Source organism: Amblyomma americanum, chromosome 4 (assembly GCF_052857255.1).
Source record: "Amblyomma americanum isolate KBUSLIRL-KWMA chromosome 4, ASM5285725v1, whole genome shotgun sequence".
Lineage (NCBI taxonomy): Eukaryota > Metazoa > Arthropoda > Arachnida > Ixodida > Ixodidae > Amblyomma > Amblyomma americanum.
Genome location: NC_135500.1, coordinates 126,835,372 through 126,978,961, shown reverse-complemented (window position 1 = coordinate 126,978,961; position 143,590 = coordinate 126,835,372). Strand labels below are relative to the sequence as shown.

Genomic DNA, 143,590 nt, shown 5'->3' with positions numbered 1-143,590 from the left:
CTTAATTATAATGTAAGTTCCTTTATTGCCACGGCCCTTTACAAATCTCGGCTTTTAGACTTTCCTACATTTTAAATTCTGCATGTTTAATTCAATGACTGGGCTCTACTGAAATCAAGCCGCCGCGGTGGCTCAGTGATTACGGCGCTCGGCTGCTGATCCGAAAAAAAAACTGGTTCGATCCAGATCGCGGCGTTTGCATTTCGATGGAGGCGAAATGCTAGTGGTTTGTGAACTGATGACGTCGCACGTAAAAGAACCCCAGGTGGTCGAAATATCCGGAGCCCTTCACTACGGCGTGTCTCATAGCCTGAGTTGCTTTGGCATGTTAAACCACCATAAAATATCTACTGAATTAATGAAGCGACAACGCAACATTCTCTGTACGTACCAGCCCCCCCCCCCTTTTTTTGCAATATAATTACGTGTCCTCCGAAGTAAACTTGGCAGTCAGCACTCGAGGGCGACTCTTTTTGATGCGACAGCTTCAAAAAGTGTCGCAGTGTGTAATACACACAAGTGTAATATATGTGTGTACTTAAGTAAATTCTGTACTTTGCCTTTCATATGCATTTCCTTTAGTTACCACTGCTGTCGAAACTGTTGGTCCTTGGTACCTTTAGTCCCATCTCCACTACTATGGCGAGAAAAAAATTCAATTCATGTTCATTCATGTAAGCTCCACTAGCCATGCTAAGCCGATTTTGCCGTGCCTGGCACAGCCTTCTACTGAGCATGCGGTGCGCAACAGGTGCCAGAAATATTCGGGGCTGCCTCAAAAAATCGGAGGATACGCGCACTCAATTATTTGAAAAAACCGGTGTCCAGTTAAGCGAGTGCCATGCATTTCCAGTAAAATTCCTCCGTGCTTGGCGAGCAGTTGTAGCGCCATCCTGTATCACCCACTGAACCCCCCTTAGCCATGCACGGCGCTGGCCCGGCAGATGGCGCGCGTATCTTCTGAGTCGGTGCCTTCCCTGAACGCTGATGTGCCATCTAAATCAGCGGGTGCTAGACCACAAGGGTATGCTATCGCGTTTCACTCTTAATTCATGTATGCCTATAGTGTCCTATATGTAGGACGCTGATAATTTTCCAAATAACTGGAAATTTTTTTTTGTAAAAAGCTAGCGCCCCCTAGCGGGTGTTTCTGAGGCCCTGCCTTTCTCGTGTGCAAATCTTGGGCTGCGTTCCAATACTGTAGACGTCTAATAAGACGTCTAGGACGTCTTGGACGTCTAGGACGTGTGACGTCTAGGAAGCAGTCTACATGTCCATGTATTGGAACTTGTCTACTGCTCACGCCGCCTCGCGGCATAATAATGTAACTAAAGCTTATGATCAGTTTTACTACTATTTTTCACAAACTGAGCAATAACGATAATTAAAAACGTGTTTTCAACAAGTTTACACATTTCTTCTGCAATGACTTTGCGCGTAAACAGGACTGGTGGATGTGCCTATCGGTCAGTCTGCTTGTAGCAGACGGGGCCGCTCTCCGAAGACGACGCTAAAGAGATATGCGATTATTCTTTTATTAGGTCCGTTCGATTCGCCTGCACTCCCTGCACCAGTTCTGTAAAGTTCCGCAGCGGTGCCGCGAGCGTGCAGCGCCAGTTCCAGCAGTTCAAGTGCTGCTTACTTCCAAAACGAATGGTCGAGTGCAGGCCTGGTCGTCTGCTAGCCTTGGCGTCGCCACCAAATTGCAGCCAGCAGCGTGGAGCCCAAATCAACGGCCACCAACATCCCGAACCGCGTGAAGAATTTTCAAACAGCACATCGCAGCGAAGTGTTGCCATAAATCAGTCTCGATGCAACCTTGCGGCAGCTAAGCGAAACGCACGTATGTTCTTTTACTGAACACGATCTCAGGTGTGCGCGCGCCGACTTGCATGCTAAGCGGTTGTTGCATCATGCGCTGCATGCACGTGTTTACTTTTTACATAACCGGCTTCGAGTACTAATATAACTTTCTTAGTAGAAAGGATCGATAAACGCCGGTTACGGGTCCGTCGAGAGCACGATGGTCGAGAGATGCAAGGTGCCGACGAGGGCCGCCGTCCCCTTCTCGGGTGGCCACTCGCGTTCCATGAGAGTCGGCGGGCCCGTGTGAGGCACTGCTATCACCGACGAGTGGAATAATTTGAGTATGTCCGCCGTTTATCTCAAAGCGCACGCCATCGTCGCGAAAGCCGTCGTCTGCTTCCATGGCGGCTACAGCTGCACCATCTACAGCTGCAGACGGCGCCATCTTGCACCGCTGAAACGAATGGCGAAGTGCAGCACCGCGAGAACCAGTTCACGAAGTGCAGGCGAAACGAACGGACCTATTATTGATGCTCAACTGTACATGCTCCTCGAACGTGCTCATTTAGACGGTCCTGTAAACATAAGAAAGAATACGAAAGACTGTAATCAATATGCGCGAAATGCGATACGGCTAATATACACTGCAACAGGAAAACACATACGTGACATTAAACCTGCTGTCTGCCGTACGTGGCACTCGGAGACAGCGAGAGACCTAAATACAGCAGCGAGCTTTAATCCTGCAAAGACTAAAATCAATTCGCAACATGCCGGTGTATTTGTTCTGAGAGTGTAGAGATAAAAAAGAATGCACGCGAAAGAGTTGATGCAACTAATACAGCAACAGAAGAACACATTTGTTAACCGTCACGCCAGCCGTCTTAACGCCCGTCGAGGAAACCAACGACAGCGACGAGTATTTTCTAAAATCAAGGTGCTAATTTAACCGTCACGCCAGCCGTCTTAACGCCCGTCGAGGAAACCAACGACAGCGACGAGTATTTTCTAAAATCCAGGTGCTAATTAAGATCCGGCATCTGACGATGTCGGATCTGACGATGCCGGATCACGTAAACAGACCTACAGCGTCCGCTGCTGTAGCAAAGCTCTCAACTGCACGATTTTCTCCTGCGTGATTCACTGCTAGGAATCACACGTCCACGAAGATTAATTAGCCACTAGTTTGCGTACCAAATAACATAATGGAATGACTCACATTTTTCCTTTCCTATACTCCGTGTACAGTCCGACGCCCGCAAGAGCACGACTCGCTCATCCGCGTACATCAGCTCCGCCATCTTTAGACAACAAGTTAGCCTGCATCGATGTGGACTTCGGCGAAGCAGTCTCATAAGACTGCTTCGCCGAGAAATGGAACGCGTCCCAAGATGGCGGCTGTCCGGCTAGACGTCTAAGTAGCCGTCTACTTGGGAGTATTGGAACGCAGCCTTGGTTAGCGTGGGAGCACACCTCGCCACGTGCTTGTAGTCTAATAATATTGTCGTTCCGCATGAGCTTCGATGAACGCCATGCCTCGGAAGAAAACGGAAGTAATATAAATTCAAATGACTTTTGATGTTGTCGAGATTTTTGTCAGTTATTCCCGAGTAATTGAATATGCCCTGAAAAGAATATTATTGTGATATATGCAAAAGTTTTTTTGTTTTCGGTCTGTCAAACAGCGGTGTCCTATATATGTAGGACGCTAGGCAGATCGGGGGTCGTTGTGTCACTTGGGAAAGCGCGAGGCGTAGCGCGCGTAGCGTTGAAGTAACGTAATAAAAGACAAATGGACGTACAGTACAATTTTTTTCCCGCTTGGAGTCAGGAGATTCCCTGATGTTCATTTTACCGCAAAGAGATACGCAAACGCTCAAAGACATTCTAAACCACATTAACGCTGAGGATTATGTACCGTCTACTGTGGCCATTGTTGCGCCCGAAAATCACGCGGCGGCAATGACAGATGAAGAAAGCGGTGATGAAGAAAGCACCAACATGGACCATCTGCCAGGAAGCACTATTCGTGCTGAAGTTGTGAACACTAGTTCAGAGTCAAGTACGAGAACGACCAGGAGCCACCAGCTAAGCAACAGAAGCGACGTATCAAGTGGGATAAGCGCGCGACTTGAACGCAAGTTTCCAAACTCGCCACTCGTATGATTCAGACTCCGCTGAAGGAGCACCGCTAACTCCAGTCGAGACATTTGAAAATTTTTTCGACGATGAAGTCATCTACTTGCTTGTTGAAAACACCAACACCTATGCACAACAGGAGAACTGGTTGTCGAACAAGAACGCAAGTGAGATGAGATGTTTTCTCGGCATTGTGCTTCTCAGTGGCTATGTGCCGGTTCCAAGGCGTCGCATGTCGTGGGAAAACTCACGTGATTTTCATAATGAACTCATCGGGAACTCAATGAGACGTGACTGGTTTTAAGCCATTTTCACAAACCTACATGCGGCTGACAACAACAACCTAGTACAAGAAGACAAATAAAAAAAACTGCGACCACTGTTTAGGCTCTTGAATGAACGGTTTGTTTGGTATGCTCCACTACTAGACTGCTGCAGCATTGATGAAAGCATGTGTGAGTACTTTGGAAAGCATGGATGCAAGCAGTTTATGAAACGGAAACCAATCCGGTTTGGCTATAAATAGTGGTGCGTTTGCACCCCATTGGGATATTTGCTTTCTGTTGAGCCCTACCAAGGGAGGAATGGCGTAAATGTGTACGATAAAAACAAGCTTGTTCTAGGAGGATCTCTTGTTACAGAAATGGTGTCCAGGATCAAAGAAAAGCTTGATTACTGTTTTCATGTGTTCTTTGACAACTTGTTTTCAAGTCTCAAACTTGTTAGAACGCTTACGTCAATGGATGTCAAGTCCACAAGCACTGTGCGGGATAACCGAATATAAAACTGTCCCATCCTCACACAGAAAGAAATGAAAAGTGAGGCTCGAGGCTTGTACGATTACAGAGTCGACGCGGAATCTGAAATTATCGTATGTCGCTGGAAGGACAACAGCGCAGTGACCGTCGTCTCAAATGCTCACGGGGTCGAACCAATGCAAATGGTAAAAAGATATTCAAGAGAGAACAGGTCCAAATTCACAGTCGAGCAGCCGTTCTTGATTTCGAGGTACAATGGCAACATGGGAGGAATTGATAAAATAGACCAAAATATTTCCAAGTACCGCACAGGCATTAGAGGAAAGAAGTGGTATATTCCTCCGGCGCCGTATATTCCGCCGTATATTTCCGCCGTGCATTCGATCACCGGCCAGCGTGCCATCATCATTCACCGCTCGCGAGGAGCAACAGACTAGCCCAATCCGGCCATCCCATTAGTTGGAGGACAAGAAGTTTAACTGGTGCCGTGACCAGATTCGTCTGAGCGGCTTCCTGCAGAGCGGTTGGAGGCAGTACCGTCCAGAAGATTGAAGGGGCAGCATCTTGGTGAGAAGCCCCGGGGAGCAAGGTCCAAGTGAGGCTATATTCTTGCGAGAGGCCTTAAGAGTCAAGAGGCCTTGGAGAGAGGCCTTGGAATGCCAAGGAGCGAGAGAAGTGGATCGACGGAGCGAAGCGCTGCGACTTCAGCGGCGCCCGCGGCTGGCGACTTTGAAGGCAGGGAGGACGTGATAGGCCTGCTGCGAGCTCTGGATTCCGGCCACACTTCTGCGCCTCAGGACGTGACCTGCTGCTGCCACGAAACAAGTGCCATGACCGACAGCCCGACAACAGAGTGAGTTTCCCCGTTCTCACTTTACTTGCCTCGGGAGCCATAAGATTAGAATTATGCAAGGCACAAAGGCTACATTTAGTTGGCGAAGTGGCTGTGGCTATGGGTACGAGTATGAGTATGGCGCTCAGCGCGCAGAAATGTCAGAGGCTGAGCGAGCCAGAGAAAAGGAGCGGGGCGACGCTATTATTCGAGAACTCAAGCGCCAGTTGGCGGTAGCCGGAGAGAAGCTTCGGCAGGAGAGGAAGAGTTCAGGAGGAACGCTCACGGAGAGCGGCGCGTGTACTGCCGAAGACGGCACAGACACAGTCACGCACTATCATCGCAAACGACGCTGATTAAACGCTGATCGATGCGGCGATTAAAGATGATAGCGGCAGCGGCATTCATTCGGTGCCTAATGAGGACAGTCAGGAGGAGAACCAGGTTCCTCCAGACGGTGCAGTGATCAGTAGAGTCGAGGAGACGCACGTTGTGCAGTCAACCACTGGTGTTGACACACACAAACACCCCTTGATTCCCAGAGCGGAGGTGGGCTCTGCGCATGTGCTTGGGAAAAATTCGACCAGCGATCAGACCATGCAGGCCGAATTATTACGAAACAGCCGAGCATGTGGTTAGTGAGGCTAATGCAGCTGATGAGCGCAACGGCATGAACTGCTCAGCCGATCGGGTTGCCCACTCCGACCTTTTGTTACCAACGGAAGCAACAACATGCCGGACAGGGCTTGGCGAAAGTGGAATGTGCGTTCAGACAGCATGCGCCGCACTCACAGCTGCGTTGGAGAAGCCAGCACCGCAGCTGGGTAGCCAGGGCTGTTCGGAGCCAGAAAACCCAGATTGGTGCACCGCCGTGAAAGGCTGGCCTGTAGATGAGTGGAATTTGAGCCACGACAACTGCGAGATCCTTCCGTGCCCTGAGAAAAGCGAAGTAACAATGCCGCTTATAAGGGCGAACCATGACGCATGCTGCGATCTCCTGGCGGGTCTAGTCGACAGGCGGATCGCAAGCCTAGAGGTTGCTGGTGATGAATTGGTTCAGCGGACGATTCCACATTCAACGAGGCCTTCTGGCTACGAGCACTTACAGCCTTTCGCGGAAGCTTGCGCCCCATATGCGCAGACTGTCGGCGGCTCCACCGAGGTAGAAGATGGGCAATGCGACCGGAGAGCCGGACAAACGCCAGAATGGTGCACGCTGCATCAAGTAATCTTCACTTCTATACGACCGGGCGGCGTATTCGATCCTGGTGGTTAGCGACGAACGCCTAATGAATGTACCTAGCCTTAACCCACTCTGCCACTGCCAGATTGCAATAAGTGTGAAAACGACCTGTGGCTCGAGCACACGATGGGGCAGTGAGTGAGTGTGGGGGAACGTGAAGAGTGACTCTGAAAGTGATCGGACAGTCTCATGCCAGTGTGCTAATTATGTTCCGTGTGAACTGTTTTCCGTTGCGGCGTATATGCCACTTCATGAGAACTGGAGTTGTATGTTTTCTTCATTCGGTATTTAAAATAGTTTCAGTGTTGTTGCATGTATACTTTTCCTGATTTTACCAAAGGGTTTCATTTGTGCTTGTCGTCCTGCAACTGAAATGTGCAAACTGTGCTTGCGTCTGCATGCCTGAAGGTATCTTCCCTAGTATGTTTTTTTCTTCCCAATTGTTAGTAGGACGCAGAAGCATTTTTTTTTTGTTGGTACAGCGACCAGTGGAAGCCGGGTCCCTTGTGCTTTCACGCGTTTTGTATTTTTCTGAGGGCCGCATCCTTTGTGCTATTGTGAGCTTCGGTATGTTGTGTGTACAGCAAGTGCCCCCCGCCCCCCAACATTCTTGGTGGGGAGGTGTTAAGTTGGAAGCCCAAGGCGCCGATGGTCCCCCCCCCCCCCCCCCCCCCCCGCACCTGTTCCCAGGAGCGGTCATGTCCGGGGGAAATAGAGGAATGTAAGTCGAGGCGTGACGCCCCCGCTTAGGGTGCCTCGTTGACAGCTGCGGAACTAATCCTTTTCTGTTCTGGCGCCGAGTCAACCATGTCCCGCGGAAGACATTCCTTGGCTGTCAACGGAGACGGCAAATATGATGCGTGGCATTCGATGGAATGCACGTGCAGCGAGCTGCGTACGTGGAGTCACGCGTCCTGCACGTTTCAGGTAAAGCCCCTCAATGGACTAATTGAGGGGCTTTAGTTTCAGGAGGACCGGGGTCCACTGGGCTCGGACCTGTAAGCCCTGGGCTCTGCCCACTTGTACATACGATGCCATTGCTTTGCTATTGGTTCAAATTGGGTGAGAGCTGGTTTACTAAAGCTCCGCCCAATTATCGAAGGGGTTAAAACCCGCGGGAAACAACGATTTTGTACGAGCGCGCCGTCTCAAGCTCGGCCGTTTTTAACAGCCTTTTTTATCAGTCTTTTTTTTTTAAACTGCCCTTTTTAAACTGCCTTTTGCTCTTATGCTTTTTTTATCAATCCCGTCTTTAATAAATAAGTGTTGTCTTAAGAAGTTGGAACTGCTGCCCCAACCGGCAACGTGTCGCCGGACGAGCGGACGAAGACCCTGACGTGCTCTTCGTACCGCTAACCGCCGTATATTCGATCACCGGCCAGCGTGCCATAATCATTCACCGCTCGCGAGGAGCAACCGACTAGCCAAACCAGCCCAATCCCCGAAGGAGGGCAAGAAGTTTAACTATGTCCAAAAGAAGTCCTGCTCATGTCACGAAATGTTACCTTCGTGTGCCTTCTGTAGTTTCTCATGTTGTAGGCGCAGCATGGAAGCTGACATTATTTTGATTTTATACGTGGCTTTGCCATTGTTGCGGTCCTGCAGTGTGAGGTCTCTTTTAGAATCCGCTGATTAGCATACCAAGAAAGCACGGCGAAAGGGTTTTTTCTTTCTCACCGAAAACAAATCGCACCTTGCGTACACTATCAGTGCTTATCACTCGGATCGGCATGTCGGTCCACTACCGCAAGTCATTCTATATATCCCATATGCGGAATGTATGGCCCTGCTCCAAGCCTTCGCGCTGATTGTCGATGGCACATTTTTCATTGTGCGTCAGCGTAATTAGTTCTTAGCCGCCGCGGTGGCTCAGTGGTTATGGCGCTCGGCTGCTGACCCGAAAGACGCGGGTTCGATCCCGGTCGCGGCGGTCGAATTTCGATCGAGGCGAAATTCTAGAGGCCCGTGTACTGTGCTATGTCAGTGCACGTTAAAGAACCCCTGGTGGTCGAAATTTCCGGAGCCCTTCACTACTGCGTCCCTCATAGCCTGAGCCGCTTTGGGACGTTAAACCCAATAAACCAACCAATTAGTTCTTCATTGTGGTTCGACAGTCCTGGCAACCCTGTTCGCTGTCTAAGCTTATAGCTGCTGTGAGCAGAGGAGGCAAACTATGAGGTGTGCAGAGGCACGTGCCGACATTTTGGCGTGCGTAAAGAGGCACATATGATCGGTGCGAGCGGATTAATACGGCCCGCAAGATGGGTCCCCGTGGAGCCATGTGTATTGCTTTTGAGCGAATTTACAGACTCTCTTCTCGCAGGAGTGAGCTGGACAATTTTCATCTTGCCACGTTTTTCAGGGAGACATTAAGAAATGATGATATCAACATTTTCGTTGCGATAGACGAAACGCAGTACGAAGAGCTCCGTAAAAAAATAATCGAGTTGGTTCTGGCCACCGACAAGACCAATCATGCTAGCCACTTGCATAAGCTCACCTTGATCATCCAGCACCCCAGGAGGGAGGGCGGATTCGACTCGAAGGTAGGCAATTATACATATGGCACGCGCTGCGTTACTGTGACCTTTCAAAGCAGTCTAGACCATAGGACTCAACCTACTTCTCTTTTCGTCCTGGCATCCTGCAAATGATCATTTTAGATTCTTTGTCTAGTCTGCAGCACACCTTCATCCCGTCATTAGCGCTGTTCTCAATTCAAGTTTGTTTCCATCTATACATGTACAGATGACAGGAGGACAGCCAAAAAGCCAAACGAATTCGGCTTTACTGCAGGCCTGTACCCCTTACAAAAATGGCACTATATTCAATAAAGAGCATAGAGAGGTACAATGACGGAAAAACAGAATAAAAGGCGTTTTAAACATTGTAATAGAAAAAGCATACTGGTAAAAAAAACACTAGAATACTGCAAAAAATGAGGTGGCAGATAATTTGTGGACAAAAAAACTCATATTTCAATATTGCCTAGCATAAGGCATAAGGTATTTATATGTATAGCAACGAATTCTGGTTGAACATCGCATGGCGTCAGTTAATACGACAGCAGAACAAAATAATAGATGTAAAAAGGATGCACAATGAGCCCATTAGAAAAAGAAAATACATGTTTCTGTCGAGTTTCTATTGAGTTTAATAAATGTGGCAGTGTGTGGCGCAACATTTGATGACCGTAGTTAGTGCGTGATTTAGGAACGTACCATGCTTGTGTGACGCGTTTTTAAAAATTTAGAATTCACTTTTAATAGCGATAATTTCTCCAAAATTATGGTGTTCTGTTTTCTCGCGGTAACGAAATGATTGAATAAAATACTGTGATAGATGGCGGAGACCGGTTGTAAGTTTAGGGTGCTGAAAAAAGGCTGCGTCATATGAAGAATTAGTAATAGCACGCACTGCTTTCTTCTGCAGTAAAAAAGTTTCGTGGTGTTAAACATTGTGGTGTTGCCCCATACCAAATGGCAGTAATTCAGATGAGAAAGGAAGAGGGAGTTATACAATAGTTTCTTTACACTAAACGGAAGAAAGAACTGAAGTTTCGTTGGTATGCCCACAACACAAGCGAGTTTGTTTGCGATTGAGTCTATACAAAATCCCAACGTAAGTACTTCTGAAATACAACACCGAGGAATTTAATGGACGGCACCAATTTATAATCGGACCCATTTGCATATGGTCATCAATTTTCACCTAAAGCAGCGTTCCCAAGAGTCAACAGGCTTTTGCACAACCAGATGTCAAAAACAAAGCGGTATCGTCAGCGGATATAATTTATTTATTTATTTATTTATTAATACTGTCAGCCGTAAGGCCGTTACAGGGTGGATGCATACAATTGAATAATGAACAGGGCAGTAGTGTTAATATTGTATTATATTAAATAACACGGGTCCAAGGCTGCTTCCATGAAGTACACCAGAATGCGTGATTAAATTATTTGAAAGACAGTTATTTATTAAAATCCGATGACACCTAAACTGCAGGTAGCTTTTGATTAAGCTAAGAAATGGTGCACTAAAATCGCATATTTCGAGTTTTGTGAATACAGTGGTATGGTTAATTGTATGAAATGCCTTTGAAGACGCTGAAAACGCCTAGTGTTATTGGATTTTGTTGAAATGATTGTAGTATTAGTTCCTTCTGTGTTAGCAGAGCCAACTGTCGAGCGGCCCTTTCGGAAACCGACCTCACAGTGACTAATAATATTGTATTTTTCACAGAAAGTAGTCATTCTGTATTATTAACATTTGTAAACATTTTGAAAAAACATGTAAAATGGATATTGGTGTGTAGTTATGGTGTTTTGATCACCAGATTTGAAAAGAATTGTATCCCTTGCGAGCTGCGTGTGCTTAGGAAATATGCCTTTTACAAAACACTAGCTATGTACAGTACTCACGGATTGAAATAGGACATTCGGAGCGCGTGGCCGTCGCTTCATGGAGCGCCGCCCGTAGACGCTCATGGAACCAAGGTGGTGCATTGTGGTATGGCGCGAGAGGGAGAACATCTACAAAGCAGAATTGTTCCTTCCAGTAGCCAATGAGCCGGCCTGTGGTTTACCACATGCCTGCGTGGCACTGCAAGGCTAGCGCTCCGAATGTCCTATTTCAATCCGTGAGTACTGTACATGCTCAATATATTGGATCAAAAACCCGTTTTACGGGGCGCATTTGTAGGTCGTCACTATTGCTGATTTAACTGTTTTGCGGTTGAGAACGTGAGATAAATCATGTCCAACTTTCTCCGGCAAAGATTTTTAAAATTACAAAATTGTAAGATACTTTTTTTTAGAAATATTGAAGGTAATGGCCCATTCTTTTGATACGTAGCAAAATCTTCCTTTTCAAGTGTTTCCATCGATCGCACCTAACAGTTAAGACTACCATTGAAAATCAATGGAGAACGACTTTGACGATAGCAAAAATGTTAATAGAAAAAAAAAGCGAGACTTCCGTATGGTGGTCTCCGGATAAATTGATTTTTATAGTGAAATCTTATATATATAAAAAGTCGTTCATAAACGATTTCCCGCTCAAACTGTTTTTGTATAAAATTGCTGGGTATGGCACTATCATGGTTTCTGGAATTCAGGTAATTACGGAGCGTGGCTCTTGCGAACTAATCACCAGGGATACAGAATAATTGTTAAAAGCGTTTGCTAAGTGCGTGCCTGAAAAAATTTCACCATTAGGCATTAATTCTCGTATGCCCCCTGAATGCTGAAGCCCAATATGTTGAGCACTGGCTATGGTTTCTCCACGTTATGTTCGCTCGCTTTATAGCTGCTGGATTAAACAACCTAAGAAGGTAATCTTTCTTGGCTTGTGTGAGAGTTTCAGTTACTTTATTTCGGTATTTCTTAAATTCGGATAGATGGCACGCGTTTCTTGTTTCCAAAAAGCGTTTAAATAGAGCATTTTCTTGTTTGATTAATTTCAGACGTGTATCGGTGACCCAAGGTTTTCAAGCTTTTATAGGCTTAGCGATTTTGTGGGAAAGATTCCGAGTACGCCTTCTTGAAAAGACAGAAACAACTCGTACGCAGTGTTTACTTCAGACTGATTGTACACGTCAAGGCGATTCATTTTCGATATTCTAATACGAAACTCCTCCAGTCTAGCCGGATTAACGTCTTGCAATGTCAACCGTGGGAGAGTGTATCAGCTCTCTGTGGGAATTGCATGAACAGAAATACAACCAAACGATCGCTAATATGAGCGCTAATTACTCCAGAGGTGATTCTCCGCGAGTCAGTGTTTGTAATGAAAACATCAAGCAAACTTTCGCAGTCATTATCTGTACGAGTTGGACTAGCAATTGCGTTAAAACATTCATTCGCTTCTAATAATCGAGTTAAATCGGTACGAAGCTGTGTTTCATTCAACATGTTAGTATTTATACCGCCATTCAAGACGAGTTCATACCTGTTTCCATATTACAGAACAAGGTTTCCACGTACGTAAAAATTTGCCACGTTTCAGCTTGGAGGACAGTATAAAACAAAAAAAATATGCTTTTGTTATCAATGAGAGTGAAATTTTCAGACTCCGCAGTTATGGTTGTAAAGGCGTCGACTATATCAGACTTCAGCGTATTCCTACGGGCGCCGGAGAGGGACAAAAATTGGCGGTGGTTTAGCTCTGGTTAAACCTGGAGTGACGCGATAGCTACAGCTGGCCGAGTGGAACTTGCTCAGTTGAAATGCAAAGTCAGTCTTTCGCCCCTCCGTTTCTCTGGGCGTTCCTTCTTCATCTTCGTCCCACTTGACACGCCGCATGCGCGCAGCTGTGGCACCTCGGTTTCGCCGGCGCGCCGCGCCGCCGGCAGCTGCTCCACATGACGTGACCAACCACGTGGCGGCGCCGCCACGCTGAAGGCTCGAAATGCTATACCGTACTGTAGCTATCGCTGCAAAACGTTCTGTCCTACGCTCGTAGATGATCTATTGGTTTTCCCGGCACAGTACCATAAACACATGGCCATGCTCAGATGGCTCCGAAGGGTAGGGTGTACCCAAGATGACCTGCACTGGGCCCATCAGGGTCGTTTGCGCATGCGCGTTGCTAGTGGCCTCGCTAAGCTGCTGCAACAAAAAAGCGTTGCATCTTGCACTCCCCTTGGCTACCGGCCAGCGGGGAACCGCCTCGTGGCACGGGCCAAGGCACGGGGGGTGGCTCTGACCCTGCGCTGGAGGGCATTTTACGCCAGCAGACCGACAGCAGGCCACTCTGGGGCAAGTGACAAGGTTTATTCCTTCCCGCCATCGAGAGCTGAGGGCGTAACCGCCACATACGAAGAGGCAGATGAGGTGATTGACGGTGGTCTCAGCGTCTCTGCCTATCGTGCGTGGTGGACCTGGACTGGGAACGCCGTGAGAGGTCCATCCACTACCAGTACCTCTCCGTGTCCCAGTACTCGGTACAGCGGCTCGGCCTGCCAATACTCGCCGCATAGGTTCCTTTGTACGAGGCACTCTATGGCTGCGGACAGCGGTCGGTGTGAAGGCAGTTGCGCCCCGTAGGGCTGATCCGAGCTGAGGAGCTTCTTCCCCAGCTGTTCCGTACGAGGCTGTCTCGTGCGCGCGCGCGAGAAGCACGCATGCTGAAGGCGTCGTCTTTAGCCCGGATCTTGTTCTGCAGCCACGACCGAAAGGTGCCCAGAGAGTATTGTGGTCCGCCATGCGCCACACGGCAAGCGTGCGGCGTATGGCCGCGCGCGTCCGCTTTACCGCTGATATTCGGACGCGCGTCTTGCTTTCCGCCTCCGTTCGGACGACGGATGAGCAGCGCGTATATCATACCATTTGCGCCGTCCCTCCTAACGCAGGGGTCAACCTGGGCTGCAACGCTTACGGCGGAGAGTCAAACCCCCACCCTCCACCTACCACCCAATGACGCAGCTCGCCATTGTCTGGTGCTGTAGACGGGTGTATTGTGAGCATATATTTTTACAACGACAGCTGTACGGCAGGCGTACTCTAGCGCACACAGAGTACAAATGTTAGGACTGAAATCTGAAGAGATGGGTGGCTCCTCTCATGGGCGGCTACATTTCTCTAAAAACAAATAATAGAGGGCGCACTTAAGCTCCTCCCTAAGGGTATGGTGCGATACCGTAATGGGTTTATTCCCATACATGCAGCTTTGGTCATTCTCGACTTTATGTTCATATATACCTTGGAGACCTCATACCCTTCCTGGCGCAGCGGTTAAGCGTGTGATCGCAAACGACCAATCATTAATTTAACTGCCGCCTGCTATGGTGGGCATTTTGCTCAATAGCCGGTGGTCAAGGTCACGTGACCTAGGTAGCCCACCTGCCTTCTAGGTTGCTCTCTGGCCACCACCTGCCACAGTCATGCTCATCCCAACTCTCTTTTCATCCATCTCTCTCTCTCTCTAAATTGGCTATGACCTCTCGTGCCAAAAGTCTCATCGGCTGTTGATATAAATGGAGATGGTTTGACAAAACATACTTTCTGTCCTAGAGGCTCGATAAGCGCTCGAGGGCGCAGCTTCCGGTTCAGTACCACCACACGGGCGCTACAGCGCATACCTACGGGCTGGACCGGCCCCACACGGAAGCAATGAAAGGCTGATATTACCGCGCAGTATATAGGCGCAGACAGAAAATATTCCCAGGATGGTTACGAGTGTGTAACGCGAATGTTCGAGAGTTAGCTGTGGAGTGACAGCAAAGAAAAACGCCGGGCGCCGGGTGACAGATGCTTGTAATCATCCATGGAGGAAGGAAATTTTAGAGGAGAGTCTCACGTGGGGTTTTGTGAAGCCAAAAAAGAATCAAAGAAACGAAACATTAATTAAGAATATGAGAAGCACCGTCAACCATATCTCCATCCTCATCAGACGCATCGCGAATAGGCGAGGAGGAGTTAATAATAATAATAATAATAATTGGTTTTTGGGGAAAGGAAATGGCGCAGTATCTGTCTCATATATCGCTGGACACCCGAACCGCGCCGTAAGGGAAGGGATAAAGGAGGGAGTGAAAGAACAAAGGAAGAGAGAGGTGCCGTAGTGGAGGGCTCCGGAATAATTTCGACCACCTGGGGATCTTTAACGTGCACTGACATCGCACAGCACACGGGCGCCTTAGCGTTTTTCCTCCATAAAAACGCAGCCGCCGCGGTCGGGTTCGAACCCGGGAACTCCGGATCAGTAGTCGAGCGCCCTAACCACTGAGCCACCGCGGCGGGTAGAGGAGGAGTTAAAGAAGATAAAGAAGACGATACCAGGAAACTGATGCAGGCTTTCGTTCTTTACTATGCACCATACCTCACCCTCACTGTCAGAGAAAGAGACGAACTGGATTCTATTATTGGACTGCAGTCTTAAAAACTGCACTCAACCTCGCCCGGTCATAGGTAAAAAAAAAATTATTACAGGTCGGAATTCAAAACACCTGAGCGGAAATAATAAAAGCACACCTCTACGCACAATACGAAAGACTATTACGCCCCAAAATTGGGCGTTTCAGCCTATTAAAAGCATGAATACAACTTGAAGCGATCCGTACACACACCTTACCAATTCTAAGACATATGCGCAGACACTTAAGAGGCCGTCCTCTGCCGAAGTTTGAGGTTGAGTGAGGTCGTCATTCAATGAGGTCGAAATTATGAGGTCGAGACTTTTAGCAGTTGCCGCGGCTTACTGCGACGAGTGCCGCTTCCGAAGCTGAGTTGCAGCGCATCACCGCAGTGTTCATGCAATGACGCTTGCTGTTTGGGTTCCCCTGTTTGGACAACCGGATGCCACAGTTCCCTCTTAGCTTCCGGTGCTGCGCCGTAATGTCCGTTCAGTCCGAGCCTACATGAAGACGCACCCCTCTGGTCTTCCCGGAAGGAGTGTTACTGTCACAGCACGCCACTCTCCCTCCCCCTTGCCCCGCTGGCGTGGCACTCGGCTGCCTGCCGGTCGGCTCAAACTCCCGGGAGCGCGCAAAGCACGTAACTCACGTTGACCCGCGGTAGCTTTGTCTGATGCCGCAAACAAATAAGTTCAGTCCAACAAGCACGCAATAAATTCGTCGCAGCGCGGATGCCCCAAGCAAGACTGCTTCGTGTTCATGCTCGTCGCCGGCGCTGACGTCTTGGCTCTTGCCTTGCAGTCGAATGAAAGGGATCCTGCTGTACATTACGAGCTAACTTAACAGAATCTGGAGTAGTCGGCACAGGCGAGAGAATGCGATTCTGGTGGTTTGTAACAAAGACACCTGCTGATTTGATTAAAAAAAGCACGAAGCCAGAAAAACCTGTATAACACCGTCGAAGCTTTTGATCGGTCACTTCCCCTTTCGAATCTCACACCAATTCTGTATATTCCTGTTCTGTAAGGCAAGCAGACGCAAATATAATTTCACTTTTTTTTATCCTTCCGAATAACCTCTCTTTTGGTCTCCGGTTCCTCGTTCCTTCTCGGAAATTCACTTATTATGCCGAAACACCGCAGCACGAAGTGAACGTGCCAGCATAGCGGTGTTGCAGCGGCGAGAAATTGCAAAACTGTAATGAATGTATCGTGGTGTGGTAGCTGATTCCTTTTCCTTTTATTTTTAATGAAGATGTGTGAATGGAACACTATTACATGCTCGCGCTGTGCTGCTGAGTCGCTGTTTCAAACCTTCTAATATAACGTTAAACCTTCTAATATGACGTTAATGTGAGAATTAGTGGCGAGCTTTGCCGAGAAACCTGGTATATGTAGACTGCCGCTCCCTACGGGACGTCCCGGACTTATCAAAATGTTACTTGAGGAATCCGTGAACCATTGTAGAAACCACGCTTGGTATAGAGGGTTTCTTTGTTCGAACTACCCTATTAACTTCTTAGCCAGGGAAAACAGGCAATTTCAGGTTGGTATGCTTAAGAAATTCATAACCCATAAATTTAAAAATTCGCTTTTTTGCAGCGCATAACAGTCTATACAGAGCTCTCTGTTTAATAACCAAAAACAAAGTCGGATATTTAATGCTCACAAAGAAAAAACCCCGAGTGGACAAATTTGATACTTGCACAAAATTTCACAATAATATTAAATATATTCACTTAGAAATAGAATAAATAATCTAGAATATTAGTTCTATGCGATAACATAAGTTACATAACTTTCCATTGTAACATTCACAATAAGAAAAACAAAAAAAAAACATTGCTCGCGCTACGTGCTTTGGGCTAATCCAAATTGCAGTGTCCTGGTCGTAGTGGAAAAAATTCGATCAGCTGCACCACTGGGGGCATGCAATCTTCCAGAATGCATGCCCGGCACCATCAGTGAGACCGGGCTGGGCAGCGTAGTCGCCCTTGTCCAAATTAGAACCAGACGAATGGGCGTCGTATTTTCGCGCAAAGCTGTCGCTTGCATCTAGAAAGCCAAGTGTTGATGCTACGGAATCGCGAGAACACCACGTACTCGTCATGATAGCTCCACGTTGACAGGCTTCGAGGGAAGTTTAAAAATGCTCCCTCGTAAGGCTGACGATCAAGCCGACGCCGAAGCTGAAGTTTTGCAACATACTGGACGGTGTTATTTGTCCAGAAATGGTCCGGATCATGTTGAATGGGCCAATTTGCGCCAACTTTGAAATTGAACGATTTAAATAGGCGCGGAAAGGAAATAGTATGCGATTGTAACAACTTGTAACAGTTCGGCTTCGTGGTGAATTCTGTGAGTTGTGCTAGTGTGGGCTGCAAATGTGCCCTGGTAGGCTAGAATTATGGGCCGGTACGCGATTTGTGCGGGTTTGAAATAACGCTGTTGGCTGTGCTCTCGAGCACGGACACCGTGCTAAACAGTGCGTTCTGATTTACATAGAAGAGGGATCGTACAGAATGAGGCATATTTTCTTCCAGCTTATATTTTCCTTGCTTTTACCGCTTTAGTTTGGTTCTCATTATTTTGCCCCACGTAATGAACGAATTCTCAAAAATATTGAGATTTTCTGTAAACAAAACGCGTATATTATGCGAGTAAGTACGGTACTGTATCACAGAAGCCACATAAGAGGACTTCCTCAGCAGCAGCCAACTAATTTAGAAACCCATGTCCTTGCTTCCTTGCCACGTCATGTCATATATATCACTGACCTCTCCTACTCATTGGTGCACTTCAGAATGAAGCTTCTGCTCGAAACAGTCCAATAGTCGAAGAAAAGATCTTTGACACAATTATTTCCAAGTTCCTGTTATCTCGATCATTCACAGAGCTGTTCCAACTGTTTAAGGGCTCTAGCAGGATAGACAATTGTCTGAACATTTTTACTTTTTTCCATCTACGCAGACTTCACGGGACTGACCTACATCGAAGATCAGCTGGAGAAGAACTTCCTATGCTGGAAAAACTTGCTTGTGGAGTCTGGAGATAGGACAGGCGACAAGGGCGCTGACCAGACAGCTGGATAGTGTGCCGAAACACACGGGAGTCGAGGGTCATGTTCTGTTCACATGCGACATACTGTCGGCCAGGATTCTGGCTCATGCGCCCCTATAGTTTACAAATCTGCCGCCAAGCGCAGCATAAAGTTGAGCGTGTTCAAGGCGCGCTGATTGTGCGGCTCCCCTACCTTCTCCCTTCTTTGCTGGGGAGGAAGAGAAGCCGGACCGTGGTTAGCGCGGTGTACACGCGCCATCTTCATCGGAAAAACTGGTGGCGTTTCAGAATTGCTAACCACAAAAATATTGTGCAAAAGCCGGTTTTTGTAGGTAGACACCAACAGTGGTGTAAATCCAGCCAAATTTCAATGGGGGACACGCAGCTTGCCGTGGCATCCATTTTGAATGTGTACATTTTATTTGTTTGTCAATAAATAAGATACGATAAGTTAAAAAGAGAGTTAACGACGTTGACCGATTGCAATGCTTTAAAGCGCTTTGTTTGTGACGATGCCATAACCAGCGTATGGGACAGTTTAGGTCGAAGATAAAATATACCACAGCGTCACCGTAAACTTTATTACGACCTAAAATGCAGCTCGCGAAAATTTATATCCACATTCAGTCATCCGAAATGTAAAGAAAAAGATCCCGAAAATATTTAACAAAACCTACTCGGTCGCGTTAACCTCACGGTTAAACAAACGATGCTGAGAGACACCAGGCCCAGCAGGCATTCAGACAGACACGCACTCGCTGCATAAGGCTTTGCGTAACTTTTCCATGATTTAAAACTTTTCACTGGGTCTAAAAACCAAAGGACGGCTGGGTTCACACAGACTAGGGGGCAGCCCCCCTCACCTTTTCCAAAAAGAAATACAGTGGAGGGCGCCTGACTCTTCTTCTCTCACGCTAACCCCTTCAGTCAGCAGAGCAGGAAGTGAAAACGCGGTCTGTGAACGAGGATATTTAGTTGGAAAGCCTCTCCTGCAAGCCAGCTTTACTGCAATTTTGAAAGTTGTCAGACTGACCCCGCATCGTCACTCCAACTTCTTCCATTCACTCCTAGCTCGAATAACCAACAAATCCAATAACGGCGACAATTAAAGGCCTCTCTTTCTCATTTTCTTGCCTAGCCACTGCTGCAGACAGCGCGCAACCATCCGGGGTTCTCAATCCCACGAAGAATGTGCGTGTTTGGTTACAAAACAAGCCTTGCGGAGAATCTACTTACCGATTTCTGCAAATGGTGGGCTAAGCCTCGAGAAGGTTGGTGCACTGTCCTCTCCACCCTCCGTTTGTGCAGCCTTTTTGGGCCACGTCAGCCCTCAGTTCGAACTTTTAGTTTGCACACTCACACCACTGCTGGCGGAAAAGTGCCCCCACCAACATGAGCTCAAGTGTGAGGCTGGGCTGCTTGTATGAAAGCTCCTGTCCAGATCCTTTTACATTGTGCACTCGCTGTTCGACTTGCTGCTGGACTGGGACGTGTTGGTGCATCCGTGCCTGCATCTTTCACCAGCTTGCAGAGAATCTTCCGCCCTCCTCCCACTTCTGCATTTTTATTCACAATACGTTGAAGTAACACGGTGGTTTGGGCTAGTTGGTTGCAGTTCATAATGGAGACAAGTTTCGCAGCATGAATAAAACGCACGCAGAAGACAAAGAACAAACAAGACAGGACTGTGCTGTCTGTCCTGTCTTGTTTGTTCCTTGTCTTCTGTGTGCGTTTTATTCATGCTGCGAAACTTGTCTCCATTATTCACAATGCATACAGTTTTCACCGAAGTCGTCGCCAGGTCCGAACAAGGAAAATATCCATAAGAAAAATTTATGTAGAGAAGACCCTCGAACCCTCAGGACTACTCTCAATCACAGACTGACTCAATGCCAGAAAAGCAGTGGCTTCTAGTTAAATCATATGATTCCTGGCAGATTGTAGTTATGACAGCACTGTTTTCTGAACATCTGATTCTGCTGAGCCCTTACGTGGAAACGAAGAGACCTCGTCTTCACCGTGCTGCGCATGCTGCTACTGTAATTCAATGCCAACAGGGAAGTCGCGGGAACGATCTGACGCTCGCATGCTGTGCTCCATGGTTAAAGGTGTTATACTGCACCAACCCGGTCAGTCCTAATGGCAACAGTGGGAGCAGAGATGTCATGGGCAACGAGCAGTCCTCCAACATGACGCCTTCATCTTCATTATTTTACTCCCTCCTTTCTACCCCACGGCGCGGAGTTTAGACGGCCATTCAGGAATTGCCGTCCCTCCATTCATCGATATGCCGCGGCCGGGGGGCAGCAGAACTACCATGGGTGATGCCAACGGAGAACCGCAAGAGACTCATTTGTGACGGAAATGACAAAACCATTGGTGGCATTGGCCATGCAGGCTATGCAGCAGGGAGGAAAATTTGGAACTGCTCAAGTTTTGTAGCGCAAGTCCGACGCTGGATTCGGTGCAGACATGCACGATACCAACGCACCTGTACGCTAGTGACAGCTTTATTGTCATCCTGCCGTGTCATGGCGCATGCACCTACTAGCCCAGTAAGCCATGCTGCAATTACGAACCATATACTGGGCGCAGAATCCCATTTAGTGCATGATCAAATTTAGTAATGCCTTGCACACAGAAAAAGCTACAGCTTTGGACAGTGCTGGGCACGGGCGTCGCGGAAGCACGTAAGTGCCCGGCCATCTAGAGTAGCCAGAGGGCCCGCTGTCCTGCTCCCCCCCCCCCCCCCCCCTCATTCTCTCACGAGTAAATAAAGTACACCTACCTACGCAAAAAAAAAAAAAAAAAACTAGTGCCTCCAACCCTTGGATATGTCATGGTTTTCTGTCCACGCCAGGCGAACTTACCAGAAGGAAGAGCCCTGCTCCAGTGGCATCGAAGATGCTAGCCCCTGCTTGTGGCAGATTCACCATGCACATCAAGTTCTTGAATGGAAGGGGAAAAAAAAACCCGCTTCTCCCTAAAGAGAGATGTAACCCCAAAGAAATTTTTTCCCATTTGTCACGCCCAAGCGATTGGCTGCTTTTCTGCAGCCTTGTACCGTCATTATAGGCCACAAAAATTTGGTGCTGCCGATAGTCCCGTGCTTCGGCCATGGCTTTTTTTTTTTTTCAACAGAACACGCCCCTAGCTCTTTCCACTGTTCGGCTTAACAGCAACTATTGCGCTTTTTGTACCTTCGCGGATTGCACCGTAACTTTCAGGGCATTCTGCACTTTTTTGCCATTTGTGCGAAATTTCGCAACCGGGCAACATCTTATTGCAGCGCATATGAATTTAAAAATTTCAGATTTCGGGGCTTTATAATCGGAGAGACTTCTAGGGCAGCCTTGCATGATATGTTTCACATGCTTGTTCATTTTGCACTCACTGAAAGACAAAAAAATGACCACAGCAATCTCTTTCAGCCTCGTTTCACCAATCAACACTCACATGGCACAATTTGGGACAGCACCCGTGGAGTCATAATAGGCCGAAACTGATCACTTAATGGGACTAGATTATAAACTACTGGCATTGCTCTGCAGAACCATATGGACCCACTGTTCGACGCAGGCCTGAAAGCTTACAGAGCCAAACAACCTTGTTTCAGTGAGTGCCTTGTCAGCACACATAGGGAGCTGACTGATCACAGCTAGTTAATAACCATGCCGACTGATGGTACCACAGGTCCCGAGTGCTAGGTGTCCTCACGGACCAGGGGACAAATGAAGTTTAGCCATAGGCCTGGCTACCTGTTCTACCCACTGTAATACCAAGGGCAGCCACGGCATGCCGACAACGGGAGCTAAAAGCATTGTAACCAAAGTCACAACAAAACAGATGCAGCGAAGACTTTTATTTCGAAGGCATTCACAGGACGTTCATACAAGCATACAGGTGTGAAATCACAGAGCTGTCCATGTTTGAAAATAAAGCAGGCTGCAAGCATTACTAAGCTTTTCAATCAGCAGCTAGGGAGCAACCCGTGGTTACTTCCAAGGGGCATCAGCTGCCGAACCGTTAGATGAAACAGGAACCAAGAAAAACCGCTGTCTTGGGAACGCTGGGCCGACGGTCTTTACTTTAATGAGTAAAACTGACCCTGAATGAAACTCTTGGAAAAATGCTGCGAGTTCATCTGTGTGCTTCCAGAGAGAAAAAAAAAATTTGCTTTGCGGGTCTTCTGGACGAAGTATAGCAGTTGTCCGTCTAAAATTCGAGGTAGGGTGCAAAGCATGTTTTTTTGCACTGTGAACTTCAAATGAACTTGAGAAAAAAAGAACAAAGGAAAAAAAGGTGCGGTGTCAGATCACTGAACCAAAGTGCTGAAGTACCGCTATCACAGGAACACCTCATTTCTCCTCGCACCACTCATTCTCTTTACGGACCTGAAACAGATAAACAAGCTGATGTTATAAAGAGCACGAAGCATGCGCTGGAGGCATTCAGCACGGAATTAGTAACATTTCAGAGGAGCACAAACAGTGAAGGGGGTGCAGAACTTCATTCAGCGGTAAAAGAAACGATATATATAGAAACTTTTTAACAAATAAAAAAAAATTTGTTTATCTCAACATGCCCAGATATCCAAAAGCTATCATCTGCCCTGTGGGATTAAAAGGTGCAGGGTTAAGTCCTCGACCAGCCACCATGAATGTGCAGGGAAATTTCGTTAACAGTGGCATTTGTTTCATGCCCTCACATTACACGCCGAAATATAGTTGGAATAAGTTAGGGGGCAAACCTAGAATGTTCTGCTGTGGAGCAGAATACTACAGCGACTCACAATGGAGCATCAAAACACACAACTCAATGCAAAGTAAACAGCAAAGCATAAATACAGCAATGATTACAGGAAGTGAAATATTTATGTTGTTCAGATATAGTACCATAAGGTGGAAGTGCAGGCACAGCCAGAATGTACAGTATATAAACGCATAATTTGCACACTTTTTGTACAGAAATACGTCAGCACCCGGACCCACACCCCACGCTGGCCGCCCCCCAAAAAAACTAACGTGCAGCAAGACATGCCTGTGCCGCGAGTGTTTCCCTAGGCAAATTACCGGTGCAAAGCCAAAGAGAAGGAACCCTAGGGAAGAGCTTAAGCAAGCACCCCTGGTTGCATCTCCGTGTCCTCACTATCTGCTCTGCACCATAGACAACGGAGTCCAAGCTGCAGCGGAAGTTGCCACATTTGCAACGCGATCACACGCCGTGGCTGCATGCTCTTCTCTGAAGGCAGTCTTCATGACAATGAGGAGCATGCCATTTACTAGAGCCACAACAATGAGGAACAAATGGCCAAGCCTATGCAAAGCTAACGGTATGCTAATCCCTTGTTATAACAAAATTACTTTACTCGAAATACCGCTGATGCAATATTTCTCCTGGTTCCGACCCAAACGCATGCATACTCTAAGCGCACAGAGAGCTTGACCCCCTTAAAACGAAGTGGCGAGCACAGGTGTTGGTGCTACTGTGGCGGGGATCCTTTCAAGCATGCAGTGTCAAATACCCAAATACCGTCGACTAATTAGTATCATGTAGGCACAGAACAGGCCACAACAAAAGTACCAAACCTATGACCTGCCTAGTAATGGGTACCAAGCGAGTGCCGAATGCCACCAGCTGTTTACAGCCGAGAGACCGGAAGCTGCAAGATTTCATGGTGCAATGGACCTGAACCGTTAATCTGCCGCAATCGCATTGCCGAAGCTCACTGCCTTTCTTGCACCCGAGTTTTGATTCACTGAATACATTGTATTAAGACATCTTTGCAGTTACGGCGCGATTAAAGCTCGACTGCTTTAGCTTTTCTCTGGTGGTCACTTATATCGAATTACCGTTCATAAAGAATTTCTTCGCCATCCCGCTGACTTCGTCCCAAATAATAATGGAATTGGAGAAATTGGTATGCTACGAATGAAAAACTGGTGTGATATCTGAACTTTTATTCATCAGACCCAATTGCCAACATGCACATCAATACCGGGTTAGTACAGAAAGGAGTAGGATTATTAGCAAGGCAGTGTTTGGTGGAAAACGCAATGAGTGTACAGAGACTAAGACTTTAGATATTCTTGCCAAGTGCATAGCTCTTGCCTCAACACGAGGCATCTTGCTGCACCATCCTATTAGCTTCAGCCAGGGAGCTGGCAAGACAAAGAATGCAGGTTTGCATTTATGCCCCCAGAGCACGCAGCGTACTGGAAAAGTACTGGTTCAAACAGTGAAGGACTGAGCAACTGGCTGCTGCATGCAGCAGGAATGTCAAGAAAGGCAGCGCCAGAATTTTACTAGGGTATGATCAGCTCCCTAACAAGATGTGGCACATGCAGAACCTACTTTGACATTTTGAACAGCTGAGCCAAGCTGCATGAAGAGCAAAAAAAAAGAAAGGTGTTAAATACGTGAACAGTGAAAATGAGTTCTGTCCAAGCATCACCAGCTTTGAATTGAAAGGAGAGGGGGGTCTCAAAAAATTAGTTAATGGGAATGGTTAATTACAAAATGTTCAGGAAACATGTATTTTTACGTGCAGATTCCAAATACGTCCAGTCTATGTAGGAGTCCCTGTGCACTTTGCAATATGCAACTTTGTGAAAAGCTTTTACGAAATTCTGCTGCAGGGAACTAGTGAGAATGCATACAATTGGTTTCTCGGGACATCAAGCTATGTGATAAATATAAAATTATCATCCTGCCCATGGCAGAAGTAGAGTTGTAGGATTTTGAAGTTATCAGAACCAGAAACACAAAGTTGTCTTTTCATTCGTAAAGTGGCAACTTCAAAACCCCGCAAATCAACTTCCACATTAGCAGGATAATAACATTACCCATATTGCATAGTTGGATGCCAAGACAAGCTAATGGCATGCATTCTAGGAAGTCCTATGCAGCAGAATTGTTATTGAAAATTAAGTGACATGTTTAGTCAGCACACAAAATGCATGTTCGCTGTTGATTTCATATTTGAGACTTCATTAATAAAAGTTTTTTGCAAGACCAGCTTCCCCCGTTTGGATACGAAGTGCTAGTATTGAAAGACTAGACTGAAGGAGGTGTCTCAAAACACTTTGTGCAACGAAAAGCTGCATTATACCAGAAACAATGGTCAAATACTTACGTACATCTGAAATAACTGAAGATTTTAGCTGGAAAAACGCGCAGAAAACCCCCGCATTTTTTTACTTTACACCACAAAAGTACTAAGAAATGGGTGCACAACTAGCATGCGATGTTCCAGGAATGCACTATGCAATGTATCACAAAGATTTTACCGTGCATGGGGACATGATCTAAGACGAAATTGAAAGCCATTGTCTTGCATTATCTGTTACAATTTTGGGGCACTCGAAATTTTAATATCCAAGGTGTGCCTAGCAAGCACCGATGAACTTCGCGGAATAAAAATTTGGAAGCAGATGTGTTCGTCCAGGCTTCAAACACTCCCAAGAGATACCGACGTACAAAATACCGACGTGCTAGGCATGTGGCTAAAAGGGACGACACAAGTGAACTTAGAAACAAGGATTTCTCGAAATGACATGGCACACTCAACTAGTGAGTTTCCTTGTGCAGCCAAGAAGGCATATCATCCAAACGGAATGAAGCACCATGGCATAAGGGTGCCCCATAAGCACTGCTCACCTGTTCCTCCTCACTGGGAGTAAAGTCGTTTTTGATGTTGAACTGTTTGCGGATCTCCTCGGGAGTCTTGCCCTTGATCATGTTGGCAACAGTCTTGCATGTGACGTCCAGCAGGCCCTTGATGTCCAGGTAGTTGGCAGCCTGCGAGCAAAGGAACAAAACTATTGCATGAAAATGGGGAATGGAAATGTACGTACAATCTGTAAAACTATGCTACAGGCACGTGACAATTTTAAGCAAGAGTGCATGCATGTAAGCAAAGCACACAGGGACAAACGCAAGCGAATGTTAAAATAATGAAAGTGCAACACTGAAAAGCATGAAGTGAGCACACACCGACACAAGCTGTCTGCATTTGGTCAGTGAAAGTTTTGCCCTGTGGGACTGCATGAGCAAGTCTCATAGACTACTCCTGCAAGGCTGTGGGAACGGTCCCACCCCTTGGTATGAAGCCATGCACCTTGTCCTAAGTAAGGGCTATGTAGGTTGCAAAGAAGAAGTCTCACGAAGTTTGGTATTTCGGAATGAATAACTTGCACAGCGCCTTTGACAATGGCTGCCATGCCACAAGAATGCCGATGCAAAGTGGCTTGTGTGCCCCTGGTCATCCAGGTGCCACCATAAATGACATCTGTTGCCTCTGGCCTCCCTGAGGTGTCCCAAAAATTTCTGGGCAGTTTGCAGTTACTACACCTGTATGCCTGCTGAAGCAGCAGCTGGATGACCATTCATGGCACAACCTCTAGGAAGGCTGCATGGCAAGTAGCCCATTTTAATAATGCTTGTTTGGGAGTGCCATTCGGTTTGCACGCACAAACAGAATGGATGTCCTCGCAGTAGGCATGTTGGCTTCAAATGAGCTCTCGTCTTGAGGGCCAGCACATCGAGGATTACCGTGTTCTTTGTCTCCCCACACCGAGTACAGAAGAGCTGCATCTTGGCTGGAAGCGAGACACTGGAAAGTGTCAATGCGAATCTGAACCTGTCGTACTGCATGAAGCTTGCTGGACAGCAGCTTATTCAGGATTTGCTTGTGCACAATAAAAGGTGGAGATTTCTCCCGTTTAACTGCAGTTTTTTGCCAATCTGAGACAGGTGGAAGTTGTGGCGCCATAATTTATGCCGCCACAAGTGACACCATAGCAACGCGGTAGTGCAAATCTCAAAGCCATGAAATACTTTCTTGGAAATGACCCGGTCAAATTTGGAGGTTGTGATAGTGTCAGGAACAGTCAATCATGGTTGAACAGATGTTGACACAAACCTGTGCAAGGTCACATTTCAGGGGTCCCCCAGGCCAAACTCTTGCAACTTCGCATTAGTTGCTATGGCAATGAGTGATGCACAAGCAAGGTTTTTGCTCTGCTCCGACAGTCCTACGAGCGCTTTTGCACTAAATGTGACATTGCTGTTTCGTAGGGCAACCAAAACCTTGGTTCGGCCTCTTGCCATGCGATTTTTTTGTTGCTCAGAGGAGAGACTGAAATGCATAGAGTGTGATTCCATAGCAACTGCGATTGCACTCTGGTGGCACGAAGTCATCTTCAGCATGCCCCCAAGGGCACTGATAACATCCGCACTTCATTTCACAAGTGCCTTGCAGCCCTACGGGATGTAGAGACATCCCACGCCAATCTAGAAAAGAGTTAAAGTTCTACATAGAACAATATGCGAGCTGCCATATGCAAAATTCTAACATTTTACTGGACTTTACACCACTTGTCACAAGCAGACATTTAGTTCAGCATATGCAAACAGACAAAGATTAGCTCAGCCCAGTGGCCGAGGCTATCTTTGCTCCAAGTTGCGTGCCCTTGCGAAGTTTCCTGGGCTTTCCTGCAATGAAAGGTCAAGGAGACCGTCCCTCTCAATCAGTCTGCCAACGAAGGGTGGTGCTCACCAGAATGAGCTCAAAGAGGGTTCCCTGGTCCACCTTGAGAAAGTCAGCATCCCAGGAGGAGATGTCATCTGTGCGCTTCTCCTTGTTCTCGTCGTCTTCCGGCGGGGGTGGGTCGTCCTTGTGGTATGTGGCCCAGTGAATCACCTTTTTCAGAATGGCAGAGTTCACATTGGGCAGCGGGACCACCTCGTCTTCGTCATCATCCATACCCAGGTCTGCAAATACCATATGCAAGATGAGGCACCAAGACTTCACCTGTTGGCCTCCTACAGTCAACCAACTGGATGCACCAACTACAAGCAAGTACACAGCTGACACCAAGGCTTGCTGCAGAACGCACTGGCTAAATTTCTTGAGTTGAGCAGATAAATTCAGGGGGGCACTTTGATGACCTAAAGTGTGGCGAGGCGAAAGCCTTTAGTGCGGTGTTGCTGCTTGTGATGCAGACGTGTGGTCAAGGTTTTAAATAAAGACCGACTACAAAGAGTTTAGGATGCACCCTTCCAGATCGGCGGCGTCTGAATCGGGACTCGACAGCACGTTGCAGCCTTGCCAAGGAGCCCACGGAACGACATCGCCGTTTGGCGGGACGCCTTGCCCGTTGGACAATTCCAGGAAAGGAAACTATGCCTGCCTCGTATCTCTGGGCACCTGAACCGCAGTGGACACCCGAACCGCACCGTAAGGGAACGAAAAGGTTAGCTGCTGGACATAACGATGCTGGACAGAACCATGGCCGTGAGTATGAGCCATTATAAATGCTTTGGTTTTAAAAGGCTGTGGTGCAAACTGATGACAGTCTGAGGCCATGCCATGACAGGCCACAATAGTACAAGGATTACTGCCATAAGAGAATACCTTTCCTCCAACACTGTAGTCAGGACCGGCCCCATGAATATGTGCCGAGCAACAGAATAGTTCGGGTACTTTTGCATGCTTTTGGGATCAATGCCATAACAAGGAAAAGCCGACACTGGTGCTTCCAAACAGCTAATCTGAGTTCTGCTTATGCTCGCACTTCGATGGCAAGTGTTCACTGCAAGGCTGAGGGAAGGGTCCGATGAATGTAGTATCGGGGATTAGAGTGGTATACTCCACGCAGCGAGAGCCAGAGCAACGCAAAGCTGCATCGCAATGCCATTTACAGGCAGTATCTGGGATGGAGACAGCCAGTGGGATCCCTTTAACTGCAGGCATGTCTCTCGACTAGTTGCAGCATTTCGTGCTTCAGCTCTGCAAAATAGTGAGCGGGCCACAGCAGTAGCAATCTGGTGGTCTTGTAATGTTGAGTCGACCGTTTTCCACGCACACTCGATATATGGCTTGGGAGTTGGCGCGCACGGCACCACTTGGCATTTCAGCAAGATCGTGCATGAAACATTGAAAGGAGTCAAGCACCATGCCTGCTGATAATAAAGGGCACCCATTGGCCGAGATGCCGCCCGTAGATGGCATTACAATGCATGGAGTATACCACTTTTGTCCTAGATAAGATAGTACAGTTTAGATTACTGGGATCCCAATTCCAGACCACTATCTACCCAACAAGAAGGGATGTGCTCTCATGCAATGGATGACCTATGGCCACATTTGTTTGCAAGTGCCACACGCTCGGTGCAACAGTACAAGACGTCGGAAGGATGCGAATATGCTGTGCTCAAAAGGGAATGTCGAGGCAGTAAACAGGCAATACAAATAATGCAGTAAATATGGGCATACAGGGCTGAATTTAGGAATGGACATGTGGCTTAAAAGTGAAAATTAGGCCAAAATTTGAAATGGCATGCATACTTGAGCATAAAACCCAACCAACCAAATGAATGCAGCTGCAAAACCAAGTCTGACAGCATACAGGAGGAATGAATACCTGCAGGAGTACATGTGAAGGGCAGTAGTTACACTTACTGCATAACAATTGCACAACAATCTGAGCAAAAGATGAGACCAGAACAGAATAGTACTTAACAGCACTTTGTGCAATCTGGTATTACTAAGCCTTTTGCAAGTGTGCTGCACTATGTAATGATGTCCCAGGAGAGAGTGCCATCCTTCGAGTAAATATTGCAAGCATATTGGAATGCAGTAAAGATTGTCCGCCATTCTTACAGCGACAGATTTTTTTGCAATTTAAAGCTTAGGGCAGAGCCTTGAAAAAAATATTAAAGTGAAGCTAACTTTCTTGAAGGATGAATGTACCATTTTGGTTGAAAAATGGCTTTCAATCGAAGCAAAAAATACTGCCCAGGAAGCTTTACAGTGTTTCTGTGCAGGGTATTAGATGAGGCAAGTCTAACGCAAGGAACTACCCATAATTTATATCAGTTGCCAAAAATGTTTATCTTTGCAATGCAGGTCTGGTCATTTCCAAAGTAATGCCCCTTAACACTCCACTGTTCGCGAAGGGGTGGGAGGAAGGCAGGGCACAGACAAGCCAAGTGACGTTCCATTTCGCTCAACTCGTGATGACACGAGGATGCAGCAGTTCACCGGCCCCGCGCGCCTCAAAAGTGCGGTCGCACGGCCTCGGCAGCGGACTACCCAAATCGGCCGAGGAAAGCATGTTTGTAAGAAGCGCGTCAAATGGAACAAAGTCCGAGCACGCCGGTCGGTACACGTGCGCATGACCGCACGTGGCTGCCGAATGCGGGGACGGATGCTGTTCGCATGACAACTCTTCGGAGGCACAAAAAGATACAAGCAGACAGGCTTAAAACTGCCTACCTTCCAGCATGGTCTTGATGGTGACAGAGGCCTTGGCAATCTCGACGTCCACCTCGAAGACTTCCCCGTCAGAACTCTGAAGCTTGATATTCGGCATCTAGAAGCGTTAAGAGCGAAACGAGGTTATCAGTGCATGACGGTTTGCGAACAGTACAGCTTACCTAGATCCTATCTCTAGCAATACAGCGTCATAGTAGAGAAGACAGTAGCGTGCCCAGAAAAAAAAAAGTCCTGCTTGGTTTGACAAGTACAGCTGACTCGAAGCATTGAGACAGAACGTTTGAAGAATCAGATACTGCCAGTTTTATCAAGGTCGCCATGACAGCAAGCCGAAGATAAGACTGAAGACACCCTGAAGGCGTTGCTGCAGTTAGTAACCAAAATGGCCAGCCAAAAAAGTGTCGGCCGAGACGGGGCTTTTACCGTACTGCCCGTACACACAAACCTGAAACGTAAAATGCAGCGGAGCAAAGGCAATAAAGAAAGTGTAGCGGTGAGCCTTTAAAAATAAACAAAAACAGCCTATTCCTCACTAAAAACCAACAAGGCCATGACAAGAACTAAGTGAACAGATTAACAAAGCGAAAGAGGCGGACGTTGCGCCTACAATGCTGAGCACACGCTCGAACGCAGTGACATGCGCAACACTTGCATCGGATTACTGGCAAATCTTTCCACAAGCAATGTTTACGGAATACTTTGCTCTCATTTCCTAGACAATCTTCAACCTAAATTCGAGGCAATGAATGACCTCATCTAGCACGCGCGTCCGAAAAGAATGCAAGACGCAACTCGAACATTTAAGCCTAACCAAAGAACAAATGAAGCTGCACCGTTCGAAAAATGGTATACGCAGAATGCTTTACAAATTTTTCGGTCGTGAGAAAATCAACCACTTACATTTACTGAAAGCTCCGGAAATCACGCACCAAAGCAATTTCGACGAAGACAACACGACACTGAACGCTAACCGCAACCCACCGAACGAGTTTATATAGCAAGCATGAGCAAGCTAGGCCCACAGCACTCCTTGCGGTCAGTTTGATGCATGGACTGTTGACGACGAAAATCATCTAAAATAACAGCTGATGTTTTCTCTTTTTTATCCTGGATACTTTCAGCTGCGTACCTTGACAAAATACCTTTAATTATTCTACGGTAAAATACAAATATGAAACATATATGTAGGCAGAATTATTTGATTTTCAAGGAAAGAGCAAGGTGCAAATAATGTAGAGCTTTCTACAGAATGTGACCATGTTCAGATTTCCTGCATAGGTGAAATTTCATGGTAAGTTTTTTATTTTGACAAGTGTATGAAACAAATCCTAACGCGGTGTCGCTTCGGGTGTCGTACCTGGCTGACCACTTCACACACATTCATCATCATCATCATCATCATAAAAAAAAAAACGCGCGATACGCGCACTACTCGAACTGTGCCTGCTCCTTGCAATTCCGCCTCACAGGGTAATTTTGACCTCGTTTAAATCTTCCTGATCACGCTTGGGCATGTTCGTTGCTCCTCTCAGTCAATTATTTGTAGTGCCTTTCATAGCTTTGCGCTTCTATTTACTGCGCGCCCTTGTCTGGTTTTAGCATTGTTTTCCAAAGGCTGCCCTCACATGTTGGCGTTCAAGGCTTTCTTTGAAGCTATTAATAAGACAAGTTTAGCGTAGTCGGACAGCCGTCCGGTAAATACGGCTACGCGTTGCTGTTGCTACCTTGCCAGGTCTGCCTAGTCACATTTGCCGTACAGTAACAGTTGCCGCCACCTAAACCAAGTGGTTGTGAACCACTTTCTTCTGTTCACCTAACCAACCACTCCTGGCGCACCACCACTGCGCTCTCCCCTGTCCTTTCTCGCTGTCGCTCCCTTCTGTACTTCTCCTTGCTATCCTTTTCATGTCCCTTTATTTCCACCAGCTGCGGCCTGCAGCATCTTTTCCTTCCTTTTTTATTTTAATGGGATAGCATTAGAGGTCTCGTTCTCGAGCCAGTGACCGGCCGTTGCATGTCATGAGAAAGCAGGTAGCCTACCTGCCACAGTAGGTAGGTGACAACCTGCCTACCATGGCAGGCGGCAGTGAAATTAATTGAAGTAAATTCAGTGTAATCTCTACCTACCCACCGGGGCACTGCGCTTGAGCTCATTGGTCAAGAGACAGATAGCCTCCTGAAGAACTATATAAGCAAAAATGAGCCTTATGGTAGCTCAGGAAAAGCAACCTTGGTCTCACAAGCCCCACCAGTGGCTGTGCTGGAAACAGCCACGTGCAAGGGCAGTGGCACATTATTTAACCGCTTCACCATTTGGTATGAAGATTTCCTGCGATCTATGAAAGAGAAGGAATACTTGTGTGGGAGGGATCTCTGACCCTATTGCATTCTATTTTAAGGTTAGATTATGCGTTGTCCAAGTTTTTTTTTTGTAAAAAGAAACCACTACTGGACTGATGGGTAACACTCAGCAGCATTAGTTGAGTACGATGGGGTGCAGGCCTGCATTTAGTCTGACCCTCGTCGCCTGTGTATGTCGGTTATGTCTTGCACGCTAAAGCATAAGGTTGTCATGAAAAAGTGATGTGCTTTTGCTTGCCTGTGCTATCCATTCCTTGCTACTTGTGGAGTTCGTACGCAGGAATTGCCAGTACTGCAAGGTTAATGCCACCTGCTGCAAATACAACACTGATTTCAATCATACATAATCATGTAACTAATTAACCTATCTGTACTGTGCACACAGCTGAGAACTACACAAGGCTGCAGTTTATGTAAAGGCTGTTTGTCTGGTTTTGCTTTTTGGATGGGTTTTTATATTTTGTGCTGAAATCTTAAGGCTAAAAATGACGCAGCAACACCTTGTGCTCATGGTGGCAAGGCATTAAACAAAACCTGCTGCTGGTGATGAGAGAAGCTGTTAGTAGTATCTTTATGGAGGTAGCAAGGTGAAACAAATTTTCTAAGCCTAACAAATTAATAAAATACTCCACTTCAGTTTTAAGACACTCACTTCAGCCCCCTTACAGCCAGCAATGGGTGCCAAAGCTCAATGACTGTTTCACCTTTTGGCTGCACCCTGTAGCTGTGTTGCTGCTCATTTTGCTCCTTCGGTGAAAAGAAGTGCCTCTGCTGGAAAGGCTTTTGGGGAGTGCTATGTGTCAAGGGTATAACAAAGGTTCAGTTACCAGCAACTAACAGCGGAGGTGCCTTAAGCATTGTTTTAGGGTTTCTACTGTCTTCACATAAGCCCAGTTAATCAATTTGTAGTGGCTAAATAAGTTTCAGAAATGCAGCTTTCATGTAAAAATCAAATTTAGCTCAGATTGTCTTAAAATTTTTTAAGGTGCACAAACTTTAATGGAATGGGTTTTATGCAAAAATGAAGGGCCTTGTTAACCCCTTCAGTGCCGCTCTATTGTCCTCAATTCCGAACAGAAATGGCCTATTTATTTTTACTGCTACCGAAAGAACCTTTAAATACCTTCTCTACCAGAACGAACTCGCTCCTGCTTGTGCTTCCTGTGTAATATGTGCTGCTTGCTGTCTACCACAAGTGTGGCAGAACACGCAGAATCAATTCATCCGTGGTATTAAAAGAAGAGAGAGAGAGAATGAAAAGGAAACGCAGGGAGGTTAACCAGATGTGAGTCTCCGGTTTGCTACCCTACACTGGGGATGGGGGATAGGGGTTAGAAAGATGACAGAGAGGAAAACGCAAAAAAAAAAGGAACGTGCACACATGGAGACACACACACACACAAGGCGTTCCAGTTAAAGTCTTTCACACAGGCCGGTGGATTGTAAGAAGCGCAAAAGCGCTTTCACGGCCTTCTTCTGCGGCGGTAGGTCCTTTCGATGTTGTAGAATTCTTTTTTCGGATAGCGGTTGGTCGTCCAGTTGGTCAAGTTCGTGGCTAAGGCATGCCCTCTGTGGACTGTACTGCGGGCAGGAGCACAATATACAGTGAGCTGAACTTTCACTTGGAAATGCATAGCCTTAGACTTTCATTCCATTTTGTATGACACCACACTTCATGCACATTCCTTTGCATCCACCTTTATTGCACACTTTGTCTTCTTTGTACTCCTATACAACTGACTCCTTTGCACACTTGTCCATGTTTGATCTCCAGTATCCATCAGCACTTGGTTCTGCAGGTGGCTCCCACACAGCTATGTCAACAGAAGAGTGGCATCCGTTGCGCGTGTGTGTGCTATCTCCGCACCTCTTTTCAGTTCACTTTCCTCCTCACCTTCCACGGTAGCCACCCATCTAATTGGATTGTTCCCATGGCAACCACCTCCGGTTGCACATCACATTCCTTTGTCCGTGTCAGAACCTCCTCTGTCCAGGATAGCCACCCTCTGGGTTTTTTTTGTGGCAACCACATTCCAGTCTCTCCCACTCCTACAATTTGTTGCCTACCAGCCATGGCAGGTGGTTCTGACACTTTTTTTTTTCTACATGGGATGCATTATTGGAGAACACTGGGACAAAAGTTGTACTTCCTGAATAGACTTGCTATTCATTTGCATATGGGGTTTTATCTGGAACAGTTGGATTCAAGGGCTACCCATGAAGCAAGAATAAAACACATTTTGAGGGATAACCTTGCAATTAATCTGCATTTCTCTAAAGTGTTTCATCTTACTTGATTGTGATTTAGTTTTACAAAGCATATTGCAATTGTGTAAAGGCCAATAAGTTACCTCTACTGCTAGTGAAATGACAATGCTTTTAGCAGGTAAAGAAATGAATTAGTGATCAACGTATGGAAATGAGTTTTTCAAAAACTTTCAGAAATGGTCAAATAAGAACTGCTTGACAGCTAATATCAAAAGCTGCTAAATATGTACTTTTTGGAAAGAACAACATTGACAAGTGATGCATGAATAATTGTTTAATTATGGATCTCATAAAACCAGCTTACTCAGCAGATGCATGTAAACACAAATGTGTAGACCACATGCTTCAATGCACTGAAATGTTGAGCATCTTATGGTTCTTGCAGGATGGTCTGCTTTACACAGTGGTGCTGTCGGCATGATTCACGTGACAAGACACCATGGCACAGCAGGGAATGCACTGGTTAACTGGCTATCGAGATTGATGAAGTGGAATGACAAATAAGGCTCACATGGAAGCCAAACCAAGCCCATTGTTGCAGCTGGAGGAGAACAAGTTTTGTGACTCAGCCCGGGTAAGCAGGATCACTCCGAAAACTCCAGCATCGTGCTATGAAACAGTGTGAAACCTTGTTGCTGGTATGAATCTAAGTAATTATGTCCCCGCATGCTGCACTCATAAGGTAATGCGTCTAACTGGGAAGGAATTTATCAAAACAGTTCTTTGCAGATCAGATGTGTACTGTCCTCTCCAAGGTGGTTGTAGCTTTGCCTTGGCAACAGCTGTACTTGTTCATGAGAGTATAGTCTGAAAACAATGTTACAAAATGTTTACGAACTAGACAAAATGTGCAACCTTTATAAAAGCCCCCGTGCTGTGGTGACAGTAGATTTATTTAAGAAAGAAAAATGAAGAGACAGACAGGATAATTGTAAGCCATACTACGCTACAAATGCAAAGCAAAGACTAAATATAAACGTTCACCATTCAGCTTTTAATGTGTCTGTTCGCTGATGTGCCGCCCACATGAATTCTTTAAGACATAAATCTAAGGCATTTCCGAGCTGACAGAGCCATCGTATCAATGGCAGCAACTCCCTTCACCAGTGTCAGGGCTGCACCAGCACTTTATAAAGGTTGTAAAGTGACAATCTGACATTGCATTTTAGTCTCTTACCACAACGACCTCATTTATGGCCAATCACTGCTGCTGTGAATGGTATGAAATTATCTCCTGGTTTTGCAACCGTTCATCATTCATCATCTGCAACGAAGACATGCGGGTCAGCAGTTTAGCATTCCCAATTTGTCAAGTGCATGTACTTTAATGGGAAAGTTGCGGAAAAGGTATAACTGTACATTGCAGCTTCCCCGCAGGGGGGCGTCTGCAGCTTGCAGGCGTGAGTGGCGACACCGCGGGTTCCCGAGCATCCGCAGGGACATCCCCACAAGGGGATGATGGTGAACAGTGCATCACCATGGACCCGAGCACCCACGCGTAGCCGTGCGTGGCATCGCTGTGTCTGGGGAACAGGGGATCCGGGTGGTTGAGCCGATGCCGAGCGTTTGGACCTTTAAGGCCCCTCGGCGGAGGCAACACACCACTTTGGCCCCAGCTTCCTATAGACGGCACCTTCAGCCTGACCCGACCGGGGAAAATCGACAGTCGCCTTTTCCTGTCCTCCTCTCCATCTTTTACTTTCCTATCTTCTTTCTGACTACTGTCCTGTCTCCTCCTCGTTTCGCGGTTTTTTTTCCTTTCTTCATATGCGGCTAGGGTTAACCTTGTGTGGCGAACTACCCTGGGTTTCGTCATATTTGGTTATAGTTGAGGTGTACAGCTGCGTGGGCAGGACTTGCGTGCAAGTTGCTGTCCCGTCCCCTTGTTGGGCTCCGTGGTGGGTGGCTGGCACCGTGACTGAAAAACTGAAATTTTTTTATGGCTCCCCTTCATTCCAAACCTGATCGCTCTCTAAAAAGAGGGCGGAATGATGAAGATTTTTTTTTCAAAAAAGAAAAGTGTCATTCCCAAAATTTTATGTTATTCATAGCAAAGCTGAAGAACAACGAGCAAGACTGATTTCCCCATTCCTGGTAGCAAAGTGCCTGGTAGCAAAGTGACCTTGGGCTTTGGGTACAAGGTATCAAAAATGGCTAGTGGCGACCTACTGCTGGAACTATGTGACACCGTCCAGCACTCGAAAGTTGCAAACATTGTATCGATAGGGGAGATTCCTGTCTCCATCACATCACACCGATCCTTGAACACAGTCCGAGGCGTCATATCAGAAATTGATTTTGTTCACCTCTCTGAAAAAGAAATGCTTGAAGGCCTTGCCGACCAAGATGCCATAAATGTTCAGCGGATAAAGATCCGGAAGAATAACAATGAAATAGATACGAAACACATGATCCTCACTTTCAACACCAGCACACTACCTGAAAGCATTGAAGTCGGATACCTAAAAATAAATGTAAGGCCATATATACCCAACCCACGCAGATGTTTCAATTGCCAGAGGTTCGGCCAAGGCTCACAGAGTTGTCGCTGCCGCAAAACTTGCTCGAAATGCTCGTCGAAAGACCACCAGTTAGGTGAATGTGTTGCTGCCCCGCGGTGCACAAATTGTGAGGGAGATCATGCTGCATACTCCAGGGCTTGTCCGTCCTGGAAGAAAGAAAAAGAAATAATTATTCTGAAAACCACTGAAAACGTTTCTTTCAAGGAAGCAAGAAGGTGATACGCCGAAACAAACAGATTCTCCTTCACTGCAAAAACAAACTTCGTCGATGTGGTGCGTGGGCGCGGCGCATCACACCAGGCTTCGGCACCTGTCCAGGCCGCACGCAGTGTGCCTATGGCAGGGCCATCCGCGCCCCCTGGTGGAGTAGCTGATACTACTCCGCCAACCCCAAAGCAGGCCACGCAGACCCTCGGGTCGGCGGGCCTCTAGACTTCTTCCCACAGGTCGAGGTCTAACTCAAAAGTCAGCGCGCGTCCTGCACGGACGTCCAGTGCCTCTGCTGAGGCGATGGACATGACCCAGGGCAGCCCCGTGCCGTCCACATCGGACGGACGGCGGAGGTCTTTGGATCGATCAACAAAATGTGAGGCGCCGAGTCGCGGGGCCAAATCATAGTTAATCTAATTTTATCTGCACACACGCACTCAACATCAAGATGGCTTTCACAATACACTGGAACTGCAGAGGTGTCGTAAACAACTATAACGGCATAAAAGACATTTTAAACACAATTTCCCCTATTGCTTTATGTGTGCAGGAAACCAACCTAGGCCCTCAGCACACAAAGGTGCTAAAGAAGTATACTGTCTTCCGCTGTGACCGAGAGGGGGCGAGCAGACTCTCGGGAGGTGTAGGCATCATTGTGCAACCTGGAGTAGCAGCTAGCGAGGTCAGACTAAAAACTAGGTTCGAAGCCGTAGCAGCTACCGTGGTTGGTTACAAAACCATTACACTTTGTAGCGTATATCTCCAACCACATCTCGAAGTAAGACAGCATGAATTAGAGAACCTTTTAGAACAGTTACGGAGCCATACTTGATAGTTGGCGATTTTAATGCACACTCTTGCTTCTGGGGCAGTGAGAAAACCGATAGCAGAGGTCAGGTTATTGAGGATTTTATACTATCCAACAATATTTGTTTATTGAACACTGGTAAACCTACTTATTGCTCCCCTAGTTCAGGAAAAATGAGTGTTTTAGGTTTGTCTTTTAGCTCTCCGTCAGTTTTTAGCGCTTTTAAATGGGATGTTTTAGACAACCTATATGGAAGCGATCATCTCCCTGTTGAAATCTGCCTGCCATCCTCACCATCAGTCACCCAGACAAAACCACGGTGTTGGAAGCTCAATTTAGCAGGCTGGCAGCTTTTTAGAACAGCAGCCACGTTAGAAAATATTACGTTAGAAAATCTTGGTGTAAATGAAAAGTTCACAAATTGTATTCTTGCTGCCGCACACTTGGCTATCCCCCAATCTTCAGGAATAGTACAACGCAACCATAAAGTGTGGTGGACAAGAGATTGCAAAGAAGCAAAAAAACTAAATAAAGCTTGGGGTATATTTCGCCGATACCCCACACAGGAGAACCTTATAAACTTTAAAAAAGCAAGAGCAAAAGCGCGGTACATACGTCGAAATGCCGAAAAATCATCCTGGCAGCTTTTCATTTCCTCGATAAACAGCCAAGTCTGTTCGAAAAAAATGTGGGAGGCAGTACACAAAATGAATGGTCGCTACTCTCCATTCACAGTTCCTCTTCTGACAGCCCCTGGTGTACAGACAAATATAAAAGAACAAGCAGACATATTAGGTGAACATTTTTCCACTGTATCTAGTTCCTCTAACTATACAGAATCATTTTTAAAATATAAAAACACAGCCGAAAAAGGAAGACTGCCGATAAAGGGCAGTGCTCACGATATAATAGCCCATTTACACTACAAGAAATTAACAGCGTACTTTCTTCCGGTAAACAGACTGCACCAGGACCAGATGAAGTCCATTACGAAATGCTTGCCCACCTGTCCGAACACGCTGTAGACTCACTTTTGAAATTTTTTAACAAGATATGGTTATCAGGAGAGATTCCAGAGGCTTGGAAAAAAGCCATTATTGTACCGTTGTTGAAGCCGGGAAAAGTACCTACCTCCCCTGGCAATTACAGGCCTATCGCCCTAACAAGCGTACTTGCCAAATCCTCCGAAAGCGTCCTTAACATTAGATTAATGTTTATATTACAATCACGTGATCTTCTTGACATCCATCAGTGTGGGTTTAAAAAGGCGTGCTGTACAACCGACCATCTAGTCCGCCTAGAGAACACAGTCCAAGAAGCATTTATACACAAGCAACACTGCCTTGCGGTCTTTTTCGATTTAGAGAAAGCCTATGACACCACATGGAGGTTTGGCATACTAAGGGACCTTGGAGACCTCGGAATCGGTGGTAGAATGCTGAAATGCTTGAGTGACTTTTTGACCAACCGTTCATTTCAAGTGCGCCTGGGTGCCACTCTTTCTAAGAATTTCATTCAAGAGAACGGCGTGCCTCAGGGGTGCATTTTAAGCACCGCACTTTTTATAGTAAAAATGAATTCCCCAGCAAAAATAATTCCAAAGTCTATCATGTATTCTGTCTACGTCGACGATCTCCAGATTGCTTGCACATCCTCTAGCGTTACATCGTGTGAGAGGCAAATACAGATGACAGTAAATAAACTAACAACATGGGCAGACAAAAATGGTTTCACATTTTCTGCGCAAAAGTCAGTAGCTGTTCTTTTTTCGCTTAAAAGAGGACTGCACACTGATCCCTCCCTGTATTTAAATGAAGTCGCACTACCAATTAAAGATGAGCACAAATTTCTAGGAATAACTTATGACAAAAAGCTCACATTCCTTCCACACATAAACATACTCAAAAAGAAAGCTTCTAAATCTCTGAATATACTAAAGGTACTTTCACGAAAACATTGGGGTTCCGATAGGACTTGTCTTTTACAAATTCATCGCTCTGTAGTACGTTCTACATTAGATTACGGATGCATAGTTTATGGATCAGCAAGGCAATCGTACCTTAAACTGCTAGACCCAGTACATAATTTCGGCTTGCGTCTTTCCACCGGTGCATGCAGGACGTCACCGATCAACAGTCTTTATGTGGAAACCAACGAACCATTACTTACAGAGAGAAGAGCCATGCTCACATGCTCGTACATTTTAAAAATCCGTTTGCTACCTAAACATATCTGTCACCAAATAGTCGCAAAGTGCCCATCTAGAACACTATATAACAACAAACCATTAGCTATAAGGCCACTTCTCCTGCGTTTTGAAGATATGTGCAAATACCTCGGCGTAATGGATGCATTACCTGGCGTTGCTCGAAGACGTGGTCCACTGCCTCCATGGTTCAATTTTCCTGCAATCTGTGACCTCACTCCTGCCCATTTCCGTAAAAAACGAACTGCACAGCAACGTATAATACAAGAATTCCGTGCCCTTGAAGAAAAATACAGTAGTTTTATAGAATTTTATGCTGATGGATAAAATACAGATAGTTGCGTAGGAAGCGCAGTGGTGCGAGGGAACTCGGAGGAAATAGTAAAACTACCACAGTGTTCCTCCATCTTCACCGCAGAGTGCTACGCAGTATGTTTGGCCATAGAAAAAATACTAAGTGAGAACCTCAAAAATGCTATTATTTACACAGACTCCTTAAGTGTACTTACAGCTCTCTATTCTAAAAATGCAAGCTCCCCTCTGCTTGGTGACGTCATACGCAACATAGTACCTGCCACAGCTCAAGGACAAAATATAAAACTGTGCTGGGTCCCCGAGTCATGTGGGAATAAAAGGAAATGAGAGAGCAGATGTGTGTGCTGCTAAAGCTCGTGGCAAGGAAATAAAGAAAGTAAATATACCGTTTAATGATTGCATGAAATTAGTAGCAAGGAAACTAAGAAAAAAATGGCAGTCGGCTTGGAACAATGAGGTCAAAAATAAACCACACTTGGTAAAACCAGTTTTAGGTGAATTTAAGTCGTGTGTGCACAAAGAACATTTCAAGGAAGTGATCTTATGTCTTCTACGAATAGGCCACACGCACCTTACGCTTAACTTCCTACTAACAAAGTAAGACAAACCTGTTTGCCAAGAATGCGGAGATGAACTCACGGTTAACCACATTTTATTCTCTTGTGTGGAACTGGAAGAACTAAGAAAAACATATTTTACTGAATTTTATAATAAATGCATTCCTTCTCATCCCGCACTGCTTTTAGGAGATGATGCAATTGTTGATATATCATGTGTTTTTAGCTTTCTTAACGAAACGGGATTTCTCAAGAGACTCTAAATTTTTTACCCACTGGTTTGTTTGAATTTGAGTACACCTCAGCCACTTTCTCATGCCCGAGAAGAAAGCTGAGGCTTTTATTTTGATTGGTTGGGAGCCTCGATGTCCTTCCGCAGCCAAGGAAAGCTACTGAGGTTACCTGGCCCTCCTTAAAGCTTTTACTTGTAGCCATTTCTAAAATTTGTGTATGTGTTCACTGGGTAATATTAACGTTTGAGGGCCTCTAGAGCAGGGATGATTCTTACATTTCTATAATATTCAACAAAAAACTTTTCCTATACCTTGTTCTTGGTGCATGATGGCCTCAGTTGCCTATGTGCCATAAAACACTACACAGCACACAAACTGTACATTGCAGCCAGTTGGAGGTCAGACTACTTTGCATGACTGCTGTATGTGCTGTGAATCAAATGGCAGTGTGCCTTTGGTAGGGCTACCAACTTTTCTTCCAGTACTGGACAAGAGGGGGGGTCGAAGGCATGAGACAGACTGAGTGAAATTTTTTTATTATGGCCTGTTGATCTGCTGGCTGGTTTAGTTAACTACTTGCCACTTGCAAGGCACAGTTTAGTTTCAAAGAGGGAACAGAGCACAGGAAAGGCAGGTTACTGACTAGCCAACCAACTTGTTCTCGCTTTCTCGCAGAGTGTTTGTGAACGTCGCCTTCATCAACATCCATCTGCTCCCACCTGCAGCATTGCCCGCTCATCATCATCTTCTACACAGCACAAATCCATGTTCTTTCACCGATTCCCCGGCTAAAATTAGACCCACCCTCGAAATTTGACCTTGCCCTGTTTGGACCAAAATCGATATCTAACCTTAATTGAGCATGCCTGATATGATGGCGGCCTCCAAATTTGTTCCAGGTCATTTCCAAAATTTGGTCTGGGCCACCCCCGAAATTTTACCTTGGCTGATTTGGACCATAACCGATGTCCAGCCATAATTGAGTATGTCCGACACGATGGCGACCTCCATATTTGGCCCGGGCCACCCCGAAATTTGGCCTTGGGTGATTTAAACATAATGGATGTCCAACCATAATTGACCATGCCCGACATGACGGTGACCTCCAAATTTGGCCCAGGACGGTGCCAAAATGCTGTCGCTCTATTTGTGGGTATAAACGTGGTTAAACGTTGCCTAACTTATTTCATTTTTCATTACACAGGATGTGCTCACTTGTAACTGCTGCTGACAGGCAGAGAGAGGAGAGGGTTTGATAAAATTTACTGTGTCTGAGCAGTTGCCGCAGTAGAGAAGCTCCACCCACTTTATTACAAACTTCAAGACCATTTTGTGGAAGAGCATGTGTTGAATGAGTTTCTATGCTTTGCCAAGTAGTCTGCAAACAGAATTGGTAACTGCTGTTGCCCCGTGTGACTGGAACATAAGACGAAACGTTTCTTTCCGGTTTCGCATCCAGTGGGCCGATGGTGAATGAGGTGAAAAACATTGCCGCTTGCAATCACTCAAATGCCATGGTTAAACCACCGGTTTCTGGCGGTGCTGTGATCGAATGCTGTTAAAGGTGGGCCATTACTGGCAAAGCCACCAAGGTCAAGCAGATATTCAGGTGATCCATAGCCAAAAGAGGATTCACTGCAGGTCGGGTTTCTAGTCCTAGAATCGCCAGTCCTAGCTGCTAAGTGGCAATTATACTTGAAAACTGCTCAAGAACAGAAATCCAGTGAGAGGGACCTTGCACAGTTTCTTTCGAAGCAAGACGAACAAGGTGAAGTTTTTTACGTCCTGTCATTCTTGGCTGAAATGGAAGAAGTGACCGCGGTACTCTCTTCCATTGCTCTTAAATATTTGTCTCTCGCTGTCAGCTCTGTTGACGAAGAGAGATCATCCAGTTGTTATGGAGAGCTACAGCAAAAGCTTGCTAATTCGACCCCTGTTAATTAAAAAATCTAGATAAATTTAATTTCCACCACGGTTCCAGCCAAAGTCCACGTAAGTCTGTGGCGTCGTACGCTTGCCAATTCAAACACTATGGGTCTTGGAGCAGTTAATTCGAACCAGCAGTTAATTTGCAGAGTCTAGGAATGACTAGCATGAAAAGTAGTCATCAAAATGGCCATTCTTGAACCTGAATCGCATGCTGCAGAATCGCCCATGCACCTCTTATATGTGTGCAATGTCATGTGTGACGAAAAACTGTGGAGGAAGGAAAATTTAGAGAAGAGACCCTGATGCCACATTTTGTGAGGCTAGAAAAGAGCTTGGTGCCGTCTTGTCCGGGCAGGCTCCTCACTCTTTCGTGTTTACTTTTCGCCGCTGCACTGAGTGCACGTGCATTTCAAAGCCACCGAAGGAGGATCCCTCATGGGATCCTGTGCCTGGGTGGGCACAGGCACCGGTGCGGGTGGCGCTAGATTGCTTGCCAGTGTTTGTCCACAAAAATTTTACTAAAGAGGAAATATTCATGTGAGACACGGCTATTTCTAGTGACTGCTTCGTACTGCGTCGCTTCAGTGACGTCTCTATTCTGACACTCAAGCAAAACAGCCCGGCTCTGGTCGCAGTTAGTAGCTTATCTGGACATTCAGTATCTGGCGCCACTTTTGGTTGCGTTGTTTTGTGGCGGCAAATATATATGCATCCCTGGGACTTCTTGACCTGGGACTAGTATACTTGCCTTCTGTTTATCTTAGCCACATGTTTATCTCAGCATGTAGAATGATGATGTGGGCCTCTTACCACGCAAAACCTATCTGTGAGATTGGCTGTCCCATCGTTTCAGTTTTCATTCGATGCAATTGAGGTGCAGATGCAAGAGTAGGAGTTCGCTGCTGAACCGATGCCGAGCTGTTCTGTGTCAGAGCGCATGTCCCGAGGGCCATCAAAGGGGGCTGGTGTCTCCTGTCACCTGTGAGTAAAATTCTTTATTCAGGCTACGCTATGAACTAGCATTTACTATATATTGTAATAATGAATAGGTATTTTAGCTCAATAAAGCAGCACATGTGAGGTTTTACCATTTTGTTGTCTGAAAGCATACACTGCGTTTTTCACTCTACGGCTTCCTGCAAATGCAGCTCATAGAAGGCAGTGGGAACAGTAATTTTGGCCGCTCGATGTTCCGCAAGAGCCTACCAAGCACATCTGTGTTTAATCCAAGCATTTTCTGGAGGAGCATTTTGATTGCTCATCGCCAAACAGAGTTTGTCTACAAGGACACGCTGTACCGGTTCTTTTGGTAAGGGAATAAATTTGCTTAGCTGAATGAAGACGATTTAGCTGTGACAGATACACATGCTCCAGAAAAATAAAACTGTTTTATGTCACTGGCCATGTTGCTTGTTAAGAGCTATGCATACCTATACGCCAGGCAGACAATAAATACCCTGAATGAAACATGCGGTGCACAGGAAATGACATGTTACAGCGAGCATTTGAAAAAATGAATATGAATCTAGTACTTGGCAGCAAGCGTATACTAAGGGTAACACAAAGTTATGCCATAGTCCTTCAATAGCTGTTATACCACTGAAATAAAAGCATATATCCTTTGCTCAGGCCTTTTGACGTTCATGCACATGACAATAAGTGGTATTTATTACTTATTGTTGTATCATATCATATTTCACCATTATATTTTATTAGTCTAGCTTATCAGCGCATGTTTTGTGTATGCTGCAAGGAAAGCAAAGGCAGCAGGTGCACACATTACTATGCTCGTATGTACGATTGCTTGCATGTGTAAAATAATTCGTAAAGCACCTCCCACATACCTTGTTTCGATCGAATTGCCAATAACGATTTAAGTGCTCAGGTCGCACCTACGTCTCTCTACAATTGTGCTCACTGCATTCTTAGTACTGATCATGCTTGAAGTGCACATAGATCCTTCTAAAACATTGTTTATCACTTAGTTATAGACGGCTTATTGTAGTCAGTAATACTAACTACAGTTAGATGTTTGGAAGTACATCGGTTGTTACGCTTGCAGGGCCTGTGCATTGCCAGGTTTGATGCATCTATGATGCATGCCGCTCCGAAAGTGCTCAGCATGAAGCAGTACATTATTATTCGGGGTGTCTCGGTGGCAGCAAGAGGGGCATCTCCAGCAAAGAAAGCACGTGTGGCTGAAGGCCACGGCATCTGCTCGGAAGGACGTGGTTCCTCCCCATGGGCTTGTTCTGACTACGGCCCATTTCGAGGTGAGCAAGGGCTGCATGATTAACCGCAGTGCCTTTTGCCCCGCAGCATTGATGTACAGTGTGCTAAACGATGGGCTTGACCACCGTGCCTTTGTTCATGGCTCGGGCCGGCGAGCCCATTTTATAGAATACTTTGTTTTGGCCCGGAATAAACCGGTATTGATTGTTTTCTCCCCTTTTTTTTCCATGTGGTGTGTGCATCGCCGGGCAGATCCAGTCTTGAAACCGCATGTGACCACGAGTAACATTCTTTTGATTCTCTTTTTGTACTATGGATTGGCAAGCTTGAAATTCTGCCTTAGCTGTAAAACCGAAACTGGGCTGTGCCAACGAGTACAAAATACTGGACCTGCAAAGTTGAAATACTTAGTACTGTTAACAAGGCAGAAAAAAAGGCACTGAGAACGCTGGTATCGTTATTTATTTTTATGTATTTTTGCTCTGATATGCATGAACATATTCAAGCCTGCCCAGCTCAATCTGCATTTTGTTTTGCGCCCACTTTCGGTTTCCTGTGCTCGGAGCTAATATTCCTTGCACTGTAGCCTGGAGAGAAATAGCATATCTGGCAAAACGTAAAAATTGACCTTGCACTGCTTGCTATCGCCCACCCAGTGATTAACGACTACAATGAGCCAAAAAACTAAGTTTTAAAAATGAATTATTGCTGTACAAGGTGTTTTACCTAAGTCTGTTAACAGTTTTTAAATATAGGCTTTTCGAGTTAGAAGAGCACTCTCTTCAGCACAGCATTTTTTGTGGTGGTGGGCATCAGACTACAGCTTTTTTGTTAACTAGTAGAGCGCTTTCTTCGGCATAGCATTGTCAGCAGTGGTGTGCATCGGAATAGAAGTTTTGATGTAGAGGAGAGTTAATAAAGCTTTTTACGCTTTGAAAATAAAAGTGAAGAGAGACACATCAGCATGAGCTACTGTGCTCGAAAGTATGTGGAGTGTATGGGCTGTTCAACTAAATGCATAACATAGTATTTCATAAAGCTGTCTCCTTTACAACTGCACTAAAACTTATTGAAGACCTCTCTTGTGTGACTCTGTGTCAATAATAACAATCATAATGGTGTAATCTTTAAATTACACTCACTTTTCTGGTGTTGTTTGGCAACCTAAGATTTCGAAACTAAAAGCTGCTTGCTTCAGTTGCTTCTAAACCAATGTTTTATTGCTCCTAAGTGCTTCTGATTATAAACTCTAGTGCTCCAGGCTGGTCCTAAATCGATATTCCTCTGCTCCAAATTGGAACATTTAGTGCTGCAAAATTGCCCCAAATTGCATTTTAGCAGTAGCACCACTGGACATTGTTAATGTGTATTAGCTGCTCTTTCTCCTGTACCATAGGAATGCCTGCATATGCTGTGACCTATATATTCAATTTACCACAACAGTCTGCTCAAGTTATGCTGCCATTTTGTTGTTTCAACAGAGATACAGCTGTTACCAATGATTCATTACCAGACTACTCATGCAATCAGGAATCTCAGAAACTGCCAGGGTGCTTGCAGTTTTGTATTACTTTGGACAACCACTCGCCTCAACTTGAAAGCTGAAATGGCATAAATCATATAGTATTGTACCACATGAGGTGATATAATGCTACAACTGAATATTAATTTCATGGTCACCAAGATTAATTGCACATTGTTTAGCACCTGAGTTAACTGTTAGCAACTGTTTGCATAGGAGCAGCCACCTTTGCTGTCCGTGCCAGCTTCAATGACCACACCAAAATGAAGCAAGGGAGCAGCGGTAAGCGGATGCTACAAATGCACACCATATATATGTTGTCATGTCATATGTGGGCGTTTGCTCAAAATGCTGTCAGGATAACACTAGGCAATAGCACCCTATAAAATGCACGATTATACTGTTTCGTAAATCAGGTGTAATGCTGTGCAAGGTATGGAAGTAGTCTGCATGAAAAATTAAAGGGGGCGTGTTACTCCTCACTTATTTTGCGGACGAGTGGTCTAAGGCACGAGAAAGAAAAAGCATGTCGTCAGCAGTGAGAGTGCATGTGTAATCAATAATCAAGCTCATGACAAATCTATCATGTAATAAGTCTGCAGGCAAAGTATTTATTATCTTTCACTTGCCACAAAGAATGCACTACTTTTTAATCACAGATTTAGGCAGTGCAAACAAAGAAATTGGCTTTTGAGGAAATGAAAGGTGCAATGTAACTGTGTCACTTCTTGGTGGACACCTCAACCATGCTGTGAGGGAGGGAGGAAGGTGGGAGTGAAAGAAGAAAGAGGGGGCTAGGTTTGACAGTGCACCTGATGCATGAAACAGAATATAGAAAAATTTGATTTTGTGGAAATGATTGTTTAACAGTACTCGTTAGTGTCTGTGCATTATGCAGTGCATGTACCGCATGTATACATTTTTTTTCCTCCAGATTCAAGGGCCAATTTTCACAGTGTGGCCTATTGTTATTTTGTTTTTGTTTTTTTTTTTCAAGTAAAAACAACGCACCATTCACAGAATGAGTGGCATTGCATGGCTTGCCTCGGAAAACACGCTTCTTGGAGCTTGTGTTCCTCATTGCATCCTTTTGGTTGCACCATCATCAAATGCACTTCTTGTCCACGTCACATTTCCTGCCTGCCATACGAGAGTAGACTCTATGTCTTGACTTCCAATTTGAAGTCAGGTAGCTCATGAAAAAAAAAAAAAAGCGGACAGCACATGAAAGCCGCAATACACGTGCGATTGACAGCCACAAAAACTGGAGCTGGTGATACTGATGCTGATATGGATAGCGGGAGTTTGCGGAGGGAAAAAAAAAGTTGACAATAATGGGGATGACCCGCGGCCTCGCGCGTCAATTCGAAGGCTATTTCCGTGTGGGTCGTGGAAAGGTTGTGTGTGGCCCTTACAAGGATCTTATATTTTTAATGTTTCTTTCGGGAAAACAGGGTGCGGCCCTTACACACGTTTATATGGTATTTCTATTCCAAGCAGACCAGTCAAGCCATTTTTACTCAAGATAGAGTCTGGCACCCTTAGCGAAAATAGTAATAGAATTTGGGATTTCAAATGGTCTCATATACTTAGATGTCGCCAAGTTCAAAGTAATATCTGCAAACTGCTTTCAATGTGAGCATATCATGGTGGCAATAAGAATCCAATGGTTGTATTTGGTTTTACGTTACAGGTTGACACCCCTGAGAACGCAGTCTTGCGAGCTCGTGCAGCCTGACTTGCTGCTACGCAACAAAAGTCAAGAAAACAGATAAAAAGGCTTCAGCAGTCAAGGAGACGCCTTAAAATCCAGAATGTGGAATTGAAATGTGTGCTGAAAGTGCTAACGACACAGAACATTTTGCTGAAAGAACAGGCAGCAGTGCTAGATAGGCTTGGAACATTGAATCAGCAGGTCCTTCAGCAACAGTTTGCTGAGTGCACAGGATAGCATGCCCTAAAAAATTTCACAGCTGAGCTGAGAGCTTTTCCTCTCACTCTTAATTTTAATTCCGCTTGAACTTACACTTATGTAAGAAAAGTATTCGATACATGCTTGCCGTATCCGAGAACATTTAGAAAATGGTGTGGAAGCCTAGATGGAAAAGCAGGCTTTTCTAAAGAGGCACTCAATGCATTCATGCTGAAGTGCTTGGAGGCTACCAGCCAAGGCCACTAACCTGTATGTAGCTTTGTTGTCGATGAAACGTCAATACAATGACAAGTGCAGTGGGGCAGGGGCCACTTTGAAGGCTTTGTCAATATTGGTTCGAGAACTGACGGTGATTGTTTACTGCAGCAAAGGCTGCCTTCGTAATAATGGCAGTTTGCCTAAATGGGCACCGTCTTTTTGATAGGCTGGTAGGTGAGCAACAGGCAAATTAGTTACATAAGGCTTATGGTGTGCATAGGATACAGGGGCTTTAATTGTCTCTTGGTGTGCATGCTAATGTAGCCATGCTTTAAGAACTTGGCTGCGATATTACAGCCAGCACCTGCCTGAAAAACAACATTCCACATCCCATCCACCAAGAACCAGTAGCAGCATTTCTAGATCCGTGTCACATGCTCAAGCTGGTAAAGAATGCTTTTGTACACGTGAAATACTCCATTCATCACGATAATAAAGTTGTAGCATCGGAGTAAATAGAAAAACTGCACGCACTGCAAGAAAGGGAAGGCATATACCTGGCAAACAAATTAAGAATGGCACAGAAAAACAGTGAGGGTTCGCCTAGCAGCACAAATGAAAAGCCAGTCAGTAGCGACGACACTGCTGAGTGTACAGGGCATTGCATTTACAGGGATTCACAAACTGTGAGCAAACGAAAGAGTTTCCCACTCTTGTTAACGACATATTTGATGCTTAAAATTCCTGAAGTATGTATGCCAGAAGGAGTAGAAAAAACCAGTGAATGAAAAGAACGCAACAAATTTCTGAAGTATGTATACCAGAAGGAACAGAAAAAACCAGTCAATGAAAAAAACGCAACAGAAATACATAAACATGTTTGAATTTGCAACTCATTACCTTTCTTTAGGAGAGAGCTTGCAATCGTGTAAAATTATAGAGACAGGCCGAAAGACAGATTTTCTGGGCTTTATCATATGTATGAAAAGTCTGGTTGTCCTGTATAACTTGCTTGTTTGACAAAAAAAATACCGGCGCGACGACCCCATTGCTCCGGCAGGCCGATATGTCGACGGTTGTTGCGACGCCCGCGCGTGCCAGTCTGCAAGTGCGACGGTGCACATTGCAGCGAACGCACCGGGCATTGTGAGTGCGATGAAATTGCCAAAGGTGACAAACACAAATGCGACAAGTTTTATTCGTCACTGAGAGGCAAAACAAGATAAGTAAAAAAATTTATTCGGCCGGCGGGGGTGCTGGCGGCGGCGTCGCTTCGCTAAGATGATCCTGAACGCGGGAGGCAATGGTCAGAGGCAGCTGGTAATGTGCTCTGCTGAAGTAAGGCAGGCGGCCAAGTTCAATTAAAATTGTGCGAACCTACGGATCTACGGAAGACCAATATGTTTTCACAGAATGCAGTACAGCTAGCTGTCTTGGCCGAGGACACAGAGAATATTTTGTCGCTATATTCTTTGGACCCCCACAGAATAGAGAAAACAGATTCCGAAGAGTCAAAATTATCAAAGTGGTCGATGTTGGAAGACAACCTCTATTCTTACCATGTGTAACTGCATAATAATATGGGGCCACAAGACTTTGAAAATCGGCCTCATTTTGTCAATTCAAATTTCATATAGACTGATTTTTTTATAGTTTAGAACATTTTATACCACAGGTGTCCCAGCTATATTTAGCCAGGGTTTAAAAATATGCTAATTCACTCAAAAATGACGCGACGAAATGCATGTTATTGAAGATTGTGTGAAGAAAGTCGCACTATTTCCTCTCTTCTGCTTAACTGCTTATTCAGTCAAGGTAAACCGAAATCGCAAGGAATAAAGGTGGTCAAAAATTCCAGTTAGTAAGTTGTAGAATGGTCCGCAAAACATCCGATTGAAGTTTCTGACTTCCATATACTGCGTATCAGTTTTTTGTGCTTACTGCGGATGCCCGCGACATGAAAAAAAAATCAGATTTAACTCTGGTTACAGCTAAGATCGAGTGATATAGCTGTACGATGATTTATATTTTCGGATTCTACTCGTCGTAACATTTTCAACGGTATATGACGACATTGAAGCATAAAATTAAATTTTCGATCACAGTTGACTAATTAACAGGAAGGGCTTAGGACCCGCAGTTAGTGTAGTGCAATCGTACTCGATATAAGCTATCCAACGATATTGCCACAGTGTTAGCCATTTACTGGCGCCGCCATGCGGTGGGACAGCGCTTGCTGGTCTTCTTTATCTTCCCCCGGCTCGTGCGTTCGTTCGCTGAGTGTGTCTGCCTGGCTACTCCTGGTGTGCCCTTCTTCCCTTTCTGCCAGCTTTCGGGGACATTTTGGTGGAGGTGCTGGGTGTTTTCCCAATGCACGAAGAGCTCCCGGGAGCCTCCGAAGAGTCCAACTACACCCCGTGGGCACGACACCTGTCCACAAGGCAAGCTGCTGCTTGCGAGGCTTAAATCCTGAGTTCTGAACCCTGACGGCACGACCCTGTGCAATGACGTCCACTGCGACATGTCTGACCACCCAGAATGCCGCCAGTTCCCCACCGCTGCTTCATCATGCGCCCCGCACGCCCACGTCATTTCATGGCGACAAGTTCGAAGACGTGGAAGACTAGTTGGCCAGCTACGACCGAGTCGCTGCGTTTAACCTGTAAGTCGAGGACCGCAAGCTACACAATGTCTATTTTGCCCTAGAAGACTCAGCCAAGACGTGGTTTGAAAACCACGAGTCCGCCCTGCAGTCCCGAGCGCAGCGGCCAAACGAGAGCGTCGCCATGTTCGTGAGAAGACATGATGCAGCTCTTCAACCGCGCAGATCCTATCATGTCTTAAACGGAGAAGGTGCGTCATCTTATGCGAGGAGTGAAAGAGCAGCTTTTCGTAGGACTTGTGCGCGACCCTCCTAGCACAGTGGGTGACTTTGCTCGGGAGGCGACGAGCATGGAGCGCGCCTTGCAGCAGAGGTTCGCGCATTACGGCCGTCCGGCGAATATAACTGCCATGGACGCCAACATGCCGCTGCTTGGAACCGAGTGTGAGGCCCTCCGTGAGCTTGTCAGGGGCATTGTGCGCGAGGAGCTACAGAAGCTTCGCCCTGTCGAGCAACACCCGGGTGTCGGAGCCATCTCGGATGTCATTCGCGACGAAGTCCGTCGAGCGGTGCAGCCAATGGCCTGTCCCCAGCCGCTGCCTGAGCTGTATGTCATGACATACAGTGAAGCGTTGCGCAGCTCTGCGCCAGCACTACCGGCGTTTTACTGCCCTGCTCCTTCTGCACCGCATCAACGCTTTCCGACTATATATGACTTCACGTTTTAGGGTAAAGTTCAAATTTTAATCCTATTTGCTTAGTAACGATAAATAATTATGCCTTAATGTTAGTTCGGGGCGATCGTACTCGACATAATCTATCCAACGATTTATGACTTGATGCTGTTGCGTAAAGTTCATTTTTTATCAGAATAACTAGTTAACACTAATGAATTAAATCCTGCAATTAGTTCAGTGCAGTGATACTCAACATGAGTTATCCAACAGTATATGGCTTCGTGATATACCTTAAAGTTGAATTTAAAATCAATGTAACTGTAATCACTAACTGTAACTGTAATCAATTACAATGCATAATTAGTAAAATGGTCAGTGGGTCACATACTTGTAAACGGTCAGTGAGCCATGTGATCCTGCACCAGCTCAAAAAAATGCACTATACTACGCGAGACTTTATGCTAGGCAGGCTATGCCCCAGTCCCTTGGCTGAGCTTGAAGGTCATCCCGCCACTTCCAAGCATTCTCCGTAGTTCAACATGGAGAATCAGAGACTGCTCAAAAAATACCAGGTCACATCCCTCTTGCCCGCCGCGATTGCAGTGCTCTCAAACATTCCGCATACACACTAAAAGCTCATTTAGCCACGTGTAGTGCCGTTTAAAAGGTGACAAGGCAGCAACGCATGCATTGCCAGTGCGATTTGCGCCAGTGATCGTAATCGCTTGCACTGCGTGAAGCTACTGATGGACGTGGCAGTTCGTGACAGCCATAAACAGACAATCGTGTATCGACTGTTGAATCGTGAGCGAATTTGATATGCCCTTTTGCAATGAGGAAAAAGCAGACATGTTCCTTGCCCTAGGAGCTGCAGGCGGACAGAGACGTCAGGCTGCAAGGATATTTCAAGGCTGGCACCCTGGAACACGACCTAGCCCGATGATAATAGTACATCACTACGAGATGCTGAAGCAAACCGGCAGCTCCACAAGAATAAGATGGAGAGCTTCAGCCATAAATGATGAGGTATGCTCCAACGTTTTGTCCTTTATGGCAGCTAATCTACACGCTAGCATTCGTAATGTGAGTGCAGAGACCAGAGTGCCGAAATCAACTGCCTGGCAGATTTTGAAAACAGCTGGACTGCATCCTTATCATCTGCAGTTGCATCGATGCCTTCAGTCTCAAGATCTTCAAAACAGAATGAACTTTGTGAATTGAGTTTTGATTCAGGAGGAGCAGGATTGCCACTTTCTCAGCAAGGAACTGTGGTCTGACGAGGCAAACTTTTCCTGGAATTCCCAAGTGAATATCCACAACGCACACTACTGGAGTGAGCAAAATCCCAACTGGCTAGGAAGATCCCGCCACCAGTATCAATGGTCTTTTAATGTATGGTACGGAATGTACGGGAGCACAATCATTGGCCCACTATTTTTTAACGACACTCTGGCCGGCAAGAGGTATGTGAGTGAGAGCCTGAAGGGACCGGTTGAAGACTTCTGCAGCAACGTGCCACTGGAACAGCTTGGCGCGGTGTGGTTTCAGCACGACGGGGCTCCAGCCATAGCTGTGGTCAAGCACGAGCATGGCTTGATATGACCTTTCCAGAGCAGTGGATAGAGAGGAACGGACCCGTTCTGTGGCCGGCAAGGTCACCCGACCTTAATCCTATCGACTTTTTCTTGTGGGGCTATATTAAGGACCACGTATACGCAATGAGACGACAACTCCAGAGGCCTTACAGGAGAGGATAACTGAAGTCTGCCACAGCATTTCTCCGACGGTGCTGAAGGCAGCGACAGGAAGCCTTCTCAGAGGATGCCAGTACTGCGTCGCAGCAAAGGGTGACCTATATGAGCACGTGTTGTGAAAGTCCATGTTGAGAAAAAAAAAACAACTTTCAGTGAAAGACTGCATGTGGCCATTCTGGCCACTATTATTCTAGCATTGGCATTGCTTCCGCAGATCAGAACCCTCAGGCGAAGTAACACTGCCGCCGGCATCCCCGCCGACCGAAGCAGGTATTTTAATTATCTTGTTTTACCTCTCAGTGACGAATAAAACCCGCGGCATTTGTGTTTGCCACCTTTTGGCTTTTCATCGCGCTCACAATACCCGGTGCATTCGCTGCAACATGCACCGTCGCGCTTGCAGACTGGCTCGCGTGGGCGTCGCAACCACTGTCGACATATCGGCCTGCCGGAGCAATGGGGTTGTCACACCTTGCCAGCAGCTGATTTCGTTCACTCAAGCCAGGATTGAGAGCAGCACAATCGTGGCGCGCAAATGCGCTAGGCACGTGATTTTTTTTTGTATTTCGCGGGCTTTCTTTGGAGCTCGGAAAAAAGATACACGTGAGGCTTCCTTTATTGCAAATAAATGAATGGAGGTTTCTGAACGTGCTCTCCAACTTTGCTATTCACATTTGCTGTCTAAAGTCAATATTTACGTATTTAGAAAAATTATCTTGATTACTACTTAATAGCAATGCAAAAAATTTCCTAGATGCACAAGCCGGCTGGTAGCTGTATGTAAGTGGTTTCCATGGCCTACCTCAAATATCTTATTTTTAACCCTTGGCTAAAGTTAGCCTGGACATCCTGTGTATTCCAGTCTAATATGGTGGTGTTCATTTCTGGAGTTTCTGTGCTTGCTGTACATGTGCAATATATATTGCCTGATTTACAATACCCTGACGTGTGCCCCTTTTTGTATGTATATATGTGTTTACCATATGAGTTGGGACGTTCTTGTTAACCTGCCCCAGCATTAGTATCACCAGTGAGCTCCAGCTGTACAGATTGGCACTACTGTGAAATTATGGATAAAAATTTACTCATCTGCATTATCGCATTAATCTACCTTATGTTTGGATGGCCTAAGTGTGCGTGCGATCGACAAACACGTCAAGTCGAAAACGAGTCCGAGGTAACCAGGGCACCAGTAGAAAGTAGAGAGAGTTCATAAAGGTTGCGTATAAAATCGACGGTAATTTTTACACTCTACCTAACGCATGCCTGCATTCTTTGCTGTGTACTGCATGTGGTATTCAGAGATTTGTGCGGCTCAGTTTTTGCGGGTCATTTCTGCAAATATCTTTCATCAAAATTTATGAGAGCTTTGTGAGACATTCTAGAATTAAAAAATTTCACATACTGATCGCCAGGAAGCACGGCAACACCGGCCGCGGGGGCTGATGGCTTTGGTGTTTGGCTGATCTCAAGGTGATAGGTTTGAACTCCAGCCAGCCACGGTGGCTGCATTTCAATGGCAGCGAAAAGCAAAATGTCCGTGTACTAACTAGCTGTGCAATGTCGCTGGACGTGAAAGAACTGCTGGTGATCTAAATTTATCCAGAGCCCTCCTTTACGGCGTCCCCATAGCCTGTGTCACTTAAACCTGACATAACATACTAAAACAAGGCAATACACTGTAATATCCTTCGGTGAATGAGATTTCTTCATCAGTGGCTTGAATACGCTGCACGCGCGCTTGCGCTTCTTGGTTTCCCTTATGCTAAAAAACTTGTACGTGGACAAAGCTGGCAGCTGAAAGATGGCCTGCCTGTTGAGAAGAAACCACGCAATTTCCTCCACACCTGTTACCCAGGGTAATGTACGGGCAGGGCCCCCCCTGAAGCTCCTTAGTTATCCTTCCTCCATGTGAAAAACTGACGGTCCCATCTTCAAAAATTGTCTCACCACGTAGTTTCGATTTGGCTTTTCTGAGCCAGCCCGCAGCAACGGCGGTGATCTGCCACAAATTAGCCAGCCGTTGAGCCCATCTGCGCACAGCCATACCATGCCGCTGCTCCAGTCTGGCCGCTAGGTACCCACGGTTTTCTGTTGGGTACAGCATTTCTCCAGGCCTGATGATCGGTGTTTCTGGGGTGAAATTCTTGGGAAAAGGTTTATCATTTATGGTTTAGGGAATTTAACGTCCTTAAGCGACTCAAGCTATGAGGGACGCCGTAGCGAAGGGCTCTGGAAATTTCGACCACCTGGAGTTCTTAATGTGCATTGACAACGCACAGTACATGGGCCTCTAGAATTTCCCCTCCATCGAAATTTGACTGCTGTGGCCGGGAGCGAACCCGTGTCTTTCAGGTCGGCAGATGAGTGCCATAAGCACTGAGCCACCGCGGCGGCCTTGGGAAAAAGGTCTCGTGTCTCGGACCAAACCGTGTGTGACCACAGTGGTGGCCTTTAGAGCATCTGCCTCGTATTCGGGAAGTGCTGGGTGTTATCCCCAGTGCCGCTGAGTACCCACCGGTTTTCTAATGGGCCGAAGATTTTTCCCATCCTTGTGCTCTGCTTTTCTGGGCTGAAATGCTTAGGAAAGGGTCTTGGACCAAACTGTGTTAAACCACAAGTGACATCTTAAAGTGCAAAATTTGAGCTCTTTTTCTAGCACTTTTATTTCCTGTATGAATTCACATGGTGACTGGTGCTGTGGTGTGGGACTTGTTCAGGTGGAACTTCATTGATTGTATTGTCGAACCCAGATATATCAAACTTGAAAAGGATTGCAGAATAGTTTGATATATAGAAAATTTGATCTGTAAAAAAATGGCAATATATAAGCTTAAAGTAACCTACAAGCGAAGATACATTGTATCCATGCTAGTGAAGTGGTTCTTGCATCAGCGTGGTGACCGCTGGTGTGCTAGGAATGCACAAAGCGTTGCTAGGCTTATCCTGCTTCACATTGAATCACATTGAAGCTGAAGCGGACGATGCTTTGGAGCTAGCCACAGTCTATGGGAAGGCATCTAATCCAGTATTCTAAAATAGATTAATTGCTCATTAGAATTAAGATGCAGTTGGTTTCTGGAACGTGTTCAGCAGTGAAGTGAGCCGAGTATGCCAGGCCAGGCCCATCTGTAGGCTTTGGTTGGTTAGGTTGGTAGTTATCTGGAGTGGAAGATGTAGACACAAGAGCAAAAGCCACCCACAAGCGTGCCCCGCGTTCACCTCGTCATACAATTTCAGATCACTAGCACTGCCAGCTGGTGCCCAAGGCCACTGTAGCTGACCTTTCTTTCCACCTGAAAGGTGATTGAACAGGCCTTTAGGAGAAGCGCCCCTTTCAACGGTGCAGCATGCCGTTCAATACTATATCGAATGACCGGTGAAATTTGAGTTCCATACTGAGAGACTTTCCTTTACTTTTACATGATTCTCAAGGTGATAATGAATGGGTTTGATATAGCTAATAACATGAAATATCTGGATTCAGTATATCCGGCCTCAACTGTATTAGTCATTCCTTTGATTTCTTCTGTGTGTTTAATCCATTTTATATGTTGCAGTGAATGGTGTGGAGGCTGCAGAAGAAGTGCACCCGCAAACCCATATTACTCCACCATATATCATTTGTTGTTCTAGAAGCCTTGGAGTGTGTGGTCAAAAACAAATAATGGTATAAGACAAAGTGCTTGCGTTGGGTATAACTGTTGAAGCATTGAGGTGCTGAGTGTTCGGGCCATCTGGCTATAATTTTCACCGAGTGTGAATTACTTTTTAGTCACGGTGGAGTCTGAGCCATTCGTTCTACCAGCTGCATATCGTATTGCCGCATGTCATTATTTCTCGAAGTCTCTATGAGTCAAAGGACAAAAATTAAGTCAAACAAAGTGCAGGAGGTGGCCAGTCATGGTATCTTGAGATTTATTGCAACGAAATATGCCTGTGTTCACTTTGGTTATATAGCAAACTACCTTTTTAGGCATGTACTGAGCTTGCACAAATAGGCGCACTAGCTTTGGCAGTGTTGACTGCTGTGTATAAATTGGAGTGTAGTGCCCTGACATATGTGTTGCTCTTTGGTTGTGCATGCATGGTGTCTAGTAGCTATGTTTTCGAAACAAGCCTATTAGAGTGGTCTTTATGTTTAGCCTTTTGTCTGTTTTGGTGTAATCTTGGTACCTTGTGTCTTCATGTGCAAATATATTCAGTTACAAATATATTGTAGCCATCTTGTAACCGCAGCCTTTGACTGTGTTTTGCAGTGGTAGCTGTTTAAGGGGAACTGTGTGGTGTAAACGACATTGTAATATGGTGCTAAATGACATTATTACATGGTTATGATAGAACGTCATAATTGAAGATTCCAGCGTTCACTTCCTGCCGAAAAACAGTGTCTTGGTAGGCCTGAGCCGGGAGTGCCATGTGGTTCTGGGAGTAGGCATTCAAGTTGAGGAAAAAACAGCATTAAAGGAACATAGGGCATAATAAAATCTCTCAGTATGCACGCTGACTAACAACTGCAAGAGCTTGTTTTCAAATTATAAAATATATAGCAAAAAGGCACGATGGAAATCCCGCATGCAAGAAAAACCTTGATGTCATCCTGATCAGTTCATTTATTTGGGTTTAAAAGATTATACAGTAGTGCCTTGTTAATATGGACACTTCGGTTTCCGATCAAAAGTTCTCATAACACGAGCTATCCGTAATAACAAATCATTAAGAAAAACAAAAATACGTTCTAAAAAATGATTGATGATTACAAACTGCTTCTCGGCATATTGGCAGGCAGTGAAATGGAAATCAAGCAGTAATAAATGGTACGGGTGTTTTTTTGTGTTATCTTTAAGATCATGCGGTGCTAATTTTACATGCTTGGAAAGCCTAGTGATCCATGAGAGACTTTGTGGCGCCTCTTGATGTGATGAAGTATCTCCTACTGCGACCGTTCACATTCCAAGGACTCTGTTCTCCGTTACCTTGTCACTGTAAAGCATGGAACCACACATGCATGCGCACACACGAAAAAAAAAGGTTCTTACTGTGTAATTTGCATTTTCTCACTGCCTTTCACTAGTGTTGTGCACTCAAAACACAAGCGCTGGAACATCTGGCAGAGGCACTTTGGATTTGTTCTCATCGCTGTTCATAATAATGAGACAAAACTACATAGGCTTTGTGCATGTTTACACTGTCCATTATCCAGACAGCGAATTTCCATATTAATGAGGCGTAAATACATTTATAAAGTTTGGCCCCCAAGAAAACTGTCCATAATTTGAGTCGTCCATATTAACGGGGGTCATAGTAATGGGGCATGACTTTATAAGGTAACTAACCTGACAGATAGCTGATACATCTTCCCTTTTGTTTGATGCGTTGGCTAGCCGGGACGATGGTGTCGCAAGATTAATGGTTTACACCCACACTGTTGCAATGAGTAGATGTAAGCAAAATATTTGAGCTCGATAATGCGTTATCACCGAGTCATTAGTTGGTGCAAACGCTAGTTTGGCCAACATATCCTTTGCGGCTTGCCATTAGCACTTCGTAGACAACCACCGTCTTGCACAAATGTTAACATTATTGCTCACAAGTGTTAGCAAGGGGTGGGGGTTCTGCCACTTCTCTGTCACTTCTCTGTGACGGACATAGTTTAATCAGGTTAAATTATGTGCACGTGCAAACTTAGTATCTGAGTTCTGGCATGCGGGCTTAATCATCTGTTCACTAATCATACCCAAATGTGTTGAGCTACTCAGCATGAGCTGATGCTTCATAGAGATGAAAGCTACTCCAGGGCAGCTTTAGACTAAGTGTCCTGCTTTTCAGCTTCGGCTAAAAAAAATTACCGTGATCTATGCTCTTTTAAATCCATTTTTATGGTCAGTAGTCTCCACTTCTTGGGAACGTGCAGTGTGAACCAGTTGTATATATTGAACTGCAAGAACAGGCACCCTAGAAAAACTGACATAATTTTCAAACAAAAACACTTAATTTGCTAACCAAATGTTCCTCCATGCTGCCTAATGCATTTGCTGTACTTTCGTACCCACAGCTATGCTGTAAAGAACCTCAGTTTCTCCATCCAGTGCACTTGACTAATCATCCCAGCAAACCTAACCTAAATGAGGCCGCCAGACGGTCATTGAATACGTGAAGCGCATGAGATGGATAAGCTCTGATGCTTATGGTATTGGGAGTTTGTCTCGTACTTACGCTGTTGCTGTATTTCATTTCGCAGGTGTGAAAATCAACACTGGTACATTAAAAAGTACAAGCTGCCAGAGGAAGAGTCTTTCAAAGCTGGCGTTTCCGACTTGACACAGACCCAAGAGCATGATGTTCATAGCCTGTGAAGTAGCTTAATTATTCATTGGTCTCTGAATCTGGTGCGTGTGCACAAAGTCGGGCACATTGTACCCTGTCTTGGTATAGCATGGCCTCCAGCAAGACTTCTGAAACATGAATGATGGGCAGTGTATAAACCATGTTAGTTACATTGTATCTGAGTGCAGAAAAGAGCACAGCTGTGCAAGAAAAACATGGTTACTTTGTAGAGTACAAGGCACCTTGCATCATTTTTTTTTATGTTTTAGATGTTCATCAAAAGCTGATGCCTTTAGTAAAAACATTATGCAGTGTAGTAAGTAGCTTGCATGCCTGATTGTTTGTTTTTTCTGCATTTGGTCTTGCTTGTGCTGCAATGTCCCCAGTTTCTACGTCTTGCCTTATTGGCTCATTGTGGGTTTACCTGCTGAACTTTTCTTACTACTGTTTTCTTTTTCTTGCTTTTAGTTTTTTTAGTTGCTTTACTTTGAACTTTTGATAAAACCTATTCTGGATGAGCAGTACTGGCAATAGCTTTCCTTGCAATTAAGTCAGATATTCAAAGATGAGTTTTAGCCAGTGTCATTTTAACTGCTATCAGCTGAAGCATGCATTTATTGCATTTCCTAACAAAACATACTCTGGAAACTGGCTTATCATGACCTTGTTTGAATGACAAATGTTCATGTTTAATGATCTGAATGACATTACTGATACTGCCCAGAAAATTTAACGTCTCTTGTTATGTGCATTTAGTTGCAAGCTGGGATGTCCTGCTCTACTTCAAACTTTCTCATAGAAGCAGGCCACATTCTGCAGTACAAAGTATATTACTGTTAGTTTTTATTTTGTTTTTGTCAAAACATTCAAATATCTTTTTTGCAGTGTGTGTTACATATTCTTTCCAATCCAATCCAAGACTGAAGTATTTTATTTATTTTTATTTTATTTATTTACTTGGTACCTGCATCGCCTTTCAGCATTACAGCAGGGGGGCACTTTCACATTCAAAAAACAAAAAATCATGCACTTAACGCGTGAAAAAAGGCATCATTAGATAGAACATTAACAATATGTGGCGGCAAAGCATTCCATTCGCGAACTGTTCGCAGAAAAAACGAATAACGGAGTACGTCACCTTTAAAAGGAAATTCATGAAGCTTTAAATTGTGGTCCCTTCGCTTCGAGACATAGAAAGGCGGCTTCAAATATTTTGATCCGTCTATGCCAGTCTTGGAATAGAAAATGTTGTGCAAAAATTTTAATCTCAGGTTTCTTCTTCGAGTATTAAGTTCTGGCCACTGAAGATTCCTTTTGCTTTCCGAGACACTGAGTGTCCTGGAATAGTTTCCAAGTACAAAACGGACTGCCCTATTTTGAATTTTTTCCAATTTGTCAATAAGTTCTTGTGTGTGCGGGTCCCAGCACACTGATGCATATTCGAGTACTGTGCGGACGCGAGTAAAATATAGCTGTTCTTTGAGATGCTGTGGAAGGTGGCTGAAATTTCTTCTTAACAAACCTAATATACCAGCAGCTTTCTTTACGACGTAATTAACATGCTTTGACCACCTCAGGTCAGCAGTAAGATAAATGCCTAAGTATTTAAAATTCTGTTCTTTTTTCAAGGCCGCATGGTTTATAGTGTAGATATAAGCAGGGTAGGAACGCTTCCTCGAAAAGGTGACGTGTACACACTTTTTAGTATTCAAAGTCATGTCCCAATCATTACACCACATGGCTATCTTATCTAAGTCGTTTTGCAGGCTTTGCACATCAAGTGAACTATCTATAATTCTATAAATCACGCAGTCGTCTGCGAACATTCTGATCGAAGAAGTAACATCAGCATTAATATCATTTATATACAACAAAAAAAGAAGTGGCCCCAGAACAGAGCCCTGGGGGACGCCTGAAGTGACAGAACCATAGTTCGAGGAGCGACCACCAACAACTACACACTGCTGCCGTAGGGATAGGTATTCAGAGATCCATACAATGACTCTTTCATTCAAATTGTAGCTGCGTAATTTAGAAACAAGGAGATCATGCGCAACAATATCAAATGCCTTCTGGAAGTCCAAAAAAATGCAATCAATAACTTTCTGTTTATCGATAGCAACTGCGATATCATAAGTAAACTCAACCAACTGTGTAGAGCAAGACAAACCTTGGCGAAATCCGTGCTGAGCCGGGTTAAGCAAATTGTGTTTAAGGAGGTGTGCTAATTTTGAGTCGGGCGCTGTTTTGTTTTATTGTGAATCAGCAAAAGGCACATTTGTTCTTGGGAAAATTGAATTTGAAAACTTTGTGGCTGCTGCATTAAAAATCTTGGATGTCTGCCCTCAAAAAGCCGTGGTCAACATTTGGAAGTGCATATTCAGGTGGTGCAGACATGGCCTTTCGGGTCTGCCGCCAGAAAACTGCGTCGACGCACGCAATTTACTTGTGAAATCGACTGGTGGTGATGACACCTACATTTCATTTTTAAGCTTTTTGTAGCTTATAAAAGCTCCGTTTTCAGTGAAAGTGGCTTCTTTGTCTGTAATGTCGTAACGTATTGATACACGCCGACTTCAATTCGTCCTCGGTGTCACTTTAACTAATGCAGTGCATGGGAGTAGGCGCTGTGCAAGTGACTTTGTTGATCCCAATCTTTGATGCAGGACAAGGTGAACTCAAGATTGAGCACATGGGCTTCATTTGTAAACAGCTGCAATTTGGCTTGTGAAGAAATTAGATGAGTTTTTTTTCCCCCAGGAGTAATCATCTCAAAGGTTTCTTCACGGGAGCTTCGGCAGGCACAAGGAACGGGGTTATAGTCGCTGTGCTATGTCACAAATCGCGGGAAAGTTTTGTTTCCAAGCTGAGTTTGTTTCAAACTGTCTGTTGCATCTGACGTCACATGTGCAGGCATGGCTATTGTATAAAATTGCCTACCACATTCTCTAGCTTGTCACTAGTGTCAGGTGTGCTGTTACGTTGGTCCCATATTTTATTGAATCATACTCTGGCTTTCTTGATGCAGGAGCAGTCATTGGAAACCAGAAGAAACAGATGGGCAACCAAATGCACCAGTGCAGCCGCTGTGGCGAGGTATACAAGAAGAAAATTGACCTGATGATGCACCTTTTCTTCCATGATTATGATCCTGCACAATTCGAATGCCAGCTGTGCCATAGGAGATTTGTACGAAATGGCAACCTTGAGAGACATATGCGAGCCCACAGGGGTGAAAGAGCATTCCGGTGATTCTATTGCCCAAAGGTTTTCAGAGAGAAGCACCTTTTAAACTTGCACGAAAAGACACACTAGCAAAATCACAATCCCTCGATGTCTTGGCTGCTTTTTTTCAATATTAATACTGAAAAACACTGCTAACCATCTAAGTGGCCACATTGTCCAAGTTGTCCCCATATTGACAAGCTTCTTGTCTGTGTAGGACATTTCCATACCCTCAATGTAGACTGGCGCAGACCTGCTCTTTAGGTTCTTTCCCTCCACAAGAAGCACTTTTGAGCTCCTATACATGCAGGAATGGAATTGTTAACATGGCATGGTGAATGGCATTGCTTCCCATTGGAACAAGGCTTTCTGCAAAAAACATTAATTGGCATATTGAGTGCGCGTTGCTGGTAAAAGTTATTGGTCTTCTTCCAAAAAGAGCATTAAAGGAGCGAAAGGGAAGAGGGTCAGACTAACCATTCTTTAGACATGCATTTTGGAATTTAGAAAGGTGTTTCTCGCTGGCTGATGAACTCTTGTATTAAGGTCAATAAAGCATTTTATGTACTTCCTTCGCAAAATGCTGCCAGAAAATCCTTTTCCTGTGATGTTTCCTTACTGGAGGTACAAAAAAGGAAAAACTTGTCCCATGGCATAACAAACAAAGAAGTGGAAAGTTATTTATGTGTGTTGGCATTTCTTGGATCACTGTCACTCTGTTGCATGCAAATGGCATATATTTTGAAAAGTTGGTCTCTAGCATGTTCAATCTGCATCTGAGTTCAACTCGCACAGCTTCACATTAGTATCAGAAAAGAGCAGTTGCTATTCTGGCATTCCTCTTTATGCTAGGTTTTTGGGACTTTTATTAAAGTTGCTGAAAACAAGCCTTAATACATTTAAACTGTGTTTCAAAGAACTTGCCCTAGTGACCAGGACTGGTGTGGAACTACTAAAGATAAGCAATGTAATTTACCACTGTTTGTGCAGTTGTAATTGTTAAAAACTTACTTGCGTGTGTGCAGAATGTTTTTTTGTTTGTTTTCAATAGAGTGGTAATTTAGCGATGTACTGTGAGCTTCCACTTCATGTCTGCCATTATCTCCGTTTAATACGAATGCGATTTTACATGCTATGCTGTGCCTGCTATTCGATTCGATCTGCAGTGCAGTTTAAGAACATGAAGTATTCGACCGTTCTGAATATTCCGGAATTACGGGATCTTTTGTTTTTCTGAACTCGCAGCTGGCCATAGTGCCAGCTCCCCGCTGAGTGTAGAGGCGTGATGTGTGCCGTCTCCTGGAACTGTGCCTATCAAGAACATATTTCTCGCCGAAAGGAGAATTTTACAGGCAAATGAAAGGAATGCCAAAGGGAGCCTCCATATCTTTGTCGTCATGGCCAATTAACCACGGAACAGATCGAAGAACGAGCCCTCAACTCATTCCACCCACAACCAATGATTTTCTTCAGGTATGTCGACGACGCGATCACCAAGAGATCTGAAATCCAAAATTTCCCATCTAATTTAAACTCCATAGAACCATGATGTTCAGGTCCACGCTAAAGGTGGGAAAACTCCCGTTTTTGGACGTCCTCGTATCCCGAAAACGTGGCGCCCTTCATTTGCCTCTAACCACCCGACAGCCCATAAAGCATCAGTGGTGAAAACAGTTGTTAGGAAGAGTTGAGACACTGCAGCATAAAACTCGACAGAAGAAAAGAACAACGCATATCATATTCAAAGAACTCGCCATGAACGGCTGCCCAAAAAGCTTTATTCGAAAATCCATTCGCCTCCAAAAAACATGCGCCGAGAAATCAACGCACAACAACTAACGCCACCTCCAAAATACGTCGCCTTATGTCCGAGGTGCCATCGAAACCATCGCCGGAATCCTGAGAAAATGTGGTCTCCAGGTTGCGCACAAGCCCACAAATACCTGTTGCGCTTTGCCTACCTGTTCCCAAAGAGCGGTCACGGAGAGAAAGAGCCCAAGGCATGATCTACAAAATTCCTTGACTCTACAGCAAGTGGCATCCTACAGTATTCAGGTCAAAGTGCAAATTTTGCGATCAGCCAGCAAATTTGGTCCACATGGTGTGGACGTGCCCGGCTAAATATGATAGCTCACGCACTATAGAATCCTGGGAGGCTTTGCTCCGCAGCCCAGACCCCAACGTCCAGCGAGACATCATCGGTCAAGCCCTTGCTGCTGCTGTATCCCAAGGGATCCCGGCCGACGGCTAGGGCCGACAGGGGAGATGGACTTCTCTCCTGGCGTTCATTGACTGGTGTTACAATAAAGTTGTTTCTCTCTCTCTCGGCAACATTAAACATGATGTCCGCAACTTCGCAAGAGAGCGCAATCCTGTAGCCGAACATTCCGAAGACTCGTACCACGGAATCAACTTCGACGAATTAAACCAGCATTCTGGGAACTGAAACAAATTACCAAACAAGGCTGTTACTGGAATCCTCGCACATTCAAACTACCCCGAACAACATCAACCGCACAAAGGGAGACCTGCTCCCAGTATATGCACAGGGAACTCGCTCCACAGCTCAAAGAAGGAAAGTTGCCATTGACCGCCTCCGCACTGTACGACAACGTGACTCACAGCATTGACCCCTCCCCCGCACCTTTCGCATCATCGCTTTCCTTCTTTCGATCTCCTATCCTGCTCCCCGCTAGACCTATAGTTACCCCTGAAGGAGCCGAGCCGGCTCCGAAACATTGGGTTTTAAAATAAAATTTGTGGTTAAGATGTGTCAGAGTTTATTATATGTCATCAAAACCAACCAGGCAGGCAAACCTGTCAGTATGTTTAGTTCTTGTTGGAGGATATTTGTGAAGCGGCGTTCTTTACCTTCCCTGCCGCACCTTTCGGAGCACATTTTAGTACGATCGGCAGCCTTTATATTTAGTTAGAGGAGTGCACACGATTTGGGCCTTCCGCCTCTGGGATCAACGCTAGCCATGTAGAAACTACCATGAACATCGTCGAGGTCCCTTTCATTTGCTGGGACGTTCTAAAGGTTCAGGTGGAGCATGTTTTGGTGTAAGAAATGGAGGAGGTTGTTATGTTGGCTTTAACGTCCCGATGCTGAACGATCGAATTAAGGCTATAAGAGTTGCCTTAGTAGACGGCTGCTGCATAATTTCCACCACTTGGGACTCTGCTGCGCTTTTCCATTTCACCTCCATCGAAATACGCCATCCGCGCGCGGGGCTGGGATTTGATACCGTGAACTTGGAGTCCTTACGCCGTGTGCCGCTGTTCGTTGCACCCTTCAAGCGCACGCACTCGAGGCTCGTGACGTCAAGTGAACGTGGGCAGTGAGGGACGCTGTAGCAAGCTTCAGATTAATTTCAGACCACCTATGGTTCTTCAACGTCCACTGACCGCACAGCGCGCGGGCGTTTTTGTACTTTGTCTCCATTGAAACAAAGCCACCGCGAATGCTCTTAAGCCCCAACTCGATGAACACATCCTACGCGTACCGGCGGAGCGCCTACGTGCACGGGCGTACGCTGGATCCTGTCTGCGCATGCGCAAAACGCGACGCGCGAGCAGGGGCAGATATCTGTTCACGTCAGATATCCGCGCTTGCACGCGCGTCGGAAGTGGGGTCCGGTTTACAACAATAGGAGGACGGCGGGGCTCTCCGGGACTCTTTTCTTTATGGCTTGAACTAGAGTCACTAAATTTAGTGACTCTAGCTTGAACCTCTCCCAGGTTCCTGGAACTTTTCTTCGCGGCTTAAGTTGTCCTTTCAGCGCCCCCCAAATCCCCTTTCTTCACGCTTGAAATTCCTTTGGTCGGCTCGAGAGGGGGAACGCGCCAGCACAGGGAGCATGGAGGTGGATGCCTTTTTTCGACGCCCGTCGCGGAGCAGCGGTGGGCGCGTAGGCGCTCCACCGTAGGCCTAGGATGTGTGCATCGAGTTGGGACTTTAATCGCCTGCGGCAGCCTCGGAAGGGGCGCGCGGTGGCAGCGCGACTGCCTCTGTGGAACCTTTTTAACGCGTCAGCGTTAAGGATCTTGATGTGCAGAAAATCCGGCGTTGTGAGCGAAAAAGCCCCTAATAAATAAACCAAGCGGACCACGTGACCTTGTGACGTCAACACAACCTGCCCACCGGATTGTGAGCAAACTCGTACCACCGTGGCAGCTGGCACTTAATGACTGGTCGCGAGAGGTTGCTCGAAAAGAGCAACCTGGGTCGCGCAAGACCCACATACAAGTGGCAGTACCTGCCATCGCAGGGCAGTGGCGCATATCGCTTAACCGCTGCACCAATAAGGCAGCGGTGGTATGAGGACTCCCACAGATCTATGAATGCAGAGCTGAGACTGGCCAATTGACCATTTGCGGAGAAGTTTCTGCGCATGCGTGGTGAAGGCGCAGGCAGCGCCCTCTCTGGGCGGTTTGGTTTTTGGTTGGAAAACATGAGCCAGCCGTGCATTCCTGCGCTGTAGTGCGACGACTGATGTGAGCTGTAACTTCCACGTAACTGACATGTAACTGCAACGCGATTTATCTAAGCTAACCACGTGTTTTGCAACAACGAGACTTGTACGTAATAAAGGCCGCGACGACATACAAGGCGCAAAAGACGAACCCGTTGACGGGGCCGTAATGCGCACATCCAGCACGTTTCGAAACGGGTGTTGCTGCTTTATTTCGCGCTTATTGCCGAGTACACACTGCTCGGTCGTTCTAGAAGAGTTTTGCCACCGACGTAGGAAAACCGAATGATATATACTAGTATGAACATTCACCATTAATGCTACAATGTGCTTCCTGAACAGCGGGAGCACGGCCGAGCGCAGCCTCGCGTATATCCGCGCATTCTAACGCTCCCGCGGCCGGTTAGCACGCAAAGCAACGCTCTGCCGTATCAGCACGAGCCGGGATTGAGATAGTACAACGGGTCCTTTAATAATCAGCTAAGTGTGCCCTGAGGCAAAAGGTGTTGTGTTAAGTTAGCAGAAACTCCGGCCCTACCAACGAAGCGCAAACGTAAACGTCTGTGTGCATTAGGAAAGTGCATCCCATTATACTGTCACACTCGCCCGCGCATAGGCGCACATTCACGCACATTTTCACTTGGTCATTCGGCGCTCCGTTGAGGTAGCAGAGTGCAGGTATTGCCGCACATGGTCGTTTTTCAGGCTACAACGGGAATAATTCGCCACACCCTCTTTCTAAAAACGAAAATGGGATGTTCTCCTCTTCCATCATACTCTTTCGTTATATATAATTATAATTGGTTTTTGGTGGAAAGGAAATGGCGCAGTATCTGTCTCATATATCGTTGGACACCTGAACCGCGCCGTAAGGGAAGGGATAAAGGAGGGAGTGAAAGAAGATAGGAAGAATTAGGTGCCGTAGTGGAGGGCTCCGGAATAATTTCGACCACCTGGGGATCAACGTGCACTGACATCGCACAGCACACGGGCGCCTTAGCGTTTTTCCTCCATAAAAACGCAGCCGCCGCGGTCGGGTTCGAACCCGGGAACTCCGGATCAATAGTCGATTACTGACACGTTTCCGGCCAATAAACAACACTAAAACAACAAAACAAGCGCACGTGAGCTGCTGAACGCTGCCTTGCGCATGCTTGCTCGAGAGCCCCTTTCCAACCAAAGGTACCGGCGGAGCTTCTCTGTTTGCACGACAGACGGCGCTCGCTTTTCCGCAAATGGTCCATTCCGCATATGTGGGCATTAACCCATTAGCGCTTTCGTGTACGCCATACCCGCAATAAGAACTCGTCATGAACGGCTACCCAAAAGACTTTATTCAAAAAACCATTCGACGTCAAAAACACAACATTCGTCAAGAAATCAACGCACAAAGACAAACGCCACCACCAAAATACGTCGCTTTATCTTATGTCGAAGGTGTCAGCGAAACCATCGCCCGAATCCTGAAAAAGTCGGGTCTTCAGGTTGCGCACAAGTCCACAAACACTGTTGCGCTTTCCCTACCTGTTCCCAAAGACCGGCCGCCGATGGAAAGAGCCCAAGGCATCGTCTACAAAATTCCATGCGCCGACTGCGACGCAAGCTGCATCGGCGAAACCAAAAATTTCAAGGAAAGAATCCGGCAACATAAGAAGGACGTCCGCAAATTCGCAAGAGCGCGCAATCCAGTAGCCGAACATTCCGAGGACTCCGACTTTAGAATCAACTTCGAAGAAACCCCCATCCTCGGAACCGAAACAAATTACCACAAGAGGCTCCTTCTGGAATCCTGGCATATCCAAAGCACCCCGAACAATATCAACCCCACAAAAGGAAACCTGCCCCCAGTATATGACCAGGGACTTCGCTCTTCAACGCAACGAAAAAAAAAAGTCGCCATTCAGCACCTCCCTGCAGTGCGCCAGTGTGACCAACAGCCTAAACCCCCCTCCCCCTCCCCCGCGCCTTTCGCGACACAGCTGTCGTTCTTTTCACCCCCCCCCCCCCCTTCCATAATTAAAAGACGCTAGCTACTGCCCTCAGTCACCCCTGATGAAGGAGCCGAGTCGGCTTCGAAACGTTGGGTTAAAGTTAAAATTTTGGTTGGAGATGTGCAGTTTATTATACGCCATACCCTTAAGGCGGAATATAAGTGTCCCCGAAAACCTTTTTCTTTTCACTTCTTTCTGATCCTGCTCTTAATTCTATCTCCACGCGGTAGTGTTAGCGGCCCAGTTGAAGCCAGTCGACGAACCTGTGCACTTTCCCCTTCATTATCCTTGTTCGTAGCACAAATATACGTCTTGCAGAAACCACTTCAAGCAGCCGTGTAGTTAACGGGCACCATAGGCTGCATGCACCATAATCGTACATTATCATAGGTCGAGTTGAGTATATTGCAGCACAGACATGTCCCAACTGCCTCCAATTATTCCTGCTCTGTACCAGGCGCTGCGTTGTTATAGCGGCTGTTTCTATTCCCAGAAACAATTAAGGGCCCTATATGACGTCATACATACATACATACATACATACATACATACATACATACATACATACATACATACATACATACATACATACATACATACATACATACATACATACATACATACATACATACATACATACATACATACATACATACATACATACATACATACATACATACATACATACATACATACATACATACATACATACATACATACATACATACATACATACATACATACATACATACATACATACATACATACATACATACATACATACATACATACATACATACATACATACATACATACATACATACATACATACATACATACATACATACATACATACATACATACATACATACATACATACATACATACATACATACATACATACATACATACATACATACATACATACATACATACATACATACATACATACATACATACATACATACATACATACATACATACATACATACATACATACATACATACATACATACATACATACATACATACATACATACATACATACATACATACATACATACATACATACATACATACATACATACATACATACATACATACATACATACATACATACATACATACATACATACATACATACATACATACATACATACATGGGCCAATAAACTTGCGACAGCAGGCTGCCCTGTGGCCTCCTCCCTTCCTCATATTGTCGCTGCAGCGCACAGATCGGCGCCTAGTAATGAAATCAAGCTTGTGCCGATTTTAACCGGTACGGCAACCTGATCCAGCTCGCGATAGAAATAAAATGTCAGCCGTTTGTGATTACCGTAATTTGCCGTGTACAGTTGGCACCCGGCGTAATAGTCTGCGGGGTTCAATTTTTTTTTTCATTTTACTAGATTATCCGCGTCCGGTACATCCCCCACCGGAGCCAGGTGGCGATCAGTGTGCAACAATGAGCTTGAATGTACAGCGGAAGTATCACAAAACATCCTAATAGAATAAGCTTTGGGAATTTCATAGCATGTTGGGCGATATTGAAAAAAAGAAACTATATATCTATAGCTCCTTTTTTTTTTTTGCAGACAATAGTCTGCAATTCACTCTAACTCAAACATGTGCAGACCGTGAACTTTATGCCGCAAATTACAGTTATCAAAGTTGATGGCAACAATCCTTGCAAATACACAAAGCGGGTGCTGTAGCCGCTGTTGGCTTTTTTTTTTTCGCGCCGAGAGAAGTATTTATATAATCAACTCTAACACATGTCCAACCAAAATCTTTAATTTGAAACCCAAAGTTTCAAAGGCATTGTTTACGAAATTCCTTGCACCGACTGCGACACAAGCTACATCGGCGAAACCAAAAATATAACAAAGAATTTGGCAACGTAAAAACGACGTCCGCAACTTCGCAAGATAGCGCAATCCTGTAGCTGAACATTCCGAAAACTCATACCACAGAATCAACTTCGACGAAACCAGCATCCTCGGAACCGAAACAAATTACCAAAAAAGGCTGTTACTGGAATCCTGGCACATTCCTTAACAACATCAACCGCACCAAGGGAAACCTGCCCGCAGTATATGCACAGGGACGATTCGCTCTGCAGCTCAGAGGGACAGTGGCCATTGATCGCCTCCCCATAGTCCGACAACGTTATTCACCGCCTTAACTTCCCCCTCCCTCGCGCCTTTCGCACCACAGCTTTCGTTCTTTAACCTCCTGCTTCCCCCCATGCGACGAGTGATGTATGTGACGGATGCGGTGCACTGGAAACACCGGAGCACCTGCTCCTTCGCTGTGCCGCGTTCGCCGACGCTCGTCGTGATATGCTTGAGGCCTACAGGGCGCTGGGCATATTGTCAGACTCCCTCAAGACGCTATTGTGGCCGCAGGGCAGTGCGCGCACTCGTGAGCGAACTGTAGTGAGCCTCTGTGCATTCCTCGAACACACGGGCTTGACGTCCCGTCTGTTCTCCGTCAGGTAGTTACACGCAGTGACCGAACGCTCCGCGAGTTGTACCTTGAACGATTAATAACTGGACGCCCCACTGCAGCTGTTCCAACCGGCGCGTAACCGGTACATACTTGTTATTGTGTAAATAGTTTTTGTGTATATTACCTCTCCCCCTATCCTCTATTCCTGTCCCCTCACCTCTTTCATTTAATTTCTCCATTCTGCCTGCTATCCTTTATTTCCGCTGCCCCAGCTCAGGTGCTTCAGTATCGATGACAGATGCCGGGGCTAGCAAAAATATTTTCCTTCCTTTTATTATTATTTTAATAAACCACTTACTACTGCCCCCAGTCAAGAAGGAGCCGAGCCGGCTCCGAAACGTTTTGGTTGGACATTTGTAAAGTTTAATAAAGTCTTCAAACCCAACCAGATCTAGATTGGCAAATCTGTCAAAATGTTCAGTTTTCGAGAGAAGTGTGTGCTGCATGGAGGAAGGAAAACTCAGCAGAGGCCCTGGTTATCCGAGCTGCACGCCAAAAAGTGTGCCGGAAGTCATGTGTTTTCGCAAAGACTGCTGAGAGTCTGGCCGACGGCGCAGCCAATAGTAACGCTGGGCGCAGCGGCATCGTCTGCTGCACTGTCTGCTGCGCATGCGCAAGCGCCCTGTGACGGCGGACAAGTAGGGAGGAGCCGGCTTCTAAATATGCAACGTAACCACCTCTCCTCTTTTATTTCCTTCCTTCACGATGTGCTGCAGTAGAGGATAAACGAAACTGATTGTAGGCCTGGCAACACCGTGCCCGTAGCTTCTGGCTGCCATCTTGGTTCGGTCAGCAGGTGCGTCGTTTGCTAACGTGCTTTCTTTATATCGTTGAAGCTGTCATGAATCTCACGAGCAGAATTTCAAAATCCAAGTTTTCGTGTTTACTCAGCGCCAGCATGCTTCTGAGGTCGCTTGAAGCTTGATGCTGAAGGTGGTAAGAATCAGCACAGGGAAATGCGTATAAAAGTCGAACTTTGTGCCTTTTCGTTTTAATGCACGCATTTATGTATCGATGCAAGCGTCGCGTACTATAATCGCTGTTTAATTTTCAAGTAGGCGAATATTCGCCTGGTAACTAATATAGCGAGCGTTGTGTGTGTGTGTGTGTGTGTGTGTGTGTGTGTGTGTGTGTGTGTGTGTGTGTGTGTGTGTGTGTGTGTGTGTGTGTGTGTGTGTGTGTGTGTGTGTGTGTGTGTGTGTGTGTGTGTGTGCGTGTGTGTGTTTGTGTGTGTGTGTGTGTGTGTGTGTGCGCGCGCGCGCGCGCATTGGCTTGAAGCAACTTCAGTGGCCCTGCCAACTTTCGTGTGCTCCGGCGTTAGCAGCTGCATGCCCATCAGTGTAATCACACACGGCCAGCTGCGTAATGTCATCACTTCAAAACTATAATGTGCGATGCGCATCCGCGCTTTTCAACATCACCGTTTCAGAGCCCGGCGCAGCTGATTTTCGTTGTCTTGACGTCTAGCGCCACATTTTAAACAAGGCGGAAGACTGCACTTTTAATAGTCGATATTAAAAAAAGAAAACCAAGCGTATATTCGTGATGTCGCAAGCAAAGATGCAGTTTTATTTTTTTATTTCCTATATGCGATTTATTCATTATTTCATATATAGCGACATTCCCTGTGCCATGAAAAGCGCGTTTGACTAAAGACGGAGCGTCCACTTTTTGAACTTGCATTGTGTGGATATTGATCATAGGAAGCCTGAAGAAGTAAAACATTCGCACATCAGTTTTTATACATAGCACATATTACATCACACGGTAAACGCGCTTAACATGTGGGTTATTGCACGACATAGCGGGGAACACAACGCCTGCAAGACCAAGAAAGTATTTCCAGCACTTCTGAAAATAACTGAACATGGTATAGAGATCTAAGCTGCATTTGGCGCATGGCTCTTTCTGTGCACTGCAGTATACGTCACGGTTCGATCAATCGAGGTTTGTAGCTGAAGCGCACCAAGTGCGACTGGCCGCGATTTGCCGGAAAATTAATAAAGGCCTTTCAACGCTGCCGGTCTACATGATTGAGCCACACCGGCTGTAAAGAACCTGTACCGTCTAACTCGTCGTTTAAGCGCGTGTCGATTTGTTTACGTCCGATCGATCATATGCGCTGCCGGAAAGTTGTTAGGTGCACGAAATTGGCTCCCTTTATGATCAGAGGCAACAAATAGTCCGGTTCATATCTTCATTTGAAAAAAAAAATCGCCTATAAAGTTTTGTGAATGATGAGCGCAACGAGAGAGAGCTGTGAATGGTTCGGCCCGCTTACACATGATGTTATTAAAACGGTCGCTAAAGCAAAAAAAAAAAGTAGTAAATGAGGAACTGAAAAATATACGTGCTTCCCGCACGCATCGTAGTATCCTGGCAGAGTAGATGGCGTAGCGCAACAGTGCATCGGCATTTCACATTTCACCCGAAATGCAGCCGTCTTTATCCAACGCTGATCAGCGGTTTCGTTTTCTCGACCGAACAAACATGGCGGGCCTAGTTCTCGGAGTGCTAAGAGATGGCGCTGCGCACTTCGCATATCGTGGACTGGGCCTTTCAGTTCTTCACTGTCTGCGTTCAGCGTCACTGTATACAGCCACATGCCCACTTTATAAAGTGTGAGAAGCCAGCAAGATGACATGGAAATTTTGCTGACTCTTGAAAAGTTCCTGTAAGGTCGTAGTGGTTCTTAATAACTGCTCTTTGTATTTTGGGTAACAAATGCATGACGGTAACCCCTACATTGCGGAAGGTGGCTCTTGGTGCTGGGTGCTTCTTTCCGTCGCAATTGAAGTGTAGTTGCAAGCTGTATGAGCTGGAATCCGCCTAACGCTACTGACACCGTCAGTTTCTGTTCACATATCTAATCCGACCAAACGAAAAAGCGTACCGACTTGCCTGATACAGCCGCGGTGGAGGGAAAACGAAGCGTTGTGTCTAATCTTGTCGCATAGATACGGGCAAAGGTGAGTCGGTCCATGCGCTATCTTGCTTTCGATTGTGTGCGATCTCTCTCGGGCGTTCGGCGCGGCGATAGCGGTTCACCTGTTTAGCTCGACTGCAAAGATTCACCTTTTCCGCTCTTTAGAGAACCGGCGTCGTCGGTCGCCAGTGCCGTCGAAACTGCCGAGTCGCTAGCTAGGCGAAAGTGCGCGAGTCTTTCAATCATTAGGCCTAACCATTCGGGGCCGTCGAGGATGGAAGTGACGTTGATGTGCGCGGGCGTCGGTTGGGTGCCGTCCATGGTGGCGGTTAGCCTGATCGGTGCTGCACTGATCGCCTACACCTGGGCTGCGCTCACCGGAGCCGTGACCGTGTACGCTCCGTACATCAGGTGAGATCACTGCGCCAGGTGAGAACGGGTGAGGAACTTCCGGCCGCTGCTCGTGTTCGACTGAGAGTGATGTCGTTCGGTTTCCTACCTCCCGAGGGCGCCAGGAACCAGTCGTACAGTGCCCCTGGGTGAACCTTTGGTTTAAATGAGAACTTCTGCGCAAACCTGGTTGCGCAAGCGGCTTCATAAAGAGAAAACCTCCACTCATTCTGAGAGCTTCTGAAAGAACAAACTGAGTGTTGTCGCCTTTATTATTTTTCAGATCGCAGCTCTTAAGCGCCCTTTCGTGGGTTGAGCTGCGTCGCCGCCGTCGGTGAAACCGAGCCAAACCATAAATCAATAAACAAGTAAATGAACATTGCCGCGATTGGGATTAACCCTCGGCGCCGCGAAGAGATCAGCATCGCTGGCCACTGCAAGAGAGCTCTAGGCAGCCGATCACTCCTCGTGTTAAACTGCAACTTATTCTCGGGCTGTGCATTGCACATCGTCTTTGTCAACTAATATTACTATCGAACTAATAGCATCGCCAGACGTGCCGATGACCCGGCAAAACAAAACAATGAACGTAGAGAGCTTGAAACACCGACAGAGCTGCGCTCAAATTTCGCATTATGGAGAATCGTAACCGTCCTTAGAATTTTCATTTTATATATATATATATATATATATATATATATATATATATATATATATATATATATATATTACACATAAGCTCTTATGGCCGAAGCACATTTAAGCTATTTGCACCAAAAATATCGAAAGGTAGGTTACTTACGCCTTACGCCACAAGTTACGAATTTCCAAAGGTGACAAGCGCAAACTGTAGCTTATTTGACCTTTATCCGTCATAAACGAGAGTTCATGTCATCTACATAGTTACCTTATCCAAACATGGGTGTTACAAGCCATTCAGAGTATGGCTACATGGTATATTACTTTAATTATTCAACAGCAGGAATTCTAACGTAATACATAATTCTAGCATAACCTCATTTTCGGCAAAGCGAGACTTCACCATATCTACTTTAACTAGTGCTGTCAAAGTTGACCTCCCTTACCAAATCACTTCCATATCCAACCATTGCTCTTTCCACTGGAGGCTGCTGAAATTTTAAAGGTCACTTTATTATCGTGGGCATTGTTCATGTTGTTCTGTCTGCTTTTTGTTGTTGTTGTATTTAGCCATTTTTTTTTGTTTGAAAGTGCGGAACAACGTTTATTTGTTAGTGGTGCATGTACCATGTATTTTGTTTCCAGTTCATATCTTTGTTATGAACTTGCTAAGGTCCTCTTGCGATTTTGCATTTATTATTAACCTGTCACTGCATAAAACATAAAAACAATTTTCTAGCTGGCTTGTAAGGTACAGTAAGTCACTAGAATTGCAAGCCAACCGGCATATGCTTTTTTGAGTACACAATAAAAATTTCTGCGGTTTCAGAGTTGAATGGGCTTCGCGTGCGGTTGTCTATGAGTACAATCAACAGCGACACTTAGTGCTAAGTTACAATAATGATAATTAGATAAATGCGGCCTTCCTTTCAGATGTAGCTACCCTTTGTTTTCAAATCATTTATTTTTCTTCTGATTGCTGTGTTGTCGCTGTGCGAAATGTTTTAGGCGAGCGAATCTTCCCTGTGCGTAAATTCCGGCGTTTGAAAGCGTATGGCAGGAAAGTTCGGTAACTGCACCTTTTTTACAGAATTAGTAACTGCTGTGCTAATAATAAGTTTCTGTTGTCTGAAAACTCGCTAAGTAAGTCAGTATTCTTGTTCCAGCTACCCTAGCTACTCAGCGGACTAATCGAATAAGCCCCCATTACTTCCTAATATTCAATATTATTGTGAGAAAACTATTCAGCCAAGACATCAAGTCACAAGTAAGAAGCCTTGGTCTGAATTTCGTTCCTTGTTGATCTATTTTAACACATTTTCTTTCTTTATTATCTTGCGGTAAGGAAGCTACCAAGAAATCAACTGGACTCAGGACACTTCTGAATATGCAGCAATATTATTCTTGACCTTTATGTACTGAAAATTTAGCATTTGCATGGCTTGTGGAAAGAAAAAAAGGCACTGGGGGCAAGTTTTGTTCGTAGCCAGCAGCAACTTCAGTGCGTACGTTTTGTGTTTTTTTTATTGTAATAATTATGTGGAACTAGCACGAACCACTGGCTCACTTTGAACTACTTTTTCCTTTAGCTTCATTGGAGGTTGCAAAAATTATACTGCAAGTAGATTTAATTCTCATAGGCGATCAAAAGTAGTTCAATGAGTGCAATATGCTGCAAAATCGCACAGCGTAAAGTTTTCACTATAGCAGGATTTCAGAAAAGAAAAATCTCTTTCACGATATTTTCGGTCTTTGTGATTGCTGCGCACAAATAGTTTTTTTAGTTTCCCGAAATTTGCGCAGCATGTGAGATCAGTGCCAATTTGTTTCAGCGAAGCCGGTGCCTCACCGCCACAAAGCGGAGTGTTCAGCTTGCTGCTCTACTTCGGATCCGTGTTGGGTGCGTAACTGCGTGTTGATAATAAACCTCCTAGAGTACATCTGTCTTTCGTGCACCTCCTCTGAGCGCACCTTTTCGCCTTGCTTACCTTGAAGGCCCTTTTTTCTTTTTTTGTTTACTCACTTACTTGCTTGTTTTTCTTTTGAAGTGTTCACAGTTGTATCTACATGTGTTCAGTTTATGTTCCAATTTTGTTCTTTGTGACATGATTACTGTTCGCCCCCCCCCCCCTATGTAATGCCCCCTGGGGACCTTAAGGGTAAATAAATGATGATAAATGATAAATGATGATGATGATTAAGCTTGGCGATAGGTTTACACTTCTCACATCGTGTCAGAAGTTCCGCTGCATCTCTTGCCAATTTGTTATTTCTAATATGTTGCTTAGAGGTGCCATTGTCTCAGCAGTTTGTTAATAATAATAATAATAATAATAATAATAATAATAATAATAATAATAATAATAATAATAATAATAATAATAATAATAATAATAATAATAATAATGTAGGGGTGTGTTTATTCGGTGAACCCAGATGATTCCAGCCGCTCAGGGGAGACTCGCAGCGAAGCGTCAGGCGTGGCGAAAAGAGCAAGGCAGCGAACAACTTCTTCGTCCTTGAGAGCGGCAGCACGCGACGCATGTCAGTGGTTATATCGATGAAGATTACCACACTACAGTTTCCCCCCCGGGCAGAGAAGGAGCCATCCTGGCGACTCATGGTGCCGAAAGGACAGACGGATCGTAGTAGGGCTTGATTCGGTCCACATGAACTATTTCGCGTCCACGGCGACGCAAGTCCGCAGAAGGCGTAACGGGCTCAACTACGTAGTTCACAGGAGATGTTTGTTGAAGCACTCGGTATGGACCGTGATACCGAGCAAGAAGCTTCTTTGACAGGCCGGCGGTTGTGGCAGGAACCCAGAGCCACACCAGGGAGTTGGGCGCATATGAAGGCGCCTCACCAGTGTCACGATGGTGTTTTTGTTGCCATTGATTTTCCTTTGTGAGCGAACGAGCGAGCTGACGGCATTCTTCTGCATACTGGGCGGCGTCCGAGAGTGGCGTCGATTCAGAAACATCAGGGCGGTAGGGAAAAAGCGCGTCCATTGTGCAGGTTGGCTCGCGCCCGTAAAGAAGAAAAAAGGGAGAGAATCCAGTGGTGGTCTGTATCGCAGTGTTGTACGCGTAGGTTACGAAGGGAAGAACGTGGTCCCAGTTGGAATGAGCGTCGTTGACGTACATGGCCAGCATGTCACTCAGAGTACGGTTGAAGCGTTCTGTCAGGCCATTCGTCTGAGGGTGGTAAGAAGTAGCGGTGCGATGAATGATGCGACATTCTTTCAGTAGGGCCTCGAGAGCGTCGCACAAGAAAACGCGTCCGCGGTCACTGAGCAGTTCCTTCGGAGTCCCGTGGCGAAGAATCAAGTTGTTGAGAATGAACAAAGCAACGTCTCTTGCAGAGGCAGAGGGTAACGGTGATGTTTCAGTGTAGCGAGTCAGATGGTCTACTGCCACAATAATCCACCGGTTTCCAGCAGGAGTAGTCGGAAGAGGGCCATAGAGATCTATGCCAACGCGGTCAAACGGACGAGCAGGGCAGGGTAACGGCTGCAACGAAACAGAGGACTTCTGAGGAGTTTTTCGGCGTTGACAAGATTCGCAAGCGCGCACGAAATGTCTTACGAAGCGGTACATTCCACGCCAGTAAAATCGCAGACGTAGGCGTGTGTAGGTTTTCAATACGCCACCGTGAGCACATTGTGGGTCACCATGGTACGCAGCACAAATGTCGGCGCGGAGATGACGCGGGATGACTAGAAGCCACTTCCGTCCATCAAGCAAATAATTGCGGCGATAGAGAAGACCGTCACGAATGGAGAAGTGGTGTGCTTGGCGGACGAGCGCTTTGGAGGAATGACCGGGAGTAGGACTTGAGAGAAAATTCAAAAGTGCATTGATCCAGGGGTCATTCCGCTGCTCGGTAGCCATGTCGATAGTTGTAAGAGTCGACATATCGTAGGCACAGACGTGGTCAGACGAATTATCTCTAGGCAATGGCGAGCGGGAAAGAGCATCCGCGTCCGTATGCTTCAGCCCTGATCGATAAATGACATGAATGTCAAACTCCTGGAGACGAAGAGCCCAGCGAGCAAGGCGACCGGATGGGTCTTTCAGAGAGGCAAGCCAGCACAAAGCGTGGTGATCGGTCACAACGTAAAACGGTCGACCATACACATAAGGACGAAATTTTCCGATAGCCCAAATAATGGCCAAACATTCCCTTTCTGTGACTGAATAATTAGATTCTGCCTTTGTCAATGTTCGGCTGGCGTATGCCACAACATACTCGCTGTAACCAGGCTTACGTTGGGTAAGGACGGCACCAAGCCCAATACCGCTGGCATCAGTGTGGATCTCCGTAGGCGCAGCCGGATCAAAGTGGCGTAGAATGGGCGGCGAAACCAAAAGGCGGCGTAAAGTGTCAAAGGCTTTATCGCAGGCTGGAGTCCAGGCGGAAAGGTCGGAGCTGCCGGCAAGGAGCTGGGTCAGAGGAGCGATGATAGAGGCGAAGTTCAAGATGAAACGTCGAAAGTAGGAGCAGAGGCCGATAAAGCTCCGAAGCTGCTTCAGGGAGGTTGGCTTCGGGAACTCTGCAACTGCGCGAAGTTTGGTGGGGTCGGGAAGAATGCCGTCCTTAGAAACTACGTGGCCTAAAATTGTGAGTTTTCGAGCGGCAAAGTGGCACTTCTTCAAATTCAACTGAAGCCCAGCGCCGGCGAGACACGTGAGGACATCCTTTAGGCGGAGAAGGTGAGAAGAAAAGTCGGCAGAAAAAACTACGATGTCGTCCAGATAACAAAGACAGGTCTGCCACTTGAGTCCACGAAGAACAGTGTCCATCAGGCGCTCGAAAGTAGCCGGGGCATTGCAGAGGCCAAAGGGCATAACGTTGAACTCGTATAATCCATCCGGTGTTATAAAGGCAGTTTTCGAGCGGTCATTATCAGCCATCGGTACCTGCCAGTAGCCGGAGCGCAAATCCAAAGAGGAGAAATACTCGGCTCCCTGTAAACAGTCCAAGGCGTCGTCGATTCGCGGCAAAGGATAGACATCTTTGCGCGTGATTTTGTTAAGCCTACGGTAATCGACGCAAAACCGGATGGAACCATCTTTCTTGGTGACCAAAACAACCGGAGAAGCCCATGGACTGTTAGATGGCTGTATGACGCCCCGGCGAAGCATGTCGTCCACGTTGTCAGCAATGACTTGGCGCTCAGAGGCCGACACGCGATAAGGACGCTGTCGTAAAGGTGCGTTTGTACCAGTGTCGATTGCGTGCGTAACGACAGACGTGCGACCCAGAGCAGTGTGAGGAAGGTCGAAGGCAGAAGTGAAGTTCTGTAGAAGAGCAGCGAGTTGATCGCGTTGTGCGGGTGGGAGATCTGCGTCAATAGCTTGTTGAAGAACATCGGGTGGTGTCGAAGCGGTCGCTGTATCGCAAGAGCTGAGCACATTAACGTCTAATGAAGTAGGCGTTGCAGGAAGAGTATTTACAAGCGCGGGATCAAGTTCTTCAATACGACCGAGACACTCGCCGCGTAGCAGGACGGACGGGCACGAAAATGGATTTGAGACGTACATTGCACTAAGGCCATCTTCGATCTTGAGGACCGCAAATGGAAGCAGGAGGCAGGGATGGCGTGAAGCGGCGTCGGAAGGTGTGAAGAAGACAGTCGAACTAATAACGCTTTCACAGGAGAGTGGAACGAGGGCAGCAGAAAATGGAGGAATGTCTGTGTCACTGGCGACGAGGAGTTTTGCAGGCCGGGTAGGGACGTCACACAAGACGGTATCACAAAGAGGTAAAAAGGAAACTTCCGCGCGGGCGCAGTCAATAACGGCATGATGAGTGGAAAGGAAATCGTAGCCCAGGATGATGTCGTGTGAGCAGCGAGACAGTACAATAAACTCGATGGTGTATAAGACGTCTTCGATGAGAACACGGGCCGTGCACGCCGCTGAGGGATGAATGCGCTGTGATGAGGCGGTGCGAAGCGAAAAGTCGGAAAGTGCGGTGGTCACCTTACGAAGACGACGGCAAAGAGCTTCACTGATGACTGATACGGCAGCGCCCGTGTCGACTAGAGCGAGTACTGCGACGCCGTCGACAAACACTTGAATTACGTTAGTGGGAGAACACCGAGGACTTGAAGAGTTCGAACCAAGCGCAGTTCTTGCCCCGGGAACTGCGACTGTTAGTTTCCCTCAACGGTGCCGGTAGAACGTCGGAGTGGGGACGGGGAACGGCGACGAGGGGAAGGTGATCGGCGAGCTGTGTACGTTTGATTGTCACGAGATACAAATTCGGAACTGGGCGGATTTCTCGGCGAGGGCTGGTCTGTATTGTAGGAGTAGTTCCATAGTTCAGGTCGAGAAGGTGGAAGGCGTTGGCGGCAAAGGCGTGCGACATGGCCCGGCAGCCCGCAAGAGTAGCAGATTGGTCGGTTGTCCGCGGTACGCCAAGGGTTCGTAGGGCGTTGGCGTTGGCGTACCCTTGGAATAGGGACATGGAATGCAGACCCAGGCAAAGGCGAAGGAAGGTTGGAAGGAGCGGCCTGGTAGGAAAGAGATGCTGATGGCATGAGCGGCCTGGCCGCAACTTGGGCGTAAGTCAGTGGTGCCGTTACTTGCGCTGGCACGGGGCTGGGCGGCAGCACAGGGCTGGGCGGGAGCATGGAGCTGGGAGGAAGAACGTCAGCGATGTGATCTTGAACGGCACGCCGTATGGTAGGGGCCAAAGACGGAGCCATGTCAGGAACAAGGCGGCCACTATCCTGTAACTGAGGGACCAGCGATAGCTGGCGGGCGACCTCTTCTCGAACGAAGGCTTTGATTTGCTGAAGTAAAGGGCTGTCCTCTGATGGGGTAGAACCGCCCAGCGCAAGTGTAGAGATGGCGTCGTCTCTAACACCGGACCGCCGGGTAGAAGCGCGCTTCTTACGAAGCACGTCGTAGCTCTGGCAAAGCTTGATCACGTCACTCACCGTGGCAGGATTTTTTACCCAGAGCATTTGGCACGCGTCGTCAGAGATGCCTTTCATGATGTTCTCGATCTTATCCGCTTCAGTCATTAGCGGATCGACACGCTTGCATAGGTCCACGATGTCCTCTATATAACTAGTGAACGACTCATCGACTTGCTGAGTGCGCTCACGCAAGCGTTGTTCTGCCCGGAGCTTGCGAACTGCAGGGCGGCCGAACACTTCTGCAAAATTCTTTTTAAATGCAGACCAAGATGGCAGGTCTGCCTCATGGTTGCGAAACCAGAGGTTCGCCACGTCAGTCAGATAAAAGATTACATTGCTTAGCTTGATAGCGTCGTCCCATCTGTTGTAGCTACTGACGCGCTCATATGCCGCCAACCAATCGTCGACGTCCTGGTCGGCTGTGCCACTGAAGAAGCACGGATCACGCTGCCGTAGAGCTCCAGAACACAGCACGGTGGTTGGGAGGGGCGACGATGTCGTGGCAGTGTCATCCGGCATGCTGGAAGCAGAGGGTAACGTGCGGCTTCTTAGTTCCAGGGTGGACGGGAACGTACCCAGCAGCACCTGCACCAATTGTAGGGGTGTGTTTATTCGGTGAACCCAGATGATTCCAGCCGCTCAGGGGAGACTCGCAGCGAAGCGTCAGGCGTGGCGAAAAGAGCAAGGCAGCGAACAACTTCTTCGTCCTTGAGAGCGGCAGCACGCGACGCATGTCAGTGGTTATATCGATGAAGATTACCACACTACAATAATAATAATAATAATAATAATAATAATAAAAATTGGTTTTTGGGGAAAGGAAATGGCGCAGTATCTGTCTCATATATCGCTGGACACCTGAACCGCGCTGTAAGGGAAGGAATAAAGGAGGGAGTGAAAGAAGAAAGGAAGAAGAGGTGCCGTAGTGAAGGGCTCCGGAATAATTTCGACCACCTGGGGATCTTTAACGTGCACTGACATCGCACAGCACGCGGGCGCCTTAGCGTTTTTCCTCTATAAAAACGCAGCCGCCGTTACTGTAATTCATCTTTTAGAGCAGGTTCTGTGAAGAAAGGCAACTTGTGGCAGTCTCTCGCCACCAGCCGTGTTTAGGTTGGACTGCAAGCATCGTAACGTACTCTTAAATTCCAGGAAGCTTTTTTTGTGGCAGCGTTTGAAAACCCTAGTACACGAAAGAATGCAATGCAAGGACGAGAGAGAATGGCTCACTTCGTGTTTTGCTCTGAACTGTACCCTTTAGTAATGAAACAGCTAGTACCGACTAACACGGTTCTCATGCTCCGTCGTGAATTTGTGGTGAAAACCAATTCAGGTTCGGAGCACTTCCGGGTCAACTTTTTCGGCCCTTCTCGGAGCGAGGCGGAGTGGGTGTACTGCCTCGCATCTGTGATTGGAATTCACCATTAGTAAAATGAAAATGCTACGCATATCAGTCATTCGTAAAACTTGGGTGGCAACAGCCCGAGGTTAGGTATGGCTTAGTGCATGTCTGTTGCAAGGCTTCACCAAATCACTGGAGGCCAGTTAAAGGCAGGAAATTGGTGACGTGACACCTAATGGGTAACCATGAATGACCATTATGGCGCAGCAGGCGGATGTCGCGAACTTATCGAATGCTCGTCCTCCTTCGCTGTTGACATGCTCAGCTGTTTTTGTCGAGCGTAAATGTTTGCCTGAGATACGGCTTTCGAGAAGCAGGCACAAGGATCACTGGCTGCCGTTGTATGTCCGGGAACGGATACGTCAGTGCCTTTACGTCAGAACCGCGCTTTACAAATTTGGTAAAAATGTAATACTGTCTATTCCTAAATATAGCGCGGAATGGATCTCAATTTCGAAACGAAAAAAAAAGTAAGAAAACTTGACCTGAAGAATACGTATTAAGTGCGGTATTTGCGACACGGAAATTCAAGAATGGAAGACTTTCAGAAAAAAAAAACGGCTGCGTAGGTTTTTAGGCCACCGCGGTGGCTGAGTGGTTATGGCGCTCGGCTGCTAGCCTGAAAGACACGGGTTCGATCCCGGCAGCGGCGGTCGAATTTCGATGGCGGCGAATGTCTAGAGGCCCGTGTACTGTGCGATGTCAGTGCACATTAAAGATCCCAAGGTGATCGAAATTTCCGGAGCCCTTCACTACGGCGTCTCTCATAGTCGCTTTGGGACGTTCAACCCCCATAAAACATAAAAAAACATAAAACAGCTGTCTTGGTTTGGTTTGGCTTATAGGGGTTTAACGTCCCAAAAGCAACTCAGGCTATGAGAGACGCCGTAGTGAAGGGCTCCGGAAGTTTCGACCACCTGGGGTTCTTTAACGTGCACTGGCATCGCACAGTACACGGGCCTCTAGAATTTCGCCTCCATCTAAATTCGACCGCCGCGGCCGGAATCGAATCCGCGTCTTTGGGCCGGCAGCCGAGCGCCATAACCACTCAGCCAACGCGGCGGCTTAAAACAGCTCTTTTCAAATGCTCTATCCTTACACTGGTCCACGCACACGCTGCTTCGTGCTGCGCACAGACGGTGTTAGCATGCTTACGCAAGTTTCTGTAGTGCTTCGAGTGTGTTGCCAATGTTAATCACTTTCTATTCGCCCAACATGCAGCTTGCACTACGATGCTCGTTCGGTACGTCGTCATTCGCAACCTGAACCGCTGCGGCCGGAGGATCGTCGATGCCCTCAACGTGGCCTCTTTGTTGGCGGGTCTGGTCGCCGTCTCTGGAAATCTCATCGTGTCCGCCTATCCCGTGAGCATGCGCTTGTCACATTACGCGAAGTCTACGGACCTTGCGCTGACAGCAGTGTGCGCTTTGTGAAGGTGGTCTATATGCGCCGAACAAAAAAATTTTGAAGTAACACCGTACGTACGGGCCAGCCGCAGGAGGAGGTGCAGAAAGCTTTTCTTCACAACAGTGTTGCTCTGAATTTAACAAGGGCATTATGACGATGAATGTAGCGAACTTTGCCCAATTCAGCCAGATCTCATCTAGGCTTCGTGTCTTTTGGTATTTAGGCTTGTGTACTAAGGTTAAGGACATGGTTAAGTGGAACGATATGGGAGAGGCCTTTGTCGTGCAGTGGACGTAGCCTGCTAATGATGATGACGACTAAGGTTACGTTTTATTGTCACAGATGAGCAATATTCCAATACAGTTTCTCTCGTTTAGGGTTCGAAAAACGTAGAGTGAAAGAGAAGGCGTATATAGTTCCTTCCTTCCTTCCTTCCTTCCTTCCTTCCTTCCTTCCTTCCTTCCTTCCTTCCTTCCTTCCTTCCTTCCTTCCTTCCTTCCTTCCTTCCTTCCTTCCTTCCTTCCTTCCTTCCTTCCTTCCTTCTTTCTTTCTTTCTTCCGTTCTTTTTTTGTGCCGAAAAACATTGGTACAGTTAACATTGCCGTTAATGAAAGCTTCTATGCAACCCCAAATTGTTCCTCCATTTTTGAACCGCTCATGATGCTTAGGAAATATACGAAATCTGAGAGTTGAGCAGACGAGCCAGTTTAGAATACAGTTGGCGTTGTTCTGGTGGGGTCCATGAAATGTTTGCGAATAGCGTGCGGTGGTTGTGCTCTTCATGCGGAGGCAATGCATTGCAGCCATCTCTTGCTGTTGATGTTTTCCTTCCTTTTGTAACGGTCATAACTCTATTGCTTTCGCTACTGCGCAGGTGTTGACTAGCCGGGCGATCCACAATGCTGGTGCTTACACCATGTTCCTGGCCGCTGTTCTCTACATGATGCTGGAAACAGGCCTCACTTGCTGTTTATGCCCACAGCACTACGCCAAGACAATGGTGTGGGTGAGGTTCGGCCTCACCGTGGCATCAATCGTCGCCGTTGTGTTCAGTATCCTTTCACGGCCTTTCGAAATTTAGCCAAGATTTTCCCTTTCCTGCTGGTCTTATTAAAAAAAACACACATTTTGTAAGCGCAGTAGATACATGATGTAGGACCCTGCGATCTCTGTGAGTGGTTACAAATCCTTTACAGGTTTTATATTCCAGCTGCGTGCTACCAATTTGTTGGAGAACGTATTTGGGTTGAAGGAGACATCGATAAGCCGAAGCACTTTCGTGAGCCAGGAGACCCGGTATGTGTGAATCTTAATCTTTACGTATATTTCCGCGAATCTTTGCAGTGTTTGTTCATTCTTCAAAAGTGCCGCCACGCCGCTTTATCGCTTTGTTTGCGACGCAAGACGCGACCCGACTTATCTCGATTGATCGCAACCAGGCAGAGCTGATTCTACGTTGTTCCAGAATGTTCTAGTAACTTTGCACGATTTATCTCGAAACTTCGCTATCAGCTTTAAATTGAGCACGGCCGACAGCGGCGGGCATTCTGTTCGACGGCCGCCAAGCACGCTTGTCGCTTCGCCGCCGCCGAGTGATTCACTCCATTGTGGGTGCCAGTCAGCCCAAATAAAGAGTTTTCTTTTAGAAGAACTTTTGTCCGTCTTCATTTCTTCTTCGACTGGCGTCACCACTACGTGACGATATTATTAGCGAAATTGCACCTTAACGATTCAAACTCAATTCCTTTGCAAAAGGTATCGCTTGAATGTCGTTGGTTACAAGCACTGCGCGGCGCCTTCAGATTTATTTTTGTAATATTGAGTGCGCTTTTTTTGCTCATATGTTTACGTAATTTTAATTTTTTCTTTTGTCATTTATTTTTGCACTTTATACACGTTATCCTCCTGAGATGCATGTAAATTTTGTCACCACCTTCTTTTCATCCTTTGAAGACACTGTCACGTAATGGGGACGGCAGACCAGTCAGTGAGGAAGACGGCGAAAGAAGGCTTCCGAATGAAACTGTCTATTGGTCTTACCTGCGCCCACAATGGACTGAATCACTTGGCGGCGGCGAAAGCAACAAGCGTGCTCGACGGTCGTCGAACAGAATGCCCGCCGCTCTCGACCGTGCTCAATTTAAAGCTGATAGCGAAGTTTCGAGATAGGGCATGCAATGTTATAACAACAGTCTGGAACAACGTATAATCGGATCCTCCTGTGTGCGATCAATAGAGATAAATCTAGTCGCGTGTTGCATCACAAGCAAAGTGATAAAGCCGCGTGGCGGCACGTTTGAAGAATGAACAAACGGTACAAAGATTTGCGGCAATATGATGATTTGGGTCCACAAACGTGATTGAACTATCTTTTGCTGCTTAGAACTTCTGTGCCTGTTTCAGGAAATGTTCAGTATAGAGAAAACTACCAACTTTTTAAACCATAGAGGAAAATTACGCCTTCTGTCGCTCAAATATGTTCTGATTTCTGTTGGTTGCATTGTTACAAGTGCTATAAAGTGCGTATAACGGCTTCAACTGTCAGTTTTAATGTACGTGAAATCTCATATTGTCGTTGGCTGCCATCGAGAAGCCTGCTCGCGCTGACTTCCATCTTCACAAGAGCCCCTGAAGGCGGGAAAACGATGCTTTGACCATATTCACTAGGTAGGAGCACAGGTCCTAAACGAATCCGCGAAGGAGCTTTTTACGCCACTGAACCTCCTTACATGGCTGCCATGCCCGCAATCCTGTTGTTTGATATATTGTGCAAATTTTCCATTGTCGGGTCTCAAGAGGCAGAAGGTAGCCTTAGACATAAATGCCTCTACACTCACTGTGTTGACTGAGTGCTTATGGCGCTCGGCTGCTGACCAGAAAGACGCGGGTTCGATCGCGGTTGCCGCGGTCTCGCATTTCCATGAAGGCGAAATGCTGGACGCCCGTGTACTGTGCGGTATCAGTCTGTCTAAAAACCCCAGGGGGTCGGAATTATCCGGAGCCATCGGCTACGGCGTTCCTCATACCCTGAGGCGCTTTGAGGCGTTAAACCACCAAAAAATTGGCAGTGGCTTAGCTCGGCTATGCCAGGATATACGTAGAGAAAGCTAAAGCATAGCTTGGTTAGCTTTGGTTAAATCTTGATTGCAAGTCCAGGTTAGTCTGGTTGTCTGGCTGTTGTCACATGGTTGGTCACGTGGTGCAGTGTGACCACGGTGGGAATGCGAGCACGGAGAAACTGCGAGTTGGTGGGCAATGTAGCTTTCGCTACAAAACCATAAACCGGCACACCACTGTTAATTCACAGTTCGTTTTTTGTGTTTCCGGCCAGGGATTCCGCGAGCTTCTCATCAGTTCCCTGGGCGAGTGGTTCCTGGTGACGGTGTTCCTCGCCTTCTTCTTGACGTTCGCCTACGAGTTTCGGCGCGTCATGGTCACCGTGGACGTGTTTCCCCTGGTGGGTCACATGGACGACTGCATCGAGGTGACCCGGCTCCGTTCGCACGATTCCGCCTCGCTACTCATCTCGTCCTCCCTCTGATTCACCTCGGCCACCAAGGACTAGTCAACCTTGTGAACGCCCTCTGCTTTTACCTTTGAACTCACTGCTGTGTCCTGTTTGCGAGACTGTGACTAGACAAGCACTGTGGCGCAGCTCTTTTGTGTGTGTGTGTCCGTTTAGCTAGCTAAAGAATATAAGAGCGTGCAATCATGGCCCTATACAATATATATTTACCTCTATCTGCCTCCTGCTGGCCACGGTCTGCGCTGCGTCGACTTATGCGCAGAAGTGCAGCGCGATATTCGAGAAAGTGTGATGTCGCCAACGACCAGAGGCTGGTCTTCGAAACGTCTATTTATTTCTTCGCGCAATGGCCGACAACGATGCTGACGATGCACGCTGATGTATACGACACATTACCATTAACGAACTTTCTGCTTCATTTCTTTTTCCGTATCTTTGAAAATCCTGAACTGCGTCTTGCGCGTGAATACAAGCAAGCTCCAAAGACACTGAAGACGAATACGTGCGATTCGCAAAACAAGGGTGTTTCCTCCTTGCTGCTTCAGGTGCAAAGGTGGTGTCGACCGCCGTTAATGCACAACGCGCTTTGCTTCATACGCCATTGTTCTTGATCTTTCTCCCTGTCTCCTGCACGTATTATCTATTTATAATCTTCTGCTTTGCTCATGGTCAAGGACTGGATTATAGCACTGTTCTCTGTCCACCATCGCGTTTTTTTACTTCTTTTTCGTGACGCACAAGGTCCATTGTCCACTAAACGAAAAAGGGAAGACTCGCAGCGGGTCATGAGGTACAGCTTCTATCGGCTTTTTTTTTTCCAGCTCTAGCTGTGTTATCCTAGTTGTCCAGTTTCGCGTTGTCGTCGGGGTCGTCCTTACATCAGCATTTTTCCCAGATTAAGCTTTCGTCAGCATAGGAGTAATCAAAGCAAAAAAAAAAGCGATTGCGCCCTCGTCCTCCACCCTTCGGCGGCGGCCAACTTGGGCAAACGAATTAATAACCGGAGGCCTTAACGCGTAGCGTGATGCACAATGTACTTCTTAATCACGAATCCACCCAATAATTCATGGGCTACTGCGGCTGCTTGGATTTATGTGGTTGGGGTTCAGTGGCACTCATTGCAGCCCTTCGATAACACAAGCACGATCGTGGCGTCATTTCGCGAACCGGCTCCTGCTAATCACTCCTCGCACGCTGGGGGTAAGCGGCTGTACTTTTTGTTTATTTTGTTATCTGATATCTAAGTGCAGTTCGAATGTGGTGAGCCCCTGGCGCCGGTAGGGCACCGATAACTATAGGTTAGCTCGGCCGTTGTTAACCAAGAGCATCTGCTCAGTGCCCTTTGACCTCTGAAGATGGGTCTAAGGGCACTGTTCAAACAGCAGGGTGCAGAGAAGCTGTCCTGCTGCAGTTAAAGATGTTGCCTCATGCTTTTATTTTCCGACACGGTTAATATAAGAAGCCAATAACTTTTAAAGCGTACAGTCTCGATTAGATTAGATTAGATTAGATTAGATTAGCAGCCTCGCGACCATTCAAACATCTTTTGTCGAGCGTGACTGCTCGTGTGGAGCAACGGCTTGGTGCTAAGCTTGCGATCCACAATGCGCTGAACTCGGAATATAGGGTTGTTGTTCAGCAAGGGAGCGAAACTGTGATCCTCTGATAGCTTTCAGTTTTCTTCATTTACGTGATAATGCAGAGGCGTCTGAGGCTATTAACTGTCACAACATTTTATGAGACCATTGTTTAAAGTGTAACTGATTATCATGATTGTGTTAATAATAATTATGCAACAATAAATGCTGCATGCACGCAGTGGCTTCTATGGTTTGCCATTTCTTTATGATGATGAAGCAAGCGTTATTCAGAGGCATTTATTTGGTGTCAATGCTTTGGTCTTCCATGGGCGCTGTATTATAGGCTGAAATTACTGTAAAATAATTACACGCTGAAATGAGCTTACCAGGCCGCAACAAAATGTCATCCGACATTTTGTTGCGGCCTTCGGCACATGCAAAGAAGTTTCGCTTTGACGCATATCTAAAAGATGAACAGCAATTACAGGTCGACCATGATGTCATGGTAGGCACACGTAATCTTTTTCATACGTGAATCGATTTCTTTGGCCGCAGAGCACCGTGAGATTACGCAAAGGAACCTGTTGTTTTCCGCGCTCCTGCGCGACCAAGTTTGTTGTGTTCACCGGAGAGATAGAAAGTAGATAGTGTAAACGTAGGCAGATTAAAAGAACTCAGGACCAGTGGAGAGCAGCTTAAAGGTACCCGTATTTTACGTAGCAGATTGTTATTGTCATTGTGCCGTCGCCCTTCAGGTGCTCATTCGCACTTCTCTCTTTTTGCAGCGATTGCCTCATGAGGGAGGCTTGCCAAGGATGGCGTCTTCGGTTTCGGTGTCAGTAACGGAAAATTTGACGACGTCATTCAGTCACGTAACCACCAATAAGAAGGAAAATGGTCTCGTAGAAGCAGGAGCTCGCGGTGACGTCACATCTTGACGCCATCAACTAAGGATCGCGGGTCAACTTCTCATGTATGCTCTACTGAGCCAATCAGCACGCGCGCGGTGATTGGTGGAGAAACACAATAGTTCAAATGGTGCATATGAGTGCATGTGTTCATTATGTGCATCATGTGCTGTTTCGTCACACAGTGACGGCGAAGTCTTTCCGTGTTTTTATTTTTTTAAGGAATATGCAATTTCCCGCTTGGCAAGCAACTTTTGCCGGCAATAAACCGAAGTTTTTCTACTGATTGTGGTCGTGTCACTTGTCGGGCGAGACCATGGCTTACGGATTCCGTAAACAAAATGGCGGGGCCGCGGAACTTCTGCTAAAAAAAAAATTCTCTACAATTATGCTTTCTCATTAATTCGTCTGGCCAGAGCAGCAGTTGCATGTATTGCGTCATCATGACGTCCGTTGCAACCCAAAAACCTATCTTAATCTATTCTGACCTCCTCTTATTTCAAGTGCGGCCATCTTGGGCGCACATAGTTGAACCAATCAGTGGCGTCGAGTAGTCACGTGAATGCGAGCGGAGGAGGTGGAAAAAATTTATTCAAGGCCAGCACTAAGAGCCATTGAAAAAATTTGCGGTCGTTTAGCTCTGGTTAAACATGGAGTGACGCGATAGCTACAGCTGCCTGAGTGGAACTTGGTCACGTGACCAACCACGTGATCAGCCACGGCGCCGCGCCGCCGGCAGCTGCTCCACACCACGTGACAGCGTGGCGGCGCAGCCACAGGGTGGCGGCGCCGCCACGCTGAAGGCTCGAAATGCTACTGCAATGTAGCTATCGCTACAAAAGATCGCTTGCTCACTAAGGCCCGTTGATCATCTGCAGAGCACGAGGGAATCCAAGCACACCGGGAAGGATCGATGTGGAGGGTAAGGGAAATAAGGAGAGGCAATGGGAGTGTAAGATGAGTACTAATAATGTTGTGTTTCTGCCATCACCTTCCTCATTTACGCTACTTCTCTTTCGCCAGGCCGTAGGCAAGCCCTACAGCAAACATTACCTTAGCTAAACGCAACCTTTTCTTTCCTTAACCAGCCCTGCTGTTGACAGTGTTTTCAACAAGGCTTATCATTGGTGCATTCACAGCTTTGTTTCATCGCGTGATGGTGGTTGCGCCGAAAAACAAATCGCGCAACGGTTGGAATGGTGTCATTGAGATAAGAAGCCCGCAGTAATGGTGTGTTGCACTTGACGTTTGACCTTCAGTTGGCTGTGGTCGGTAGGGGCAAAGGTCGGGAAAACGCATAGCCACGTGTCTATAAGTTTCGCGTCTCGCTGGCGCTTTTTTTATCTGCTATTTTCCAGTTGATTGCCTTGAATGTTGGTGTCTTTTTAATACGGTAAGGGCTTCATTTTGTTTAAAAGTATTTTTTATTACGCATAGACCAATCCAGTGTTCAGCCAGTCTCCCAAATACATTCAAATAAACTAATTTATATATTCATTGTCACATTACTGGTCTTGTTGCTTTCATGGACAGATGACTATAACGTCCCGCTGGACAGAAACTAGTCCCAGCCAGTCGTTTACAAAAAAGCAGACTTCACGAAAGAGGTTCCATGAACAGCGAATTTCGCTGCTTCCGTCTTTGCTTAAATGTTTGTTTTGTGCCTTGCTCAAGAAGTGAGTATTCCACGGTTCTTTCTATTTACTTTTTAAATTTCGCACGGCGCCACTTAGAGATTTTTTTCGTATTTATAAATTGGTGTCGCGGTAATGCCTGACGACAGGATTGGGATGCTTCAAACAGACTATTCATATCGAGCCTTGATAATTCGAAATGAAAGCGGTTTCTGAACATTTCTTAAAATGAGTGGAGTACGCGTATTAAGAGAAGCCCCACAAGGCTTCCCTTTAAAACACAGAATGTTGGCGGGAGAAAAACGCCGGTACGAACAAACTGGAACTTCGAATCAAACGGATTCGAATTATGGTGGGGTGAGTGTTTAAAAAAGAGAATACAAGTAAAACTCCGCCAGTGCGACTTGCTAAACTGCTTTAACCTAACTATACTTAAAATAGGAAGACAGTCATTGAAATATTTTTTTTAGAAGTGAGAGAGGAAAATCGTAAAAATTCAACTGGTTGGCAGGCCAACCTAGAAGGAAAAACGGATGATTTTTCATTTTGCGTTGTGAACAACAGACATTTTCAGAACGTATTATATTGTCACGACCTGAGTAGCCGTGCAGGTAGGCATCGGGGAGAACCCAAGACTGAGAGTTTTTAAGTACACAGCCAGGGTCCAGATCAAAGAGCCAGAGCGCCTCGAGAGCCAACCACCGCTTCGTCGTCGTTTCGCGTGGAGGCCGCGCGGCGCGTTAGGCACGTGGCAATATTTAAACTTCGGGGATTTTTATGTCTTTCATGCGTTATTGAGTCCGTTATCTCAGCGTGTACGTTTCACAACTAAGTCTAGACTTTGAGAACGGGAAAATACAGATCGAGTGCATGTGCCGTCGTTCGCATATGGGCTTCATGCGTTGTCAAGGCTTTACAACTACCCTATTTATCCGTTTGGCTAGAGTTCTGGACGGAGAGAAATTTTTGTGACGTATCAAGAAGCAGATAACACAGGTATTTATTTGTATGCACAGTGAAACTCCTGTTCCTTATTCCAGGTTTCTTATATGCACAAAAACACCGCACCCGCTTTCTGAATCTTATAAAGAATTGACGGGCTTTCGTGCTATCATATAGGTGGTACCTTTACCTGCCGGCCGCACAGTTAGAGGTACCGAATATATCCGCCTATAGAAGCGCCAATTTCCGTACAGAGATATTTCACATTTTGCTGGATCTTGCAATCTTCGCAGCTCCATGAAGGTTAGTCGTAACGGAGTCATAACTAAACGAGCGCCGTTCCGTCGTATTTTAGCTATGTTTGCACAACACTGCATTTAAATACCATGGCTTAAATGTAGTTATGTACGTAGCGCTGTTTGGAGTATTCTTTGGTGATTACTTGGTGTGTTTATCTTTGTTTTAAAACTGTCTAACATTCAGAACAGCCTCCACGTTGAACGTTAGATTTGTAGACTCGTCAAGATGCCCACGGACAGCTTTTTCTACGAACCCTGCGTCTGTATATTAAGATGAGAAAATAAATTGATTTAATTTTATTTATCATCAGGTGCTCTGAGGAAGGAATATGGATCTGCTTTGACGGAAAGGTATGGTGCGAAATGAACAAAACACGCTGAATATTGCTTCCAGACGGTGTCAAGCGATAGGATTTCGTGTTTTGTTTGATTACGTTACCGTTTTCGGATCTCATATTCGGCTTGACGACACATCGCCCGACTCCGTTTGCGAGCTCGCCAGGATCTCGCGCACTATAGATCAGAGCATCAAAGCAACCAGCCAAAGATGTCATAAAACACCATGGAGGACACTTCTAGACTTGTGGTAAGAACTACGCATGTTCTGCAATTTTTTTCCAGTCTTTAGTTGTGTACAGAAAAGAACATTTGTAGAAGTCCTGAGAAAACTTGTGCACTGAAGAGCGAGCAAGTTCGCTGAGATGTAAACTGGCGTTACTTACACTTGTCTTCGAATAGCGATAACAGATAGAACGCATTGCGCGTCGCTGCACTAATTACAGCTTTGTTACAAGTGCTCGACGATTGGATTCCGCACTTAGCACATTAGTGGGTGTACCAAATGGCCATCGACGTAGCCGCTGCCCTGACACTTATAAGGCTCATAAAAAAATTCCGCGAGGAAACAAGCGCACTTACACTGATGGCAGTAATTTCCTGCTACTACCGAGGGCTTATTTTCGGAGGAGGAGAGACGCCACTTATATGTGGTCCCGTTACTACGGCGCCATCTCCGAGCTGCGATTAGACTGGCTCTCTCAAAGCGAAGCTCCACCTGTTCGGCGTTAAGAATCGTTATCAGCTACTCCGACCTCGGGCTTCACCGTTCGCCGCCAAAAGCGATGCAGTTGCTTTATCTGCTCTTATCGCCGCCGTCCAGAGCTGGCTATTCACCGGCTGGAGAGAGCATCAGAATCGAGCCCGTTACGCATGCGACAACGTCGCCGTAATTCCACTTCGACGAGCTTCTAGAAACCACCGTACCCTGCTACGGGAAGACCAACGTTGGGAAGACTGCACGGACTGGCGTCGTGTGGCGTCGCGTTTCAGACGTGCAGCTTCGCATCCGTTGTTTATTCAGGCGGACGGTGTTGAATCGGCGCTCGAAACTGCTACTGCCGCTGTTGCTGGCGCTGCTGTTCCCGGGGTATCGCATTGCGTTCTGTTGGCACAAAGCAGATGAGGGCGGCGGCGCTGGTGGTGGCTGACAGCGGATAGCGCGTTGGAGACTTGTGTTGCTGCTGCGACTCGGCGGGCTCTCGCGCTACAGTGTGTTGTGGTTGACGAACTCGTCTCGGCTAGTCCGGGAGCGCACGGACGACCATGAGGCACGTCGGAGTGGGCTGGATACCTCTCGTATTCGGCGTGGTCCTCGCCGTTGGTGCATTGTTGACCTTTGTGTGGGCCATCGCTCGCGGTGATGTCACGCCGTACCTCCCATTTGTCAGGTGGGTGACCAGATGGCAAAGCGAAAACACGTGCGAAGGTGGGAGGAAGGGATACGGTGCGATAGCGAATCGTTCCATCAGCGGTCGAGTGTTTTGATCGACTAGAAGCATACCATGCGTTTGTGTGGGATTAATATCTAATGTGTTTCGAAGAGTCGCGTTGCACAAATATAAACGAAAGTTTCGTCGACTCATGTTCGGCGAAAAACTTGCTTGCAAATTTTAAAAAACAGCCTTAACAGATACTTCGATTTTTTTTTTGTCTGGCAGTAGCTACATGTGACACATTACAGCAGTGCACAAGACATCTACGATCGAGTAATTTGTTGGTTGCGCACCTTTGGAAACACGCAAAATAATGTGTGGTTGTGCTGAATTCTATGCATGCATTTTCGGCCGCTTTCGTGCTTCAGAAAATGCGGCAAAGTTTACGCCCTGGTGTAGCGTAAGTAGTGGAGGGAAATAGCTTCTCTACTGCCATTAGTTATATATGGCACTGCGGTGGTAGGACGTCGCGGTGAAGCCTATCCAGGTTCAGGTCTTAACAACTCTGACACCGTTCAGGCAGGTGCTACCATAGTGCCAAGCAAAGTGTGTTCGAACTTCTGTAAGACGACAAGCTGAGCGAGTTGGTTTTAATTTGCCATACTGTAACAGCGCGAAAGACGACAGACCAAGAAAGGGGCGGCAAGAAAGAGGCGGCCTCGACTCTTTCTTGTTCTGTCTTCTGCGCTGTTGTAGTATGGCGCGTTCGAACTTGACACGGCGCTGTTTCGTCATCGGATCGAGACCCAGGTGAATTGGTGACGGCTCATTGTTTGATACTGATAGCGAGCAGCTCGAGGGACGGGACGACGGAATGCATAATACGTAGAGACAGATAAACTTCGCGCCGGTGTAACAGAACTTCTTGTCCAGACTAAACGCAACAGACAAGTCTGTCGAAAATGCTGTGCCAGCAGGGCATTAGAAGTTGAGCAGTGTTGAGCCCTATATAGCACTTCGCAAGCTGTGACATCGTTGTGTAAGGCTTCGACCTTTCAAATTTACGCACCAGGCATTATTTCTATAAAAGTACGCTTTTGGCAAGTGCTGTTTGCAGCTAACCTTGCTTAGTCGAGGCACCCGTATAATTTCCAGAGGATATTTTCCATATGTTGTATGTTTTGATTTTCTGTTAAGCCTTGTGGCACCACGGCCTGGGGAATTTTGCTTTCAATTCTTTTGCCTATCCCAACATGGTTTTGTCTCTTAGGGGGTCGTTTTGCGGGTAGCAGGGAAAAAAAAAACAAGCGCCCTTCCTTTCGTTTTGTTGGAGACATGGTATGCAAAATACCACGCGTCTCTTTAAAAGGGTTCTAAACAATCGTCAATGCGTTCATTCAGCCCCAGTACTTGCAGTCTTTCTGACGTACAATCAACCGTAACTTTCCGCGCTGACCGTTTATATTACTTTTTCATGGTACGCTGGTAAACTTGCTCTTCTGTTCTCTCTCACAGAGACACTGATCTTAAGGTCGCATTTTTTTTTTTGATAACGCAAGAAAAGTCTACCGACCTATTCTTCAGGACGAAAGCTTTGAAGACAGTACACCGTGAAGTTAGAGCAATTTTTTGAGCATGGTCAGCAATCCTGCCCAACTGTGAAATCGCACTGTGGTGAATGCCTGAGCCTCACATATATTCCCACACAAATCAGAGAACCTACAGCTAGCCTTTAACCGAACATTGCTTGCCATTTCCTGCACTCATTTAAAATCCCCGTCTGGCTCGGTTCTTCTCAAATGTTTTTTTTTTTTTGCCTGCCCGTGGCATCTGCCTAACTAAGGCCTTAGGTTCTTTCAATCGCGTCATGCTAACCTTTGAAGTCGCTTCTGCGGGCACTGTTGGAGAAGCTTTAGTTTTTTTTTTAAAGATCAGGTCACTGCTGCGCTTGCATGATTTATTTGCAATAAGCAGAGTGTGAATAATTTACCCCTCAGAGCTGACTTCAATTTTACAGTGTGATGGCACTGCTCGCGGGACAGTCGTATCTATGACGTTTCACAATGTCCACTGTGAATGGCCGTTCAGCTGATGAGACAGCGAAGGCTTCGAACGGTTTCGGAAGCGAACGGTTTCAAAAGATTTCGAGACTTCGGCTGCGCTCTTAAAGGAGCAGTAAGGGGAAAAGGAGGTTTGCCTTTATCGATAGGGTACTGCGTTGTCATCACAAAAACACCCCTCAACGACAACGGAAGTTTTGTAATCTGGAAAAGACGAAGAAAAAATACATTTTTCGCCATCGCCGACCGATGTCGTAAGTAAACTGCATACCACGAGACAATTTTTTCGTAGTAGATCTCAGAGGCAAGGTTAGAGCTCCAGTCATTACAAAAGGGTGCTCACCGAGTCCTTGCGGTCGTACACGTCACTCGGTTGAATCGATTGGCGGGAAAATTTTTAGATTCAATTTTCTCGGCCGTAAGTGCGCCTTTTGCAACGGACAAGAGTTAATACACCCAGAAGGAAACGGAATCAATTTTTACTAAGAACAGGAAATGAATGGAATTGTCCTTAGTGTCTCTTTAAAGAGCGAAAGAATTTAATAAATTAATTGATAGGTACAATTTTGTGCACCTAGCCCGATTTGTGTTTCGGACGACTGACTCGAAGCCTTAGAGACAGCACAGTTTTTTATCCAACAAATATATTCCTATTTTGCACGCAAACAACTCTCAAAAAATAGGCAAATTGTTTGAGGCTGTATAGAAGTTGAATATTCAAGCCTCTTTTTCCTACTAATCCTATATTCCTACTATATTTAATTGTTACATATTTTAATGCTTTGTCACATACTCAGCGCCTTTATTCATCCCCACCCCAATATACTTGTACTTATTCACTACCGCTAGCATGATCTCCTGTATCTCAGGCTCGCCACCCTCGCCATTAAATGTCATGACTGCAAATTATTCCTTACTAAACTTGAAACCTAATCTGTCTTTCTCTGTACCACAGATGCCCATCAACCTCTGCAAGTCTTCCTTGTTGTCAGCCATTAACACTTTATCATCCGCGTAAATTAGTTCCGGTAGTGACTCTTTAATCCATTCTCCTTGCTTGAAACAAGAAAGGTTTAAGCCTAGTCCGCTCTTCTCTAGTTTGGTCTCTACACCCTTGCAGGTACAACATGAACAACAATGAGACAGCGGACATCCTCGCCTAATCCCATGCTGTATCTCTATATGCTCTGCTACATTTTTTCCCCATTTATGCACTTTGTTACTTTTATAGATATCCTTTAAAACATTAATAGCTCCATCTTCCACATCCAGTGTGTCCAGCATGTCCCACAAATCGTCTTGAATAACGCTGTCGCAGGCCCCTTTGATATCCAGAAATACTAGCCACAGGGGCCTGTGTTCCTTTTCAGCAATCTCGATACTACACTGCGCCAATAGAAACAGATTGTCCTCTAACCTCCTTCGTTTCCGGAACCCATTTTGTAGCTCCCCTATCATCCCCTCGTTCTCCACTCATGCCTGCAGTCTGTCCTTCCTAATCTGCATCACCATCCTGTAAGCCACTGACCTCACTGTTATGGGACGGCAGTTGTTTGTCAGCTTTATCACCCTTTTCGTTATATATATCATGTTCATCCTGCTTAGTCGCCACCCACGGGGGCTTTCCATCCATTATCGTATTGCTCACTATGTTTGTTTATATTTTGTTCCTAATTTCTTTATTTGCATAATCGGAGCGCCATCTGCAAAACGATGCGGCGCCATCCAGTGGCAGAAGCTGAAAGCACATCGTTAGCAAAGCGACTGGAGCGTTCCTTTCCATCAAAGGGCGTAGTGGAGAGAGCGTAAAGTAAATAACACGAAGAACGCTCCTGAGATAATAAAGAAAATGCTGTGTACTCAAAGCAGATAAATGATATTTTACCGAGATGTAACGTGGGGGGATACACTGATAATGGCAGGGTTTCACTGCAAGATGGTATCAGTTTATTTTATGCCGCTTTCAGTGCCAAATTAAAAATGTAAATCCTCGTTTTCTGATATTGCAGTGCCCAATTCATACAATATGAGGCACTATCTTTTCATTTACACCATATTTTCATGACACCTTTTGGTCAGTTAGTCCGTCCCTTTGAACGGTTAATGTAACTAGTTTATGTAATTGATTATTGATGTTTACCTGTGCCAGCAGCAACTGACTTCGATATATTTTTGAGGTTCAGAGTAATGAAGGGCGGGTTTGGTGCTTACGCATGAGCTGTTTAAAACACTTCTTGCTGTAATTAGTTTTTAAGTGTTCTTTGCGCAGGGAGCGTTTATTTTCCAAGTGCACAAGAGGCCGTCCTTCATTCATTCTAGAACTCAAAGGTCTCGTTCTGAAGATGTAGGTATCCGGTTGCTTCAATGGAGAAAAAAAATCATTGTGCTGCGATATGTTCACCCTGAGAAAGCCACACTAATGCCACTATACTCATGGGACAGTGGCGAAGATTGATAAAGAAAAAAAAAAGCAAGAGTATAACAAAGAACACGGGGAACACTTTTCTCTTCCGTATGAAATTCATATTTTAAATCAATAACATAAACTATTATTCTTTGTCACCCGCCGCGGTGGCTGAGTGGTTACGGCGCTGGGCTGCCGGCCCGAAAGACGCGGGTTCGATCCCGGCCGCGGCGGCGGAATTTCTATGAAGGCGAAAATTTTAGGGGCCTGTGTACTGTGCGATGTCAGTGCACGTTAAAGAACCCCAGGTGGTCGAAATTTCCGGAGCCCTTCACTACGGCGTCCCTCATAGCCTGAGTCGCATTATTCTTTGTCGTAGCATTTTCGCAATAAGTTCGAAAGACGTAGCGTTGCATTATCCGGAACCATTTTCAACGCGAAAATTTGACTCTGGAAGCTAAAGCCTCATTATTTTACGTAATGATTGCTGAAATGCAGAAAAACTGACAATTCAAGAAGGTATACGACAAACCTATATTTCAAGCGGAGCGTCAGCGACGCACGTGACAGGCACGCTTTGCTTGGTCAACGGTACCGGGATCTATTGTTGTAGATAAAAACCGAGGTCAGTGCAGCGAACCCTAGCGATGTCGTCAGCAGACAGCTACCTTTGTTTCGGGCCTAACTAGCAACAGCATGACTCACGTCTATCTCCTTGTCACGCTTTTGATAAGAATCTTCCGTTGCTTGCTTAAGTGACTGGTTAACCGTCCGCATTTTCTGAAACTCTACGCAATGCTTTGGTCGCCACTCAAGCGAAAAGCTGCAGGTGGGTCACGAAGAACGCCATAGTGGAGAATTTCGGTCGCCTGAGGCTCTTTAGCGCTGAACGACATCGCTGAGCGCGCGGGTGTTTTTGCATTTAATCTCCATCGAAATGCGGCAGCCACAGTCAGTATTCGATACCGCTGAGTCACTGAGGCACAGCGTCAGGTGCAGTGATGGAAAGAAAAATCCCTCAAAAAAAATCGTATTTAACAAAATTACTCTCAGTGGTTAAATACGAACTACAAAAGCAAAGAGAAAGCGATTGCTCACCTGCTTGAAATGTTTTTCTCATTTTTTTTGTATGTGAAAAGTTGTGTGTAAAATCGGGGATAATTTATCTTTTTCCTGAAGGTTGCGAAATGGCCGTCCAAACCGTTCATTTTATTTTCTACGGGCGTATGTGCTATACATACATCTTTTTTTCTGTGTCAAGTACACTCAGGCTCCCTTACTCATAACAGAATAATCTTGACGGTGCCTTTAATTTATGGATAGCAAGTTCGACTTGACTGAAAAAAAGTTGAAGCATGTAATTAGTGGCTTTTTTTTTCAGTACCTTAAAGGGACACCTGGGAGAACATCAATTATACGTTTTTCCGAAAAAAATCCTGTATGTGATTCTATTAGTAGTGATATTGATTCCGTAGCAAAAGATGCATTTCATGTTCAGTGAATGGCATTCAAAAGTTTCCTTGTCACTGGTTTCAAACCGATGACGTCAGTGATAAAACTGCCTCTGTGATTAGCGACACAAGGCACCAGGGGTGTCGCCTAGCCTCAGAGATCCGCGAAATAAAGCGCTGCCGTTATCGCAGTCTTCTTCTGAAAAGGACCGCTAGCGGCGACACCTGTATTTTTGGTCGTTTGTTGTTTACGAAAGCGCAGTTTTGTAATTAGAGTAGCCTCCTTATCATCAGACGGCTGTAATCTATCGAACAATGAAAACTGCAATTACTTCTTAGCGTACGCTTCAAGTAAAAAGAGGGAGATGGTTGCGAAAGATCAGCTCGAGCTGAAGAAAACTCCAGAACTGGTCTAGCGATCTGGATGTTGCATATTCGATAAACTGGATCAGATGTTTCCGGGGAACCCTCCACTAATTTCTATAAAGGAGGGTTTTTGAAGTAACAGGACGACTTCTGTCGAAAAACCGTCTTAATTCAAAAAGCCTATTTTTAGAAATTGATAGTTGGCTTTCCTGAAACACCTGGCATGCACTACTACACATTTGTTAATCTTTCTTTCAAACTGGAAATGCAGGATTTGTTCAAGCTTGTTCTGTGGACTCTGCACATATGATAATCTTTTTCAATGACTGTCATGTGACCTTTTATCGAGGATAGTTCGAGTGATCTTCGAGGCAGAGATTTTGAAGGCGCTAAATTATTGTATATTCCTTCACAGCGCAGTGCCCCATAACTTAATAAATCTACCTTTCAGTGACGTTCCTTTCTTTACTGACTTGAATAGACATAGTCCTAAAGGCAAATGCTATTGTCAGAACTGCAAATAATGAGATTTTTGTGCCATTACACTAAGATAGTATTGTTACCTTCGGAATAAATTTGTGGAACTCTAGAAATTCCTCTCGTATGCGTTTGTGGACAGGACGCTTTGCGCCCTTTGCTTTAGGATACATGACAGTAATAATAATTGGTTTTTGGGCAAAGGAAATGGCGTTGTATCTGTCTCACATATCGGCTGACACCTGAACCGCGCCGTAAGGGAAGGGATAAAGGAGGGAGTGAAAGAAGAAAGAGGTGCCGTAGTGGAGGGCTCCCGAATAATTTCGACCACCTGGGGATCTTTAAAGTGCACTGACATCGCACAGCACACGGGATGTATGCATGACAGCGTACTCGGAGTTCCAAACAGCGCTTTTCCTTACTGTTCCATATGTTAAGAATTCTTCCAGAGGCCACTCGTCGCCTAAAAGTGATGTTCGTGGGTGGCTGGAAAGCAACGCAGCCTGATGCGCACACTTCACTAAACTCTCCTTTGTTCGTCAGACGAGCAGGATAGTGTGGTGGACAAAGCAGGCTTTCATAAAATTTGAAGTTGACTGTCTTGTCCAAATTTTCGGCCAAAGTTGTGGCCGCGGGCTATAATGCAGTAGTGCACTGTATAATGTCACGGTGTTGGTGACAAGACAGGGACCCGGCAAGAGAGGACTCGCCAGCATGTCCTTCGGTGGGAGAAAACAGCGAACTTCAACTTCCTTCAATCCGCGCGCCAACAGCGTCAACGTCTTTTTCCTTCAGCGCCACCTGGTATTCCTCCCGTCTTAAAAAAACGCGCGCAGATGAGAGCGCGAACACAAGCACACACAAGCACGTATAAGCACACAAGGCTCGAAGTATCTGGGGGGTCACCGTGCAAAATACGGCTTCATGCGTAGAACATGGACGATCTCTGGCGCACCTAAACCTATATTACGCCCTAGTGCAAAGGCTTCGGTGCATTTTAAAGAATCCCAGGTTATAGAAATCGATACGGAGCCCTCCACTACGACTCTCATTTAGCCCATATATTAGTTTGCCACGTAAAAATGCACTTAAGTTATTTCTGTTAATGCCAGGTATTCACTACGTTTGGTTGAGTATGTCTCTTTGCACTGGGTAAAAAGCGCTTTCGAACGGATGTATGATGTACATCTGTCAGAATAATGCTTAGGCCGTTATATTAAGCGGCACAAGCTGGGGCAACCTTTATTTCTTTCCTATTATGCGTACTCACATAGTTTTTGCCAGAATAATGAGGACTCACAGCTGGGGTGTCAGGTCCTCCCCGTTAAGGCCGGGGTCCTCATGCACCACCTCTATCCTTGTAGCGCGTCGGGACACTACGTAGGATGAGCTCGTGACGCCGACATGTGACACCCGTCTGAGATAGGAAAGGGAGGGATCTACCATTCCAAACATATGCGCGTCATTCCCTGAGCTTTCCGCTCGCTTCCTGCTTCCCATGGACGCACTCTGCTGCGGCCTTCGTACCTCGTGCGGTTTAGAGTTTCGGCATCCTCAGTTATTGACCCGCCGCGGTGGCTCAGTGGTTAGGGCGCTCGACTACTGATCCGGAGCTCCCGGGTTCGAACCCGACCGCGGCGGCTGCGTTTTTATGGAGGAAAAACGCTTAGGCGCCCGTGTGCTGTGTGATGTCAGTGCACGTTAAAGATCCCCAGGTGGTCGAAATTATTCCAGAGCCCTCCACTACGGCACCTCTTTCTTCCTTTCTTCTTTCACTCCCTCCTTTATCCCTTCCCTTACGGCACGGTTCAGGTGTCCAACGATATATGAGACAGATACTGCGCCATTTCCTTTCCCCCCAAACCAATTATTATTATTATTATCCTCAGTTATTGCAAGCCGATCGTCCTCTCGGCCATGCTTTTCGGAAGCCCGCCACATAACTACATCGGGGGCGAATGTCGTCAACTGCACGCGTGCCGGTGCTCTGGCGCGCTTCTTGTTCGTGAGTCGTCTACTTTTAGGCGATAGCCTAAGGAGCCCGTTCTGCTTAAAACTCGGCGGCGTCGTCCGCCGTACTGCGTCAAGCCTGTTTCACATGCAAGCGAAAACGCTGGCGATTCCTTTCGCAGCGGCAAAAAAAAACCTGTTTTGAGTCGTCGCGGCGGCTCGAGTGGCCAGAGCGACGAGGTTCCACCAACAAGTTGAAAATGTCGTGGCGCATAGACTGTCTCGAACCCGGTCTCCATTGGATAGCGTGTCTGAGTCTTCGGGCTGAGGAAAGATGGAACTTGAGGTTTGGGAAAACGAAAACAAGCGGGTATAATGGAACTTTGACGAAGCTTATTTACACATGAAGAAAAAGCAAACAGTCAAAAATTGAGCGTTCATGCGTTGAGCGACAGGATGAGCCTTGTCGCCAGGGCCCAGAGCGTCCTTTCTCACTCAGCACGCTCCTTAAATCCCCTAAGGTTCCGCCCCTTCATCAGGCGGTGGCCAACCCAACACGAGGCACATTTCTCCAATATGGGAAAAGTTGCACAGCACTGTGGCAAGCGGCGTCACTCGTTGCAGAGTCGGCCCGTGGGAACGGGCGAGGAGAAATCGAAAGTCTGCTGCTATTTCGCACAGCGGTGCAAGCGTGGTGCAAGCGGCTCGATCTCTGTCTCCGAAAAGACATGTGATGCGCGCGGCGCAGTGGGCCTCAACCACGGAGCAAGACTATGCAGGAGATGAAACTCCTGCGCAGGCGACCAGATAGTCACAATTGTATGCGCCGACGGGGGCGCATGCAGTGGCGGCTCCTTGCGGCGCCTCGTAGAAGCAGCAGGAAAAAAAAATAAAAAATGCAGCGCCCGGGCAGGCGGCTCCGGCGCGCTCTCCGGCGGCGCGCGCTCAAAGCAGACGAGACGGGTGTTTGCTTCAGCGGGCACGCCGTGACGTTGTATTTCAGTAGTTTCTTTCCAGGCCACCAGGCGCCGCCAGCAGGATAGGGGCGCTGCGGGCTTGTGACCTTTTCTGGTCGCCGCAGACGGCGGAGTTCCCACTCCTCCTCTGTGGCCTCAACTGCAGCGACCTCTCTACGGTGTGGCCGGCTCCTGCCGGACAAAGGCTGATTATTGGACGGCGCCGCTCCTTTATTCCTCCGTCGTCTGTCCGTCGTCAGTAGCTGCCCCCAGGCGTTCTTCCCCGGAAACCAGTCAAAGGGAACGTAATTCCCACCGAGCGAAGTGTGGAAAAATTCCGCAGGCTCCTTGCCAGCGAGGCACCCTTCTTTGGGGTCGTCGGCCACTTGACGCCGTCGAAGTTACCGCTGCTGTCGCCGCCGCCGTGGTCACTCTGGTAGCGGGAGTCTGCGCCTTAATCCACTTCGGCTGGTGTGCATCCCGTTCTTAAACGCACCTCCGTCGCCAGACAATGCGTCCGGAAGATGAGCTGCATGCTCCTACGCAGCTCGGCTGACTGAACATGCTAGAATGAGCTCTTTCGCCGCGACGCGCCGCTCATTCGCTTGCATGTGAACCAGCTTTCAGTCGGAAAAGTCCCAGAATTTCTGAAATCAGAATATAGAAAAAGAGAATACCCGGAATATCCGGAAATGTCCGGAAAAGGAAAAATCCGGCTTCTAACCTGCAGGACCTCTGCGGGCCAAGCGCGCACCCATTAGAGGGGCACCTAGCGAGCGCTTTGTGGCGTATATGACTTAGTAACGTGCGTTTGAGATGTGTAGTGATCTATTACTTATTTGAAAAAATTAAACCAACTACTAATATGCTAATTAAGCATCAGAAATTGCGCGGAATGAAAAGGCGCAGTTATGGCGCTTCATTGTACTGAGGCAAATTGTGTGTAAGTGGGGGGGGGGGGGGGGGGTATGCAGAGGCGTAGTATGTCGTGCAGTGTAACCTAGATAGTGACTGGTGGTTGACAATCGTGCGATTGTCGATTGGCAATCGGCGAGAAATTGGAAAGAAAAGGAATAAAAAAGGAAAAGGAGGAGAAGGCACCATCGTGTCTACTCTTAAGGCGAAGCTTAAGCGTCCTCCTAATTTTTGTTTACATACCATGGCGTCAGTGTCTTTTATTTGCTCTTGTTTTGCATTCGAAAGAAACGCACCCAGTGACAATTTTCAGCGGCAGTAGTAGTCATGGACCATGAAAATGAAAGTCGCGTTGTCCACGCCATGCACTCCCATCGAGGCGACGCATTATCGCTAGTGCCGAGCTTCTGCGATAAGGATGACGCCAAGAGAAAAGCGAGATGACAGACATTTTTGGAATGGTGGATCCTCTCATTTTTGTTCGCCGGTGCGTCGCACGTCGGCGCTCTGCGCAACTACGCCTCGCACGAACACCCCGGCCACCACTTGCAAGCGTTGCAAGTCGCACTGAGCGCGACAGTATGCCTCTTGAACTGTTGTCGGGTGTCGCATATGTTTTTTCCCAGCCATTATTTTTGTGTCCGTAGCACCTGATGCTAGTTTTATGAATATTCAGCAACATATGTCAGTGTTTTCTTTAGCCAATACACGCTTGGATGGCGGCGTAGTACAGGCACCTTTTCTTGACCCCATCGATTTTATTTGACGCCTACCTGCCACATATCTAATGAGCGTTTCCGGCCTTTGAGTCAGCGACGAGGTCGATAAGAAAGATTGCAATAGCACCCCAAAAGCTTTATTATCCAGGCCCACAACGCTATCGCGTTAAGCATGCGAAGAGCATCGGTCTGGATAATAAAGCTATTGGGGTGCTATTGCAATCTTTTTCTTATCGGCCCTCGTCACTGACGCGATAGCGTTAAGGCTCCCGGTCTGAAGAAAATCCGGTGGCTTCGCTGGGAGCAAAAAATTCCCGGAGAAGCAACCAGGTGTGTTACCTAGGTCAGGTGACCTTGTGGCATCATTACAACCTGCTCACCGGGTTATGAGCAAACTGACCACCTCGGCAGGTAGCAGTTAAATTAATGATTGGTCGCGAGAGGTTGCTCGGGTAGGGGCAACCTGGGTCGGACAAGACCCACCGGTGGCAGCACCTGCCATAGCAGGGCACTGGCGCATCGCTTAACTGCTGCATCACTGCGCCAGGAGCGATATTACTCCCAGGGATCTATGAATGTGAAGTCGGGAATGATCAATACTTCATACTTGGGCATTAACCCATTAATATTATCGCATCTTATACTTAAGGAGGAGCTTAAGTATCCCCTCCAGTCTTCTTGTGTGCCCTCTGCCTGTTTATAGCGCACCACATTCGAGATGTATGGTATTCGCTGTAATCGAACCTCATTACATTCGTTGCATGCGGGAGGCGCGGGGTTCAATCCCCAATGCCGCCGGGTACCGTCTGGCGTTTGAATGCGTACAAGTTTTCCCCCAACCTGGTGGTTGGCTCATCTTGGGTGAAGTGCTTAGGAGATAGGCCTTTGATCCCAGATTGTGTACACGAAAATAGAGGGTTTTAGAAAAGGGAGACCATATCGATTAGGGGTGTAGGGGAATAGCAGGGCGCATTGCGCGTACGCCGAACAATAACACCCCTCGAGTTATTGTCCTGTGCGTGCTCACTGGCGCCCCGCTATTCCCCTATACCCCTATCCGCCTAATCGATAGGGTATCCCTATTCTAAACTACTTAACCCCTTGTGCTATGGCGCTCTTTGACAACAAAGACACATCATCATCATCAAAGCTCATATATCGGCTCTCTGTTACAGTGAAGCTGGCACCGACCCACCGCAGAGTGGTTTCTTCTCACTTTGCCTCTTTGTGGCTGCCACGTTTGGTGAGCGACTTCAGCTTTTTTTTTAATCAACAAAAGCACGCGTGTCTCTTTGATCCTTAGTCGCTTTTTATTTAGCGTATGCATGGGTCTCTTGCCAATGGTTGTGGTCGCATTATGGCCGCAGCACTGCATTTATGTTCATGTTTTTCGCCCTAGCAACAATATTTTTGTATCTCCATTGCTGCAATCTTGTTGTATTTGTGTTTCTTTTATTCCTGTCCACGATGTCTGTGACGTACTGGTGGGCTGACTCCTGCATCGATTATGTTTGTACGCGTGTTTACTTGCATTCATAAATAAATGAATGAATGAATAAACAAACAAATAAATAAATATTCTCTCTCCTGCGTGGACATGCTTCTTCAACAATGCTTTACCAGTAAATAAATAAAAAAATTGAAGACAGCAGCGTCAACATAAGCCTGGCGCTTCTCTTGTTCTCTTGCAGGTCTCAAGACCATCTTAGTGCGCTTCCAGACTGTCCGCTCGTTCAATGCGAGCTGCAGTAAAAAGATAGACGCCATGAATGGAGCTGCAAGCATTGTCGCGGTCGTCTCCTTCTTGGGAATGGCTATGGTGGCGTCATTTCCGGTAAAACTCGTCATTTCCTTTTCACAAAGGCGCTTATTTTAGACCCTCCAGAACTAACACGGAGTGTTACGTTACAATCAAAGCCTTTTTCACTTTCTGTTTCTCCCTCTTGGTGAGATCAGGTTTCGGAGGGACCGTAGAAAATACTAGCAGATTACCATTTACCTAGAAGGGGTGTGCAAACATTTTACTTCAGTTCAAGTAAAACGCATGAAAAGTGGGTTGGCTTTTAGATACATACCATGGTGGACAGCAGCCAGCAGAAATTCGCTACGGCGACTACTTTGTTGAGTGAAGTTTTGGAAAGTAAACTCGTAAATGCATGGCTTTGCCGATGGTATGGCTGGGATGGCAGTAAGCCTAAGGGTTTACTTTCTGTTGAAGGTGTCTGCAGTATGGTAATTTTTATTCTGATGACTCACCCAGACATACATGTGGTCAGATGCTAATTGAGCTATTCTGTCTTTATAGGTGGCAAACATTCCAACAGTTCACTCCGTTGCGGCGAATGTTCTCTTTTTCGGCATGTTTGGTTACCAGGTAACTTTTTGCATTGTTAATGTGCTTGGTGCAAAAGCGCCTGCAAACTTATTCTATAGACTTGATATGCCTCGCCATACTTGGCCAGTGTCGTATTACCGCGTCGCAGATACGTGTGGCTGAATGGAGTACATTGCTTCGTTTACAGCTATTTTGCGTAAACTGCATCGCGTAATATATTGCCAATGAAGGAATTGGAAGCTGAGTGCAATTTTTTTATGGTCATTTTTCCTGGCATGATGAGCACTTTGGGCAAGCCCTGGGAATTCGATTGTCAAACGTTAAATTGCGCTGTAAATATTGGCATATAGGTAAACATTCTCAGGCTATGTTGAAATGGAGATGTTTTTTATTAATTCTTGTACGAGGTCGGTTTGACAATCACGACAGAATAAACATGCTTTCTGGGGCATCCAAGTGCACTCGCAGTTCAGCCTGTAATAGTGTAAATTGCAGCGGCAGCGGAATATTGGAGTTGCGCTGGCGCTGTTATTTGCACAATATTAACGCAGCGATTTTGAAGTTTTGGTACTTACATGGGCGAGGTGATGCTTCCGCACATTTAAGGAATTTGAGACACTTGACACTGCAGTGACCCTGTATATCCGATGTATACAACAAAAAACGAAGCACCTGGCCGGGTCACAGCCATTCAGGAAGCTCGCGGTTTGTCAGTGCTTGCCATGCATCGGAGAGGTAATAATTTAAAGTCGGAATAGGTGCCTGAGAGTCCTGAGCAATTTGAATCTCGCTTCGAACTGCAGACTTCTAATCGCATTTTATAATTTTGAACTCCTGCAGGGCAATTTCTAGCTTTCCGGCAATATGTAAAACAGGCGGGTGGGGGGGTAGAAGATAGCAAATGCGTTTTTGCTACAGCAAAAGCTTGCCCAGCCTAAAAACACAACAAAAATTTCTGTCGTCACCACAGAGTTTCTGGAATGTTTTTGTCGCACAACAAATTTTCTTTCATGTTTTGACTATGAACTTGTTTGGTTTGGTTTCTGGGGGTTTGACGTCCGAAAGCAGCTCAGGCTATGAGCGACTCCGTAGTGAAGAGCTCCGGAAATTTCGACTACCTGGGGTTCTTTAACGCGCGCACAGGATACACGGGCCTCTAGAATTTCGCCTCCATCGAAATTCGACCGCCGCGGCCGGGATCGAACCCGCGTCTTTTGGGGACAGCCGCAGAGCGCCATAACCACTGAGCCACCGCGGCGGCTAAAAAAAGTGAGCCCCGCTAGCCAGGACACAATAACTTGTAGTAACAACATATATTTTTAGTAACAACAAAACTGTGTGTACAAATACTAAAGAAATATACTACAAAAGTACAGGCTACAGAAAAGTACTACATGGTCCAGAAAAATGCTACAAAACAACAGAAAATTCTGTCGTTACGTGAAAACTACAAAGCATTTTGTCATATTTTTTTGCACGGTTCTGTCGTTTTTTTTCGCCTGGGAGGCCTGTCGTTTTTTTTTTTTGGCTAAGATTTGAAACATGAAATGCTTTTAGCTCCTATCCTCGACAATCTCTGTGGAACATCGTTCCGATATCGCGGCGATATATACATTGAAATCAGTGCCGTAAGGGACGCCGAAACCAGCATGAAGTTTGTCAGGAATGTATTCAGCGGCAGAAATTCATTACCAAGGGTGGGACGGCCAAAATAATTTTTGGAGCAGCTCTTGGAGCAGAAAAATTTGAGTTCTGGTACAAATATGCAGCAGAAAATGTGCGCTTTGGAGCAGTTAAGGAGGAGAAATATAAAAGCTTTGAAGCAGTAATATCAGCATTTTGGATAAACTTAAATCTACACTAAAGAGGAATTTGAACTCGTCTTTTTACCGCGGGAACTCGATCTACACGTTCCAAGCATTCTTAGAAACTCCGAATGATTGTCCTGTGCGGCCGATTTGCCTAATTTAAATCGGATTAAACGTCCGGCTCCCGCTTTTTTTTTTTATCTGAACGCTGGTGGTAGGAGGAGTCAACCAACGCGTGGGATGACTTTCAGCCAGTACCTTGGCGGCTTGCCGCTCTGCTATCGGCGGAGTTATGCGTAAACAAAAGAGTCCACACGTATTTTTATTTCCGTGGGCCTAATTTGCGGCTATGCTGTCTGCGACTGAAACAATTTATTCAGAGAGACCTAAAAAACAAAATAAAAGCGAAAGCGAAGCCGCCACGGGACTGGCTGAAAGGCACTCCACGGGTTGGTTGACTCCTCCTACCTTCAGCGTTTAGTTCAAAAAAAGGCGGGAGCCGGGACGTTTAATCCGATTTAAATTAGGGAAATTGGCAGCACAGGACAATAATTCGAGGTTTCTAAGAACGCGGGAACGTGTAGATCGAGTTCCCGCGGTAAAAAGACTAGGCGCAGATTCCTCTTTAGTGTACCTTTAAGAGGAATAAAGTCTTAAATCTATGGTAAAACAGCAGTTTTCACGTCGCACAATGAGCTTTGCGTGCTTTCGCGATGAGGTTCGAATATGTGCATATCTGGCAAGTGAAAATTCGAAAGACGTGCCATCATCCAGCGGTTGGCGCGGTGCCAACCAACCTCTGCGCTCGCAATATGCAAAACATGTCTTTCACTGTCGCTCTGCACCGCTCAGTACACTTCTGTTCTGGCCGAAGCGTCCCGCACACATTCTCGGCCGGGAAGCTCTACGTGAGGGCAGAGTCCGCTGCCAAGAAAAATGACAGCTTGCCAGCTGGCCAGATCGATGTAGAAGGCATGCAGAAATTAAGCGAGTGCCTCTGAGTCATGACTCATTTTTCTTGGGGTGTGGAAGCATCAGGTTTTTAGTTTCAAATCGAATATTTCGAATATATGGAGATACAAAAATACAGGCAGCTTTAAAAATAAAATAAGTGCTTTTCGCAAAACGCAGTCATGAAAGAAAAACAGATATATGCCTCAAAGGCTTTATTTTGCTCATTATTACTACAATGGTCAAATTGCGCATTAAATTAGAGAAGAGGGATCGAGTAATGGTAGTTATGATGTTTATTTTGCAGTGTAATAACCCGGCAATAATTTGTAGAATAGCATTACTATGTCCAGTGAAACAGTTAATATGACAACACTTCTGTTACACTCAAAACAAAACCATTAAACGCATCAAAGCTACATTAAACTCCCAGAATGCCGGGCACTTCCAAGTAATGCTTACATGACAAAACTCACGGAATTATGAGCTGCTGTTATGCGCTGAATCTTGAAGCACTGTTAGGCGACGCGATATTTCCTTACTGGCGGAGTGACGTCAAAGGATGCAACAAGGCACCTCTAGAAACAAAGAGAGGCAATTAACTTGGGGTTAGAATGCGCGCAAGACCATTGTTCTCACATACACTCCCTCGCGACGGCAGAAGGCAGAGTGCCGGTTGCGGAATGCCACGCCAGACGCGCGTCATTCTCGACGGGACATAAACCGCCTAGCTATGACGTGTCGGACTCGCCGCACCGAATGCCGTCGGAAATCAAAGGCACACAAACGAAAATATATGCACTATGCCACCAGATGCAGCATGCGAGTCACTCTGTACGACGAGATACAATTGCGCGGCATTGGCTCTAAAGCTTTTCTCAACCACATTTCTCAACCACATCCTCTCCCTTCACATGATATGTAAATGCTTCTATTTCACAGATCATGCAGACAGTCATCACGTACTGGATGTACCCAAACTTCAACGGGAAAGTAATCGTCATCGTGAGGACTTTGATCACATGCGGCTCCGGGATTTGCGTTGTCCTGAGTGCGTAATACATTTTGGAATGCACTGTATACGGCCATAAACTAGTGCCGTACGGGGCGTTATGAGTAAATGTTTGGTTGTCTTTTCAGTGGGCGCTCTTGGTTCTGTCGGAAGATCGATCTGGCATGAAAAGGAATACGATCACCCGATCAGAAAAAAGCTTCCTTCAGACGAGGTATGCGTACTTGCCTTAAAATTTTTAGTTCCTAGCTTGAAAAGAGCTTTCATACCTTGTCACATTTCAAATACAGTCACTGCAGTAAGCCTACTGGCGCAGTTAAATATTATTGGCATGTACATTGCAGTACCAAAAAGGGAATCCGCATTTTCCTGAAACTTGTATATCCCCTTAAGCTGAATAGCGTATCATATATGATACGGTTCATTCTTTTTGTCCAATTAATCGAAAATGTTGAGTAATAAAGTCTTGCTTATTTAGCATCACAATGTGCGCTGGCAGCCGTGCCTACAGGAACGCAAGCTTCGAGAATATTTCCCCACTGATTTTTTTTCCAGTGCGCATGGAGCCCCGTGTTGTATGTTTCTTGCAGAAATCTGATACATAAAGAAAAGCTGTTCTGAATTCTAACTGGAGGTAGCACTATAGAAAAATTATTAGGCAATAAAATAGCTCTTTATCATTCTATTACTGCATCTGCTTCGCGGTAATCCTAAAGACTGCGTTATGATTGAAATATTTACTTGCGTATCACATGAGAAGAAATCATACAGTTAAGTACTTATCTACTCTATGGCATTCCGCAATTTGAGGGGTTGAATATAAATTCCGCGCAGTTAAATGACTTTACATACTTCGAAGCATTCTGGGGATTATGTGCCCTTCTTAATTAGTTACTCCTCTTACTCAGATTAATGATAGTACTTCATCACATTTTATGCCAGGACTGGCAGTAACGCCCCATACCAATTTGGCGGATGGTGAAAGCTTGGTTTATGGTTTATGGGGGTTTAACGTCCCAAAGCGACTCACGCTATGAGAGACACCGTAGTGAAGGGCTCCGGATATTTCGACCACCTGGGGTTCTTTAACGTGCAGTGACATTGCACAGTACACGGGCCTCTAGAAATTCGCCTCCATCGAAATTCGACCGCCGCGGCCGGGATCGAACCCGCGTCTTTCGGGCCAGCAGCCGAGCACCATAACCACTCAGCCACCGCGGCGGCTGGATGGTGAAAGCAGTGGTGATAATGTACTTAGTGAGCACGACAAAGACGAAGATTTTTGTAAGTAGGAGGAGCTAGAGAATAAACTTTATTGAATTATTAGCTGTGCAGCTGGCCTCATGTGAGGTTTATCGATGGTCGAAGGTGGCCAGCACTGCCTTCCACTGATGTCTATTTGGACCGGTTATGTGAGGTTCTGTGCTATGTAGATCTCCTTGTTATGTGGTACAGGGTTGGTGTTGACCCGCACCATGGGCATATGTCCCTAAATGCTGTGAAGTGTATCTTGTGTAGTTTATGTAAGTTTACGAAGGTGCCTGTCTGTAGCCTACCTGGCTTTCACTGTGCACGATGTTCTGTACTGCGCGAGAATAGAATATTTCTGTGATCGGTTAACAGCACAATTCAAAGTGGCATTCCCGTTGCTTCATTCTGAACAAGAATACCAGATGATACGAAGTGAGCTGTGCAACAAAGCTTTAAATAGAATCACTTGTCCAGGCAACCAGAAGTATGGCCCCATTGGGGCCACTGATGGCTGTGATGACCGCTCAGACAATCAGACCAGTTACCTTTTCTGTCCCTGCAGTAATGCCAATGCACTGTATGCCGCCCTTTTGTCCCCTCTCAATCTCGTGATTAACGTTTCAGCTTTGCCGAGCAATGCTGCTCTTTTAAGGAAACCAACTAGCATGAATGTATTGGATTGAGAGAGCGCTGCAACAAATGCAGTGGTGTAGAGGCACCACACGTTTTTATAGTCATAATGAAATTACCATTCAGTCATTTGGCATTGCAATTTTAGTTAGTTATGGTCGTTTAAATGCAGTTTTAGGTGTTCGCAAAAAGTATATATCCCACTCTGCATGGTGTTTCATTTATGATAGGGGACAATAATTTGTTAAAGATATCACAACCACACAGTTTTTCTGAAAAACTAAAGTTGGCATGTGTCCTTCTGCCCTAAATGGAGCTCCTATATTTTTTTGATCAAAAATTAAAATTCATGCAGTCAAGAGATATTATATGTGAAAGCTAAAACATTGTCTAAACTGATGCCATAAAAAAGACAAAACTTAAAATTCGTTTGCGCGGTAAGAAACACCCCACGGCTCCTAGACTGGATGGAAAAGTTTTGAAAAAGTTTTCGAAAAGGATGGCAATGTTTTGCAAAACTTCTTTAGCCTTGAAGAGCTCCCAGAGTTGCACTTTAAAAATTATTTTAATGAACATGGACCCTTAGGAAAGAGAAGACGACACGGGCGCTGTCTAGCAAGTGAATTTTATTGGAAAACAACATGAAATATATAAGGTTAAAAACAGGCGAAACAAAAAACAACAAAAAACAAACACATCAAGGATTAGACAGCGGATGGAAGACTCTTATTAAGGAAGGCTATCTCATTTCTCTGTAATGCCACAGATGGTTTCACCGCACACGTGTCAGTGCTCTTAGCGATGCAATAATCCTTACTTGCGCTGTAATAGTCATACCGTTGTCATTGGATTTAACAATCCACTTGAAGTGAACAGTATACCTTCACGTCGCATTTCAGAGAAAAACCTTTCGGACAAAAAGCTCTTCCTATTGAGTAAGCTCATAAAAGCCTTGCTCAGAGAGTTTGTGCAGTTTTTTTGTGTAATCTTCAAGATGAAGAGAGAAAACAGCGAAATAGAAGATGGGATGGTTAACCGCCAGTGTCCAGTTGCCTACTCTGCGCTGTGACAAGTAGGCATTACGCCTCACGGGCTTGTTTTTTATATTTCATATGCTCTGTACTGTGTGTGAACATTATCTGTATACTATCCGAAATTCCCAATGATGAGTGGCCTGTCACAACCTGATAGTTCACATTATGATTATCCAATTATTTCGAGTGTGTTTGTTTTCGGACAGGGTTTCTCGCTGCTCGTGAGCGCGGCTGCATTCGAGTGGCTCCTCGGCCTGTGCCTGGTTCTATTCTTCTTCACCTTCGTCCGGGAGTTCCACAAGGTAACGCTCGAGATCAAGGCCGATGTTCTCGTGGACCACCTGGACGACGAGCCGATATTTCGCAAGTCGCCGTACATGTCCGAGACCACGTACCTCCGCGCCCACGAGACGTGACGTTCACCAGCAACTGCGGTCAAGGTGGCTCGCGAAGAACACTGACCGCCTATTGTACAGTAGGAAGATGGTGTGAGCTGGGTTATGCCGTAAGGATGAGAGTTAACAAGTATATGTACCCTGTTCTCAAAGAGCAAGGACAAAGTTTGTGTCATGACACATTTGAACGCAGACTGGATTGACTGTAAAGAAACTGGCAATGCAGGAAACATTCTGGTAACGGTTACATCATCCTATTCAGACTTAAATCGTGATACGTCATTGTCAAGCCCAGTTGCATGACCAGTACATTTTTCCATGACTCGTGCATCGTGACACAGGTGGTGGCTGTCTTTACTAATTCATGCAAGGAGCATCAATGGCAGTGACCTTACCTTTGCTTCAGGACTTGAGAATGTGAATCAGGACCTGCATTTTAATTACTCAATAATTAATAGTAGTTTTTGACAGAAAAGGTTGTTTTAGCTTTTATTTAGCCGTATAGCCCTACATTTTACCATACAATCTACAGCATCAGCTGTAAGACCTTCATTGCTTAATTAATTTAACTTAATTATTACAATGTAAGCTAACTGAATTCAATTCAGTTCAGCTAAATTCATTGGCCACCAGGTGGCAAAGTGGTGAGAGGGACATCCTTTGTCCACAATTAGGGAAGGTTAGAGGAGAATGTGCAAGAGGGAAGAGAGGGTGGGAGGCGACAAGTGGCCAGTTCAGATTTCACTGATTTGCATAAGCCTTCTTACGCTCTCGTATGGCTGACGATTTAGATTCCACAGCCAAATGCAGAGCTAAATGGCTAAAACAAAGCTATAACAGCTTTCACTGATTAATACGCTAAGCTGGTAAATTTAGCTTTACAAATTTTTTCATTTTGTGAGGGTGCTTTTTCATGTAAAGGACTTGCCATCCAATCATCCAGCACATTGTATACCTGTAAAAATTCAGTGAGCCCTGTCTGAGTTTGTGAGACCGTGACCATCTCCAAGAATGAGCAGCAAAGGAACAAATGTGCTTAAATGTAGTCTCTGGCTTCATACAAATTTTACTGGACCAAGGTAACTCATGTATACCACCTGCAAGTCGTGTGATTTATACTACGGGCAGTTTACCAGCAGCTGGTGTAGATACTTGCTGATGGTTATGTGGAGCACTCCATCATATCACTGTCAAATAATGTGACATCTGGCAATACTACATTTTAGTCAATGAAATTTTAGAATCTGCGCTAGTCAAGTTGCTATGCAGGCTTAAAAACCATACTTTGACACAGTCACAGTTAGCACTCTAGTAGGTGTCACTGTACATGGTACATTTGACTTTGTTGGAGCCTGTGTTTGGGTATTGGAAGGCTGCAGAAACTGGCAAAAGCAGTACAGAAATTGGCCTTGCTGCGAGCATTTAAGAATTATGCAGGTTACCAATAGTAAGGTAATGATGATGCTATGTTTTTTTTGCACATCCGCTTGCCACAAATTGTTGGTAAATGAAATCACAGCTAAATAATTGTTGTCCACAAGCACCTGGAGGTTCTTTTTCATCTTGGTGAAGAAACACCTTTCACTGCTTTTCTGTGGTTGACACGCATTGAGATGGAAATATGAAATTTGGCAGCTTGCTAGAATTTGTGAACACCATTGGCACCTAGGAGCACTTGCTGACATGTGTCATGCATTTCTACTCATTAAGCGAAGCAAGACTAATGCCCGATTTTCAGTAGAAATTGCATGCAAGCAAGAAAAGAAAGGCATTGCTATCAACCATGAGCTTTTTCGACACTTGAAGACTTTTTCGGCGCTTGAAGAATTTCCGCCAGAGTTGTGAACAGGACATTTGAGAACAATGTAAGCAGATAGAAATTAGATAGTTAATATGAATTCAAACTTAACAGCCGTCAAAAAGATGAAGACCTAGTAGAGATGATTTAAGGGCTTGTGTCATCTGGATTTCCTAATCATCGTTCTTTCTGGCACTTAGACTATGGTCACGTAATGTGTTATTACCTTGCGGCTCACAGAGGAATGTCATGCATATAGTCACCGCCGGAAATTTATAGGTAATTATTTCGGTAAGTGGAGAACCTTTCCTCTCTGTTCATGTTGGGGCACTGCAAGTGCCTTTGAATTAGTCACCATTACTTTTCACACTAGAGTTGGCGTCTGGAGAATGAGCTTTGTTTGCAAGTAAAATTCATGTATTGAAGTAACAAGCATGTTACTGTTTTACAAACCCTTTGCGTGCATCATTGGGTTAAGAGCATTCGTCATATTTATGCATGCGACATGCCCTGTATGCATAACATGCACAGTGCGTATTTGATAATTCAAAGCTATTATATAATGACTGTGTACAGTAACCTGACTGTCTTTCAGTGCAACTTTGTGCAAACATCACATAAAATACAATGTTTTAGGGCTTAGTATTACCTTCATTTACCAACTTATTCTACAGAAAATTCAAGCAGCGACACTCTGTTACATAGTCCTGCTAGCCATAGCCTGTTGTTGTATGGATCTTGCTGGACATTCGTGTATGAATCTCTGAACGGTAGGACTCATTTGTGGCCTCTGATTTGTACATCGGAATTTCGTTGACAGTTGCGATATGAATGGGACCTGGGAGATCAGTCATCAATAAATTTTCTTGTTCAAACCAAACCAGTTCTGTGGCTTTTTATCTGTCTTCCTTGGAGTGAATGTACCATTTTTGGAAAACAAATCTTTATTCTTTCACAGAACACAACATAGAAGCTCAAAAATAATGTAAAACAAGTAAATTATAGCGATGTAATTTAAACAGAAGGAATTCATGGCAGTGGTAGCTCGCTGTACAGAAGTTTTACTGGGAAGTTGTGATGGGTGCGGTTATGTTCTACTGGACAGTAGTAACACTGTGGCCAAAATGGCAGTTAAAGTGCTGATACTCTGACCATTTACAAATACAGTCTCTTTTTGGTCAGTTTCTAACAGAAGAAGAAAATGTGATTTCAAGTTAAGTGTGGAAATGGTCTCGCAGGAATTTTCAGCAGAGTCAAGTTCTGGAGTATGTTTTTCACGTGAGAAATGACACAGCGTTCAGTCGGTTGCTCCTTCATTTTTGGCTAAGTGCTTTGCAATTGATATGGCCTACTATAACACTGTGTTCACTCCCACTGGCTTCTGAAAAAGGAACTGTGGAAGCTGCCGTTCATTCTCTGCATTAAATGTCCTCGTTCCATACCTGCGCTAGTTCTATAAAGTGTCAATACTGGCAATGATAAATATTTGAATAGAAGTGCGGCTGACGCTGCTTTTAAGCACTTTTGCATCGCTTTTGAACACACACTGTTCAGATGTGAGCAGCTGTTGTGGAAGATGCTAGAGTTTCCAAATTTTAGAGCTAGTTCCATTTTAGTGGTGTAACCTCTCTGTGAAGGCCACAACAATCTTTCCTTGGAAAAACTAGCCTTTGCTTCCATCATAGGTTCACCTGCCACATGTAGCGGATAAACAAAGTGGCAGTGAGAGTGAGCCCGACGGCAGCAGAGCCCATAGCCGTCGTCCTGTGGGCCCCATTGCACACGTCTCCCCGGCAGAAACACATGTAGACACGTCTGTTCTGGTAAAGGGTCTCGGCACAGCGCTCTTCCAGGTCATCAGGTGGACGCTGCAGGCACATACGCTCCGTGGCCAGGTCGAAGTCTGCGAATAAAAAAAAATGAATTACCATCTATTAGGTTTCACAACACCACGTAATTAAAGCTTGGAATCATTATCTTGTATAGGGTACGACGATTCCGGATACCCTAACAACATGGGCCAATGCATGTGGCAGCTCGATGAGAGCAGCACCACGCTGTGCTGCTGTGTGCGCTTGGATTCTGCACGCGAGGCGTTCATTGACAGCGGACACCATTTCAGAGAGTTTTAGAGTCACGGGGCTGCCAAATGCCATGGACGGCACTGAGGACGACTAGCATTGGGAGCACGCCAATGAGGCGAGCTCATCCGACTGCGGTGAGAGTGCCGATGAGCTGAGCTCGTCCGATGGCGATTAGCACGAAAGCGGCGATGAATGGTGAAATAAAATGTCCGTATATGTCGCCAGCTTTTTAATTATCTGATGCAGTAGCCACAGTGGCACCACAGTGCATTAATGTGTGGCTATATATGGGCCTGATTCATGTATAACCCGCACCTGAGAAAATTTGACGGAAAAAAAGTGAGGCTTATACACGAGTATATACGGTACTTGGAACCATTCGGTTAAAGTTCTTATTTGATTCGGGCCAACCGCTATTCGTCTTGCAAACAAATGTAAAAAAAATGGCGGTGGTTTAGCTCTGGTTAAACCAGGAGTGATGCCATAGCTACAGCTGGCCGAGTGGAACTTGCTCAGTTGAATTGCAGTCAGTCTTTCACCGCTCCGTTTCGCTGGGCGTCCCTTCTTCATCTTCGTCCCACTTGACGCGGCGCATGCGCACAGCTGTGGCAGCTCGGTTTCGCCGGCGAGCTGCTCCGCACCACGTGGCTGGTCACGTGACCAACCAGGTGACGAACCACGTGATCAGTCACTGCGCCGCGCCCCCCGCAGCTGCTCCGCGCCACGTGATTAACCACGTGACAGCGTGAGGGTAGCAGCGCCGCCACGCTGAAGGCTCGAAATGCTACCGTAATGTAGCTATCGCTACATAACTCACAGTGCCCGCGTGAGGTTTTTTGACGTCTTCAAAAGAATACAGGGACGTCAATTTTATGTCGAATGCTGTTACTTTGAAATGGTACATAAGGCGCAAAGTTGGGATCAGAAGTCTCTGACCTCGAGTGTATATATTAGCATGCATGGGTCATTAGCCCGACGAATTCGCCTACGTCTACGTGATCCACGTTTACAGAACCCAAATATGGCGTCCCTATATGTTTAACCCATCTCAATGCACACACACATGGGGCAGAAACTTGAAGGCTAACGAAACGGGTTGATATTATATGGAGGACAGCGAAATGTGCTGTGGAAAGGAAGAGAGCTGAGCGGGTCAGGGAACAAGCGCGTCATTGACATCCTAATCGAAATCAAGAAGAATAAATGGGCATGTGCAGGGCATGTAATGTGAAGAGAAGACGGCCGATAGTCCCTTAGGGCAGTGGAGTGAATTCCAAGATAATGTAAACGTAGCAGGGAACGGCAGAGAGACAAATGGGCAGAAGAGATAGGGAAGTTTTCGGGAATAAAGCTGCCGCTGCTGGCGTTGGACAGGGTGAACTGGACAGCAGTGGCAGAGGCCTCTGTCTTGCAGTAGGCGTAGTTAGGCTGATGAATGGAGATTGTGTCGTAAAGGAAGTCCACTCACCGTCGTCCCTTCCTTCGACGAGCTTGCCGCACCACTTGGAGGCGCACGGCGAGGCCTCGACCCCGCGCACACCTTCCACTGTTGTCTCGTTGTAGGGGAACGGGTCCCGGCAGTCTCCCAGCTGGCCCCTCGACCGGCACACGAAGCAGTAGGACGTGCGACCTGCGGGCGTCAAGAGTTTCACCTGCTTGTTCGGGTTATAGACAAGGTCATTTCTCAGTCATTCACAATAATGGCGAGTAACCGATGCAGCAATGCACCGGCATTTTTATTTAACGGCCAAGCTCAACTGCGGCACGGAGGAACTCCGCCGTCTGCGGTGACCAGAAATGGTCACAAGCCCGCGGCGCCACTATCCTGCTGGCGGCGCCTGGTGGCCTGGAAAGAAACTACTAAAACACAACGTCACGGCGTGCCCGCTGAAGCAAACGCCCGTTTCGTCTGCTTGTCGTCTGCTTTGAGCGCGCGCCGCCTGCCCGGGCACTGCATTTTTTAATTTTTTTCCCTGCTGCTTCTACGAGGCGCCGCAAGGCGCCGCCACAGCATGCGCCCCCGTTGGCGCATACAAGAACCGTGACTTTATCTGATCGCCTGCGCTCGCTTGCGCAGACGAGAGTTTCACCTCCTCTATAGTTTAGTCTTGCTCCGTGACTGCGGGTCGCAGCGTTCTACGTTCCATGGACTGTTGGCAGCACACGACGGTGAGGCACGAAGGCTGCCTTGAACAAAATTTACGCATGCAACGATTATCGCTTGTGAACAGCTTTTACTTTGATAGTGCCGCTAAGCAAATGACTATACATACCAAAATCATCAATGTTTAATTTTGTAACGTACAATCAAGCAATGCGGCTTTCGCAATTAATTCCGCATTTGTTCCACGGAAATCTGTTCCATTGCCCGAGAAACTCGCAATCGAATGAAATCGTTCTCATTTCGCGCTAGGTCAGCTCGTGCTTTCGGGCGCGATGTGAAGAAGTCATGTACTATGACTATAAACAGCCTGCGACTAACAACAGCACCGTTTCCTTTCCATTTTCCCTTGCTCTAATGTCCTTTGCTCTTAGTTCTCTGTTATTTCACCGCTATAAAAAATCACTACATTACACAAAGAGTCTCGCCGATCACATTCTGTGTGTTCTCGTTATTACCCGGGGAGAATTCACGAGGCGCAGGCAAACGAGCTTCCACGTCGGAGAATCGTCATCAGGCCTACTGCAGGAAAATGTGTTCAGTCACAACTTGTGCTTCACGTTTACACTGTATTATTTTTTGTAGGGACACTCAAAGATAAATCAATTTGGAAACAAGAAGCTACGGTAGATTGCGGACTGCATTGCTAAAATACGAAAATTAAGTGCCTGATGTTCTCCCACCTTAATGTGCGATGATACTTTAGGAGGAGTGATAATAAAATATTCTGTAGCAGGAGCACAATCAATGCTGCAACAATGCATCTTGGCACATATATAACAGAGTACAGTTTATTTACAACTAGAGAAAACGGCAGTTGTTAACACAGGGCCACGGTCCACGGCGTCCTGTATTACTCCACTAGGTAACCGCTATAGTAAATGAAATCAGCTTTTCATGTTTGACTTGATTAAGCAAGTCGGGTATTAAAATTCTAGAGCTGATTATTTTTGTTCTTGTGATTAGCTTCTTGTTTAGATAACAAGAAGAGTTTTAACAACGGACAACATTTTTGTCGCGTAGGAATTCTGTGCGGAGGCTCGGAATGTAGGCGGAGCTTCACTGCAGAGTTAAGTTGTATCCAACTATAATACTTACAAAGAAGCTTAAATTTGCAAGAACATTTGTTTATATTTACTTTCATGTTTATTTTCTGTCCATACATTTGCTTCTTTTTAACAGAAATGGATCGTAATCGAGTGCGGAATTTAGCAGCGCGGGAAGGCACGTTAATGTTACAGAAGTGGAAATCGAATTACAAGAATACAGCAAAAATTATATTCCTCCTGTTCACTCTAAGAATCCTCCCTCCCTCCTTTCGTGTACAGGTATTACGTATGCAGATTACGTGACTTCAACAGATGCCAAATGTACGGCTGAACACCATAAGGTGCCGCGTCGCAACTGAGCCATTGTTTTATTACGACATTTCATTTTTCACGCTCCCTAGCTTACTGTCAACAAACGCCGGTGACCCTATACAGCATCAGCAAATATGCAAACTGTTCAATAGCTGTGCTAGTATAGCAGTCACAGCTCTCAATATGCCGTAGCTGCAACGTTAGTCTCTGGAGACAGCGCAGCTTGGAGACACGGGAGACCGCGAGGACATCTGGCAGGAAACCGGAACTCCGCCAGCTGGGCTCGACGCCAACCATTGCAGCGACCTTGAATGGGATAACTGTAAACCGCTCTTATACAGAAGTCGAAGAAGCGGCGAGTTGGGATCGGAGGCTGGTTGCTGTATTGACTTCAGAAATGGAGGTGAGCACTTAAGTCGTAAATTTTCCTCGTGTGCGAGTTGGATAGTCAATAATTTTGTCGGCATACACGGCGTTTACGTCACGTGCGCCTTTCCAAGCCACGCTCCATTTCATCCCAGCCAGAAAAGAGTAACTGGAACTGGCCTAACACGACAGAAACCCGACTTGTTCCAGCTGCTTACAACAGGCTCCGATTGTGTTTTGGTCATTTCCAACTGGCCTTTTTTTGACTGGAATTTCACGTTGTTTTTTCTTCGCTTCAGGAATGAATTCATTTTGGGTGTCATTTGAATTATTTTTAATGACTGTCACCTGCCTCCCGATAACACCTAAGCATTAAAAAATAGTGCAAGGCAAAACGAAGGCTTACACCGTTCAAATATTATCATTGACTCGTTCAGTATAGAATGTGACAAAGAAAAAGAAAACGGCATTTTAAGGGGATTTATGTGCGTAATCACACACATACGACGTCCCCCCATGCACACACTGTCCGGCAGTCGAACACTTAACTCGAAAACCGCTTACGCGTGGCAAGCAAAGAAAAAGTAGGCGGTGCCATAAATAACCAAACTCAAACGCGCGCACTCATGCATGCGCGCGCAAGGAAAAAGGCACAACACAAAAAGAACCCACGAAGTGCTATTATTTGAACGCGAATTCATTTAATTTCTGAGAACGTCTCCTTTCGCTGGTGGACATCATACCGGTCGCGCAAAGCGAATAAGCATGTTTAGCACTTTATTTGCGCGGAGAGAGCCGGGCGCTCAAAGTTGACAGCGGATTTGCTGCGCGTGTCTCAGAGTACCGGGGAGAATCCCACCCCGCATTCCGAAAGAAGCTCACTGCTTTGCGCGCCCGCAGAAGTATTCGCGGCATGCACACGGTAGAAATCATTGAGGGACTTCCCGCCGCGGTGATCCGTTGTTGACGGAGTGTCACGGCAGAGGGTGTTGGTCACGGCCGCTTCCGAAGTGTCAATCATCGCTGAGCCAGCAGCCGATGTACGTACTCTAGCGCGCTTCGCTTGCCTTCACCCGTTTCCGCATTCAGGGCCTAGCTCGGGTCGGCGGCCTGAACGCTGGTACACGTGTCGTCATCCAATGCCACGGGGCAAGCGATTTCATGTGATGCCGGAAGGGGGAAAGTTGGCGACACTGCTTTTTCCCCAAGTAAATACGTTGTGAAAACTGAACAAATGAAGAAAAGGTCAGGGTATCACGACACTCGCAGCGACGAATTATGCACTGATTTCATTCATTTCCCAGGATGGTATTATATACTGTTGTCCCTGCTTGTGGAGAAACGCGGAGGGTGGCGATAATTACGTTACTCAGAGTTGGTTTAGAGCTTGTTACTTTGATCCCTCTTCAATGAGAGAGGTCATCATGGGCCGTCAAAATGGTACTGCGAAGAAAAAATGAATGGCTCATGACTGCATATGAACTTGTGTCGTGTTTCTGTAGCATAATATATATCATGCATGTATAATTGCGCACATTACGCACGTGTCTTTTACAATGCATAACGAAGTAAAGAATGTCATTGCTGCTACACGTGAATATAATACTTTAACCATGATGCTCGCAAATGGTCTGTGCGTACGAAACCTAACCGCCGCGATAACTCGGAACGCTTGGCATCTTCTGTGACGCACACGCACGAACTGTTGGCGTCAAACGAAACGCGAACAAGGCAGAAGTGGGGCAGCAAATGAAAAGATTTTAGTTAAAATAAACCGGATACCAGCGCATTTGATTTACACTTCCATGGCGCAAGCACAGATGCAGAGAAGTGTTAATTAAACCACTTGATTTTCTTTTTCAGTGGCTCATATGTTTGTGTTCTTGCTTTCGCGTGAGAGTTATCCTGTTCGGGTTTCAGTATACACTAATATTTCTTGAAAGTCCGCTCCACTGACCATGAATGTCGTAAAGCAGTGCGAACGTCTTATTTTCAGTGACACTCGAGGCGAAACCCCCTACCACCAGCTGGACGACAGACACCACCCCCGAAGCCCTTAAAGCACACTGCAATACAGCGAAACTCGCGATCCACCAGGAGCGTATCGTGTACTCACGGCTTTCCACCAGCGAAGGAAGCAGGACTACGGCCAGCACCGCCAGTGACAGCGGAGCGAGGCCTAGCCACTTCGTCGAGCAGCCGTCCGAGAACATGGCGTGTTCGACGACCTCCGCTTACAGCGGCCACACAGAACAGTCCGTTGACACCACCACCACCTCGTCACAGCAGCAGTTTTTCCTGCTGCGAACGAAGAAGAATGTCCTTTCCTCCCCGTCTCTCGTGTAGCCGCGGTACCCCGGCTACTCTCACATGCCACTCAACAATCGGTGCGGTCTCGGAGCTGATTCTTCGACTTCGGACGAAGGCAGCGGCGGGGATTTTTTTTTCTTCGGAAGCGGCGGATGGCAGCCGCCAGGCCCAAGGCGTTCCTCCACGTCGCCCTGGAAGGGAACACAGCGCAGCGCTGCGCGGGGGGAGCCCAAGACCGGTTCCTCAGAGAGGAGGACGAAGAATCTGGCGGGCGTCGCGCAGTGCTGCTGCGGTTGACCTCTTTAGCTCGCGCCTGGCTGCTTCAACCCCGTGGGCGATCCGGAAAGAGAAATCGGCCGCCTGCGTGCGGTCGCCTTGCAGGATGCTGCTAATTGAATCGATCGTTAATTTCTCGGCGGCGGACATCATTTAGACATCGTGATGCGTCATGAGGCAGCACGGCGCCATGATACACATGGCCCTGGACACGTCTTACGAAATACTTATGCTGGAACTTTGTACATGCGGTGAACAGCGCCTTCCTCCCGTAACGAGCTTAACTTTGTGAAAGACATGAGAGCGCAAAAATGGCAACACGGACGAGTAAGGGAACAGGACGAGCGCTGTCCTGTTCAGCGCTCGTCCTGTTCCCTTACTCGTCCGTGTTGCCATTTTTGCACTCTCATGTCTTTCACGAATACGCACCAACAAGCCCAGTTGCATGTACTTCTGAGCTTAACTTTATAGCTTGGTGCCCCTGCTTGCTACGCTTGGCGCGCAACGCCGCGGCTGCAGTGCGCTTCCAAACTTTCCATGGGCGCCTCCAGCTCATCGGGATACTTGCCATTTCTAACAGCTTTGGTGCACAGCTATGCAGCTAGTAACAAGAACAATTATTAAATGTTTTTCGAGTTTACATCCTCCACGGAGGCAAACAAGTGCCACAGATAGTTGCGCCGACACTCCCTCCTCAAGAGGGCTCACGCCCTCAGTTGGCCGCGTGAGAGCTAAGGGCCGAATCTCTTCTCATTTATTACGGGTGAAAACTGCTACCATAGTTTAGAAAATTAAATTTAGAAAGGTGTTCTTTTCCACGCAGATGCTCGGTAATAGGAAACCAGGCATGCAAGAACAGGGTATCCGCGAGCCTGTGCAGTCTGTTCTATTTGACACTTGCATTGTCCAGTGCACTGCTCCGGCTGAACATCCCACTCCGGCGAAGCGCCAGCCATGTTGGGCCCAAAGCTCTACGGACGGCATGGTGATAACAACCAACAAGAGGGCTGTGCCACTAGGAGGTTGACTGGGCTAAGTTGAATAAGTCGTCATTCTTCCTGACCGTGCAGGAGCTGACGGTGGAGGCCGGAGCGCTCTCTCCCCTTCATAGCTGAGGCTTGACACCCCACTACAATGTAAAGGCAGCGAGGCATTAGGGAATGACAAAAGGCTCGCAAATAGGTGCCTGGCGCACGTTTGCTGAGATCAAGTCCAAGAAACGTCACGGCGGCTTTGGCTGCGCCAGACCATGGCCGGACCGACCGTCCTTCGGCGCGAAGGTAGGGTGTGTCGGGTCATTATTATTATTAGTGGTTTATTTCAAAATGAAGTACAAAGAGGAAGGAAGTGACTCTGGATGCCCACGGCATCTAGCAATCCGGTTTAATAACATCCGTTTCAGGAGCAGATTATTACCTCACGGGGGGGGGGGGGGGGGGATTTTAAATATTGTAAGGAGCGTGTCAAGAATCCATGAAAAAATTCCCATTTTCTCCGATGATTATCCAATATCTGTCAGGTCCCAATATATCCAGGCTGTGACTCAAAAATGCTTTCAAGGTGTCACATGTATTTGCACTGTACCGAAAGGATGTAAAATCGCCAAAGTCATCCCTGTACATAAACCTGGAAGCAAAAACGAATTATCTAGCTTCAGACCCATCTCCTTAACTTGCGTAGCATATATGCTAAACTTCTTGAAAACATCATGGCCAAGTATATAACCAGATTCCTTGAACAACAACGCATCTCAGTATCTCTACTCCAGCATGACTTCCGAAGGGGACTGTCAACAGTTACTCAGCTTTTGGAACCAATACATGATCTCTCCTTGAGCATGGACAAACAGAAACAGACAACTACAATTTTTTGTTCGATTTCTTAAAGCCATTCGACAACGTATCGCGCAGGAAACTAATTACAAAAATATAATGTACACTTGGCAGTGACACCGTTGTTAACTGGATTAAGAACTACTTGTCAGATCGCCCAGTATGTTGAGATTAATCATGAGTGTTCCACAATTGCACCTGTAACATCAGCAGTACCTCAGGGCAGCGTCTTAGCACCAGTTTTACTTTTAATTTTCATCAGTGGTCTGCCCTCTTATGTCAGTGTTGATATTAAGATGACCCCATAGCTCTAAACCACGAAGCAGAAGCCATATTTGTAGTCAGATAGAACCCAAGAACGCAGTGACAAACGCCCCTCAAATGTGGCTCTCCAGGCAACGGCGTCGGCCAGTGATCATGATGTAACGGCTAATTTCATTTCATGAAGACCCCTCTCAATCACCCGCCATTTCAATTAAGGGGATTAACCGCGATGTTATGACAACCGGCAGACGTCATTAGCTGGAGCGTTTCCTTGTTGAGAAGCATTAAGTGGTCTGACTACAGGCGGTGTGCTGACTGGCAAATGGCGCCTAACATTAGTAAGTTTTCTTTTCATACATCTCTCACACGAGTTAACATTTATAAATACTTTAGTGTGATAGTGTCACATTGCCTCAGATGGGAGTGACATGCCAACGAAAATGACCGATGCTCCTCAGAAGCAATCTCTGACAAGGCCACTTACACGAAAACCACTATCGTACTATGGTTTCGTGTTCACCTCTTTTTATATTTTTGTAAATTTTGTAAATAGCGTATAAACCCCTCCCCTGTGCTTTCTGGTTATCGCTTCCCTCTGTACCTCACTTAGCTATAATTTCCCTGTCACTTTATTTCCACCGGCTGGGGCTCGGGCGCTTAGATGTTAGATAGCAATACGCCGCGGCTGGCAAGATCTTTTCCTTCCTTTTTTGTATTCTTATTAATCAACCACCACCACCACCACCACCACCACCACCACCACCACCACCACCACTACTACTACTACTACTACTACTACTACTACTACTACTACTACTACTACTACTACTACTACTACTACTACTACTGCCACTACTATGCTTTCGTAAGGTCGGCACGCTAAGTATCTCATCAGCAAATTAGAAGCTATCCAAAGAAAGGCACACATTTATGCTTAACAAGTACAGACCTACTTACTCACCCACCGAAATACTCAATGATGACGGCATTCTTGCTCTAAAACAGGAGCTATATTTGCACGACTAAAACTGCTGTTTAAAACTAGGCAAAAAATTAATATTGATAAAAATAGGTACATCATGGCTTCAGAGTCAAGAGCGACAAGCCATAGACATTCAGAAAAACTAAAACAGCACTCATTCCACACCGACTGCTTGAAATACTCCCGTGTTCTACCTAAACCAAGAGAATAGAACAACCTTGGTCATTCATTGCTAGCACTGCATCACTCGACATATTTGCAAAGCTTCTAGAAAATCACCTTCGGTCGTAATTCATACCCGGCAATTCTGCACAAAAGCATTTTTCAAAGGGAAAGTGTTTATCAACGCAATTATTTCATACGTTGTAAGATTTCGCTATAACAATCAATATATTTCTACTGCACTCTTAACTGCTCAATGCGAGCGATGGGAAAACTTTAAAAGGAAGATTTTGCTACTAATCGTAAGAATGGATAATTACTTTACATTATTCCAATGTTCAAAATTTCTGACACGTACATATTTTCAGTGTCATCTTGTCTTAGTATTTTACATACATGCTTTCTACTGAAACAAAAATATTGGTCTATAATTCTCTTTTCTATCCACACGCCAACTATTGCCAACCTGTCTGGGGCACAACTACTTTCTCTAACACACAAAAAATATTCCATATGCAAAAACGGTATTTACGCCACGTGTACAATGCTGGTTATAATGCAACCACTGCAGAATTCTTTCACAGGGCACATGTTATTACAGCTCACAAGCTATACCGCTACCGTTTGAGGGCTAGGTTTAAATATGAAGTGAAAAAAAAAATATTCATACCCTCGATGCCTTGGCACATTTAGAAAGAAATGAGAAATGTTATAATACTAGACGTGGAGAAAACTGGAAGGTTGCTGTACCATGCTTGAATTCTGGTATGGAGCGTTTGTGTTTTTCTCTGCCATCTCTTTTAAACTATTATCAGTCACTGAATTTTGATTTATTTAGTTGTTCCACTGTTACACTTAGAGACCTGTTTGCTCATTGACTAACATGATTTCATCTATTCTGGTGTTTGTTTTATCTAGCTCAGGACTTTTTCTTTTCTTCTCCATTTATCAAGTGTCTTGATATGCTTATCGCTTGTTCATTCTTTTGTGCTGACGGTGTTTGATTGATCTGGCTCAGGACGTTTTCTTTTATTTTGTTTTGATCAAGTGTCTTGATTTGTTTATCGCTTGTTTATGCTCTGGTGCTGTCTAGACGCTGCCTTATATAAAGGTCTGCGGACTCGCCAAGCTGCCAAGTGGCAGCTTTTTTTCCGTAGCCCCTCCACCTGTAGCACCTGATGGAAAAATAAAGATTTGATTTGAAATGTTACGTCATGGCAAGCCGATGAAATCAGGACAGATGGCGATGGCATGATTAATGGCGGACGGCCTGACGCGAGCGCTCCCGCCCGCCTCACTGCAGAGTTCGTCTTCTAGTTCGTATCGAAAGATTTTTTACTATAACAATCAATATATCCTCAGGTCTCTCGTTTGGCCGGCAAGCATTTCTTGTTTAGCTATCAACATTTTGCATGCCGTCGTCAAAAAGTTTCAAGGGACATTTAAGCTCTGCCTTAAGGGTATGACGCGATAGGGTAACTATTCCCATATTTGCAGGAGGGCATTCTCTACTTTACAACGAAGCTCACAACGACGGGATTTGAAGCCGCAGGCTCCTTTTCCAAGCCATGTAACCCAACTAAGCCGAGCACCAGGCCGAGTCACAGCTTGTACCCATTTTTGAGGAAACCGGTGGGTACCCGGCCGGCAGCGGGAGTCGAACCCACCACCTCCCGAAGCCGAGGCGGGTGCTCTACCACGAGGCCACGGCTGCGGCCTGGGAGTCCTCCTACCACTCCTGGCGCAGTGGTGCAGCGGTTAGGCGATGCGCCATTGCCCTGCGATGGCAGGTGCTCCCAGCGGTGGGCCTTGCGCGGCCAAAGTTGCTGTTCCCGAGCGACCAATCATTACTTTATCTGTCACCTGCCGCGGTGGGCAGTTTGCTCAATATCCGGTGGGCAGGCTGTGATGACGCTGCAAGGTCACGTGACCTATGTGGCCCACCTGCCTCCTGGGTTGCTCTCTGGGGACCACCTGCCGGAGTCATGCTCACGATTTTTCCCTTACAGCGCAGACGCCGACAACGCCAACATCACTGACACCAGGTTTTGTAGCGATAGCTACATAACGGTAGCATTTCGAGCCTTCAGCGTGGCGGTGGCACGTGACCGTGGCGGCGCCGCCACAGCCACGTGGTTGATCACGTGACCAGCCACGTGGTGCGGAGCAGCTGCTGCTGCCGGCGAAACCGAGCTGCCACAGCTTGCGCATGCACCGCGTCAAGTGGGACGAAGATGAAGGAGGAACGCCCAGCGAAACGGAGCGGCGAAAGACTGACTTTACAATTAAACTGAGCAAGTTCCACTCGGCCAGCTGTAGCTGTCGCGTCACTCCAGGTTGAACCAGAGCTAAACCACCGCCAATTTTTTCTGGACAACGGGGCCTCTAATAGACAGTTTTAGCTGTGCGTACGCAAGTGCTTGCGTACCCAAAGAGCTACGGCGCTGCGTGCGTTACGCTGTCCGCTCCGAAGTATAGTTTTAGCTGACCGTGCCGTAGCGTCCCTCAGGCGCACGTGGCGCCATCTAGTGACAAGAAGTCAAACTACATCAACGCTCGGTTGAAGAAAATTTCATCCGTGATTACTGATAACTACTGTGAGTGCATTGGGAGCCTTTTTTGTTCCAAGAAGAAAAACTATGCAAACCGAAGAAAATGCAAGATCTGGCTAAAAGTTAGAAAACTGCTTCGCCAGGTGTCGTTGCTACGAGGAAAACACACTGAATATAGTTAGGCCTAGGAGCTTGAAGATCGCCAAATTATCTGGAAAACAGGGGCTAGTTATCGCTTATACCACTACGTGTGGGCAAGATTAGGCGAAATAAAAGCGAACCGCTACCATTTGAGCGAGCTATTGCGTCGAAGAATCCAGCGGCGACATGTATTTATTCCGAAGCGGGCGAGCAGGGCGCCGCCATCTTGTCAAAGTTAGCGTACGCAAGCCACGCAAGCGCCGCAACGCAAACTCCGCTGGCTACCGTACGCAAGGCTACCGTACGCTAGACGCAAGGCTTGCGCTTGCGTTCTGCGCATGCGCACTACCGTCACCGCAAACTCCTCGCGTACGCTAACTCTTTGCGTACGCACAGCTAAAACTGTCTAATGCTATCGCGTTAAAATGCTCCCCGTTGGTTTTCGATGGCAGTCTTTACTCGATGCTAGCGACGGAAAAACTTTAAAAGAAAGATTTCGCTACGCATTGGAAGAACAGGCCATTACCTTCAATATTTTGATAACAGAGCCTTACAATATTGCGATATTCAAAATTTTAATCCGGGAGTTCAGGACTTGTTTGGTTTTGCTCTCATTCCACCCCTCGAATCAGCTACATTGTGCAGGCTGCCAGCCTTACGGAATTGCCAAGCGTTTGTTTCTTTATTGGCTTTCTAGTATACGCGCTCATGGAGACACGCGCATGCATGCACGTCATCAACGTGGTGTAACGCGTGACGGGAGCGCGAAATTTTCCACGTTTTCGGCGCAGTGGAAATGCGAATATGCTTTTAGATATCGTGAAAAATATCTGAGAAGTACCGCAGGCATGCACCGTCACCATTCTTCATTTGGCTCATTAAGGAAGAAAATTTCGCAACGTGGGTCATCATGCACGCACTATATACGTGAGTCACCGGCACTCATGGCAGAGTTTTTGATAGAAAAACGCTCGACCAGCTGATGCGTGTTCGTCAAGGTTATGCGTGCATCCTCTGCCGGCAGCTAAGGCCGGCAGGTGACAGATGCAGTTGCGCGGAACGTGCCCAGATTCATTTTCGTTTACAACCTATAGGAAGCAATTGACGGACGTATAAATCACAACGACCACAGCAGGGTGAATTGGTAGGTTGGTGTGGTTTATCAGGTTTAACGTCCCAAAGTGACTCAGTCTTAAGGACTGTCTGCTTAGTTAGTCAACAAACATGCCATAAAGGACAGCACAGTGCGCCGTTTAATGACAAATGCGTGTGCAGTTTTGTAGCGATAGCTACATTACCGTAGCATTTCCAGCCTTCAGCGTGGCGGTGGCACGTGACCGTGCCACCGCCACGTGTTTGGTCACGTGACCAGCCACGGGGTGCAGAGCAGCTGCTGCTGCCGGCGGCGCGGCGCGCCGGCGAAACTGAAGGTCTCCTCGATAAGGGAACTTGCGCTGAAGTTTGCGGTGCCGATTGCAGCGCCATAACACACTGCCTAGCGACAAGAGCAAGCAGTTATGGGTAGTATTATCAGTACTTTTCCGCGCCACCTTCAGGCGCTTATTGGCGTGAGCCTCCGCGCTCTATCGAAGGCGCACGTGCCGTGCGTCAGCTATCTGGGCTACGCCGAGAGAAGCTAGGCAATGAATGCTGTCAGCCAAACGTGGGTATCTAATCGCGCAGAATGTGTTCTCGCATTTGCAGCGGCCCAAGCGGCTGACAAAAGCAGTTTTGAGTGTCCGAATGGAACAATTGCAGTGCCACCTTGGCAGCGCAGGTTCCCCATAGTGCCTAGAATAGGCACTATAGCTGCAATAGGCACTATAGCTGCACTTTCTGCACTAGTTCACAACAGTGCCGTGCTAGTGCGGCGCCAGTTCTTGGGGTGCGAGTGCAGCGCGACACTAGCGCTCTTCGTGGCGCGGCCGAATCGAGTGCACAAGTGCAAGCCTTGTCGTCTGCCGCTCTTGCCGTGCTAGCCGTGCGCCGTTGTTGGTTTTTGCTTGTAGCCATCGGCCCTTCAACTGCCCGATTAAATCAGCGATTAAACTAGTGATTTTAGTGAGTGAATCGTGGACGAACACGGCTGACGTTGTTCAGTTAGGCATGGAAATAGTCGAAGACGGCGAGAGTGAAGTGCGCATCTTGTGTGAATAGCGGAAAAACGTGGCCGACATTGTTCTGTTAGCGATGGAAATTATAGAGGACGACGAGTTCGACGCCGAGCTGGAAGCGGCGTTTTCCCTTGCAAGCATGCAAGTTACTACGTGTAGACCGCAACCGCGTCAGTGGCTACTTCGAAAATGTGACGTCCAGATACTTCGGCTTTGAGTTTAAAAAGCTCTTTAGGTTGCCTCGAGAGACTTGTGACTCCGTGTGCGAGCGCTTCAGGCGCTCTTCCTCGTATCCGAAGCCTGTGGCGGCAAATTTCTGCCGGCGGATGGCGGCAAATTTCTGCCGAAGAGCCAATTTTGATTGCCCTTAGCTATATCGGGAATCAAAGCAGCATGAATTCTGTGGCCGACCGATTTGACGTGACCGAGTCTTCTGTTGCGTTGTGCCTTCGGAGGGTGCTGGACTTTCTCATGGACATCAGCGACGAAGTGATCGCCTGGCCAGACGATGCAGAGCTGGCCCGCAGCAAGGCACGCTTTCTCTCTAAGAGTGGCGAGAAAGGTCCCCGGAATACTGTTGAATGCATTGATGGCAGCCATATCGAGATTGCCAAGCCTGAAGACTCCGCTGCTTCCTATATCAATAGGAAGAAGTAGCCGTCGATAATACTGCAGGGAATCTGCAATGACCAGAACAAGTTGCTGGATGTGTTCATCGGATTTCCCGGCTCTGCGCACGATGCCCGCGTGCTGAAGGAGAGTCCCTTCTTCGCGGAAGCCTCCAGTAAATGCGGGGACGATTACATATTGGGAGAGTCGGCGTACCCGCTTCTACCGTGGTTATTGACTCCCTACAGGGACAATGGATCAAGCTTTCCTTCGTGGATAAAGAAGTTTAACAAGTACCATTGCCAGCAAAGAGTGGCTATAGAGAATACATAGGCCTTGTTAAACAGCGCTTCAGGCGGCTGTATCTGATTGATGCAGAGAGCATTCTCCAGTGCTGGAAGATTGTACTGGGCGCTTGTGTGGTTCACAGTTTGTGTAATGCTGAAAGAGATTTTATGCCCGAACTTGCAGACAACCTTCACATTGACGGTGTAGGTAAGAACGATGAAGATATCGGAATCACCTCACCAGCGTGCTCCGATAGCAAAAGGCAAATGATTGCTCAGCATCAGTGCTAGAAAAACATCCTTGCTTGCGTAAAGAAACATTTCTCCGACAAGTTCTGAATGACTACTCTTTATTTGAGCGCACGGCACTTATAAATTTTCTAAGCAGGGCCATTCTTGCGTCGTGTCGTGTTTGCCTGGCAGTCTCCGCATCTGCAATAACCTCTAAAAGAGCTTCTACAGGTTTGTCCCCGCGACGCCTTTTCTTTGTTGGCCCAAACTGCGGCTCTGCTTGGGGCTCGCTGCTGGGTTCCTCAATTTCTTCCCTGTAAAATGCATGAGAATGACTTGCCGTCATGTCATCACAAATAAAAACAACTTACCCAGAGGCAGTGTCTTCTTGTTCTGGGGATCGCTGGGCAGTCAGGACTCTTCCCTGTGTCAGCAGCACAGTTGGTGTTATGTGGTGCTGTTTCTCGAGTACTTCCGCTAACTCACTGAAAAATTTAAGCAGCTTTTATAGCAGTTTGGGAACAGACACGAAATCAGACTTATTTTGCTTGCCTCTCGTAATCGCACGACACTCGAGAGTGGCCCGACGAGTTGTTTTTTACTTTGTTTTTTTTTTATATCGGTGCTCTGGCGATTTCCATTAATTTTCCACCTGAACCGCTGTCAGGTTTCCCCCGAACTCTGCGTTTATCATATCTGCCAGCTTCGTCCACATCAGCTTCTTTGTTCTGCATATAATGTTGGAGTAATGCATGCGCATGCAAGAAGCCAAACAGATTAATACCCCTGCCTCACTAGCAAATTTAATGTCATTCCAATCGAATGTCATTCAATGCATCGAATGTCATTGGTCTCTTTCGGTGCTACACGGTAAAAAATAATGTCATTCGAAAATTATGGCAGTGACGATCAGTGAAAAAAAAAAAGAAATAGTACAATTCAAACACATCAACGCGCATAAAATATGTTAATAATTGTTGTGTAGTGTTTTAAAAGCGGGTGAGAACATTTCTGTGCAATATTAAAAGCTTAAAATATTATTTCTGGCCATTCTGCGGCAATTCAGCCATCAAAAGCCAAGCCAAGTACAAAGTCAACCGCAAACCCGAAAAATGTAAACAAACAAAATGGCTGACATGGCGGCACGCGTGGAGCGTGGAAATGACTTCTGAACGGGGAAGTGCTCAGTGACATCTTTAAGTCGTTCCGAGCTAAACGAACATGAAACGCCAACCAGCAAGAAACACGCAACCCAAAATGATCGGCGGTCGCGGGAAAGGCCCTGCTTCACGGTCGGCTGCTGCAGTTGGCTGCTGCTGGGACCGAGAGTAACAGCTATCTACGACAGCTACAGGTGTGAAGAAGTTCTCCCCAAAATTAACATTTTTTATCAGAGCTAAATGAATAGAATTTATAACTTTGACAGTGCGCACACGATTTTTTTCGCGTCGCTTGTTTCTGCTGCGCGTATGGTGTCCAGAGTACACATTCGGTTCGACATCGAATTCGAATGAGTTTCGTGAACTCATTCGATAGCGAATGCCATTCGAACCTAATGACATTAAATATTCCCGTGTAGCAGCAGATTAATGGCATTAGGTGCGAATGCCATTCGATCCGAATGACATTAAATTTGCTAGTGTGACAGAGGTATAAGGCATGTTACTCTTACTAGATAAATAGAACTTTGTTTACTAGTAATGCAAGACTTACCTGAAGCCGCCTTTCTTGCTCCCCAACTCGGTGAGCGCTTTGTGCTTGGCGATGAGAAACAGCGCCTTAGGCCTCGGCCAAAATTCTCTCTCAACACCGGGCTGGGCGTCGGCGCCCGTATACTAGAGCCTGGCAGCGCCAGCTGCGAATCATCGGCTGCCGAGACCGAGCCTCTATCCCCTTCACTACTTTTTGGTACGTCGGCTGCCGGGGCCGTAGCCCTTTGGCTGCCGTGCAGACTCGGCACTTCCAGCTCCGCCGGCCTCGTTGGCAAATACAACGCTGACGCGGATGCCGTCTATGAAAAACAAAAAAAAACAAAGAGAAACAAAAAAATAGGATCAGCAAGCCATCGCGGTATGAACATAAGTGCGAACTGCGTACTCGCGAAAGTTACCACACACGTGCTATTGTTTAAGAGCGTACGTTGTTGGGCTAGTCGGTCAATCATGGTAAATACAAGGAGGGGGGTACTGCGCACAAAAAGTTGTGTTATCTTCTTGTCCTTGTCTTTTTGTGCGCAGTACCCCCCTCCTTGTATTTACCACGTGCTATTGTTACTACCGTCACATGTGCTCAAATGGCGACACTCACCTTCCGTATCGTACAGCAATCCTCCTTGCTCCCCGGCCGCATGAACGCCGTTTTCATCGACGACGGGGAACACGCCCCTTTCCACGTTGTTCAGGAGCAACGCCATGTCGTCTGCTACAGTCGGATTGCCGCACCTCGTGAACTGAACAGAACTGACAGCGGAGCAAGTGCAAACGTGCAGAGAACTCGCGCACGAAAAGGCTTGCACGATGTCAAATGAAGTGCGGCAGTGCAGGTGGCGCGCGCTGCACTCGCCATATCGAGCGCCAGAGTGCAGCACTCTTGAACTAGTGCAGAAAGTGCAGCCAAATCGAGGAGACCTCGGCGAGCAGCAAAAGCTGTGCGCATGCGCCGTGTCAAGTGGGACGAAGATGAAGAAGAAACGCCCACCGAAACGGACCGGCGTGAGACTGACTTTGCAGTTCGGCTGAGCAAGTTCCACTGGGCCAGCTGAAGCTATCGCGTCACTCCAGGTTTAACTATAGCTAAACCACGGGAATTTTTTTTTTCACTCAGGTGCGGTGTTGAATGAAATCCGTTAGAGCGCGACTGTTGCTCGAATGCCTTCGATAATCCCTCGAGGCTTACGCCTATAGACTTCACGGCAGCACCAATGCACCGCGTTATGTCGCTGATGTAGTGAGCGCGATTAGCAGTTTGTTCTGCAGTCTGTGGCTGCCCTCGATAACTTCATTCACTTAGTCTCTTTCGCTCCTACGGAGCCTATTTATACCGTACGCGGAGAACCCGCTTCTAAACAGTGGCGAGCTGAGGCAGCCTGCACTTGCACCTTGCTGCCGTGAAGGCCGACTCGACCGAGCGCTACTGTGTACGACAGACTATATCTTACTCCGAGCTCGACTCGAATGGAACCCACGCTCGTCACTGCCGATAGCGACCACTTGCGCTAAAAGCACCGACGTCAGCGCTGCTCTTGGAAGCGCTTCATTTCTGCAGCTTTGATTGCTGTGGGGATTACAAAAGTCTAAAGGGACTACAACCCCAATGTGGAAGCGGGCGTAAGGTGGCGCTTGTGCGGCCTCAGTGAAAAGCTTTTTGTGCTGCCAGTGTTTATTTTGCATTATATTTGCTGTTGTTGACCTTACTTTTCGTTTAAGCATCCGGCCGATGCCTCTTTGACAAAAAGAGTGCCGCGAAACTGTTGTACTACTTGTTTGTTCGAGTTCAAAACCGTTGGCGCGCGGGAATATCACTGTTATGCGAGATTCGATCAGCGTTATCTGGAAGGATTGCAGCCAGGCGCAACTAATTCGAGATTATTCTGGGTTGTTGTAGTTGTTTTTAGCGCTTTATCTTGAAGGTTCCTCTTCGATGACCACCAAGCACGTTTGTTGCTATCGGCGTCGCCGAATTCTTTAGTTTATTCATGGGCGATAGTCAATTCAATAACTAAATTACTGCTGAAATACTTCGTTTCATGTCTCCTTCACGGCTTATAATTTCACAACGAAACAAATCAAACTTGGGTAAAAGGATGAAATGTGTGGTTTGCGAAAGCACTGAGATCGTGGTGACTTTGAACGCAATTTTCGTCATTGCACAAGCGACTTCCAACTGTTCTGGACAAAGTTGATATTAGTGGTTTCTTTTTAAAAATAATTTTGAAAAATTCAATTGAATAAAAGAAAAGATGGGCGCTGCAGCCACACCAACTGCGTGTGCTCTTTCTGTACACAAAAACGGCAGCAAACCTGAATTTTCATGACGTCACGGGTTTGGAAGCGAAAATTCCACACCTACTATGGTTTCCGGGAAAGTCTCATTAGGCGCCCCGCTTTTTATGTTTTTTTTATGTTTTATATATTATATACTTTTATGTATTATATATTTTATACATGTATTTATATAGCGCCCCTTCCGAGCGTTTTTCTGATTGAAATATATGACTTTTGGAAGCGTAGTGCAGCAGATGCGACTAGGTGTGGCGCATACCGAGACATATCTAATTGGGAGAATAAAGACTGTTGGGGAAAGCTTGACACAGGTGAAACCGGTTCAGAAGCAAAACTGGATGATTTTGCCAGCCAGGCCATGAACGTTTGACATCACGTTATTTACGCCACGGAGATGTCTATTCTGGAGTAGGGGGCTCGGAAATCCGCGAGCTCCTTTCTGCAGACAAGGTGCGCCCACGCTTACCCGCGTACAGTGGACAGCACCTGCACTGATAACGCGAACGTTCTGGCAGAGATATGCCTGGTCGGGAGGAGAATTGGGGAAAAAGAGCGACACTCGACCAAAGATTCGTTAGAGAACCGATGTTTCGATGCCGATCCGACACATTCTGGTTTCACTAGCAAAGCCAGAGGTGAACGTTGGCTTCGCTTCTTATGATGTCGCAGTTTCAGTGAAGCAGAGGCTGAGCAGGAAAAGGAAGGAGACGGTCCGTTCTCCCCTCGATGTGGGCTGTTGTACTGCCACAGATAGCTGTCCGCGAGCATAGCGTGAAATCGCAGGTGATTGGCAAGTGTCTCAGTAAAAGGAGGTTAATCGCTACGTCATGAAAATCAGTCTACGCCAGTAGCGCTGTTTACATGAACCCTATAGCGTCGGGTCGATTCGGGGGTCGGGTTGAGCATGGTCAATCCAACTCAACGAGTGCATGTTTACATGAACTCGATTTTAGCGATTCGAGATCAGTTCAACTATAGCGACACCAAGCGTCGAGCAAGCTTGTAGCAGCCTTTAAGGTTTAGGCACGCCATCGCTGTATCGGAGGCGCGACGGCTCACCGTGAAAAACAAGTTCGCATTTATTTTCCTCTCAATAACTCTACTTTTCGACTGGACAGCGTTTACAAGCACATCGGGTCAGGGTCGAGTTAAGTCACCTACCCTTTGCGGCGGAGTTGACTGGACCCGACCCGTCGACTCCCGACTCGGCGCGCGTTTACATG

General features: G+C 46.3%; 4 protein-coding genes and 2 long non-coding RNA genes across 9 annotated transcripts; 3 read left to right on the top strand and 3 right to left on the bottom strand.

Annotated features, from left to right (window-relative positions):
* Window positions 1–22,537: 22,537 nt before the first annotated feature.
* Window positions 22,538–32,024, bottom strand: SkpA (S-phase kinase associated protein 1 SKP1-related A). Of its 2 annotated transcripts, XM_077661664.1 has the most exons (7): window positions 31,871–32,024; window positions 30,971–31,067; window positions 28,250–28,464; window positions 26,350–26,490; window positions 25,830–25,853; window positions 24,405–25,071; window positions 22,538–23,788 (listed from the first exon to the last, which is right to left on the bottom strand). In XM_077661664.1, exons 2-6 carry the CDS (start codon window positions 31,065–31,067, stop codon window positions 25,015–25,017), a joined length of 534 nt encoding a protein of 177 aa, XP_077517790.1. In that variant the 5' UTR covers window positions 31,871–32,024; the 3' UTR covers window positions 22,538–23,788; window positions 24,405–25,014. The 2 variants fall into 2 exon arrangements, with proteins under 2 accessions (XP_077517790.1, XP_077517791.1); XM_077661665.1 differs by lacking the exons at window positions 24,405–25,071; window positions 25,830–25,853 and having other exon boundaries at window positions 22,538–23,084; window positions 31,871–32,023.
* A 3,840-nt stretch (window positions 32,025–35,864) lies between these two features.
* Window positions 35,865–62,553, top strand: LOC144128333 (uncharacterized). The gene is made up of 3 exons (XR_013313772.1): window positions 35,865–36,173; window positions 48,350–48,415; window positions 61,539–62,553. It is a non-coding gene; the product is annotated as an uncharacterized LOC144128333 (long non-coding RNA).
* Window positions 62,554–76,853: 14,300 nt separating this feature from the next.
* On the top strand, window positions 76,854–95,032 carry LOC144128332 (DNA damage-regulated autophagy modulator protein 1-like). 3 transcript variants are annotated; one of them, XM_077661661.1, is made up of 7 exons: window positions 76,854–77,163; window positions 79,614–79,681; window positions 87,336–87,478; window positions 88,396–88,573; window positions 88,732–88,817; window positions 90,853–91,005; window positions 93,413–95,032. In XM_077661661.1, exons 1-7 carry the CDS (start codon window positions 77,027–77,029, stop codon window positions 93,563–93,565), a joined length of 918 nt encoding a protein of 305 aa, XP_077517787.1. In that variant the 5' UTR covers window positions 76,854–77,026; the 3' UTR covers window positions 93,566–95,032. The 3 variants fall into 3 exon arrangements, with proteins under 3 accessions (XP_077517787.1, XP_077517788.1, XP_077517789.1); XM_077661663.1 differs by having other exon boundaries at window positions 77,026–77,163; window positions 79,619–79,681; XM_077661662.1 differs by having other exon boundaries at window positions 76,855–77,163; window positions 90,853–93,555.
* Window positions 95,033–97,593: 2,561 nt separating this feature from the next.
* LOC144128330 (DNA damage-regulated autophagy modulator protein 1-like) lies at window positions 97,594–121,514 on the top strand. The gene is made up of 7 exons (XM_077661659.1): window positions 97,594–98,137; window positions 110,596–110,663; window positions 111,112–111,254; window positions 111,726–111,794; window positions 115,457–115,565; window positions 115,655–115,740; window positions 118,648–121,514. The coding sequence occupies exons 1-7, from the start codon at window positions 98,013–98,015 to the stop codon at window positions 118,855–118,857; spliced, it is 810 nt and encodes a 269-aa protein (XP_077517785.1). The 5' UTR covers window positions 97,594–98,012; the 3' UTR covers window positions 118,858–121,514.
* Window positions 121,515–121,609: 95 nt separating this feature from the next.
* On the bottom strand, window positions 121,610–129,143 carry rtv (QVR superfamily protein rtv). Its single transcript, XM_077661660.1, has 3 exons — window positions 128,723–129,143; window positions 124,187–124,348; window positions 121,610–122,537 (listed from the first exon to the last, which is right to left on the bottom strand). The coding sequence occupies exons 1-3, from the start codon at window positions 128,817–128,819 to the stop codon at window positions 122,314–122,316; spliced, it is 483 nt and encodes a 160-aa protein (XP_077517786.1). The 5' UTR covers window positions 128,820–129,143; the 3' UTR covers window positions 121,610–122,313.
* A 9,335-nt stretch (window positions 129,144–138,478) lies between these two features.
* On the bottom strand, window positions 138,479–140,372 carry LOC144130357 (uncharacterized). Its single transcript, XR_013314077.1, has 4 exons — window positions 140,080–140,372; window positions 138,919–139,094; window positions 138,738–138,851; window positions 138,479–138,680 (listed from the first exon to the last, which is right to left on the bottom strand). It is a non-coding gene; the product is annotated as an uncharacterized LOC144130357 (long non-coding RNA).
* Between the last annotated feature and the right edge of the window lie 3,218 nt (window positions 140,373–143,590).

Excerpts from the sequence above, each read along its gene's own strand:
- SkpA (XM_077661664.1), bottom strand. The coding sequence starts at position 31,067 with ATGCCGAATATCAAGCTTCAGAGTTCTGACGGGGAAGTCTTCGAGGTG. Across the intron at positions 28,465-30,970 it reads CATCAAGACCATGCTGGAAG|ACCTGGGTATGGATGATGAC; the intron begins GTAGGCAGTTTT and ends TGGTATTTGCAG. Across the intron at positions 25,072-25,829 it reads AATCTTCAGTTATTTCAGAT|CTTGGCTCAGCTGTTCAAAA; the intron begins GTACGTAAGTAT and ends CTCTTCATGCAG.
- LOC144128332 (XM_077661661.1), top strand. The coding sequence starts at position 77,027 with ATGGAAGTGACGTTGATGTGCGCGGGCGTCGGTTGGGTGCCGTCCATG. Across the intron at positions 79,682-87,335 it reads CTACTTCGGATCCGTGTTGG|CTTGCACTACGATGCTCGTT; the intron begins GTGCGTAACTGC and ends CCCAACATGCAG. Across the intron at positions 87,479-88,395 it reads TCATCGTGTCCGCCTATCCC|GTGTTGACTAGCCGGGCGAT; the intron begins GTGAGCATGCGC and ends GCTACTGCGCAG.
- LOC144128330 (XM_077661659.1), top strand. The coding sequence starts at position 98,013 with ATGAGGCACGTCGGAGTGGGCTGGATACCTCTCGTATTCGGCGTGGTC. Across the intron at positions 111,255-111,725 it reads CTATGGTGGCGTCATTTCCG|GTGGCAAACATTCCAACAGT; the intron begins GTAAAACTCGTC and ends CTGTCTTTATAG. Across the intron at positions 115,741-118,647 it reads AAAAGCTTCCTTCAGACGAG|GGTTTCTCGCTGCTCGTGAG; the intron begins GTATGCGTACTT and ends GTTTTCGGACAG.
- rtv (XM_077661660.1), bottom strand. The coding sequence starts at position 128,819 with ATGTTCTCGGACGGCTGCTCGACGAAGTGGCTAGGCCTCGCTCCGCTG. Across the intron at positions 124,349-128,722 it reads TCCTTCGCTGGTGGAAAGCC|GTCGCACGTCCTACTGCTTC; the intron begins GTGAGTACACGA and ends TGACGCCCGCAG. Across the intron at positions 122,538-124,186 it reads CGTCGAAGGAAGGGACGACG|ACTTCGACCTGGCCACGGAG; the intron begins GTGAGTGGACTT and ends TTTTATTCGCAG.